Genomic DNA, 144,179 nt, shown 5'->3' on the forward strand with positions numbered 1-144,179 from the left:
TACAATGCTAAATCAATTTTGCCAATAATAACTTCTATTTTGCCCTATCTTCCTGTAAGGTACATAAGTTGGGGTTTGGTTTTTTTTTTTTTCAATTCCATTTGTTCATTAAATTCAGGTCAATGTTTAATACAATAAAAGTCAAGAAATCCTGAGAGAACTAGAGAGAGAACAAAGCTGGGTTTTTGATTTTAGGGGGTTGTTTTTTCTCCAGTAATACTAAAGAACAATGGAAGGATGAGTTCTATTAACTTAAAATGTGGAACAATATAAGAATCAAATTTTTTTATAAACCTTTTGAAAGCTGATATTGCCTTTATTGAAGAACTTTACTGTGAACAAAAATGTATCTAGAGAAACTTAAATATTAAAAATAAATAAACCAATAATTTAATCATAAATAATAAAGGGAAAAGTAATAATGCTCTGTAATTTTAAAATTTTAGATTACCTGTGAAGAAAACTAAACACAAGCCTAAGAAACACTTTGCTCACTTTTCCGAAACAATGACAATGTAAAAACTAAAAACATTGGTAGTCCATCCTTTGGCTTTGCAAAATAGAAGAACAAGGTAAAGTATTAAGATTTCTTTATACAAAATATTGTGTATTTAAATGTTTCATATTATTTTGTGTATGCCTATGTGTACATACATGCAAAAATATTTTATCTCTCTTTGAGCAAAAACACATAAATATAAAAAAATCTTCTGAGCCATGATTAACATCCATTTACCCTAGGCTACTGAAATGATGGTGAAAATAGGGGTACCAAAATGCATTTAGCAATGTTTCTTATGTCCTGTAATTACAAGCACAAAACACCGCAAATTGAATAGAAAATTATTTTTTCCTCAGAATTAGCCCATATGCACAGGTCTTGAATTGAATCGTCCTTGCTCTCCAAAGGTTTCACTATGCAATTTTAAATATTACATAACTATTATGATTAACATGGTAATAATTTTCTCAAGTTTATATTGCCAAAATCTCTATTAGAGATGCAACAGTCATGTGAAAATAGGAAAATTATTAAAAGTAGTGGAACTTGTAGACATCTCATATACAAAAAGGCAACCTCTACTTCCCTCTAAGGCAAAATATGTGCATCATATCTCTGCAGAGCTTGCAGGGCAAAGAAATTGATATTTTCAAAGAGAGATTTTCAGAGATTTTTTAAACAAAACCAGTCTTCTTTGCAACATTTTGAAACAAGCTTCCATTATAGATAGCTTTCATTAGGATATTTTGCATTAAATTAAGTATTTTATTTCTATTTGTCATGGCTTAACTCCAGATGTAATCTCAGCCCCATGCAATCGCTTCTTTACTCACTGGTGGGGTGGTGAGGAGAATTGGAAGAGTGATAAAATTCATGGATTTAATAGCTCAAGCAAAAGCAGCACACATAAGCAAAGCAAAACAAGGAATTCATTCACCCCTTCCCGTGGGCAAGCAGGCGTTCAGCCATCCCCACGGAAGCATGGCTCCATCACACGTAACGCTGCCTTGGGAAGACAAACACCATCCCTCCAGCCTTATTCTTCATCACTCCTCATTATTTTTCCCACAGCTTTACACCCCAGCCATGATGCCATTTAGCATGGTATGGGGTCAGCTGGGACCAGCTGATCTGGCTGTGTCCCCTCCCAGCCTCCTGTGAACCCCCAGCCTCCTTGCTGGTGGGCTGGGGTGAGAGCCAGAAAAGGTCTTGGCTCTGTGCGAGCACTGCCCAGCTACAATGAAAACTTCCCTGAACTATCAACTTTTTTCAGTAGAAATCAAAACCACCTACTGAGAAGCAAATTAACTGCACCCCAGTCAAAACCAGCACAGAATTAGATTTATATTTTTCCTAACAATGAGACAAATCATAAGCTAAAGGGGAGTTCCTAGAACATAAACCAGTAGAAGCAAAAATCTCGTTTAAAAAATGTTTTCTAAAGCTATGATTTCTAAAGTTCAAATCTCCCCTTGGTCTACAGATCTTTTTTTTTCTTGGTATTACAGGCAAAACTTAAACAAAAAATTCATTATTTTTTATTTCCCAGCTTGCAAACTGTGACTTACAGAAGTGTAGGAGAGTTTTGAAGTTCCTACACTCTAAATGATGGGGGGCGTTAAATTTTCATGAACACAAAGCAGAAAAAATTATATTATAACATATCAATATTTGTGAAAAACTAATGGAGACAAACGTAAATATAACTTGTGTGATACTGTGCAATACTTCTTCAATAATTACTTATCAGAACTAAAGAGGCATCAGAAAAGTGAAAAAAAGAATGAACAGGAATGTGTCTTGAGTACTTTGACAAGTGGCATAAAGAAAACAAGAAATAAAAATGAAAAGATGAAAGCTAACCTACTTTAAAATAGTTATGAAAGCTTGCTTTTCTTTATTTTTTAAGAGTTGTTTAAACTGCTTATTTATAATTGAGCCTTTCAAATACACATGATTTGTTAGAGTAATATGTACTTCAGCTTTGTCTCTCTCTCTTTCTGTCTTCAGATTGACTGCTATTTGAAGGCCTTATTTTATATGGCTGGACTAATGCTATTGCACAAATTGCCACCTTTTCAAGGCTGTGATTTCAACCTGCCTGAAGACTGCCACTTTAGCACCACAATAAAAAATACCTTTTGTATAACAACTCTCTTCCTTTTAGGAAGAATAATGAAACAAAGCAATATAAAAAGGCACAACCATCCCTTTTCCCAGAAGAGTCAAGCTCTGGGGACATCTCCTCCCCTCTCACCTTCCAGAGTTTCAGAGCTGCTGCACTGACAGGGGCACGGCAGCACGCAGCTGCTGCGGCACTGCTCCCCCAGCACACCCTGTCCTGCCCCTGGGCTCTGCAGACAGCTGTCCCCAAAGCCAACCTCCCTATTCTGTGGGGTTTTCCAACACCCACACCCACTCCCCTGTTGCACTGGGGCTCCTTTTCTGCTTCCCCTGCCCAGCTTTCCAGGGTCCCATGGAGCTTCCTCCTCTTTTCTCTCCCAGTTTCCTCACTGGAGGCAGGTGACACCTCCTTCAATAAAATAGTCCCTGTGGGAGAACACAGGGATTTGGATACTTCAGGTGACTCCCTGGAGTGCAGGGTTGCATGTCTACACTGACCCCAGTGTGCATATCCCAGATTTTATCCATATATTAGGCTAAAAGTGGTTGCCTTCAGTGCTCTTAGATGTACAGGTCATGTCTGCCTAGCTGTGAGGTTTTGAGTTTATGTTGTAATTACCCAGTCAGAGATCCAATTTTAACTTGGCAAAAGATCCTACACTTCAATTCTTGTTGTTCATACAAAGGTCACTCTTTAAAAAAATTAATCAAAATTTCAGTCCCCCTAACCTGTATGAGAAGATGTTTAATTAAGTATTTTTGACTAATAGCCAGCTATCTTCAGCATGGATGTCCACTTTCACTGTCTTGACTCTGGTCTAATGGAGATGGTCAGCTTATTCCTTGCCAGAACAATTATTATTTCAACTACCAACTTCCCTTTTGCTTTCCATTCAACTGCGTCCTATAAAATTAGGCTAATTCTTAGTCAAACTAAGCTAAAACAGAGAGAACTGTTTTGTGCACCTGACGGCTTTTATTTAAATAATAAGCTAATACAAAGTTCTCATAATGCAGACAAGACCCAGAGAAAACTCTTGAATAGGAAGCAGAATTTCATCTTCATCCAGATACAGAGTTATCCTTGCTACAGTTGACTTGAGGGGGATCAGAGGAGAGAAACTTGGAGCTTATTTTTATGCTAAGTTTTTTCTGTGAATAAACAGAATTTCAGTCTCCAGGACCTTACATGGTACAGCATACAGTAGAAAATTTCTCATTAAAAATATTGTTAGAAGTTGCCTTCAGATGACAGATTTTCATTATTCTCTCTCCTAGTTCAGACTTCACTGAAGAAAACAACAAACATTTCTTACATATCTGCTATTTACATTTGGACTGCAACATATTGCAATTTGATTCTATGACATTAATGAAGTGGTCAGGTGTCAGTTCTGCAAGGGTCCTAGTGTCCGATACAATTAATCACTTAATATACCTACAAATCTGTCTAAACAGAGACTGAAGTAAAATAAAGGAGGGTGTTTAATTCTTTGCCCAGTAGGCTAGGATGAGCTGCAGTTTGTTGTTACGAAAGTGCTCTGAGGCTTTGCCCTTTTTGCTACAGAGCAGTGTCTTGAACCATCAGCTCCAGCTGATGATCCGTGTTCTATGTAACCAGGGGTGGGAGAGGGAGAGCTCTGACAAAGAGAGCCCTGCATGCTGAAGATCTCAGATTTTGTTCCAGAGTTTCATCATGTAACACATGAAAATGTCAGAACCATAAATTGGCTTCTCTCTGCTCTTTACCACAGACATAGCATTGCCTTCCCAAGGCCCTTATTTTCTTCTGCCTTGCTCTAGCCACAAGCAGCTGCTGCTGAACAGCAATGCTCACAGGCTTTTGAGCTGAAAGGTAGGTCCATCATTTTAAGTTGTTCTTCTGCCATCAGCAATGGGGTGTACTGGTTGCTCACCTCAAGTCAGGGTTTAAACTACATAAGGCATAAAATATTTTAGGTTTAGACATGGCAAAGATTAAATTCTTTACTCAGAGGTAATGAGATGGTAGTTTGAAAGGAAGTGCTTAATTATTAGCAGTCAGTTAATGAGAAAAGTCAATCTTAACTCCTTAGTAATTTGTCTAGAAATCCCCTAGCAATATGGAATTTCATTTTATTAGTGCAAACTATGGAAAAGTTTGACTTTTTCATATCCTTCAAAACTTATGTCTTGTATTTTAAAGTTTCTGAGAATTATTTAGTTGGTGAACATCTGACTGGAAGACATGATGCAATTTCAAGAGAAATATTTTTTTAAAATTAGACAGGAGTCAATACTTTTTAATAGCAACAACCCAGCAGCCAAAGGAGTCTAGCACCTGCATCCTCCTGGGGAGCAATTTAAGTATTTGGGTTCTCACAATTAACAGGTGCTCATAAAGGTATTTAACTATGCAACATTAGTACCCAGCAGATTTTCATTGCTCTCTTGAGTACCGATATTGCACGGATACCATTTCAATGGGGAAAAAAACCAACCAAAACAAAACAAACCTGAAAATTATACCTAGCCTAAAAATTTCAGATACAGTGCCAAATATGTTGCAAAATCCAGCCATGGTCACGAGTAGGGCACAGTGGATGTTGAAGTGCTACTGTGGCAGAGGGTTAGTGCAGCTGGCGCTGTTCTGGAACATCTGTAAAGCAAAATTCAGAAAAGAAGATTATACTGATATGTCATCTAATGCAGCTTAAAAATAAATAACTACATAAATAAATAACCTTTTGGACTCCAAGCCCTTGCTTAGATCCTGAACAAAAGTACCCCTAGCTTTTCTTGTGCATTTCTGTCCCAACACTCCTGCAGCAGTCATTTCATAACAGACCATGCTGTCCTGTTTTTCCTTTTGTATCAAAGAAGTATAAAGGAGAAAAACGCAACTATATTTAACTTCAGAACTGTCCATCAGCCATGCAAAAGCACAGGTAGGTATTTCAACTAGTAAACCGCGTACCACTTCGCTGCTAGGGCAGGCTGGCAGGGGAGCGCTAACGCACAGTATTGCGTGATGCTGCGGTGCGGGCAGCATCAGGCGGGCACACTGAACAAACGCTGCTCAGCCGCCCCTGCCCGCGCCCGGGGCGGCTCCGCAGGTGTGCCCCGGCAGCGGGGCCGCGTCCCGCTCACCGTGGGGAGAGCGCCCAAAGCCGCACCAGGCTGCAGCTCGCAGCTCGCGTCCCGAACCGACGCCCCTAACACCGCCAAAAGTTTCAGTCGCCGGCGGGCGGGGCCGGCCCCCAGCGCGCCCGCCTTGCCCCGCTTCCCCGCCCGAGCGCCGCTCCGGGAGCGCGGCCGCGGCGGGGCCCTGCGGCAGAGCCGGGCTGCCCGCGCCCCGCACACCCTCCGGCGGCGGCAGGGGCGGGCAGGGCCGCTGCTCTGCCGCCCCCCGGCGGGCTCCGCGTCCCCGCCCTGCGCCCGCCCGCACCCGCGGCGTGGAGAGCGGCAGGGAGCGCGGCAGGGAGCGCCCCGTCCTGCCCGCCGGCCCCGGGGGCGCCCGGCCGCCATGTGAGAGCAGCGGGGCCCGCGGCGGAGCCCGTCCCCGGGGCGGCGGGGCCGCACCGGCTGCGGCCGCCGCGCCGCGCTGCGGGCTCGGCAGCTCTGCGGAGCCGAGCGGGCAGCAACAAGCCGCCCCGGCCGCCCGCGGCCCCGCCATGGGAGCCGGGCGCGGGCAGACCCGAGCCGGCCCGAGCCGCCGCCGGGGCTGAGCGCGGCGCCAGCGCAGGTACGGGGCTGGGAGGAAGGCACGGAGGCGTCGAGCCGGGCCACGGGGGAGCCGGACGGGCTGGGGAAGAGGCTGGCCCGGCTCCCTCACGGCTACACCGGGAGGGGTCGGGCGGCGCTGCCCGGCCCTCCGGAAAGTTTGGGCGGGCGGCGCGGAGCCCCGGCTCCCTTGCAGCGGCCGGGCCGGGCCGGGCCGGGCAGCGGTGCCGGGCGGGCGGAGCGCGGTGCCCCGCGATGCCATCGCCCAGGGCCGGCGAGGCGGGCGGGTAGGGAGAGAGAGAGAGGCTTTTAAATGGCTTTGGGGAGCGGTACCGCGGAGGTGGGGTCGTGCCGGGAGGCTGCAGCGGCATTGCTTGTCGTGGCCGGAGTAGTGTACGTATTTTGGTTTGGGGGTTGTGGTGGGTTTTTTTTCCCCGATTTGGCGTGCAGTGTTTCAGGGAGAGGAGCCGGGAGCGCTGCCTAACTCCTGGAGGATGTGGGTTAAATGAACCTTGGCTGCGGAAACTCGGAGCGGCTCTACCTTGCCTTTCGAACACGGGCGAGGAAGAGGTGGTGTTGTGTGATGGTTCGGGTAGTTCGGAAGGGAGGTAGTTTGTCTTTGCTCGCTTTAGTGTGCTTGGTTTTAGTTGTCTGTTACAGAAACGTGCTCGCTGGTAGGTATTTAAACAGAACCCAAACCAGCGTACTTCAGACTGAAAAAAGGGTTATTAAAAATCATCGTGTGTGCAGACAGTGACTAGCACTCAGCTGGGTAATTTTTGTTCCGGACCCTGCTAGATTTTGGGGAGCTTCATTTAATTCGTGGGGCGTCCGTCCTCGTCACATGTTGTCATTTGAAAGTTAAAAATAACCCCCCAAGCGCGCTGAGTTTTGCCTGCACCTGCCTTTGCCAGTGCTGACTCCCCGGAGTTCTGCGCGGTGCTCTCTCGGAGCCGAAGACGCCCGGTCCATGTCCAGAGCCCTGCTATTTATAAGAGTTGGCAGAGCGGGGGAGGAGGAGGAGGGATGCAGCAGCAGGCTGTTTGCCTTTTGCATAAACTACCGAGGCAGGTTGCATATTGTTTGAGATGTTGCATCGGTGGAGGCGAGGCGGGGTGCGGGGGGGAAGAAGTGCAGAAGCTGAAGTATTCCTAATCCTTCTTTTCCTAGGGAGTGTGGCTTTACGAAGCGCTTCCCTCCGATGTGAATGCAGTGTCCCCTGTGGGATGCAGTAGGTGATGCCCAGCTCTACTGCAATGGCAATTGGAGCTTTCTCTAGTTCTCTTCTCGTAACCTGCTGCCTCATGGTTGCCCTCTGTAGCTCCACCGTTCCCATACAAAAACTGGCCAAGGCTCAAGACAAACAGGAGATAAAAGCGAGCCAGGAAAAGAGAGATCACACGTCTGCAAGGGACAGCCAGACGGGTCCAGGGAAAATGAATGAGATCGGCAGGAGCGGGAGGGAGGAGGGTAGCAGGGACTGGAAGAGCAAAGGAAACAGGAACTACTCGAACAAGGAGTCCTGGACTAAGCAAAAGCAGGCTTGGAACAGCCAGGGGACAAGCAGTAAATCTGGGATCGTTCAAGTGCAAGAGCAAAGGGATGCTGCTCCTGAGGAACCTCAGGTGGCTGAAGATTCGTCTCTCCCAGCATCTGTTGCGAGCGTCACTCCCGAGCCCCCGGAGGAGTACGCCTATCCGGACTACCGCGGGAAGGGCTGCGTGGACGAGAGCGGCTTCGTCTATGCCATCGGGGAGAAGTTTGCGCCGGGCCCCTCCGCCTGCCCCTGCCTGTGCACTGAGGAGGGCCCGCTATGTATCCAGCCCGAGTGCCCCAGGCTCCACCCTCGCTGCATCCATGTGGACACCACGCAGTGCTGCCCGCAGTGCAAGGAGAGGAAGAACTACTGCGAGTTCCGAGGGAAAACCTACCAGACCCTAGAGGAGTTCATGGTAAGGAATGAAGCCAAAGGTCTTTTTGTGGGTTTTTCTCTTGTTTAAAGTGGTATTTTGGTCTTTAACTGTTTTCTCAGGGAGTGTTCTGTGTCTCTCCCTCCTCTTCACATCTTTGTGTTAATATTACTTCTGCAGTCCTGTAAAATATTCCCCTTAAACATGACCTTTCTTGCTCTATGGCACTCTAATATTTTTAAGTGAGGGTGCTGATCTTTATTAATTCCTTTGGTATTTACAGTAAAAAATGCTACTTGGAAGGATGCTGCTCAGTGGTGTTATGGATTTTGTGAAAATTTTCAGCAATTTGTTTCCTTATTTAACTATTAACTGTTAAACTTCTGCCTTGCAGGGATCAAGCAGGGTTTTGTGGGCTGGCTTCTATTCCTAGTAATCAGTTTGTGATGATCCCTTCTTTTGTAACAGTCATTTCTTTTTCATTATTAACTATTTAGGTAGTGTCGCCAAGATTGCATAATGTTTGCTTTCTGTGGATGACTATAGGCCTTATTTTTAACAATAGCATAGTTTGCAGTCTTGATTGCAGTGATACATAAAGAAAGGACTTGAAAAGCTTCATGTTCAGGGAAATCCTTTCAGACTAGGGTCTTTTTAGCATTATTGTGCAAGGTTGTTACCATTGAAAATGCAGGATGTTACAGTGCACTCAAAAGTTTTGGAGTTGGGGCCAGTTTTCTGGTTGTTTACCTTGTCTTTTTCCATTTAGTATTTTATTGTGGTTGAGACCTGTGAGCAGGCTCTAAGATTGGCTTGTGAAATTTCTTGTGAGTGACTGTTAGATACAGGGCTGTTCCAAAACCCATTTCTGAATACACTGGAGAATTTCATGCTGAATATATTGAGGGGAGTATGAAATATAATTCAAGGTCCTGGAAGCTGAGCCCCTCTCAGGGTGGAGAAATAGAAAGTGAGTATTTGAAGGCTGAAAGCAAGTTGTCACCTTTGCTCTCTGGTACTTGCACGTTCCTGAAAACTTAGCTTTGGTTCATAATGTCTTTCCATGTTCTTCAGTTTAAGAGAAAATAAATAACAGAGCAGAACTACTTTCTCCATAATAAGAAAGAGCATTGTCATTTGCTCTCCTTAGGCAGTAATGCGCAGAGCACTGGTGAATTGCAAGGTATGGCAGAAAACATTGTATCATCCTCCCTATTTCCATGTAATCCTCAAAGGTTACATTCAACTTCAGGGTGAAGTTTTCTACTTCAGAGGGAGCAGCTACCGGAACAGCAGCTAGTTGGTGTGACCTTTTCAGAGATGGCTTTTGAGATCCTTTCTTTCCCAGTAAACTTAATTCTTGAGGAGTGACCAAAAGATGAAGCTTCTTCGCACCTTCTCCATAGGTCAGTGTTTTAAAGGCTTCTCCCTGCTTTTCATTCACACTCTTCTACGAAATTCTGTTTCTCAGCCTATTTCTGTAGTGGTGTTGTAGTAATGGCTGTAAAGCAATCCTAAAATACTGTGTTAAGTGTGTAGTAAGTGTAGAACCTTAATGTTCCCTGGTACATTTGAATAAGACTGACAGCCTTGGTAAAAATAGTGTTGAACAGTGACATTTATAGAAATGTTCTGAAAAGATTTTGGTTTTCAGCTTTCTTTTTAACTCCATTCAGCTTTTAGACCTTGGCTTCAGATCTTCCTCTAAAGAAACATTACTGCTTTGCTTTACCTGGCTTTGGAAACACAAGTGAGAAGGAATGTCTGCTCAGTACAAACAAGGAAAGTTATTGATGCAATTAGGTGGTGGAGCAGCATCCTGATTATTTTCCTATGTGAGAACATTGTTTTTTAGTTGAGATTCAGCATTGGTTCCAATATTTTGAGCACAAGCTGTAAGTGCAGCTCTTTGCCCACGCCACTGCAATCAGTGGAGTTGTCTGGCAACACAAGGTGCAGGTGTAGTCAGGTTGCTGCTGCTCAGTGGAAGCAATTGTGAAATGCAAGCAACTACACAGTTTCAAAGGTGATTTTGTGAGTTTAAACTTCATAGTCTTAGGCTGACCATGCAATCTCTTGATTAAGGTCAGGGAAGGAGCTATAAATGGATAGTGACGTGATTTTTCTCTGTATCTGCTCCTACTATTTGTGGCAAGAGTACCAGACATGACTGAAGGAAGAAAAAGGTGACCTCCTAACATTTAAGTGACATTTTTTGTACAAACATTTATGTATAGATGTATAATTATGCATGCAAGTTTTTGAGTCTGCTTATATCAAATTCCTATATGGCTTGGCATGGCAAAGAATTGCCCTGACTGGAGCCAGAAGCTCAGTGCACCAGGGAATTTGAGGTTTGATGTGTTTCTTCTTTGATTTGCAGTCCGTCCTTCAGGCATTGCTTGTGTGTGCATGTATGCATGCATTTTTGTGTTTTCAAAAAGGACATGGATGTCAGCACAAAACACAGCTTGGGTATAGGGAAAGGATGAAGTCTCATAAAGCTGTTTCCATCATCAACACTCTGGTCACCTGTGGGTATTGTGGGGCAGAACAGCAATGTGATCACAACATCTATATTAGTGGAACTGGTAGCAAAATCTTTATTTGGTGAAATGCAATGGGTATTAAAGTTCTGCACTGAAGCTGAAGGTTTCTAAAGCACATGGTCTAAATCTTCCAAATAAAATTTGAAAATTATGGCTGATGTATAAAGTCTTAAGAGAATGAGGAATTATCTTCAGTAGTGCAATGTTTTGGAAAAGACCTGTAATTCTGAAAGCTGTTGCTTTGTGTCTTCTAGAATTTCCTTGCTACCACAAGTGGTATTTGTTTTGTGGGTAAGTTATTTGGAAATCTGGAAGTCAACAAACCCAAATGAGTTTTAAAAGATCAGTGGTATTTTGAAGGCACAGAGGAGTAAAAGCATGGCTGCTGTGTTTATTATTGTCAGTGTAACCCCATTCGTGTTCTCCTGGGTTGTGTCAGTGGCAAGAAAATATTAGTAAAAATTCCAGCATGAAAGAAAAGAAATTTGGGATTATGACAGGTTTTCTTTTTTTCAATTTCGAAGTTCTCAAGGCTTAAGGAACCAAATGTAGATTGTATATCTGTTATGAATCCAGCTTTTTGTTGGTTTTGTTTTGATGTCTTTTTGGTTTGTAATAAAGTTGGACATTTGGTAGGGGAAAGCTCAAATTACTTTGGACTGCAAATGATTCGTCACTTCTTAATTATGACAATTTACATTAAGCTGCTGGATAGACCTACTACCCTTACTAAGCTACAGCTTTCTTCACACCCCACTAGTGGAAAATGTAGCAGTTTACAAGCAAGCAGTTTGCACACTAGTTCATTTCCTCTTTTTGCCTGCAACTCCTATACCTCTGCTCATAAACTTCCCTTTAAACAATTCTAAAGAGCTAGGGGTTTTTTTACCATCTGTAGTCTATTTTCTACAGGTTTTATGGCTGCCTGGTGAATACACAAGACTTCTGTTGCCTCTTGTTGTCTTCCTGCAGTTCTTTCATAGGTAGAACTGCTGCTACTACAGAGTTAACAGCTTCATCTGTAGACCATGGAGATGTGGTATCATTAGTTGTCAGAGAGAGATTGATATTATTTCTAGTCCAGCCTGGTTATGTCAGAAGTGCTGAGTGTGAGTGCTGCTGGTCTGGTCATTCCCCACAGGAACAGGTGGGATGCTCCTTGCAATGACTGCCACTGGGAACTGCGCTGCAGGGAATGCGCTTGCTCTGCATGAGTACAGAGGGGAAATGAAGGATCAAATGTGTCTTTTCATTCTGATTTATTTAGCTGCTGTTACATACAGGGACTGTCTTATTGTCTCTCTCTCTAGTGATAATTATGTCTCCAAGTATGAAGCTGCCATTAAGGTGCAGAAAGTGGGGGTTTTCTACAGTTCCTGCTGTATCCTGATGATCAGTAAAAAGCAATGTGTTTAGTCCAAGGATGAACAGATAATGGCTGACACTGATACCATTTTAGCAGCCACTGTGGTTTACTTGCATGCCTGAAAAGAGCTTTGTAGAATAACCTCGTGGAGACCCTCCTTCCCACTGCCATTACTTGGGTTGGTGGGTTGTACAGATGACAGTACTTACCAAGAGTGTACTGTAAGCATTCCTCTGAAATCCTATGATCTATTACACTTGAAGTGTCTTCATTATTGCAGTATCACATTAACAGTGCACTCTTCACAAAATATGTAGTCTTCAGGTGTGTATGCTATATGGGACAGAAATGTGTATCATGAATCATCAATATTAGATAAGAATTAGACCAGTTTTGTTTCTCAACCAATAGTAAATTACTTATTTTTTCTGAGAATTTCAGCCTTTGTCAAATTTGGAAATCTCGTAAACCTATATAATTAGAACATGCTTGAATTTTACAGAGGAGAGATTTTAGGAATAACATCTGTGTGTTGCCTTGTTTCCTGATTGTCATCAGATACTCTAGTTTTTACACCACTTCCAATATTGAATGACACAGCTACTAAGGAGTGTCCTGGACTAAGGAATGTCTGTTGTGGTAGCTACTGATCTCATTCAGCTTTGATAGTTGGCAAATTTGCATCTTTTCCAAGTCATGGCAAAAAGTGTCAAATTTGATTGAAAGCTGTAGGTTTGCCTTGTTGATCCTGATCCTTGGAACTGAGTGCTGGTGGTTTTTTTCAAGTAGGATTATATATTGTATGATATTTTTATATTAAAAATAATATTTTAAAAATAAATCCTCCTTAAAACCCATATTTTTATAATTTAGTAAGTATTGTTTCTAGATATAACTCTAGAAGGAGGGATTCTTCTTATTCAGTTAATACTTAGGAGCTCAGGTTTGCTGACAGTCAAAACTTTACCTGTGGTTCAAGTGATTACTCGAAATACCTGAGCCTTTCAACTCTGAGCATTGGATCAGAAACCTCCTCATCTGCTGACACTCCAGCTCTAGAACTGAATGTGACAGTTTAAAAAGGATTACAGGACAAAGTTGTCCTAAAGTCTGCAATAAAGATCTTCTGCACTGGACTATCAGCCTCCGTGTGGGATTTCCTAAACATATGCATGGTGTTATCCTTGGTAGAGTGTAAAGCAAAGAGAAAATGCAAAGTGAGTAGCCAGCAAAGGAAACCTGAAATAAATAATAGTAATAAAAGCAGAAAGCAAGAGACAGCAGGAGACCCTATTTAGGCTTTCTTAGCATTGGGAAGGGCGTGAAAGATATCTGAGTACATAAGCGAATAACAGCCTTGGCAGGTGGGAAGGGAAGTAGCAAAGCATGAATGAGCATTTAGTTGGAGATGATGCTTTGCAAGCATCAGCATGTTTGAACTTTGGAAGTGAGAAGGATGTGAGAGGCAAGCAAGCAGAGAATGGATTTGAGGAAAAAATGTGATAGGCTGCCTGAAAAATAGGGAGAAGAAGCAGATGATCTGCAAGTTAGACATCTGGGTGATTCTTCAAGGCGAATAATTATTTTCTTCTTTAGATTTTATTTTTTCTTCTCTTATTGGAGAAGTGAAATGGGGGATTGTCTGCATCAGCTGGAAGCTGAAATGAAAAACAGTCCATAAAAAGAACAACCTCCTCCTTAAGTAAATCAGTAATCTGCACAGATTTTAGATTTAGAGGATCACTAATAATAACGTTCAGCTGCATTTTCATCCTGTGTTCTGAGCATGGGTACCCATGTGGTTTTTTGGAGTGCAGTAATGAGATTTACAGTATAGCATTTATTGCTCTTCAAATCCTTGCCTCCCTCTATCTTGTGTGGTATGAGGATATCAGCAATGCAGGTGAGATGTGTCTGGTCAGGAATGGTGAGGAGGACAGCTGGAATTGTACATGTGGCAAATGCAGACATTTCAAAGTCCATTTTTTACTAAAGGGAGTCCTGCTACTCTTTTGTTGGGAATTAATTTCTTTGAAGTAGGTCTTTCAAGTAAGTATCTCATGGTATTCCTATTCTGTAAGAGTTCTTCAAACACAGTAACATTTCATTAGGTATAAAGGATTACCTGTATTTTCCTTCACCCCTTTCTTTGAATTTCAACTTTCTTTCAGAAAGTTACAAGTATTAGAAGAATTGTCCAAAAACAATTAACCTATGGGAAATACCTGAATTCAAAAAAATGGGATTTTTTTCCTGACTTCTCTTTGAAAAATATAATTTTCAATAAAATGTAACTTCCTGCTACCAAAATACTTTCAAACCTAAAAAAAATTACAGTAAGGACTACCATTACAAGAAGTCTCAAACTTCATTTAGCAAAACTTTTCTTGTTAAAATAAACTTTTTCTCTAAATTATTTTTGAATCTCTAATAGAACTGAACTAGATTATGAACTTAATTTTCAGGAAATTCATTAGAAATTCAGTAGGGTAATTTTTGTTTATTTTGTGTTAAAAGTCTTCACTGTTGTTGTTTTCAACATCCCTCTGACTTTCCCATTTGGTGTGTAGGTTCAGAGAAAAACCTGTTTTGTTTTGGTATCTTTTCCTGCTGTGGTTCTATAATCTTGAAGGAGCCCAGTCTTGCTCTCTGCATTATTTAGGCCACAAAACCCATTTGTTTTAGAGTGGGGAGGGAAAAAGACGTGAAGGAAAGAACATTGCAGATGAGAGGGGAGCACTGCACACTCCAGGAGGGCATTAAGTGGAAGAGCTAAAGGGTGCCTGGGTTTGTGTTTCAGGTTTCTCCGTGTGAGAGGTGTCGCTGTGAGGGCAATGGCGAAGTGCTGTGCACGGTGTCAGCCTGTCCCCAGACCGAGTGCGTGGATCCCGTGTACGAGCCTGACCAGTGCTGCCCCATCTGCAAAAATGGTGAGTGGTGCCTGCAAAGCCAGGAGGAGGCCTCTGCCAGAGAGATCCATGGTGCCCTGTTCTGCTTTTGAAAAATTATTTAGATACTTGTCTTTTTCCTCGAATGGAGATGGAGTTGTTCATGGACGGTGTAATCCTGTTGTGAGGAATCAGATCTCCCTTGATTGTGGTGGACTCAATTATGACCTACATGGATGTTAGTATCAGCTGGTGGTGTCTCTCTTGTGTATATAATTTGCATGAACTCATTGTGGTTATGTTTTATCTAGGTACCCAAAAAGGTACTCAGGCTCTTCATATTATCCACCTTTCAACATGAGCAGGAAAAGCTACTTTTGTTCCTTTTGTTCTCCATTCATATTTGTTTCCCTTTCAGATATTCTTCTCCTTTTCTTCTTTTTTTTTTCCTTAAGGCAAATCAAACATACCTTATTTAGTTCATCTAATTTTCATAACTAAACGAATTAAGCTCCCAAGTTTAATTGAATATTTTTTGTAACTAAATTAGACAGAAAGTCTCTCTACTCCCAGCAAGAGCTTGTATTAGATCAAAGTCTTAGTATATTTAGGCGAAAGAAATTACATGACATACTAGCTCATCACTTATAAAGAAGAAATGATAATTTATTAATAGAAATGAAAGCTGCAAAATCTCAAATGAAATTATATTTAAAATTAAAAATGACATTTAAAAATACTCAGATAATGTGCACACATCTATTATTTCTCTTGAATAGGTAGGTTTCATTACATTAGCTAAAACAAACTGCTTAAAATTGTGGGAAAGTTGGGGGAGGAGAGAGTGTACAGCATATGGTTTTCACAAATTCAACAGTAGATGATAAGAGATTGTTAATTGCATTGGAGGAGTTTCATTTGTATGGATATAAAAGTAATTGCTTCATATTCCTTAATTGGTTGTTACAACCCTGAAGGAATTTATTCTCGGCTGTAGAGCTTAAGGGCACTCTTGTTTCTGGAGATGAGGACAGGCATTTTTCAAGGCATTTAGGGACAGTTCCTAAGAAAGTCTGAATTTGGAAGCTGGTGATGTCATAGCTAGCTGGTCCAAAGGATCCTTCAGCACTTGTTTGATGGCAAGAGTGTCACTGACATTGTGCGTGACGTGCTCTGCTGCAGTTCCCCAGGTCAAAGTGACTTTAGCTGGCAAAAGGTCTGTTTTCAGTATCGGGGATGGAGTTACAAGCAGAATGTGTTAAGACTCTGTAGTCTTTCTCACTGAGCTTGTCCAGTGGTCTTAACGGTGTTTGTAGCTGGGTTGACTGTCCATCAGACATTGACACATCTGAATGTGTTCCTCCACACATTCTCCCACAAGCAGCAATGTAATGCACAGTAGTGGCAATCTCCCATTGATGGCTCTCTTTTGGATTAAGGTGGTGTGGCAGTGCAGGGCTTGGCTTGGCTGTTCACACAGATTCCCTGACACTTTTCCCAGAAATGAGCAAAAGTTACCAAAATCTGTACATGAAACATGTACACTTTTGTTGTGAGGAAGCTGCCTTTTCAGAGCTGTTAAAAGGTGTATTACCTGAGTTCTACCAGCAAGAAAAGGATGATCTTGTCCTTAGCTTCTGAATCCCCAATATTACTTGTGTATTTCTCCCAAATAACTGTGAGCTGGCATCTCTGACCCAGTTTCAGACCAAGGTGACCACTGCTGCCTGTTTCTACTCAGCTGTACTGTCACTTCTCTGCATGTCAGAGAACCAGCAGTGGCTTTCCTTGTTAGCTTTTAGATGAAGAAGAAAACCATTAGCAATAACAACAAGACCAAGATAGCTCAGAAGCAGCTCAGCTTTTCTGGATCAGCAGTTTCAGTGTAATACCACAAAGAAACTTCTGAGGAATGATCTCCACTGGGGGAGTGCATTTAAAGAAAAAAAGGACTGTTTGCTTTTCGAGCTTGAAGTGTGGTACACGTGCAGCTCTCTAGGAACTTCAGTGAATTGCTCAATGTTTTTAATTAGATTGGAGCAAAAACCTACTGAGCAGGAAAACCTAGCCTGCCTCATCCTCTCATTTTCAAGCCTGCTGGAACAAATGTGCTGTGAATGTGGGTTGGAGAAACAATCATTGTGTTGTGCTTCAGGGTTGATTGTTACAGCCATGGCATCAATGACATCGTGTTAGAGACACAAAAGGGCTCTGGGTGATGTACAGGGAGCTCAGCCATTTAACCTGAGTGATGGGAAAGGTGGAGCCATAGGAAGCATCCAAGTGAGGTAACTGCCATCATGATCTGCAGTAGAGCAAGAAGGGGTGGGAGGTGAAGTTTGGATTCTCTACTTTACTAGCATTGGTGTATGCTTTACTAGCATTTGGATTCTTTACATTTACTAGCATTGGTGTGTTGAAAATGCACACAAATCAAACCAATTTCCCTCCCTTTTCTGCCACTTCTTAACATATAACCCCTTCCCAGCTTGCCTGGTGGCAGATTGCTGGCAGTGACCCAACAGTGAGAGCTGAGTGACTACCTCTGTCACTGGTAAGAACATACACAAATGCCCAATTGAGGAGTATGGAGGAGATCCAGTGAAAGCCTGTGATTATTAGAAATTAATGAATTCAGTATATTGACAGGTGTGAGATCCTGTGCCTTATCCCTTGTAGGAAGGCAGGTATGTAGTTGTCTTCTCTATTTTCCCAAGTTTGCTGGCAGCCCTTACAAGGAGGGGCGGATGTGTAACTGCACATTGGGCTTACACAACTGCACATGTGGTGGTACAGACTTGCTTTGGATGTAAGCAGTGGTGAATGGAAGACTTGTGGAATTAAAAAGTAGTTGTATGTGTAGTATTTAATAATATTCTATATCACATCCCGACTTTCAAGAAGAAATCTGGATACTTCCATAGCTGAAGATAGTACTTCTTCTTCATGGGAAGGAACAGGGAGTGCTTTAAAAGAACATTTGCTCTGAAAAGTAGTATATAGAAGAGACAAATGATAACACCTCACTGAGATCTTTGGATTAGGGGAATTTTCCTTCTTTTTATGCCTCAAGTCCCTGCAACTGAGGGAGCAGTTTTGTGTTTATCTTATATGAATGTCCTGAAAGGAAACAGTGTGAGGACAGAAGGGGATGGAGGAGAGGCTTCCTTCTCATGTGGATTACATGTTAAGCTTTATGCTTTTGGTAACCATCAGCACCAGCCACAAGAAAAAATCCAGAAAGCTAAATCTGACTTCAGAAAGTTACATTAAGTAACAGGTGCCCAGTTCAGATCTCCATCGTGCTATAGAATATTAGCATTGTGGTTACTTTTGTGGAAGACATCCCTGTTTACAGTGATATCAATAACCTTAGATTCAGGTACAGAAATTTCTACAGTTTGTGCAGAGTTAAGGGTAAAGATAATGGGCATACAGTCACTCTTTCATTGGGAAAAGTCTGAGTACTTGTCACTGATGCATTTGGGGGTAACACTAGTAGTGAATTATCTTTCTCTAGATTACCTTGGTTGTGTGTTCTGCTTGTATTCCCAGCATTAGAGCCCTAGTAGGCATACACAGCTGAGTTCTGCTTGGCCTAAGCCTGCAGCCATGGAGCAGCTGATGGAGTCAAGGGTGGCCCTGATCCTGACGGTGTGCTTGCAGGAAGATGAGATTAAACCCATAACCCATGCGGAGCCTGAGGGGGAATCATGGTTGCTAGACCAAAAAACATTTTGATCTAAGGTCCCCAAGAGATTTTTATTTCATTATATGGCTGAAAGATTGCCCCAGATAAAATGAAATGGATCCTGTTGCCCTCCTAGCATTCATCTATCTGTGTGTCAGTGTTGTTTCTCTGTCTACAGCAGGGAGAGCTGAGCTTCTCCTTTTGGCAAAGGCTCATAGCTGTACAGTTGAAAATGAAAACATTGATGCCTGGAGGGTCAAGTGTGTTCTCAGGGCTGTAACATTTGCAGGAGATGTCTATTCTTACTGTTTGTGCAATAGGGAGACTTCACTGATTGCAGTCCTTTCAGGTGCCTTAGGTCATTTCAGGACCTAATTTGATATTTGTGTTCATAGTTACGGTTGAAATACATGCATCATTTGGTTGAAATGCTTGCTGCTAGTGAGGTGCAGGTGTAATGTGCTATGGCTAGGGAGGGTGTGTGGTGATGGTTTTGTATCCCTGTGCTGAGGCTGACTCATTGAAGCTTGCTTTAGTACCTTTCCATACAATTGCAGTGTTTAGGCCCAAGGTGACTTAAAAGTGCTTCTGAATGGCAAGTGGGGACCTCCATCTGAGAGAAGGAGCTCTCAAGGGAGCAAAACCCTGGTAATGGCTGGCAGAGCTATTGTCTCCTTTTGCTACTGTTGGTAAAACAGGGCTTTGTCTCACCTCAGGACTCAGGTCTGTTAAACAATGGTGCTGGTTGATGCAATACTGATGTCATACCTCTAAGATCCAGGTGGAGAGAGGCTGCTTTGGGCTGAGAGACCTATCTGGCCATAAGAAAGAGGAGGATGTTTATTCTGGGCCCATGAAGGGAACTTGCACCTTGGCAGCTCTCATGTGAGCTGGCTGTTTGCTCTGTCCTGCAGCCCCATCTTTGCTCAAGGACCATGGTGAACTGACCTGTAAAATTTAATGTCCTTCTGCAGTGTGTTTAAATAAAATATGATATGACCTTGACCATAAATGCCTTAATCTCAGCAATGAAGAAAGTATCATCATGCTGGTGTCCAAGCAGAGGTCAAGGCAGGACTATTGCAAACATCCGGAATGTAACTGCTGTAAAATTTAAGTAATCCATGCTTTTGATTGTCCTCCCTTCCTTTTTCTATTGTCACTTTAAATACCTTTTTCAGTCATGCTTTGGCAGCTAATTTATATATAGCAAATGAGATCCAGAAGATTTATCGCCTGAGAGTGGATTCTTCAGTCTACATTATAAGAGGGAGATCAAATCAGGTGGTTATGGTGGCCTCTTCTATGTAAGATATAGGTACCATAAAATGATTGTAAGTTCTAGTTGATAATATTGGAACAGTATTTAATTTTTTTTTTTTTAAATAGGATGTATGTTAAAAAGTAATAACCTAATGAACAAGAAATAATTTAAAACTAATCCCAGTTCTGCCCAGACAGTATGCACCAATGTGATTTGTTCCCTTCTAACTTGTTGCATTTGAATGCTTGTGTATGCAGGGTAACATTTGCTCCACGTTTCTGTGTGCACGAATCGCTTAGCAAAAACTTCTGCATGGACTCTCCACTTCAATAGAGTGTTATTTCACAAATGATTTATAATATGGGACTCCTAACCAAGAAATATTAATGTTCTGGGGGAATGAATGTTTCAGGGAGAAAAAACATTATTTAAGTTGCATGAACAGCTGTATCTATTAAAATTGCCTAGAGATTATGCAGGTAGGTTTAAAAACTGTAGCAGATATTTCAGCGGCCATGTATTGAAAACAGCAGCCTTGTTTCTTTTAGTCTGCATTGGGTGTTTAAATTTGGCTTCCAAATCTCGTAGGTGAAGTTGGTAAACTAGTTGCAGTAGTTTTTACTCTTGGTTTCTGCTGTTGATGAAGTTGAGAGGAGGTTTGGTCTGTATTGTCTTAATTCAAGGAATTCCTTTAAACTCATTTCATCTCTTCACTCACTTTTTCTCTCCACTGTGGGAAAGTTGGTGGCTGCATAGGCCATGTGTGCTTCTTGTGCCATATTTTAGATCCAAAGGTCTTTAAATGCACATGGATCAGCACTGCAAAGTGGGCTGAACAAAACCTTATGCCAAAACCACAGAGGCCTTGTTGTTTCCAGCTCACATCCATGTGCTTGCCTGCACGTGGATATAGGATCCACTGCTGGCATCGCTCGTGTTCAGCTGGCTAAGGAGTGATAGGTGTGTTATTTCTGCCTCCAAGGGTGTTTATTTAGTGTACAAGTTATGTGGACTTTCAGGGTATACATGTTTTCCTAAGTATAGAAACCCATCAGACCATGAAAAGGATCCGTCTGAAGATACGGCGTTAGTATCCAAATACTGAGCCTAGATCAGTTACATGGATAAATCAGTTTATATAGTCTGTATGTATTTATTGCAAATAAATGTAGTGTGCATTTTTTTTTCCTTCCAGAGGCCAGAATGCTCTCAATTGGGAGTTCTGCTGTCAAGAGGCCGCTGTAACTCCCCTGAGTATATAATGTCCCATCATTTTGCTCAGACACATGAGGACAATCAGAAATTATACTAACCTTGGTATTTAATGTGGTACTTTATACTTAAGTAGAAGGATGTTGAAGAGCCTATTAAACTATAAAAGCAGTGTATCCTATAAAGTTTTCAGAACTCACTTTGCAATATTTTTTCTTTACAGGCTGTTTCAGTGAGCCTGAAAAGCATTCAGTTTTTTTTCCTATTACTTGATACTGCAGGCTTAAGTCATATAGCAAAGCTAAATTCTGCTGTATCAGTCCACTTTTGTGACAACTGCTTGCAGGGATTGTCATTTTACTGTAAGTTGAAGCAAAAGCCAATGATGATATGCCCCAAACTGTTGTTTAGTGGTGGTGGTCCCAGGTGAGTGTGGGAAACAAGCTGCCAGTTCCCCATGGTGCTCAGAACTTCCATGTGTCACAGCTACCTGGCTTCTTAAAGTGTGTTTTGTGTCAGCCTCAGGAGCAGAAAATTGAACATGCTTACTGTGCTGATAGAAAAAGAACAGACACTGAAATCCTGGGATGGGAGGAGAAAATTTTCTAGCGACTTTCATGTATCTGATGTAGCTTGCAGTGCTTGTCATGGCAGTTTCACACATCTGCCATCCTGTATAGTTCTGGATGCTGGTTAGGGTTCAGACAGGAGAGTGCCTTCATGCCAGTACCCATCAGAGTATTGGAGTAAACAGTGTGCTCTTACTTGATTTGTTGTTCCCGACACTTTCTCTGGTACATTGAGCCACATTTGGGCATTTGCTTGGTTTCTAGCAGAACAGCTAGCCCATGCTCCCCAAAATGAAGTCATCAATTGCTTTGGGGTTTTGTTTATTTGTTTATTTTGTATTTTTAAGTTCTTCACGTAAGAGTTTTCTGAGTTTATATTGCAGTTTTATTTCCACACACCTGGAGATAGGTAAGATGTAAAAAGAGAAAAATAGATCCCAGATCTCACATTATGGGCTCCCCCTGCTCCATACACTTTCCCCCAGTATTAGTTCTTTGTGTTCAAAGAAAACAAACATTAAGGGAGTTGCCTTGTCTCCTACATCTAGTATTTATTTTATGCTTTTCATTAGAGAAAATATTCCCACTGCTAATTGTGTTCCCCCATTCTGCTATTGGACGTCTATTTTTATTTTGTCATTAGCTGAAATTGTGGCAAACATTTGGGGGACATGTAGGCTTCCAAGGTCTGAAACACTTGTGTGCATCTTGCTGTATGCAACATCCTTGGAGTAAAATTCCCTTTGAATAGAACACTACACTATTTGATTTAATTGTGAGCTCTTAGATTCTGAAACCCTCTCTTAATCCAGATTGAGTTACTATAGGTCAATTCATTATCCAGTGTCAGCTGAGCCACTGTACTGCCCATGTGAGCTCTTAGTTGTGTTCTTTGCAGATAATCCTGTTTGTAAATAGAAGCTGTTAGCTAGCTAGCTAGGTGCTACAGTAATAGGTCTACATGGCTGATTAGTATTTTGTATTAGTATTTTGTGGTGTGATCAAAAGGAGCAATGAAGAAAGATACCTTGTGCATTTTGCTTTATGTTCTTTTGCATTTTTTCATTGCTATTTCATTATGTTTAATGAGGCATCCAAGAGTTTGCTTGGCTTTGAGGGGAAATGGAGGCTTATATTAAAGTGCTGTGGTATGTTGGTATATCTCTCTCATATAAGAACACTTGCCCTCTGATGATTAATGATATAATCAAAGTCTCCTATAGTTCTAAGTGCAGTGTAGTTTTCTCTGCTTATATTTTCATAGGAAGTTGAGATTTAGGCATTAAGAAAGATGTGAATTGATCCAAGTGACTTACTGGTTGATGGAAACAGGGAATGAGCTGATTTCATAAGATTTCATTTCCTTACCACTTTGCTTTTCTGTGGTTGAGCTTTGCAATCATGATGGCCTTTCCATGCAGTGCAGGATTGCTAATGCCAGGTTTGTCTTAACTTGGCATGACTCCTCTTTCTTTTGAGTTTGTTGACTCCTCTTTCTTTTGAGTTTGTTGAAGGTCTTCCCATGGCATGACAGAAGTCTCAGAAGTTTTCTTATAGTCCTGATGGAACTGTACTTGTAAATGAAGTCAAAATCTGATCAACAACAGGAAAACTTGTTTCCTTTCCTGAAATGAGTTTGACCAGGGGCTAACTGGGACACCTCTGCCAGAGTTTGGAAAAGGGATCTGAAGAAAAAGAAATGATGTGTTCTTAGGGAAAAGGCTAAAAGCTTATCTTATTTTTTATTAATATTTGTAAAATTGCAGTGCTTGTTTTTCTTGTTGCTCTAAGTAGCATCTTACTGTTTCAAAGTACTGCACTGGGGATCCCCCCCATGGTGTGTGCTGTGAGAGTCCTGAATTAAGTCCCTGGCTATTACCTTGGCCCAGCAGGTCAAACACCTTTGTCAGCTAGAGACTTAAGTACTTTCCTAATTTAAAACCTTGATCTTTAAGGTGGAAGGAGCTTTTACTTCATGAACCTTTGGATTACTTTCATAAGGGTAATTATCCATACAGTTTTGTTTCCTTGAGCATATGCAGCTGTAGAGCAGCAGTGATTAAAAAAAAAACAAACTAAAAAAAGAAAATAACACACTTTAAGTAATTCCTTACCTTCACCAACACAGTTACCATAATGATTAGCATTTCAAAGCTGATAAGCAATCAAAAACTTTGATTGCTATTTTCATTTAGGGAAACAGTAATTTTTTTTTTCTGCCTACACTAGTGCTTGTTAAATTTTCATTAGAAGAATGACTTCCTACTGGTAAACATCACTTTCTTCTAAATGTCCTGTTCTTTTGCTGAGTCTTCAGCTCTGTTTGGTTATTTCTCTGCTGCTAGCCCTGGGATAGGGGCCCATTAAAGAACTGCATGCATAAATTCTACTTACCTTACAGTCTTGTAGGCAATGAGTGCTTTTTCTCCTGCATCATTTCTTCTTGCTATTGCACACTGGTTACTGAGCAGCTTTCTTTGAAGTACTTGTGAGCAGCAAGTCACACACTGTATTATCCATGGAAAAGATAACTAAGTCTTCACTGTGTGCTCACCCAACGTGTTATTTAATTTTAGATTTTTTTCTCTTTTCAAGTGGAGTTGATCAGATGGAACAGTGGCAAGAAGAAGAGAACAAGCAGTGCATTGTAACAGGATTCAAAATACTATTTGGTGAATAGTGTTGAATAAAGAAGATCCCTGTCCAAACAATTGCATTTGGGCCTCCTGTGTTTCAAATACTTGCAGTGTTATTTCCTTTCTCAGAGGTAGTTTCACTGAAGTGTGTTGTTAATTGCTTTTTCCAAGTTACAAGAAAAAGTAACTTGTGCTCCAAAATGGTTTTTATTCCTTTTCTTTCTGCCAATACCTTCTCCAACATTTTGAATTCCAAAGGGAGATCACTGGTTAAGCTGAACAATTTTGGGGGAGATACACAAATAACAAGTCCTGTAGGACTAGGAGGAGTAGTGACCATTGGTAATATCTCATGAAGCCAAACAACAAGGTAGCACAGTGGTAAATAAAATTCAACAAAACCATATGTTAAGGAGTGAAAGAAATTGCTTGAGTATTTTGATGACCTTTTTTTAAGATTTCTGCAAAGGGGTTTGATTTACATATCAGTGTGAAATGGAAACATCTTGTCAGGTTTCATTAAGAAAGGCTTGCATGTATTAGAAGTACATGCATATTATTTGGAGACTGGTTCCTCCCACCTGCTTTGTATAATCTTCCATGTTTGCTGAGCACTCAGCAAGAAGTGGTTGCAGAAGTACAGAGAAGAGCAGCAAGAAATTCCCCTGAATATTCCCCTGTGAGAACAGATGAGGCCTCTAGTAGTGATAGTGCATGAATTAAAAATCATATGATAAAGTGTGGTACCAGGGGAGAGCGATAGTACCGATGAAAGTCTTCCCTGTGCTCACAAGTCAAGAGAGAAGCAAGAAAATAGAAAGACATTGTACATGAGGTCTTTAAAGCACCATGTAATTAACTCATGAACTCACTGCAGAAGATAGTGCTGAAACACAGTTTCCTAGGATTAGAATAAAGATCATGTCTTTGATAGAAGGAATAAAAGAATAAAATATCTTGACCTAGCTACCATAAAACTGGCTTGGGGTGGCATGCTGTAGAGCCTACCAGAAAACTGCTAATTTTTATGTGAACAGAAATATAACATTGTTTTCTACTGTCCACATCTTACAATTTCCTTTTTGAACTTCCTTTTTTGTTTTTAAATTACTTTGCAGAAAAAGAGTTGGACTATCTTGACTTTAGCCCAGCCAAACCAGTGTTGGATGGGTACTTTCTAGTGAAGGCAGGAACACAGAGCTAATGAAAAGATGTTAAATAGCAGCAGTCCTTTTCCTGCACAAGCCTTGTGTTGTGTGCTGGGCCACAGTAGCACCTTACTCAGTACTTGTAGCTGATGGAGATGGGACCTCATGAGGATGCCTTTTTGGCATGGTCTGCTCTCAGCTATTCTATCAACCTTTCTTTAAATGACCTAAAGGGAAGTCACCCATGAAATGCTTGTGTAATAGCTGTCCAGGCTAAGACTTCTGAGACTGGTCAAAGGACTCTGTATTTACAGTTTGTGCGTGTTTAATACAATCTGCTGAAGAACTAATGGGAAAAAGAGGGCTCAGAAGCAAATTAATTATAGCAGTTTATGGAGTTATTACATCAATGTGATCCAGAATGTGCCACCCCACAATGAAAACTAATTATCTTCTGGCCACAGCAGTTGCTAACCTGATATTTTGTTAATGAATGGATTAGATGGAGCTTTGACAGCCACTAACATGAGCGAATGATTAAGACCACTTTGTGCTGCTGTCTAAGCTAGGTGATGATTATGACAACTTAGAGGTAATTCTGTATCCATTATTAAGCCCCTGCCCCCTCTTTCTCTCTCCCCTCCACTCTTCCCTGCCAACCCTCTTAGATAATTAAGTCTAATTATATATGTACATCCTTAAGCACTCCTACATGCGGCTGGCATACATGAGGAAGCTTCATTTACCTACTTTGTAGCCTAGACATTAAATGTGCAAGTTGGAGTTTGATTTCAGTGTGTTTAAATAAGGTTTGCTTTCCTTCCCACGTGACTCTTGTGTTTTGCTGTGATTAGATAAGCTGTTAAGACATTGGAAGAATCATCAAGTCCAAGTACTGGGGAAAGGAAGATCCAGGTTTGCTGGCAAAGGCTGCCTGGCTTGCTGGCAGGCAGGTGTATGTCAAGTGTACAGTTTATATGCCTGTGGTGCTGAAAAATAAACACTTCCTTGGATTTTCTTGCCCACAGCTTGTTCAGCAGAGATGTTTTAACTGTTGTGCAGTCTTCATTATGAGAAGGTGATGTATTTGTCAGTATGAGTGGACTTTTTAATTTCACATCAGCTGAGTGTTTAATCTCCAGTCTTCTGAAGTTAAGTTTGTTGTGACAGCTGATTCTTTCCAGTCAGAGTGACTGAAGAGTCAAGTCAATTATCTTGATATACATGGGTTTATGCCTAGGTGTGACTGATTAGTCTTTGGCTCCACGCTCTGTTGTGGTGCACGCTTCCTCAGGGCCCTGGGGCTCTCTCCCTGGCTGTGCTGCTGTCTGTGCTGTCACCTGGCCATGGCTGTGCACCAGAAGCTGCTTCCATAAAAATCCCTGTGTTATCAGCTAAGTGCAGGAGCAGTCTGGAAACTTTAACTGTCCTTTAAGCAAGCTTTTAGGATGGCAGAAGTTTCCTCTACTCTGGTTTTGAGGACTCTACCAGAGACAAATATTTGGGGTGGACAGTTGACAGAACGTGAAAATCCCCCCTGATGCCAGTCATGTCCATGTAAATGATATATACACAGGTTACAACATCTGGACAATACAAAAGGGAACATTAGAGATTCAGATAACAAAAACCCACTTAAATTTACCCTAAGCTAGGATCACCTCCAAAGGTGGTTCTCACTGTCTGAGGTCCAGCTGGCAGATTTCCAGCCTCCTGGCTAAGTACATTCTTTCAATGTGTGTGTGTGTGTGTGTGTACACAGATATGTATATACACACAAACACATGGCACAAGGGTCATCGATCACCATACTTCATGGAAACATTTCCCATTTTGGAAGCCCTCTCAAACTAGTTGCTTACAGTGGTCCACAGGCATCACCCTTTTACTTTGCCTCCCAGACACTGGGGCAAACTTTTTGATTGGGTCTCTTGTGATAGGATGAGGGGTAATGGTTTTAAACTGAAATAAGATAGATTTAGACTTGATATAAAGAAGAATTCTTTATGATGCTGATGTTGATGCTCCATCACTGGAGTGGCTGCAGTCATTTCCTCCCTGCTTTCATGAGATCAGGTGGTTGGTGATTTGCTGTAACCTGAGTATCCTTCCATCTGGATATGTTGCAGTGGGTGTGCAGGGGAAATGCCTGCCCCCAGGGGCCCATCACACCCTTGTTTTGCAGAGAAAGCTGCAGGAGTATTTCTTAAGCTGCAGGGCTGCTTTTGCTGTAGAGCTCTAGAGGACAAGAGGTTGCCTTGTTATTATGGTCCCAGAGATGAAAGATGACATTATGGTTGTTTGCCTGAAGATGTGGGCAGTTGTCTGTCATTAGTTGTGTGTAGCTGATTCTGTGATGCATTTGTTGCAGTTGTGAGGCTCAAAATCTAGTATTTGTATTTTGTTGTTGTTTCCTCTTTTTAATAAGTGAAATCAGAGGTTTGGATTTAATCATAACATTTCTACACACTGTGGTGAATCACCTTTAATTCACCTGAGACTGTAATAAATGTGATTTCAGGGTTTCTCCTTGGCTGCACATTCCTTGCAGTGGGTATATAGCTGTGAGTTGGAGCAAGCTCTGTAATTACAGAGAAGCCCAGAGATGTATTCCCAAATGGGCAGGCCCATAGAAAGGTAAATTCCCATCAGTTGTCACTAGAGGTCAGCATTAATTTTAAGATCAAATCTATTCTTACCACGTAGTGAATTGTCTGTAGATTCAAGCTGTGGGTGGTTGTGACACAGGTAGGACTTGAATGAAATGAATAAAATAGAGAGCTTAAATAGTTAGGTTGAGTCATTTCATACATTCTTGTTATCTCTTGTTTTGATGGAGTGACTGCTGCTTTTGAGGTAAGTAACAAGATGATATGACTTCTTATCTTTTCTTTTCCCCTCCCCGCTTACCTGCCTACTTTATAATTAAATATCTGTGTTCCTTTTCAAATGTGTGGGTTAGTTTTTTAGCAGAATTTGAATTGAATAGCTGTTAACATAATTTTCAGTCAGGGGTTGGGATCAGAAGTTAAATGTACAGATACTGTTACAATGCTGTTGTGATTCACTGTTTTTTGCAAGACAGCAGCTTAGGTCTCTGGAATCAGAGACCTAAAACTTTCTCACCAAAGCCCTGCCTCTAAACTTTAGTGTAGGTCCCTTCAATCTCCTCTGAATACTCCAGCTAAAGCCCTGTTTGTAAAAGGCAGGTATCGCTCTGAGTTTAATTAGAATATTTAGTTAGTTTGATTTTTGGAATATATGTGTTTTAATAAAATGAGGACTAACCTTTGATGCCTAGTTTTTCCTTTTGGAAATTACATAGATCTAAGTCTCAAATAACAATATGGATCCATCTGTGCCAGGGCATCCAGTGCTTGGCCAAGTGGAGCTGCCTGTCTGTGTTGAGGACATGTTCGTAGGCTGTGTTCATAGAAAGCTTCTGGATGCATTAAATTTTTGGTTGCCTGAGAATGTCAGGCCATGGATGTACAAGAAAAGATGCTGCCAGTTGCTGCAGCTCACTGAGCCAGGCCTAATCTCCAAGGGAGTGATGAGCCTCTTGAGCAGTTGCAGTTAACTTCTGCCTGTGAACTTGCAAATTTGCTTGTCTTTGGGATGGCGGTGCGTGCTTTGTTCATAGCAGATTGTGCTTAGCAATAATTGGCACTGTGTCTAATCCTTTCTGGTTTAGGACATGGAAGAGAATTACCTGATGTGACAATGCCTGGAAGATAACAGAGTAGCCTTGTGTGAATGTGGTTATTCATCAACATGGCTTGTGGTACACATCAAGGAAGGAAAAACAGAATTGATGGGGAAAGGATGGAAACCTCCCTGATTTCAGGGAGAGTATGGCGTCTCATATGGCCTTTGAAACTCTAAAATAATGAATTTATTTTCAAGCATCAGATTATTTGATAATATTTACATTTCTAATTCCAGATAAAATGATGTTATTTAAATGGGTGCCAGCCTTCCATTTATGGAAGGTTAAATGGCATTTGCATTTTGTGATGTTTGAAAGACTTCAGTTCTCCGAAATTGTTTTAGTGTGAGAAACCAGCTTCAGTGATAATTATAGAGAGAATAGCTTAGCATAAATGCATATATATGTGCTTACATCATTTTCATAGAAGGACAACTGAGTAGTTCCCAGCAGTGAAATCTCAGTGCCTGTTTTCTATAAAGAAAATTCAAGGAATACTTAAGAATGCCCCAAACCAAGTGATTTGTGCCCTCACAAGATGCACCTGTAGGAACACCAAGGTACTGGGTGAGTCAGTATGGATGGCTTTCCATGGACTGTTTAGGAGTTTGGTAACATGACACAGATTTCTTCAGTCAACCTCTATTTCTGGGTTATTTTTATTAAGAAGGTCAGTGATCTGTCTGAGCCTAATTATCCCATCTGGTGAGTACGCTTGAGGCACACAAGTTTCCTGCAGTTTGTGTGCACAAAGAAATGATGTGGTTACCATGTTATTTAGTCAGCTCTGATTCCTTGGATGCATGGGAAGGTGTCTGCTGGGAGCTGCCTTGCCTGGGGTAGCCTTATATGTGACTCTGGAAAAGAGTTTCGCTCTTCAGTTTTATGGTGAGAGTTTGCTCTACTGCTCTGCTATTGGGATTTGTGTTTTCATCCCATAATTTATATTTTTTAACACATTCTTTTATTAGTCTTAGTTAAAAGCTGTGTGTTGATTCAGAATTTCTCTTCAGTTTGTCAGAAGTTTCTTCCTTTCTTCTTGCACCGCTGAGCGATTAGGTGGGCAGTTCAGAAAGACCTCCAGGTCTTCCAGCTGCATCATCTTACAGCTACCATTGTTTATTTTAAGTGTTTGTACAGACCTCCAGTGCAGTTCAGCCACACAGTGCCTCTGTAACACACAGAACTAGTTTAGAGAAGAATCTTGGTGTGCCAAGTACCACGCCATTGGTCATGCGCACATGAGACATGGATGGAAAAGGAAATTGCATATTAACTCTTGGCTTATGTCTTAGCCTATGAACTACTTAATCCCTCTGTTCTTTCCTGTGGCATTCATTCAAAATGCCAGCTGAAAGGAATACAGATTGCTGACATGTACTGTCACTATATTTAAGCCTTCACCAAGATTATGCACAAACCTGAAATCTGTAGAGACATCTTTATTAATAAAGCTTCTCAGTCATAGGCAATAATATAGATATATATTTTAAGGCATTCATTTCCATGCTTTGTAATCCTATTTCAGCTCTGAAAAGAATGTAATATAATTCTGGCTGGAAAATGTTTTAGATAAATCTATGAATTCAGTCAAAACTGTGAATTCTTCATCTGCTGCTAATCTCTTTCATTAGTGGCTCTTGACAAAACAGTGCTACGTAGAAGGTGACAGTGAAACTGATAAAAATCCAATTTTCTTTGTTTAACCAGAAACCAGTGTGCAGTCCTTGTATTTTCTCTGTCAGCTTAGAGATTGCTGGTGGGATTGAAATAGGTTTGTAGCCATGAGGTTTGAAGCTTCAATTCTGTCACTGGCCATTTTCCCACTGGAATGAGCTATACCTATTTGCAGAGGCACAGAGCAAAGCTGTGCCAAACTGTGATAAAGATTATGTGCATAGGAATGGGAAAAGGATAAAAACCCCACACTGATATGAGGAGAACGTGCTGATATGAGGAGATTTGAAAATATGAAATAAGGAAAGCTTGCATTCTTTTTTTTCTTTTCCTCACCTCTATCTAGAACAATTTCAAACAAGAGAGCGTTAGCCCTTGTTATGTCCTTGTACACACATGCAAACTTGTAAAAAGAGTAAACTTCTCTCTTCTGATGTTGCACTGAAAATGTGGGCACTTTCTCTGCTATCATCATTGAAATGTGAAATATTTAAGCAAAAAAAAAAATTTTGTTCATTTGTTTGGAATATAGCTTAGAAAAAGCCTGGGATATGAAACAAAGTGGTGTTTTTTCCTTTCCTGATAAATTTGTTCTGGTGCATCTGTCTGGTGTAGATATTTCTTGGTCATCTAAGCTGGTCTTTATTTCTGCCAGCATCTCAATTCAAATATCACTTCAGTGATTTAAGAAAAGGAGATGGAAGGTATGAGAATGAGTTAAAAATGAGAGAGAAGGATGAAGAGAAAGAAAGAGAGAAGGAGTCAAAGAAGATGAATTAGAGACACACTTAAGAAAATTATTGTATCCCCATAGTGAGGTAGGCAAGAAGTGCATTTATTGTAGTCTGATTTATCTTGTTATCTTTGTTTGGAGAAGAAAAACATACCCAGCCACATGGTCAAGTCAAAATGTTTGTCCACAAAGAATTAGGGAGTGGGAGGCATGGAAAGCAGAGCTGCAGTGGCCATGTATTCTGCACATACCTAGCCTGCATCTGCTTGGCTGGCCATAACCCTGCAAGGCAGATGGGCACAAACCGTGTGGTGCATGTGTCTCTGTCTTCCCTCAATCTGTCCTGCACCAGCCCCAGATTTATTTAATTGTTTTAATCATCTTCAACAAAGTCATCCGTCACCATCTTAAAACTTTCCTCCCAGCATCATAGGAGCTAAGCAGCCATTATACTGATGAGATTATTGGGATTTTGTATGTGTCTGACTGTGTGGCTTTCATCAAACCACTGATCTGTTGATTAGGCAGGAGATTTTTTAATTATTATTATTTTTTTATGTATGAAACATAGCAGGACTTTTGCACAGCTAAATGTTTATTTTTAAAAGGGAATGTGGTGGTAGAGATCTGTAGTCAATAGAGGCACTGGGGTATTCAAGAAAATTGATTGAGTTTTTTTGTTGGTAATTTGATTTTTTTAATTAGTTATTGCCTTTGGTCATAATAGATTTATCATGACCTTAAAACTAATTGTGAACAACAGAGGAACTTAAGGAAAGATTGAATATTTCACTTCTGAGTTGTTTTTTTCTGGGTGAACAGACATGATGCTTTTCTTTGTGGGCAAATTTTCCATGCTGCAGGTTGTAAGATACCATTTCATCTTTTGCAAGTTTGGGTTTTTAAAGAGAGTGTGGCAAAGAGGAGAAAGACTCCCTTTGTTCTAAGGTCAATATCATATCCTTTATTAGGTATTTTAGGGACTCCCAGATTTTCAGTGTCTAGGGCAAGCATCCTGAACATGAAAAACTTAGAATGGGAACCCAAGGGCATCTCATCCAGTATGAGTCCATAATATCCCTATGCTATGTTGTTTGAGGGGAGCCCATGATGCCCAATTGTGTTTGTAGCCATCAAAGCTGGCATTGGCTGGAAAAAAATTATTTCAGGTTTGGGGAATTATTTGCTTTTACTTCCTCTCTCATTTTAAGGACATGCCATCCATTTCAAACAGGAAGTTCAGAAATGAGCATTTCTGATGTCTGGTGGCACCTGTAGCTCATGTGACTTTTTTGGCAATGGTAATGAATTCATTGCTTGGATAAAATTACTCCCTCTCAGCTGCTTTTGGGTGGTTTTATGTTTACTTGCATAACTCAGAAAGGACTTCTGGCACAGATTTCTTGACCAGATCAAGCAACATATCTCAGCATCTCAATGCCTCCTTCCTCATACCACATTGTCAGAAATCTCTCTTGCTTAGAGACGCTTCTAGTCTTGGGGAGACTTTCACTACATTTGCAATTGGCTTGTGTTGGCAATAGTACCACAGATTCTAAATCCATGGGCATTTGTGTGGAGAATAAAAAGTAAATCCCTGCTTTAACCAGTATACAGTCTAAATGCACATTTCTTATAAGGAGTATGTTGTTATTTTCATTAATATTGTTCTTAATGTCATACTCCCCACACTTCATTACTTAAACTATCAATTGCCTGTCTTATAAAGGGTGGTCTTCTCACCCTAACATGTCATCTTTTGTAGCCACAAAACATTTGTGGATTTGGATAGCATCGAAGGATGTGTATCAAATAAGGAGGGAAGAAATCCAATAATTTTTATTACTTGTGACCAGAACAATTCAGTACATGATACTGATAATCCTGTGCCAATGTGAAGTTTGAAAGTATTGAAAAAACAGAGAATGGTGTCAATCATTGATCTTGAAGCTTGGCCAATGAATGAAGCAAGAAATCTTCAGCACTCCTTTAAAAATAATTATTACTTGTAAACATGATTGTTCCAGTTTAATAAGCTTGTTTGTTTAACCCTGAATTCAGTTTCTTTAGTTGTTTTTATTAAACCACAAAGAAGGTGTACATGGGGAACTTTCCACTTCTACATTTAAACCATTTATTAAGAAAATGTGTACTCAGGCATTTATTAGTGCCATTAATACTGCCATGTTGCCCAGTTCCTTTGGAAAAAAAAAAGTATGAGAGTCATTCTTGGATAAGGACTTATATCTGAATGAAGGTGTAGTGTTTCTCAGGTAGTTTTCTTGGGTTGGTATAATTTTGATTGCCAACTTTCAAACTGACTGGTTTGGGCCATAGCCAGGTTACATTTGGGTCATTGCCTATTTTTAGTGTTTTCAGAATAGACAGTGCAGGTGTTGATTTGTGTGCACTCTTATAAATGTTTCCCATGGGATTCTGCTGTTTGCAGTTGTGCAGAACAGGAGAATTCAGATTGCCATTGCAACAATTTTACAGATTTTATTTAGCAGAACTGCAAGAAAGGAATGTCTTGTCCTGGATATAGACATTAAGATACAGCAGCTGAGCACTTTGGGTTACCCAGTCTGATTTGGCTGTGTTGCACAGCTGTGATCATGCAGTCCTAACAGACTGAAACTAGGATACACTGTGCTCTAACCTTACTTCTGGACAAACTAAATAAACAAAACAGAAAAACCAAAGAAGAAAATAACAAGAAAACAGCATTTCAGCAGGACCCTGATCTAGGACAAGGTCTTTTGTTTTGTTTATTACATGTAATAAACACACAGAAAAAACACCACCATGAAGTGACCAACATAACCATATTCCACGTGCTTTACAGTAAAGAGAGGATTTGGTTATTTTATGTTTTTTGATAATGTAAGAACAGCTGTGAGGTGAGAAAGCAGATGGTCCTTCCTCTGAACAGCTCACATCTTAAATAAATAATTGTGCAAGCATAAGGAGAACGGGTGAAGGAAGAAGATGAATTTGTGCACACATTGTCATGGTGTGGGAAGATGCTCTGTTACCCAGTACTTCTCAGTGCTGAAAGTGTTCAAGGTCTTGAGCTGTTCAGATCTCTTTTCCCCCCTGTGAGTTTAACTCTCTACTGAGCTGTTGACCTCTGTGTCAACAGACGACTTGGACTGTGTCCGACCATAGGAGATTGTCCACAGCATTCCTGTGTGTCCCAAGCTGTGATGTGGATGGCTTGGAAAGGCTTGACCCAGGAGAGGTCTCTTTACTCTTCCTTCGATCAAGGTTTCACATTACCTGCAGTGCTGCTTAGTTTTCTCCAAGACATGTAGGCCTCTCTGTTTTTCCTATCTTTGGCCAGCAGTTTTCTGCACTTTTCAAGTTCCTGCTCACCCACAAAGGGGCAGGAACCCCTTCCCCCTCAGCTCTTCACATGTGGATTGCTGCTACCTCCTCTTCTGGCTTCCAGGTGTCCCAGCAAGCCAAACAGGGTTAAACCTCAGTCTCTGGAGCTCATGTAGCATCAAACAACTGGCAGTGGAGAAACCAAGAGATTTTCTGATGTGACTGCACAGGGAGTTTGCATGTATGGCTGGAGCTGAAGGAATGAGTGCTGCAGTGCCTCAGGAAGCTGTGCCAGCCAGCAGTGCTTGACAAGAAGCCTCTGTGGCACCAGGAAGCTGCTTTCACACAGAGCAGGGTAGAAGCAAATCATCTCTAAGCCACCTTGGGGTTTAAAGGACATACATTAGTATGTGGCAGTGTCGTAGTCAGGTGTGCTCTCACAAGGTCAGGGACAACTCTGTTAAGCAGTGAAAATGAGGACAAAAGCAGCAGCAGAGAGTTGGAGCATCAGAGTTGTCATTCATTATCTCTTCAAGTCATCTTTGGATTACTGATAATTAGAGGATATGTTGACTCATTTGCCTGTGCTGTGAAGCTGACGTTTATTTGAAAAGGAAATAAAGTGACCTCTGAGAGAGGTGGTGCTAGCTGCTCTCAGCTGGGGGTTGCCACTGTGAGAATCATGTACCCAGGCATTTAGGATTGCACATCTGTTCTTTGCTGTAGGTTTAATGTGATTTTAAATAAATGGGAAAAATTGAAAGGCATGAGACAAAGAGGAAAAGTGGATGTCATTTAAGTAAAAAAAAAAAAAAAAAACAAACAAAAAACTATTAGAAAATGCTAGTCTTTGATGTCTTGGTTGTTTAGACCACATAGCATTAAAAATGAGATTAAAAACAAGATTAAAAACATGCTCATTTTATACATCATACCTCCACATTGAAAGCACATTGCAAGTGCTTTCAAGTTGCAGACAGTTAAGGAGCTTTTAATGATAATGATCCAATTATTTTTAAGACTTGGTCGTAAATACATCATGTCAATATTTTAAGGGTTTAAAATAATGATTTCAGTTTTACAACTTGGTAAAAACTATTGTAAGAAATATACACACCATATGAAATTTCATTAGCCAGACACCCTTAAATCATACCCTATTCCTGGTGCATTACAAAACATAAATCAAAATTAGAATCCTGTGAGTAATTATTTCTTTTCTTGCTCTTTTGTTGGAATGGCATTATTATGTTCAAACCCCACATGGAGGTTGTGGTTGAGGTGTTTCCAACAGCAGTAAATAGTCTGAGTCTTTCAGAGGTGATGATCCACAAACTAGTGTTTTCCTATACAGTATGCTGTCACGCTTGCACAATTCTTTGTTTTCCTCAATTTTATTATTAGTGTTTTTAATACCTCCTTAAAAGTGGAGGAGATAATTAAAATGGGTATAATATAATTAGTGGATGATGAACACAGGCGCTTCTAATTATCTTTTGGGGATGACAGTGAATGTGGACAGGTGATACTACAGGTATCGCCTCTATAATAATTGCCCATAATTACATGCTTAATAGTAAAAATATTCTGAAGTAGTTTATCCCCGCTTTTGAGCTTTGTGGAGAATCCAGTTGAATGCATTGTGGGGATCAGATTCCACTGCTGCCCTTTGATTCTTGGCACAACAGCCCAAGTTTTGAGCCTTGGTCAGACCTTTAAGTTATTCTCTTGAACTGGCTCCTCAAAGCAGTTGCAGTTTCTCCTTTAGGCAAAGATTCAAGAGAAGTGGCTGAAGACTTAAAGAGTTGATCTGAATTTTCCTCCTGTTTCTTGTGTGCAGTTGTTGGTTGTTTCAGCACAGCACTGTCAAAACAGAGGCACCTCTCAGAATGTGGATGAGAGAGGAGTGTGCTAGCTGTGTGAAGAAAGAAATCTGTGCTTGTGCACTCATTTATTTTATTTGGTAAGGGAGGCTGAGCTCTGTTTTCGTGCTTTTTGGATAGTATGGTCTTGGTTTTAAAAAACAAACGATTCACAATTAAGCCTACAGTTTCAAATTTCATCTTGCAGAACAAAGACTTTGTCAGTCTTTTTGTGCTTTCATTTGCTCTGAGTTTTCATGCCAGATGAACCAAAGCTGTTTACTCCCAGGATCAAGTATTCATCTTGCTCTGTGGGCAGGTGAGCACTGGCAGAGCTGAGCTCTCTTCAATAACAGCTTTAAATGAATGATGCTGAGCCAGTGGCCTCAACACACTTCCCACAGAGTCTGGTGTTCCTCTTCTGGAGCTGGTTAGCAGGCAGCTTGAGTGTGTTTATCCCTGCAACCTGTATCCTGCTTTAGTGTTGGAAAAAAATTTCATTGTTTCTAAAGCAGCATGGTACAGAAAATCCAGATCTCACAAAAGACGAAAATATTGTCACTGACAGGCTCGTGTTTGCTGCTATATTTGAATATTTTAACCAAATACATGCAGGTTTTTTCCTCTGATTTATAATACTAAGTAGAATACTGTCTTTCCTTTTACACTTAATACAATACATACAGATGGTGTAGTATATAATAATTGTATCTACAATACATTCTACAATAATTTACTATTTAATACACACAATATATTAGTTATATGTGTGTGTAGACACAGGTTTATGTGTGCACAGACATATGCTTTATTTTGAAAAGCCTACTCCTGCAGGGGTAGTGGGTTTAGGTGTAATTATAGCATCTCATTGGCCAGGAGAGAGTGTAAGTTGTGTATAAAATCATCTGCTTACAATAAGTTAATGGCAGGATCACAGCTTAGTCCCATTAGTAAATGTCCCTTGGTACATATTCTGTAATTGCTTTAATTGGTCTCTCTCCTAGCTCCCCTGAGCAGAAAATGCTACTGAAAGGCTGCCATAATACATGGAATATATAATTCACTCCATGCTTCTAATAGAGCAGGTGTCTCCCCCAATATGTTTTAGTCATTGAGCTTCACTGAGAAATTTCAGCTTGTTACAGCCTAGGGTGATAAATTTTGGGATTTTCTTTTGAATTGTGCCTCTTTGTAGATTCTGATTTGGCCCTGATGACTACCTCTCAGTGGTAGCCTAGGAGTAATAAATACATTCTTATTGATGGTTTACATCTATATGCATATATATAGAGAGAGAGAGCATATATATATATATATATATATATATGCTTGCTAGAGACAAGCTTGCTTAAATTAATTGTAAGAAAAAGGAAAAAGTTTAATTAATGTAAGTATCTGTTGATAGCTATTGAAATACCACAGGGGAACTAAATGATTCCTGTGACTGATTTGGTAAGAAAGGATGGAAATGACTGTCAAAAGCCCTGAGCTCCATCCATGTACTTTGTTGGTCCTGTCAGGAGGTTTTTGCCTTGCAGGAGCTGTCTCCAGCTGCAACTTTGCTCTCCTATCTGCTGGTCCAGTAGATAGTGAATCAGGTTTCCTTTTGACAGGGGAGTTTGCAGCAGTGTTAATTGGTAACAGTCATTGTGCTCTTAGGGATGTGGAGGTGGCACATGAATTGCTGGTTCCTTCAAGAGAACAGTGGAAGCGCTGTTCCTGAGTAGGAACTTCTCACAAATACAGAAAGGAGTATAATCCCCAATAAATATTTGTCCAGCTGTGTAGATTTCCCAATTTTCTTTTCCTACAAGTGCATTAATTGATTATCATACCAAAAAAGCACTTTGATCTATTAGTGCTGTGAGGATTTGGAGCCCTTGTATTACCAACATGATTAATTTATGGTTAATTTGTGTTGCATGTTTCAAATTACTGGTGCTCTTGACATGTTAGATCACCAAAAGCCCAGGCACTGTGTGTGCTAATACGGGAACTAAAGTGGGTCTGCTAAGTATAGGATGAAGCACAAACAAAGTAATTTGTGGTATAGAGGGATTTTTTTTTTGAGAAGGATTTTTTGTCTTTGGTTAGCTGGAAGAACTCATCAAAGACATGGAGAAACTTGTTTTGCAGCTCCTTTGTGTTGTTAGATAAGTTGAGCTAACCTTCCTTGACCACAGGTTCATGAGCCTTCAAATGTTGATGAGATGATGTTTTTGACCTCTATTACTGTAAACTGCAGCTGTTTGCTTCTGTTGTGGTTTAACCCCAGCTGGTAGTAAGTGAGTACCATGCAGCTGCTCACTGACTTCCTTCCCTCCCTGCCCCCAGTGGGATGGGGAGGACAATCAGAAAAAAGGTAAAACCTACAGGTTGAGATTAAAAGAGTTTAATAACTGAAATAAAGGAAAATAATAATAAATAATAATAGTAATGAAAATCAATATCTCAGATCTTTCCGGATATTAAATATAGGGCCAACATACATCTGTGCCCTGGGATTGTTCAGTACAACATGTCCCACAGCAGTCTTTGACAAGTTAACAGCCAAAAATCTGTGGTACGTAAATCTGTGTAAATTCTCAAAGTGATATCAGCATTCTTATTCAGTAGTATCTCACCTTAATTCAAAGTATTGTCAGAAGCTGAAATTGCACTTGGAATACAGATCTGTGCAAATTACTTAAGCATATTCCGTGAACTTATGTCCTGTGACGAGCTGAAACTTGGGTCTTCTATAGTGTGACTGTGTAGTGTCCCACATGTTTGGAAAACTTTATTGAGAATGTAGCTGTGCAATAATGTGTAGCAGCTTTTTTTCTTTTTTACTTTATGGCACAAAATCTTTCTTTTTTAGCCAAGTCCCTAGCTATCAGTAGAAGAGCATGAGGCTGAAGGACACTGCCTCTCAGTACATGTTTTTTTCATTGCAAGGAGCTTCATTTTGCCTGTTGTTGTGAGAGCATGATCAGCACAGAGCAGCAATTTGAGGAGTTACAAGCTGGCACATTGTGAGTCCAAAGAGTGCCAGCTGGGCCTGAGAAGCAGAGTGATCCCTGGTTGTGTTTTCCTGAAAGTGCTTGGACAAGTTCCATGTTGTGAGCAAGAGGGACAAAACTCATACATCCAAGAGCAGTCCTTGAGGCACTTTTTAAGTGTGCTCTGCTCTCCAGCTGTGTTTAATTACACCTCTAGCTGGGTAAAATTTCCCACAAGTTTTAAAAGTCCCTGGCCCATACCTGAATTTATGCAGCTTAAGGTATTTGACACTGTTTCAGACTTCCTACTATTTGTCTTCTAATCCTTAAAATAACTTTTCTCTTTTAATCCTTCACACAAATGTATTTTCAAAGGCCCTTTTTTTGTTTATAGTCAGCTGCTAAAATTATTTGGCATCTGTGGCTTTTTGCATTAGCTATCGAGGGAGCAGGAGCTGAGACACAAATGCTGGTCCAGCACATCCAGTGATGAGTTCTAAATGATGACTGCTTTTCCACTAAACTTTTGTCTGTCTTTGTAGAATTAATATATTTTCTGCAGGCAGTGTAAAGCTCTGGTGGGGGGAGGGGAATAATTTGTGGGGAAGTTTCTTAAAAAATCAAATGGTACATGTTTGGGGGGTCTGCAGAAAATTATTCTAATAATAAAACCAGGGCACTATTTTGAAACATATGTATTAGTGAGACAAAAATCTCAGATGAGAATTGTCAGCTGTAGATGCTAGAAGAATTATCTGAAAATCCTGTCTGCAGCTGCTGGGGACAGAGCTGAGGTCAGTCAGCCTGCAAGCCGTGCTTGTTTCTGTGGGTATTCCAAATTGTCCAAATGCTTCCCCAGCACTGGGGTGGTTTGGAAGGCTTGGTGCTTATCCTGTACTGTTCTTCTGGGATGTGCAGAAAGATGATAGGGGGCAGAAGCTGGTCTGTTGTGTATTCTCTGTGTCATCAACCCCCTCTTTGCCCTGGGGGAGCTCTCTGAGGCCCCTTCGTGTTTCCCTGCTTTAGTTCAGATTCCTCAGCTGTTTGCCTACCATGAGTCCCACTCTGGCTCTTCCCTTTTCGGAGTGCTGGTCACTGGGAAGGACTGGAGGACATTCTTGGCGCACATGGGTCTCTGAAGAGCTTGCAAGCTGGGTCTGGGGCAGACTCATGTTTGAATCAGTTTCAGAACATGTTCCAGAAATGCTTTTAATCACAGACTTGGCCACTATGTGTCTTACCCTGATCCATGTCAAAGGCTCATCCAGTTGTTCTCCCCAAGAGAACAATTGTTTCTCTTTAAGAGAACTGTTTTCTTAATACAAAAAATTCTCTCTGCATGAGGCATTTCCTGCTGTGCCAGGCTGTGTGTTTGTCCTGTACCAGTTAGGCATCACTGCACCTAGTAGGTTTATCTCCCTCAGGGTGGGCACAGCGTTGCTTCATTTCCATTTGCAAAGGTATTGGCTATATGCTGAAACATTAGTCTTGCCTTCAAAAGAAAATGCTTAAATTCTCACCCCTCATTGATGATCATATAGTTAACTACTTTGCAGCAAAGTAGCACTGATCTGTGCTGGCAGCAAGGCCCTGTCAATACAGGTCATTCAAGCTCATACTTCCAAGCCCATGGAGCTCATCTGGTGTGTAACAGCCATGGATCTGGATCATTTTTCACATGCTGTGAACACTACTAAACATATTCATAGAAACCTTTGCTTTGCTACAGAGTTTCCTCATGACCTTGAAAAAAAGAATTTAGAACTTTCTTATGTTTAAAATTATGAGAATGAAAATCTCTCTTGCCTCATCTGTTTTTTTCTTGCTTGAATGTGAATTATAGCAGAACAAGTTTTATTATACAGTAGTGCATTGTATCATGATTAAGGTCTCTGCTGGAGCATTAAATATTACTATTCTACATAACTTTCATTTAAGCAATTGTTCTTGCTCTTCAGTTGCCTTCCATGCTGCTCCTCTGTTTATGTGTGTGTGCATAGGTGCTTCATTTCATATTGCACAGACAGGTAATACTAAATTTCATAGAAATTTGAGTGTGTGTGTCTGTGTGTGTGCCAACCAAACACAGACTCAACAACAGAGGTTGTGTGTATGATCTAAGACTAATCTATTTATTGAACAGATGTTGGGAGGGAGGAGAGTGGTCTTTCTGCAAAGCGCCACTTTTAATTGTGACTCAAATATATTCTTACTTTACAAAGCCTTGGTAGAAGTTTATTGACTTGATATATTCTTTGCAAATGAAAGTTTCAAATGCATATGGAAATTACCATAGCACTCACCAGTGTGTGTTCCTATTTGAAATTGATCAGGTTTTGAATTATCTTAGCCATATATAACATTTTAGTGAAGTACAGAAATTTTCATGGCATGAGTTTGGGAAGCCAGTTTGCTTTGTTCTCCCCTTCTTCCCAAGCTCTTTGAAAGAAACACCTTCCCTCCATTATTCCTGGGTCTTATTTGGCTGAATGTGTAGATCAGTTCTAATTCTGGCATCTTGTTTGGTCCTTGGAAAGATCAGCACTGCCCATGCTGCACCAGGGCTCTGCAGGAGGACAGGCTGCTTTAGCCAGGTGGTCCTGGGGCTCTGACTGATCATGTATTTTGTTTTCTTATGTGCATCATTAAATCTGTATCAAAATAACCTTGAAGTATCTCTATTAGAAGATGACAGGTGTCTGTTTGTCCCCTCCTTGAAGTTCACAGGCTGCTATTAATGCTCTGAAAGGTGCTTTGCAGTCTGCTTGGCCTGTGATTTCTGCAAATACCATTATTCTAAAAGCATGAATTAGGGAACATCAAAATGACTATATCTATAATATACTAAAAGCATAGGTTATAATTGCTCAAGTGCCCATAATTATTCACTGTGTCTCGCAGTTTCATTCTTTTTGTGAAAGGAGATTTGAGTCCTCCTCAATTCACTGAACTACTTTGGAGTTAATAATTTATATGAGTGTGTGCACAGGTGCATGAAGACAGCAGTTTCCAGCAGTTTCCCCAAAACATCAGAGTTTTGGGTTGGAGTTGCATGTGCAATGTTTTTTTTCTTAAAACCTGTAGGGAATCTTTAGGTTTTGGATGGTTTAGAAAAGTGTATCAAAATGCAGAGGAAAAAAATGAGCAAAAAATGTGAATGGTCAGCAGCATTCCATGACTAAATTAGCAGTTCAATCTATGTAATGACTACAGGGCAAAAAGTCATACAGTAAGGGGCCCCCCACAACTGTGAAGTGACACAGCATATTGCATGGAGAAAAAGAAACAATTTAAACTTTATTAAGGTATTCAGTATGCTACACATTGGGTAAATCATTGAAAGAAAATGTTACTGATTGAAAAGAAATGATATGAAGCAGCTCTGTATTACCCCAGTGGTATCAATTTAAGTCAATGACTAGCCTGTATTAGAAACATGGAAATTTTCAAGAACCTGAACCTGTCATTAAAAACAAACAAACAAAAAACAACAACAACAACAAAAAAAACACAAGGCAATTATTTTTGTAGATTTCTGTTGGGATCTTAATCAGGCTCTTTGATTTCTTCTGGGAAAAAAAAATGCCCCTCTGAGAGATGCAAACTTACAGCAGCTGTTCAAAAGCACCAAAGTGGTTGCAGCATTTTTGATCAGCCTTGAATATACCTCAGAATATTAGTGACAACCAAGATGTCAGGACCAGCTTTTTTATCCATGTTCTGCAGGAGTTGAGGAGAGGCATGGGTGAATTCATGCAACATGCACTACTGTAATATAAGCTGCAGTATTCACAAGGAGAAAGCAAATCCCTCACCAGGGTGTGGAATTCCTGAAGTGAATGTGCAGCTGGGAATACTTGTGGTGCCTGTCTGAGGGAATGTGATGCTGGGCACCTTTCTGGTCAGGTCTGCTGTCTGGGCTTGAACAGGCAGCATGAAATGGTGCTGCTGCACAGCAGATGATGGGGTCCTGCAGCTGTCTCAGAAATCAGAAGGAGTTAAGGGCAAGAAAGGAAGCAAAGTAAATCTTAACTGGAGCAGAAGGAGATAGAAAGACTAGAGGTGAAGACAGAAAGATAAATGGAATGAGAGCTTGGAGATCTTTGCTTACTGTAACTTGATTTTATCAACTTTAAAATTTATTAAAAGGTAAGAAAATCGCTTACAGATTGTACTTGTGTGTACATGGCAGGTGAGGGACTGGGTAGTAAGAAAAGTAGTGGGCTAAGGGTGATGCTGGGGGCTGCAGCACAAAAAGACTTGGCAGTGGGTATGTTTAGATGTGATGTGCTCATGCCATGATAGCTGGAGGAAGAAAAAGTGCTTTTAAGTTTCATTTATATTGCCTGACCTCTTTTGGAATCTTTTTAGTGCCTTGGGCCTGGTTTCCTTAACATGCAGACTTGCACATTTCTGCATGGGAACCTTGTAGGTTCTTTCATTTCCTTACTTTCTTATTTTTCCACTATTGTTTTTATCATTCCCTATTACTCTCTACAGCAGTATGGCCAAGGTGCTCTCTTCTCCTAAGTCTTATGCTTAAATGCCCTGTAGAGTCTTCCTACAATCCTTTCACACAGCTCACATATGGAAACTGAACACAGGGCAGGACTGTACCTTAAGGGGGAAAAATAAATGTGGTGAGGGTTGAAGCTTTTCTTGAAATCCTTCTCTAAACACTAAGCAAATAAATAAGAAGCAAAGCCAAAGGTGTTCTGTCTGTGATGGGAGTCAAATGTGGTCAGATATGACCACGCAGGCTGATCCTCTCCTTTAGACATTTTTTTCTCACTTTTTAACAGCCTGGAAGTGGAATCTGTCTTTTAACCAGAAACCTGTATTAGAAATGTTATTTTAAAAGCAATGTCATCTGCAGGAAGAACCCACAACAGATTAGTTATTGGGGAAAAATAATTGACTGAGTGCAGCTTTTAGGAGCTCCACTTTGAACAGAAGTGAAAACTAATGAGGGGAAGTACCAAAAAGCAAAGTTTTTCTTCCTGCCCTCCATTATAGCTCCTATTTTATCCTATTTTAAGAGTTTTCCCCTTTCTGGCTTGTCAGCATCTGTATTCAGTCATTACTTGACAACATGATTATTTTGGTTTTATTATTAAGAATGGATATGCCATGATTAGCTGAAATATCAGTCTCATAACTACAGGTATAGAAGTGTTTCATTTGATAAGACGTTGTGCCCAGAGGATAAAAATTACTTAATGTGCCAAGAAGGCTTAAAATCTGAAATATAAATTTATCAATCCAATTATTTAACCATGATAAGGGTATTTTGACTTAGTTTCAGAATCCTTTTACAGTTCTGGTGTTTGCAGCACTAGCCAAAGATGAAGATGTATTTAACCATGGGTTTTATCGCTGGCATTTTGAAGAGATGTTTGAAGGAGATCTGTTTGTGTGATTCCCTCATGAAATCTCATGTTTGCAACTGTATTATTTTGCCTTGCTGCCAGATGTTTTTACCTGGAGCAGTGTTCCTAATACAGTAGAAATCAGATGGCAATCATGCCTGAGGAAAGAGACTCCTTGATGCATTCTATTCCTTGTTGTAATGTGCCTGGAATTATACATATTCCATATGAAAGTTCCCATTCCCAAGTGTTTTAGTCTATTTTGGAGCATTTACATGGTCTTATTCACAGTATTGTGGTCAAGATTTCCCTTAAAAACTGTTGCGGAGTTTTGGTTTTTGGTTTGGAGTTTTTTGGTGATTTACCTCCTGTTCTGACCAATTTTCTCTCTTCTCCTGAAAACCCATCCACAGCTTTTGTTCCACAAAGATTCCCTACAGAATTCATTTTTTATGCATGCTAATACATGGATTTCAATTGCACGCGCATAAATTACATATAGACTTGGAATTAAGAATCAGAAAATAAATTACTAATCCAGTAAAGGTTGTAGACTTTACAAGTACATATCGTGCTATTAATGGCTATGGTATCAAGTACAAAGGGAGTAATTGCAAATTAAACCCTGGAGCAAGACAGGAATGAGCACTGCCTTGCAAAAGGGAGCAAATTAGAAGATCCGCTGCTTTCTTCCACTTGGGCTGATATCCCCCCTTTGCTAGGACACCAGTTCTTCTGCAGGAAGCATCTCCTTTCCACACCTCTGAATCTCACATTTTACAGCATTCCCATCTACTCTGTAATTAAGAGCTTTTCATTTTAATTTAGTTTTGTTTTCTAGGGAGGTTCTTGAAAATAATAACTTCTACTCAACACAAACTTCTCAAGTCTTCTTTACACTTATGATGTGTATGCCCTTATGAACTGAGCAGTGATCACTTTATCACCAGAGGGTAGAATATCCCCAAGACAGATTGAGTAGCTATCACTGTAATCATACACCAAGTGTTTAATTGTTGGTTGTAGGACATTCTGGAGTAATAACTTTATTAGAGAAGTAAAATTTTAGTTTTATCACTTTTGTATTATTTTATTGCTCTTTTTCTAGTGCTTTTATCACTTTTCTATTATTTTATTGCTCTTTTTCTAGTGCACTAATCTGAGTTTCAAAAAAATCAGTTCAAAATGTCTTGGGAATCATTTACAGTTTCATAATGCTTTGGTTTTGCCTAGGAAAAAAACAAACATAGCTTTCAGATAAACATAAAAGCACCAGCTGTTTTCCTCCAGAACTTTTATTTCCATAATAATTGCCTTTGGAGGTAATTTTACAAGAAGAAGCATATAATATGTGGAAATATTTATGAATAGGTTTACGTAATTCTATTACTGTATATACAAAGACTGGTTTTCATGCCTCAGTAGCTGCTCCAGAGGTCGTACATGTTAGGGGAAAAAAAAGGAAAAGAAAGTTCTAGGAAGCAGCCCAGCTTCCCAGTGCCAACTTGGCCATCTTGGGGGCCATTTCTGGAATCTAATTTTATTTTTTTCAGAGTTTTCTGGGCTATTAATTTAATGAAAGTCCTGATCCGATTTCTTACTTTTCCCTGAGCATCTTTGCAGGAGCTTGATGGCTACTTCTCTGAACAGTAATAATTGGTAGTGCTTGCCTCCTCTTGGGCTTAGTGCCTTGACTTTATCCTGCTGTGTCTTTATCCTGCTGTGTGACTGGGATCAAATGTTGAATCTTCCTAGCCAGAATAGCCCACCCTGTGATGATAGTGTTGGTGGCTGAGCATGCAGACTCAATCCATTGATACCCCTTAACAAGTCCATGGGAATGTTGAAGGGAACATTGAGCTCATCATCCTCACTCTGTGTTTCTTTCACTGGCCCCTGGCCCAGCTGGCATATGTCCAGGAAGCCAGAGATCTGTCTGCTCCAAGGGGGTTTTGCTCTTTGCTGGGCTCTGCCCAATTTCTCACACCTGTGTAATAGAAAGAAAGAGCCTGCACCAAGAACATCATGGGAGAGGAGCACTGCACTATCAAATGGTGCTCTTGGCTTTGCAGCACGTGGGAAAATAAATGCTGTTTAAGACTAAAAGTGAAGAAGTTGGGTAATGTTATGTGAAAGATTTTTTTTTTTTTGGGTAGTGTGTGTCCTTTTATGTGTGCCCCTGTGAGTGACATAAAATTTCTGTGCTGCTGCACTTCTCTTGAATGAAAGGATTTGTATAACTCACAGAGGCAATCCTTACATTTAACAAAGACTGTTCTCATATCTTTCCTGATTCATGTCTCTCACTTTAAACCATATGTCTTTCCATCTCAGCAAAAAGGTGATTCCTTAAAATAATTTTGCCAGTCACCCTGCCTGCTTTCTTCCTTTTTGCTTCCTGCTTGAAATCACACTGATTTGGTTTCTTCCAACACCAATGGCTTCCTAATCTCTTGCATTTGCAATGAATCACCCTTCCCTCTTCTGATTTCCTGTTCTTCCTAGTCCAAAGCATCCCTGTTAGCTAGTTTTTGATTCATGAGTTGTGTGAGAGTGATGCAAATGGAAGTAAGAGGAAATAAACTTCAGGTAGTGATGGATTTTCATGTTGCAACTTAATATATTTAGATTTTCATAATACCTGGTCATATTTCTTAAAAGCTGGCTTTAGACATAGTCCTAAGTGGAGTGTGTGAATTCTCCTCCAGAATGGTGTCTCAGATTTTCAGCTCTGACTTGTTGACAGTTTCTGATCAACAGAATAACTAATATTTGATGCACCCCTTCCTATCCTGAGTATTTCTTTCATCCAAATTGTGTTGTTTTAGCATCTCACTCAGTATTCTGTGCAAGACCTTGATGAGGTAAGGGAGTGATCCAAGGAGCCCATGTGAGAAATGGGGCTGAAATGTGAGCAGGATGCCTGTGTGCTGGTGCAGGGCTCGGCCTGCAGCCCAGACCAGTGAGCAGCTGTGGCAGCACCTGTCTGCAGGATGTACAAGGACTTGTCCCCAGAGGGGCCTCTTCCTTTCCCTCTGTATATGTGGAGTCCATGGGTGGCTGGCTTGGACCAGGTTCCTCATTTTTAGGTGGCAAAGCTGGGTGCCTATGCCCAGAACTGTGTCTGGCCAGAAGCAGTGTGCTGGAATAGGGATTGATGCCAAACTTTTCCCAGACTGCATCCTGGCCACCCATGGGAGCGGGGCTGCTCAAGGAACCCTGCCTGGGGTACCAGGGGCAGGAAGAGCCTGCTCTCACAGAGACATTTCCCTGTGATTTTAAATTCAGCTTCCTCCACAGGTACAAAATGCAGTCTTTCCAAAGCAAGCTGTGTCAGGGCTGTGTTTCATAACCACCAGGGGAAAATCGTTATTGGGGATAAAAAGCTGGAATTATTGATTGAGTAGCATGGAGGGCAAAACATAACCTCTTTTGCTCTTTAAAATACTGTGATTTTTCTCAGTTGTGGAGTAACCTAGGTGCATCTTAAAGCTAGCTGATAAGGAATTTTTTCCTTATGAAAACTTAAAAACTCATTTTTTTACAGGTATATTCACACAGTAATAGTATTACATTAAAACAATTATCAATTGCAACTGTATATTTTGTAAATTTTCACACCTATAGAATTAATATGGTAATATTTTGACTAAACAGGTTCTTCATTTTCCTCTTCTGGTTCCCATGCATTACACCTGTTTTTCACAAGGACAGCTTTTTATTTCAGTCAGTGAAGCTAACAATGCACAGCAAAGGACGTTGTTAGAATTCATTGTGTTTTTAAATGATGCATGGCATGCTGACAGTTGTATTTCATTCTTTGGCACACATCCCTGACATTTCTATTCCTGTAAGAAGGGGTACTATTTTTCTGGTTTTAGGAGGAAGATTATTGGAAACGTTCTAAATGAGAAAGGTAGAAGAGGGAAAGAAGGTGGTCACTCTTCAGTATATATTGAAGAATATCCTTTGTGGAACTGTTTGATTTTTTTAATGCTTTAAATAACAATTGTGCTGGTCTCGGCTAGGTACTTACCTTTTGTAACTCAAAAGAAATGGATAAAATAAGCACAAAATCACAGATACAATCAAGAAAATGCCATAGGGCCAAAGTCCTCAAGTACAAAGCTGAGCAGTTCAGATGTCACAGACCACTTATTTCTGTTACTGCAGAAACTATAACCTTAACCTCTGTTTCCTATTTCTGCAGCTGTCAGCTGTGCTCACAGCTTGTCTGTATGAGAGGGTTACACAGGTGTCTGAGATCCCAAACTGCAGCTCCTTCAGTGATAACACTTTTTTCTCATTGGTGTGTATTACTTCAGCAGCAGATTACCTAGAGGAAGGCATGTTAGGGACATCTGTGCACATACAACCAGAATAAATCAACTCTACTGAAGAGTGGCTAGAAATCTGTGTATGCAAGCCCCTAAGTTCATAACTAAAACAAAAAATAAAAACCCGAAGGATCAGTAATGATGGCACAAAACACGAAATAACAACAAAAAGTCAAACCAAGTCTTTATAAAATACCTAAACTTGCAAGGGGACTGTATAATTGGGAGAATTGTCACTGTTTGCTGTGATGGTCTATCAGGACTTGAATGATAATACATTTAGGATTTTGATATAAATCATTCTCAGTGAGAATGATAACCACTGGTTTAACTGTATTCAGTGCGTTTATTCTAAAATGTGGTGAGAAAAATGGCTGATGCTTGACTGATGATGTTTTGTTGGTTCAATTGAATGATTCCTTGTACTAGTAGGTAGCCACTGATCATCCTCACATATGGTATTCTCAATACCCAGTGATTTATAGTGCCTGACTGGAAAAATACACTGATTTAGATTCGGCTTCATTGCTAAAGCAGAATTATACTATATTTTGGTACCACTTTAGCTTTTGATTTAGTTGTAAGCTTTAGGGATTTTCTCAAAATAGATTCTCTAAATCTTATCCTTCATTAGTATCCTGCATTTAGCCCGTGTTTCAGGACATATAAAATCCTGACTGTGCATTTTGCCTAAATTACTGACCACTTCTCAGGACCTAACTAGTCTAACTGATAGATACTACAGCCCCACAGTGCTGCAGTGTTTTGGCTAATTAAAATGTGTTTTTTGTTACAGTGTTTGCAGCAAATCTCTGAGGCCTGTATCATATGCTTTTGGAAGAGCAGAATCTTTTTAAACTTATAACAGTTTTTAGGACAACCTGTTGAGGATCTTTCAACAAAGGCGTTTCACATGGCTTGCTTAATCTGAAGAGTAAGCTGATGTTTCCCAGTGCAAAGAAGATGTCAGTGCTGAGCAGATCTTTCACCAGGCCCTCAGTTATCCTGCCAAGCCCAGCAGGGTCACTGGGATTAATAAACAGCTTAAGAAAGGGAAGGATTAGCCCTGCTAACCTCAACAGAAGGGTTTTTAAATTCCCATCCTACAAGTACTGGGGCAGGCAGGCATTTTACTCCACTGTAGCCCACAGACTGCCCCATCACTGCTGCCAGCCCTTGCAGTGCCTGCAAATGCTTCTGCAGTTTCTGTAACAGAGGGGAAAAATTAGCAATGATTCAGTTTGTTTTCTTAGACATAAGTGCCCTCTCTGGGCTTCAGAAGCAATTTCCAAGTAGCCAGTGCTACTCCCACACACTCCCTGGGCTCCACTCAATTGCCAGCATCTCTGCAGAATGCTGCACCACAGCTCATGTCCCAGACCAAACCACCCTCCTCTCTTCCAGGCTGGCTTTAGCCAGGCTGGCTCACAGGCCAGTGTGGCTGGTGCAGGGGGAAGCAGGGAGGGAGCTAAGGGGAGTGCAGGCAGGCAGCTTTCTGCAGCTGTGCCTGGGCCCAGCAGGCAGGGACAATGGTAAGCAGGGATAGGAGTGCCAGCCCCCAAGAACTCCTGTTTGTCCCACAGCATTCTCCTGGAGAAATGGGCTGCTCATGGCTTGGACTGGTTCACTGTTCACTTGGTAGCAAACCAGCTGGATGAGCAGACCCAGCAAGTGGTGGTGAATAGAGCTACATCCAGCTGGCAGCTGGTCACACTGGTGTTCCCAGGGTTCAGCATTGGGGCCACACCTTGAATCCTGTGTCCAGTTCTGGGTCACTCACTACAAGGCCATCGATGTGCTGGAGCATCAGAGAGGGGCAGTGGAGCTGATGTAGGGAATACATTTCCCATGAAGATCAGCCGAGGGAGCTGGGTTTGTTTAGCCAGGGGAAAAGGAGGCTCAGGGGAGACCTTATTGCTCTCTATAACTACCTGGAAGGAGGTTGCAGCCAGGTGCAGGTCACGTCTCCCAAGCAGCAAGTGACAGGAAGTGGCCTCAAGTTGTGTCAGGGGAGATTTAGACTGGATATTAAAAAAATTCTTTATAGAAGGGGTGGTCAGGCTGCCCAGGAAACAGTGGAGTCACCATGCCTGAAAGCATTGATTGGCCCTGTGGATGTGCCACCTGGGGACGTGGTTTAGCGGTAGACCTGGCAGTACTTGGTTAACATATGGGCCAAATGAACTTAGAGATCTTTTCCAACATACATGTTTCTGTGATTCTTTTGTTATCTCAGGTATCTGACATGATTTTTCTCCATACATTCAAGCCTGATGTTTTTAATTTCCTAGTCATCTGGGTTGTGACAGACCTGCAAGAAAGCTGAGTCTAAAATCAATACACAGCTTGCTGGCTTCTAAGTGTTTATGCAATTTTCTGTGAGATACCCACAATGTTCAGCTCATGTCTAATTGGTGCTGTTCCTGGGTGGAATACAATATCCTTTTACAAGTAATTAAGTCATTTTAAGTAGCCTATTTGAGTCTTTCTGTATTTTCTCTGATAAAGGAAGATGTTTGATGCAGTATATTTTTATGGCAGTCAAACCTCATGTTTAATTTGGCCCTTTTATGCTTCAAGACTTCCTATTTGTCTCATGTGGTATTGGATTGTGTGGTGTTCGATGTTCCTTTGCTTCTTTGTATTCAGTACACAAAAAACTGAAATGCTGCTCACTGGATGCACCTGAAAATCTAAGGTGACAGCAGCAGTGGCAGGTTGCAGACGGTTCCCTTCCTGCAAGCCATTTCTATCTGTGCAAAACTGTGCAGCCCTTTTTGGTAGTGGTACTACTGGCATTGTCAGTGATTTTGGTAGGATTTTGCATTGTCATTCCAGGGATGTTAATATCACCAACAAGTTCAAGGTGATGGAGAAACAGAGCTGGGAAGAAGCAGTGGTCAAAAGGATCAAGTCCAGTGGCTGTGGTGTTTCATGTTCTGTGGGTCTTTTTGGACACTACTGCAATTTCTAGAACTGGAGCCAGAATAAAATGTTCATCAATGGTGCTGTCACATGTGATAAATGAAAAAGAAAAACAATGGGAACATGGTCATAAACAGGGCTTGGAAGTCTCATCAGCAGAACATTAAAACCCAATTCTTAAGTAGATTACAGCTGGTTTATCTTCTGGATTAAAGCCCATGCACCCACACAAGGCTGCAGCAAGTGCCAGAGCTTTGGTAGCCACTTTGTCACAGCAGTGCCACTGATGGCGTGGTCACCTTGTTTAGTTATAGAAGAGAGCTTCCTTGGGCTCTCTTCTATCTGTCCAGTCACAGCAGACACTTCTATACTCATCCTTCTAAATTAGTTGGCAAAATGTTATTTTAAATTGTTTCTTCCAATCTGTCATTTCCCTAAGCATCTAAAAAAATATGGCCCTAAGAGAAGGAAGGATTTTATTATTGTTAAAATCACCAAAGTTCTGTGTAGCATGAAAAAAATTATCCTTTCATGGAAGGTTGAATATTGCACCCACTGCTTTTTTTGTTACTTCCCATAGCAGGTAGGAAATATCACAAAATGGATATACTTTTATTCTGCTTTTCCTTGTCATACATAAATATATACAGACATTTACAGGAAGTATTTAGGATATCTGCCATGGTTCTCTGACTGCCAGTATCTTAAAGCATTGATAAACTATAGCAATAGTACATGATTTTTCAGGGTCTTAAATTGCTTTTAAAATTGGGTTTACCTGAATCCTTCTTCTGTTGAAAACTCTCTTTTGGGATTGGTTCAGTTGTGTCCAGAGATACTGAGGCAAGTATCACAAAAAGATTTCAATGGACTGGGAGAAGTCAGAACCATGACAGTAGCAGGGGGGATGAACTTATTTTTGTGAGAGAATGAGAGTCTGCTGTAATCCTGGTCACAGACTCCTTTTGCCAGCTGCTTTTTGTGCTTTATCTTCTGAGCTGACATTTCACAGGAGACAGATGTATTATATATATACACACACATCCACGTGAGAGGGAAACAAAATCAAGTCAGGGAGATACAAACCCCTTAGAAGAGATTAGAAATTGGAAGGACACAAAGCAGGTACTGATACCATCTCTGGGGAAAGTGATTAGGTTTGAGAGGGATGAGGGAAAGAGTGCCCGTGTCTCAGAGATCTTTCTGTGGCACAGCAGCCTTATTTTAATGTCTCACCATGCCACATTAGCACGTTTCAAAACCCATCTCAAACAGCTAAGCAGGTGAGAAGGGACTTTGTGTTCCTGTGCACTGGGAGGCAGGCATAGCCAGCATCTGCCTGTGGTTTGGTCCTCAGTTGTCCTAGCTCCTCAGTGTAACTTCCAAAACATCCTTGGCTTTGTATTGTGGCATCACAGGTCATCTGCAGCAGTAGACAGCTTGAAATGCAGGCAGGTGGTTGTCTACATTTTCCAGCTCAGTGTTTCATTAGTCTCCTTGGTATCTGCAATGGAGAAAGTCTCAAAACGTCAGAAAGATCTGAGAGATGGGAGGGAGGCTTTGCTTTCTCCAGCATGTTCCTGAAACTACTGAGCAACAAAAACACTTCTGCTGTACATAGTAGACTGTCAAGTTGCATTTCTGGACAGCCAAACTTTAACATAACACAGGCAGCAGCAGATTTTACTTGAGTGCCATGACACTTGCAGAAGCTTGTTTCTGTAAGATTTCTATCTGATGTAAAATTCATAACTTTAATGAAAATGTCAGCTCAACTTTTTCGTCAGTGGTCACAACAGGAAGGCAAATGTCAGGAAATGGGAGGAAAATAGGAAACAAAACAGGGAATATCACTGTGCTACTGTATGGATCCATGGTGTTTGTATGGTACACAGGTCTGATCCTCACAGCCCCAAAAAGGGGTAGCAGAACTGGGGGAGGTCTGGGGAGGTCAGCAGGGACAGTGATGGTGCAGAGCTGGCCTCTTCAACCCTTTGGTGAGGTAATGGGATGGAAGGGAATCATGATATAGGTCATGACAGCATGACAGAAGTGGGGATGATTGTTACCACCTCTTCCACTATGAGGATTTTGAAATATCGAGTTGAGGTAGTGGGTGGACAACAAAAGAAAATGGTTCTACCCTGTGCACAATAGCTGTGGACCTCCTTGCAACCAAATTCTGTTTATCAGAATTTGGTTTGGCAGGATGTTGGAGAGGTTAATCATAAAGTAACCTTTTAACTCCATCCATTAACTCCACTAACTCAGCAAGGAGGAGCCATTGACCAAATATCCAATGAAGGCAGTGCAGGAAGCTGGACATGTGCTTGTTCCATTCTTGTATGCTTCCCCATGCATCTCCTTCTGCCTCCTGCTCATGCACGTGGACCTCTGATCTCACCCAGCACTGCTCATTCTTGTATACTGTCATGGTTCTCAACGCTTCCAGGGCAAAGTGTAGGACCTCTCTTTCCACATTGTAACCATTGGAACTGTCTCTGTGAAAAATGAAAAAAGGAGTAAATAAAACCAAGGGGGTAGGCTAAATACTGAAGTTATGTAATTTACAAAGTGCTCTAATACCACATGAATAATGCCAGAATGAATGATGCCAGTGATGAATGCCAGAGAACTGTCAGGGTAGATGGGACTGCTGTCAGGTGCCTTGGAAGTGGCCTGTTTGCTGCAAGGAGCTATTAGAGAGGCAGCTGTGAGGAAGTTTAATACAAACCAGAGCCCAAAGCAGTCTTACATCGAAATGTTGTATTACAGAGAGGTTGTCACTGTAGTTTTAATTGGTAGAAAACTACTGTTACTTATTCTCCAGGCAAGCACATTAACTTGCAGTTGAACAGATTTCTTTGTCCATGATTGGGTTTAACATGTGATGAAAACAGTTGATTAAATAGTGATTTACCAAATTGCTGTATCTCATATTTTGTAACTGATTGGAACATGTGCCCATACAACAGCAAGGACAGGAGAAAGAGGAAACAGGAACAGCTCTGTGACATACAGCTGTGGTTTTGTGGAAGGAGGGGAGGAGTAGTTTCAGAGAGGCACTTCTGAGGTTGCCAAGGTTACAGGTGCTTCTATAGGTGAGTGGCTTGGGCATTCTCTGCTGAGAACTGGCATCAGCTGTTTCTGTCTGAGATAAAAAAAATTGCATTTTAATTAGATTGTTGCCTTTGTCAACACTGAAGCATAGCATATAAGCAGTTGGAAACTTTCCACAGGACCAGTAAAATTATTAAAAAAAATTACAACAGCAGCATTTACCCCAATAATATTTTGAAACTTTATTAGTTTTTAAATGTTTCCAAGATGAGGATCTCTTTATAATCACTCAATGAATTAACCACCCAGATCTGGCTTCTTAGCTCTTAAGATCCCAGTAAAAATGTTGCTTTTGGAAGGTAGGATTCACTGTTTCAGATGCAAGGAAGCCAAGAGCTGCGTGCCAGTCTGCTGCTCAGTGTGAGAACTGAGGATTTACACTGAACTTGCTGCTTTGAGACGTGGCTGCAATGGCAGCAACTGTGCCTTAGCCCTGGGAAAGAAATCTGTGCTGATACCAGCATGGCATGGCTCGAGAGGAGTCTGACAGCACCCCTTGTACACTTTAGGAAAACAAAGAGTGTCGTGGTAGATTTCAAGCTGCGCTCAGAATTGATACAATATGTCATAATGAATTTTCTGCCAGATTTAAGAGTGATACAGCAAGATCTTCATCTGCTGTGAAGAAGTGCAGCACCACTGACTGCCTTAGTGCTATGTAAGTGTACACAGCTGGGGATGGGGCCAGGGGGTTTATAATGCAGAGCAAACAAGCCAGCACTGCACTGAACAAGTACCAGGTGCTGAAGTTGGGCGGAGTAGTGGTGTAGCCAAAAAGGAGCTCAGAAAGCAGGCAAGCGCCTTTGTAAACCAAGGAGAACAAATTCACTGCTCCTGGAGCAGCAGAATTTAGTGAGAAAGCCCACCACTGCTGTGGGGTTGGAGCAGCCCCAATTTACTTGGAAATGCTTTTTGTAAGCTAAGTCAGGTAATTTTGCAAACTTAAAAACTCAAAAATTAAAAAAAAAAACAACAGCTTTTGAAAACCTTGCTCAATCAATGTAAACTGCCCAGTTTTAAGTAAAGCAGTACTTTCAGCGAGTGCCTTGCCATCGGGACAGCTCGTCCTCCCTGAATGTGGAGGACCTCCCTCTTCAAAGGGAGACTGAGGAAAAGGCACTCTTACACTTTTAAAACCAACTTTTGTGTGCCTGCTGTGCCTCCAGGCCTTCCCACTGTCTGTTCAAAATCTTCAATTCCTCAGTTTCCCTACTGCCCTTTTAGACAGGCAGCGAATCTTTAGTGGCTTCATCATCATTGTCTCTTTAACTGGACTTGATGATCCTTGTGGGTCTCTTCCAACTTAAAATATTCTGTGACTGTGTGACAGGCAGGGGCAGGGAAGGGCTTCTGGAGGCACAGGAGTACCAGAGCAGCCCTTCACCAAGGGTCCACCAGTGCTGTCCCATGTACACCCCATCACTGCAGGCTGGTCTCATCAGTCCAGCCATGTAAGTCTGTGTTCTGTGTCTGCTCCTTGGAGGAAGAGGAAAGGGAGGAGCATTCCCTGCCTGGTGGGAAAGGAGCCTCAGGACACCAAGAGCCAGGACAAGCTCATACAGCTTCAAAATTGAATGAGGGTAGGGGTGAAGCTCAGAGTTATTTTCCCTAGAAGTCTGAGACTTTGGAGAAATGATAAGAGTTGTGGAAATAATTTCCCTTGTTTGGACACTGTATTGCACTGACATTTATGTGGATGATGTTGCAGTAATCCAGTCAGTTCAGCCTGTTCATTCATGACCTTTTCTGTAACATTACCCACAATGTTGTGTGTGATATTGCAGAGAAAAAGGTGAGGTCAAGGATGCCAGCTGACTGTTGTCAGCTTAAGTACGATATAAGATTTGCACTTACAGTAATGAGTGGGGGCAAATGCAGAGCCAGAAAATGGGCAGTTTTCTAAGGAAAACTTCCATGGTACTAAAACAATATTTGTTGCTGCCATTTACTTTTTTTAGGTCCCTTTTTCAGGTCAATGATTACTGTTCTTCTGTAGATTTACCAAAGCAATGACTTACCCCCATATAAAATAGTTTAACAGTTGAGATCTAACTTGTTGAATCTTTACATTAAATAACTTTCTGGTGTAAAAAGGACTCATCACACATGACATTAAAGTGTTGCTAATTGTGACTGGAGGCATTTATATTCTGAATCCAAGTGAATTATATTAGGTGTGTTGCACCGTTTTTACTTCATTCCCCAGTTGGTTTTATAACCAAGTATAACCTATAACATTTGCTTTTCCAGAATAAAATAAATCCTGTACAGGGGATTGACATCACTGTTTTTCCTATGGTGCCTTTTAAGGAGTGTTTAAATTTCAAGTGGTCTTGTAGCTTTCATACAGATTCTCCATGGAAAGTAGATTCTGTTTTTAATATTTTAACTCTTTATATCATATAGCTTTGTAAATCATAGGACTGTTACAGTCCAGCATAAAAAACATTTAAGTATATTTACATAATGTGCAGGTGAACTCATTTTGGGATGAAACTTTATTAATTGCAAGAAGAATACTGTATTTTAGAGAAACAGAATTGTACAGATCAGCATTCAAATATGTTCCACCAAGGACATCACAGTTTACTCTGCTTTACCTTGGTTGAAACCCAGGGCATTTCCCAGTGTGCAGTGGGGACCCAGGAGCATTGCTTCCACCCAAAAAGTCCTCCTTCCAGTGTTTCCAGCTCAGTAATACTTTGCATGTACAGATGGAGGGACTGAAAATGCAGAAGTATCACAGTAAGATTAAGATAGTAAAGCAGCTGATTTTAAATGAGATATGCTGTATTTTGCTGCACTTTCTGCATCCAGATGGGCAGGAAGTCACCCAAAATTGTGGAAGAAGCCACATGTTGGAGATAATTGTCAACAGTCAGTTCCAAAACTAGGATAGGCTGCCCAGGGAAGTGGTGGAATCACTATCCATGGAAGTGTTCAAAAGGTATGTGGATGTGGCACCTGGGGATGTGGTTTAGTGTGGAACACAGTGGTGCTGGGTTAACAGCTGGACTCAGTTACCTTAGAGGTCTTTTCCAGCCTTAATGATTCTACAGTCTGTGATTCTATGAAAACAAAGTATGGGCTTAAATATTAAGAGCATTAAGAAGGAGTACAACTTGGGGAAGTAAATTTCTGCAGGTCTTGCAGGTCTCTTCTACAGGTAACTCTTATGTGAGGAGAGGCTTTCTTTATGGCAAATTTAGCATCTAGTTTTCAGGCTGTTGTGTGCACACAAAAACATAACCTGTTTCAATGAGGTAACTGTTAAAACTGATTTGTGCACTATTTGGTTTTTGCTTTAAAATGCACAGCCCAGGAGGTGGGCTACATGTAGAAGAAGAAGAAGAAGCTATGCTCTTTGGTGTAGGTCTTGGAGTAAACACTCAGCAATGGAAGACTGAGCCCATGTGGGATATATTTATTTGTATGAGAAACAGGCTGGCAGTCAACTTTGACTGTGTTTTGTGCATCCATACCCTTTAAGAATTTCAGCAGTATCAGATCAGTGTATCCTGGCCTCCGACAAATCCTGCCCTGATGACAGTGGTGCCAAAGTGCTGTGAAGCAGCCAGGCTGTGCCTGAGCTGCTGCTGTGTGTGCTCATTAAATGGAAAGGCCAGGTTCCACTGGGGGCATGACAGTGGATAGATACATGGTTGGAGAGTTCAATGCTGCTCTGTAAGTGCATGTGGATTTTCAAGGCAGAAGTAGACTTCTTTTTTGACAGAAGTGTAGATAATCCAGCTCTCACAGCCTTCTGCTTTTTGAAAGAACCAGATTGGTCTTCTGAATGTTGTGCTGGTGGGTTTTCCTCCTGCCTCATCCTTGGAAATGAAGTTATTTCAGTGTACTATGAAAAGAGGTGTTTGGAGACTTACTGACTTACATAAAATGGAATATTTCATTTTGTACATGAAAAGTATCCTCATTCAGAAGAGGCTGAAGCTATTCCACTCTGCTGGAAATAAACTATTTTCTCATGAAAGGGAAGATAAACTAATGTGGTAGTATGATTACTACAGAAAGTAAAATGCTTGCTTCCAGTGGGAAAAAAGTAATAAAATGTATAAACGACTCTCTAGTAGCTTACAGTAGCACTGTTGAATTATCAACAGCTGGCATTTCCTCTAGCTTCAGTCTGTGTTCATCTGCACCATCAGGGTGTGCCCAGGTCTCTGTCACAGCTGCATGTTGCACAGAAAGGTTTTATTGCACCTTCCTGCACAGGGAGCAGGGACAGTGCATACCAGAAACATCCAGCCACTTGGGCAGGCAGCTCCTTGTTTTCTGTGCTGCTCTTATGCCCTGTGCATGATGCCCATGTTTGTGTAATGTGCCCAGCATTACTCACTTTGCTGTAGGCTTTCCGTGCCCAGGACCAGGACTGTGCTAGGCTGGATTGCAGTGTGTGTTGGTGTCACATAATGAACTCTCTCCTTCTTTCAGGCCCGAACTGCTTTGCAGAAACCCTGGTGATTCCAGCAGGCCGGGAGGTGAAAACTGATGAGTGCACTATATGTCACTGTACTTACGAAGAAGGCACGTGGAGGATTGAACGGCAAGCCATGTGCACTAGACACGAATGCAAGCAAATATAGGGAATCTACAAATCTACAAACTTTTCGTGGTTTTTATAAAATATCCCACAGCAGTGAGCACCTGAGATGACCCAGGGAAATCCGAATGAGAAGATTCTGGCGAGGAGCAAGGAATAAAATACTGATATTTTGTTTTTCAAAGTAACATAATACTGCAAGGCAAAGAAATGCATATATTTAAAACATTTGGACATAAGAATACCTGTCTTAAATGTGTTATTTTCACAGTGAGTACACTTAAATACACTATAAAATATTCTATGTATTTCTATAATACCATTATAGAGCTTAAAAATAAATGTTTTATATAGACAATACAGATTGAAGTACTGTAGCATTGCCTCTCCTCTTGTATACCTGCGCCGTGGCTAAAACTATACAGTTCTGTTCCAGTTTCGCTATATGAAGATTTTCTTGTGCGTTTTTTGGTTTTGTTTTGGGTTTGGGATTTTTTTGCTGTTGCTTATTTTGAGTTTATTGGGGCAGGCAAGAGATAGCACATGAGAAAACTTTGGCATTCTCCATTATGGAAAAAGAGGAGAAGAATAGGCTTTCAGAGAATACATGTTCATTTATGGACATAAATGGGTGTAATGTAGAGGTGAGTCAGCTCCAAATCTTACTTTTACTTGTGCTCCTGTCTTCTGATCCACTGCCAAGATGACTTGGAGCAGTGGGTAATGTGAAATTGGTCTCTCATAGCTGCTGCTAAAAATTTATTCAGATGAATTCAGTTCTTAATATTCATTTCAGACATAAAATTTATCAGCAGGACAGATATGGCTGTGACAGAATATGGCATCACCAAGCTGGTGGAAGTGATGGTAAGTAATCACAGAGCATCTTGATGTGATGCATAATGGGTATGGAGAAGTGCAGCTTGGGAGGGCTACAGCAGCCACATAAGCCTTCACTGATGTGGCTCCACATTGCTGAGTTTGGGCAGGAGAGCTGCACCATTCCCTAGCCCTGCTCTTGCCACCTTGTTGGAACCTGGTTCAATATTCTGTTTGGCAGAGTGTACAGAATCTGTACACACTCTGTATTGAAGTGAAAGGTTTAAAACTCTGTCTTTGAACACATCAGAGGATTTCTAGCACATAATCTGACCCTGACTGCATGGGAGGTGAATTACATCTCTCTGCTTCAGCCACCAACAGCCTTTGCTTAAATTCATTTCAGTTTTAGTTTAGTTTGTCACCAAATCCAACAATATGTCTGTTTTGGATACCTCTTTAGGCAGTGACTCAAGAAATATGGATTTACTTTTAAGTTTTTGCAGGAGGGAAGATTTGATGAATAAATGTCTTAAACCAGAAGATTATTGCTTAAATTCCCACTTACTCTTTGCTAATTTCTCCTATGGTGTAACCTGGTTGCACCTTTGCATCCATACAAAGTATGACTTTCTGCTGCTTCTGAACACTGAGGAACTTTTGCCAGTGACTTCAGTGGATCCCAGTTACCACCTCATGTCCTTATTTTGAGCATATTTCTATCACTGTGAGTTATTTGGGAGTAAAGGATGTATGTTTCGTCTAAAACTTGTGATAAAGTATACCAAGCAATTCATTTCATAGGAGTGAGTAGTCATATGACAGAGAGCTAGCTCCTAAGCCAGTCAGACCCATGCCTCATGGCTGTTGGGCTTCTGCTTACTGAAATCAAGTGTCAGCACAGCTCTGAGAGTCTGCCATGAGTGCCAGTGGTCTTCCATGAATGACTTCCCAAGACAAGTGGAAGTACCCATGTAGGAAGCAGCCATGAAACTTGAGCAGGGAAGGTGAACTTATAACTCAGTGTGGGATTGCCTTTCCAAGTGGGCTGCTTGGTGACTCTAAGAGACATATGTGTTTTCAGTGAACTGTGAGAAACTCACAATTTGTGTCTTTCAATGTATGGCCAAAATGAGTAAGTTTTTGGAATTCTCACCTCAGACTAGTGAAGCTTTGCTTCTTTACTGAAGGTTCTTGTGAAGCCTTAGACCATTTCTGAGGAGAATTTCTGTTCTTTTAGGCAGTTCTCTTTGTTGAAATAGTGAGTACAAAGTTAAAGGGTTAGTTTCTAGTATAGCTTTTATAAATATTTTCTATTGCACATTCTTTCAAAAATATTTTTCTGTCTTTCAGTCCTGGTACCAATATATTAATGTCATTTTTACTGTAGTAATAGGATGGTCCTTTCGATTGCATGTGAAGCTTCCCAGGTGTGTTCATCTTGACATCCAGCACTGTGAGTTGTTCCTTAAAGAGGTTATATTTTGAGTTATATAATGTTTTTTCTGTTTTTTGAGAAGCAAACTTCAGGTATTTTTAGATTTTTTTTTCTTTTTATGGAGTGATGTAGAAGTTATTCTGTTTTTGACCTTCTTTATGCTTAGATCACTGGCCACATCCAGCTTTGGCCTGTACTATTAACACATGAGAGCTCTTTGGCTGTCCCTGAGATGGGGAAATGGGCTGAGTGACTCTTTCTAGGCAGATCTCACCAATCTTGCCCAGTTGCCACACAATGTGCTAAGCACCACATGGCCACTCGCTCCCCACCTGCCCACCCAAGTGGAATAGTGGAAAAGAAAGAAAGAGTAAAAAGCAGGAGAACTCATTGGTCAAGGTGAAAATAATTAAATAAAAAGAGAAAGGAGACAAGAAAGAAAAAACAAAAAAAGCATGGCAATTGCAATCACTCTCTACCTCCCATGGACAGGCCAGTGGCCTGAGCAAAAGATAACCTCAACCTCACTCTCCTTCATTTCACTGCTGAGCAGAGCACTATATGGCATGGAACATCTCTTTGGTTTCTTAGTTCAGCTCACCTGCTGGTTGTGAGCCCTCCCAAGCCCTAACCCACCCCATTCTACTCACAGGGGATGAATGAGAAGCAGAGAAGACCGTGGCACTGTGCATGTCCTGTTCAGCAATAGCCAAAACACTCATGTGTTTCAGCGTTGCTTTGGTCACAAGCCTAAACCACAGCATCCTACTGCCTATTTTGGAGAGTAACTCCATCCCAGCATGTGGTGCTTCTGCCAGCAACCTCACACAGGCACAGAGGCAAACACACCAAACGACCCCAAAAGCCAGACTCCAACCAGTGACTGCACCAAGCAGCACGTGGGCCTTTGGCAGCCGATTTCGGGAGCTGAGATTTGCAGCCTGATGTGTGTCACTTCACACAGACAGGTTTAAAATTTTATTGTTATTAGAGTCGATAATGAAAATAGAAAAAGTAAAATATTTAAAGTTAGCCATTATGGAATGCATTTGGGAACCATTTGCCTTTAAACTAATTTAATCTCAAGGCAATAAAATAACAACCCCAGAAGTGCTGTGGTGGCCACATGTACTAATCTAAATGTTATGCTTTGGTTATGTAATACACCTGTTCATGTGTAACCTTAAAAAATAAGAGAAAAGTCATCTGCATCATTTCCAGTGAACTAAATTCCAAAGAATATTGTCTTCCCTACTGAAGCCCAGATACTCAGCTGGTTTTTGCTTCAGTGCAAACAGGATTATGCATCCTACACATGAGGAGTTCTTCGGCTTTGCAGGTGGGTTGTGTCTATTAAAGCTGTATTTCCAGACACACTAATAACTCATGAATAATTTTGTATTTGAAGGCCTGTTGCTTGGATAATGAATATTCTTCTCAGATGTTCTTGTGTAGCTGCATTGGCATGAATAAGAGATTTCTGCTTATTTCCCAGTTGAAATCAAGACAACCTATTTCTGTAGGAGTGCATTATAGATGAATTTGTCTTCCAACCTCTGTAAGCAGGTGCCTGAAGAGATTACATTCTAGATGGTTTCAGGTAATTATAAAATTGCACTGTTAGTGTGCAGTGGGATTCTCTGTACTACTCATTTAAGCCACAAAAATGGAAGAGCTGATACTCAAATATTATGTGAGATTTAAAAGGCAAAAGGGGAAAAAGAGAAAGTATGAGAGACAGATGAGCTGGGCATTACAATAGGAGTGTCTAACAAAAAAAAAAAACCCAACATATATTTTCAAATAATATGATAAGAAAAGTAAATAAGAAAAGTATTTGGGCACAAATTGAAATACAAAAAATTCTAGTTGGAAATGAAGAAAAAAATCACACAGTAAAGGTGAATGAATACTGGAGGATGCTGCCCGGGAATGTTTTGGAGTCTCCATCTTTGATGCTGGGCGCAGCCCTGAGCAGCCTGCTGTAGCTGAATTCGCACTCAGCAAGTTATTGGATGGGATGCTCTCCAGAGGTGCAAAATTAAAAACCAGGTTCAAATGGCATTGAATTAAAGTCTTTAATACATACAAGAAAGAAAAAGATATGATGAAAGGTTCCCTCACTTTGGAAAACAGCTGTCCTGTTTCCATATGGGGAACTGTATTGTCATGCTTGTAAAGTATTTGATGTTACTTTTGACAGTAACTTTAATACCAAAGTTATCATAGCTCCATGATACATAGAAGGCTTTTAAAGGCACACATTATTTAAGAATCTAATGTAATCCAATTAAATGCTCTATTTATTCCCCTTATCAGGCAATGAGTTTTCTTCACAGCCTATGTTAACATGTGTTTTCTCTCTGCAAAAATGCAACTTCCTACTGCATTAAAAACCAAACTCAAACTTGGGAGACAGCACTGAATATCACAGGCTATTTTCCTGACTATCCAAGAATTCAAAATTTTCATCACTTTTTGATTAAGGTAAGTACTACTTTAGAAAGTACATAACTTGCTCAGTTTTGACAGCCACTCCTTCCCAGTTTTCTCTTTCCTTTGAAAATATATTTAGGCTTAACCACACTAAAAATGAAAATTTGCAGTCTCTTGAAATGTCATATTAAATAACTTCCATAGCAGTTAAAAAATAAACACAATCTAGTATTTATTTATTTATTTATTTATTTATTTATTTACTATACCTTTAAAAGAAATACAGGAAAACTCCAAACTAGTGTGTCACTCGGTAGTTACAGAGAAGTGGAAATAATGATATTAAATTATCAGTAATAGGAAAAAATTCTTTTCTCAGCTAAATCAGCATAAAACAAGAGTTTTTCAGAAGCCCAGGTAAACACTGTTAAAACTGGGTAAGTATTTCTTCCACAGCTAGAAATAATAAAGTCTCTGTACTTGACTACAGTCGATAAATGAGAGGGAACATTCACAAATCCTGGTATAAAGTGCCTTTGTTCATAGTAGGCAGATTTAAAGACAAACTTCTATTTATAATCATTTACTTTGCTTTTTCCAGTAAATCCTAAAGGTTGTGCAAACCTTGTGAAAGAGGGTGAATTTCACCTATCAGTAGGACCAATTCCCACTATTTCTATACTCTGCTTAAATCCATAAATGTGTGCATGGAGAAGAAATTCAATATTCCAGTATGTATAATACCCCAGTGAAAAATACATCAGTTTTATTTTTCTCTCCAAAGTATAGATGGAAATCTATGAATGCCTTTAATTGATGAAAATATCTGCCAACCAGAGTTTTCCATTTCTGATATAAAGGAAGGCAAATTATAAAAATGTCAAAGTGCTGCTTAACCTAAATGGCTATTTCCTTAAATAGCTGCATCCATTTCAGAGGCTAATTCTCAAATGTTTGCTATCCATACCTCAGTAAAGTCCATGTGCTGTATTACTTGTTACAGTTCTGTTTAACAAAACCAAAGTCTGTATTTTCACAAAAGCAATACTGTATATGATGCTCTCTTGTTAGCCACTGCTAATTCAAATGAATGCTCACTAATTTAGTGCTGTTGTGAGTGAGAAATCGTGGAGATAACACAGACATGCAGTGCTTCTGCCTAATGTAACAACCCAGTGGTCTGTTCTATTCTGGTTATCACAAGAGGAATAAGGAATAGGTGGCCTTTAGTCATTCCAAGGGTTACAGTAAAAGAGAGTTCAATTTCTTAAATGCCAAATGTTTTATAATGTTCTTTCCCAGCTATGTATTTTCAAATGTCATTTAATAAAAAGAGCTATTTTATATATTCTGCTAGTTATGCCACTTATACTAATGTTTGAGCAGTTAACAGTGTAACTCTGTAGAATGCTAAAAATGTGTTCTTTCCATTTTCTTCCAAGGGCCTTATCTGCCTATGTTTTATACAAAAAACTTCATATATACTTAATTCAAACCAGAAAGGCAAGTAATACAGTCTTAGTAGTTACTTTCAAATGCACTCTTTTCAGTTATTCAATTCTCTTTAAAACAAAATATAATATAATTGGAGCGTCAGGTTCTGTCATGTCAACAAGATATTAGTGGGTATCTTATAGTATAGTATCTTAAGATAATACATCATATTGAGAAATTATTTCTTAGATGTAGGACACTATTTCTTTTTAGTCCTTTTTTGCAGAGTAGGGTGGTCCATATTTGTGCTTGAAAAAAACAAATACCTGCAAACCTCATTTTCCAGATGTGGCAGAGAGGTGAAAATGGTGTAATCGTTTTACCCCAGCCAGCAACCAAGGTCTGTGCAGCCGTTTGCTCACTGCCCCACCAGCAGGATCAGGCAGAGAATCAGAAGTGTAAAAGCTGGAAAACACATGGGTTGAAATAAAGACAGTTTAACAGGGAAAGCAAAAGCCACACACACAAGCAACGTGAAACAAGGGATTAATTCACTGCTTTCCAGGGGCAGGCAAGTGTTCAGCCATCTCCAAGAATGCAGAGTCCTATCACACATAGAGGCTACTTAGGATGATGAACACCCTCACTCCAGATGTTCCCACTTCTTCCTTCTTTCCCCCATCTTTATATACTGAGCATGATGTCAGATGATCTGGAATATTCCTTTGGTCAGCTGGGGTCACCTGTCCTACCTGTGTCTCCCAACCTCCCAAGCATCCCCAACTTTCTCACCAGCATGTCTGTGAGAAGCAGAAGAGTCCCTGGCTCTGTGTAAGCCCTGCTGAGCAACAACAAAAGCATCTCTTTATAATCAACCCTTCAGCAGAAATCTGAAACAGAGGCCCACAACAGCTACTGTGAAGAAAATAAATTCTACCCCAGCCAAAACCAGCACAAATGACTTACACATCTAGCTGATTGTTATACATGAATTACATGGAAAAGAAGTGGAAGATTATAAACTCTGTAATACTTATTAAAAACTAAGTAGTTTGCAAATACAAAACAAATAGGATTTTAAACAGGAGTCCACTAGTGAATACCAACTTAAACAAGGCGCTTAGTGAATGATGATGACAAGGAATGCGTTGAGTCAACCACTTAGTAATTCTGAGCAGTCTTACAAAAGTAGGTGAGTGTCAGGAAAAGTATCACAGTACTTCATGTTGCTGGTTTTTTTCTTCTGGTAAGAGCAGAAGTCTTGTGCTCAACATGGTCTCTTAAAGCTGGACAGATGGCTGACCCAAGTGGATATGTTACATCCATTGGGAGGAAGTTACCAATGGGTCAGGAGTGGTGATACAATTAACCCTGAAAGAAAGACTTTAGGACATTCTTGCACTGGGGGCTACATGGCATCATTCATGACCTTTCTCGTACACAATGAGCTGCTGACTCTAATCCTCTAAACCAACCACTGAATGGGCAGGGAGCTGAAAACTACAGTACAGACTCCTTACATCAGCCCATCTTTATTTGAAATAGGCTTCTTGAGCATTCTGACTTGATGATGAAAAAATTGTATATATTTTCTACATCATCCATTTCTTAAACCATAATTTTCTTTACTTTTTACTCCATTTACATAGGGGGGATATGCCCATCTATTGCATTTTAACATGGCCTAAATGCAGTAGTATTTTAAATACACTTCTATAGCTCCTTGTATTAGTACTACAAGACAAAACAAAGCTGAAATTTACACTCTGGTAATTATTAAGAAGTAGTGCAAAAACAATACATCAAATTAGAAAACAATGTATGATGCAGAACAAGTGTTCTGAATGAAATCTTTTTCTTCTCTTGACTCATGTTATGCCATTTGACAAAGTCTGCACAGTCACCTACAGAATGACTTCACTGCAGAAGACTAACTCAGCATTGTGCTCTTGGCAGAAAAAAGCAGGATTTGAGCTACTTGGTTATGACTGTCCTAAATCATGCCTTGATTTGGCAATGGTAGCCTTTCTTTGGGATGGACCTTTAACTAACAGCATTTGCATTCAGTATGCAAAGATAATTAGGGCCTTCTTCCCTTTTGCAGAGTTGGCATTTCCCTTGTTACTGGGTTCTGCCTTTCTCAATGTTGACATCATAGTCGCTGCTGCACAAACCTCCAGCAGGATTTTCAGTATTTGGTCTGGTTTAAATTTTTTTTCTTGAGGCTGGCAGGATTCCCTGGATCCCCAGGGACTGTTACCAACTCACCAAGCATTTTTTGCTACTGCTATTGATGGAAGGGGTTTTAGAGGTTATGAAATGTGAGAGAGAAGGAGTCCTCTTCAGGTGATGTCAGAACATTGCTGTACATTAGTACAGGCAGACTAAGATGGCTTCATTGGAAAGAGAAAGCTTTACAGGTAACTAAAGATATTTTGCAACCTTTCTGCCTGGAAAATCCATCATCTTGTGCACCAGAGGAATAATTCTTCTCTTTTTATTGAAGATTATAGGCACATATCTAGCAAATCCTTCAGAATTTTCAGCTTCTTTAAATGTAGGAAGGTGGGCTTTTCTTACAATGGAATAAAAACTTTATTTCTTAGAAGTGTCATCTGCTTGTTATCTATCAGAAATCATGAAAAACAGAAAGGAATCAGAAGTAAGAAGCAGTAGCATGCTTACCCAGCTACTGGAAACTTTCTCTAACTGTTAAATTGTTTCAATCTTTTCACTAATGGAAAACCCCTGTTTCTCTATATCTACTTTGAAAGCATAAAATCTTAAAAAAATACTTTTACAGCATATTTTACATACTTGCCACATCACAAATCAAAATGGACGCATCCTAATCTGTTCTTGTATCCTATAAACTAAATAGCATTTTGCACTTTCTTCTGATTTTTAGGACTGTTTCAATGTTCTTTGAATGCTTTCCTTTTGAACTTTCAAGTTACTATATGTCTGCAATAAAAATAATCACCATACTGTGAGCAAGAGCTGAAGAAATCCAAATTAGAACTGACTATTCAGTATCTAGTTTACTAAAAATAACACAGAAATCAAGCTTTGCAGAATAAAAATATTTCATTAAGTTACTACAGCATCTCATATCAAATTTTCTTCTCAGAGAAGACCTAAGAAACATATGACATTTTGTACTGTATTAATCTCACAGCTGCACATGATTTTTATATATATAATATATATTTATAAAACATACAAATTATATTTTAAAGTTTTGATGACATGAAAGTGACTCCATCACTTAAGTAAAATTTAATAGTGGATCAAACACGTTGCCAAAATATTTAATTAACTTTTTTCTAAAAAAACATTCCTTATTTAACATAAAACAGGATTTTAAAAGTAGAAAAGCATTAAAATTAATACAAAATTATATTAAATAATTTCTCAGATGCTTGTGCTTATCAATTCTGTTATTCAAGGCTGCTTTACAGAAGCAGAACACTAAATGAAATTACTAATCATCATTTACTCTATGTCTTTAAGACTTTGCCTCTACAAAACTGCTCAGTAAAAGCTTGGCCTGAGGCTTATCTAGTACTGGATAAACAAAACTTTGATATGTTTTACCACCTCTGTTTTCTGCCGAAAAGATTTCTAATGGATATGTACAGCACAGAATGGCTAACCAGGGTAACACATTTAACTGATTCAGAAAGAGATTTAGACTAGAAAACAGAAGTTGAGACAATAGCTCAATGTTTCCTGCCATGTTAGTAGAAAAGTAGAGGTGAAAAAACAAATCAGGATATTGTTTGATACTGAAGAGCATGAGGCTGATGCATGGAGAAGAAGAGGAATGCAAGTTCTGATACAAAGATTTGGATTGGCAGATGATGCAATCAATAAGTGAAAGGGGTTCGTGCTTAGTGCACAGATTGTGTGATGGCAGTGTGAAATAAATGATGCACTGCACAACAGTATGCAGGAGCAGAACTACTGAAACATCACATGGAAATAGATATTCTAAAAATAATAGAGGAAAGAGAACAGATGTAACTGAACATCAAGCTATTTTGCTGTATTAAGAAGTAAAAATAGAACAGCCTTGGTTATGAAACCTGCAGAGACTATGGATAGTTTTTTTAATTTTTCCATGCTCTTGGGCCTACTCCATAACCTTTTTCCTTCTCTCAGATCCTTATCAAGACACAGAGACTAGAAACAGATGCACTACTCAAAATTTAGAAATTCTTGAGTGACATCTGTTTGCATGTTCCAAAGTGGGACTGACCCACAGAAGATAATATGAGGTTTTCAATGTGTCTGTGGTGATTGCCTATCACCACAGACACATTGAAAATGTAAGAAATGTACTATAAACTTTTCAGAAAAGGGAAAAATAAGAAAATAAGAAATCACAGACCAGCTGATCAGACTTATGTAATATGTAAAGACTTCATGAATGAATGCTGAAAACCATGCAGGTAAGTGTAAAGCAATACAATCTGATGTGGTTTTTAAATTAAGATAAACGTGTAATTAATTTGAAGGTGCCAGGTATGGCATCATATATAAATGTAATTAATCAAAAAAGACAATGTTTAGAATGAAATTTTAGAAAGATTATTGAATAATCCTAAAAGGGAAATGAGAGCTAGAGAGAAATTGCTAAAGGGGTTACTCAGGAGCTTGCATTTAGAGAGGCTTACTAAATATTTCCACTAACAAGTTTATCATAAAAAGTCCCAATTGACAATGCTGACAATAAAAGTGTGAGAAGCCATGAATAAAGACAGTGTGTAAATAGGCAGGAAGAAACAGAAGAATGAGAGTGGCCTGTATATTTGTTTGATTAAAGAGGACTGTGGGCACAAACAGTCACAATGGAAAGGGGAAGTGTGTGCTGTGACATTTTTGGCAAAAGAGGTTCTGTAGACCAAGAGAAAAGAACTAATGATGTAAAAGGCACTGGTAAGAGCTCATATGAAATACCATGTTACAATCTAGTGACCCCTGTGTGAGGATATTAAAATCAAACATGACACGTAGGATACAGGTTTGCTTTTCAGTGATGAGGATGTGCAGTACAGAGTTTTATTTCCTTGAGAGTCTGTGTAGCCTTACTGGGGTTTTTAAAGCTTATGGAGGATACATCTCTCAGATATAACTGAAGCTCATATCTTGTCTTGAGTTAGAATGATAAGCAGAGGATGATAAGCAATGTGATTTGGATTCTGGGGAAGGAAATTCCTGATTTTACCAAGTCAGCCTAGGAAACTGGTGTATTTTTGGGTATGCTGACACTCAGACTATGGGACATCCTCAACCATGGGAAGTAGCAGCAATCAGGTGTCAGGATTGGCAGTTTCAGATTCTTGGGTTCTTCAAATGTGAAAGCTTGCCAAAACCTCTGCCAAAGATGTGTCTGCTGCAATCCCCAGTGAACAGGAATCAGCTGCTTGGGTTGATGCTGGGGTAGGGCTGTGTGATGTTTCTGTCTAGTGCAGGAGGTAATGGAGCATGGAAGCTAAGAAAACAGTGTTATTTTTTGCTACTTATGTTAAACAGCCACCAGAGCTAATATGAAAGTTGTGTTTTGAAGAAAAAAAGAAATGGAAATTAACTTAGTCTCAAGTAAAATATTCTGAGGGAAAGCCCAAAACAAAAGTGCAGTCCATGCAAAGCAAGTGTCCTAAAAAAACCCTGCTTTTCTAAACTTGATTTTCAAATTCGGATTTATTTTGCAAATTTATAGAGAGCGATTATTGTACCTATTATCCTTATTATACTTAGATTTGTAATGGGACATTTGAATTTGTAATTAGATGAAAGCATTGCATTATCATGACCCTCTTTATAAATTCAAGAACAAAAATAATTATCTTGTTTGTCTCATTGTAAAAGAGCCCTTGAAACATACCTTGTCAGATTACAGATTTTATATCCTAATTACAAAAAAATATCATTGCTACTTAGAGGTCTGAACTCAATCTGATTGCTTTTAATTAGAATCAGGCCACAGAAATTTAGGGTCTGGCGTGAAATCTAAATCTACAAGGTCTTATTAAAGTTCTAGCTAAGTTCTAACCTGATCTAGTGCTTGTTACCTTGACAGGCTTGTCCCAAAACAGTCTGGCATAATAATCTTATGAAGTTAAGTATCAAAGTACTGAGTCCAATCAGAGGAAAAAAAGCATTGTACCATTTAGTACTTCCAATGATAAATTAATTTGTCACTTAAGACAACAGTATGGATGTATTAGAGCATTCATTCCATGGATATCCCCTGGGTACTCCTGGGACAATAGCAATCAACTCCTGCCATTTGCAGGGTACCTTCAGTGTGGTGTATTACAGGGAATAAATCAGGAATTTCCCTTCTGACTTCAGGCAGTTCCAGAATGAAAACATCCCCATACAGTGTTTTGCCTAAATTGAAGCATACAGTTTTTTTCAGAATCTCTGATTTAAAGCGGTCAGAATACAAGACAAAACCATCTAGGTATGAGTTAGGATTAAGATGTAAAGGACCTACCACTGAATCTTTGGGCTGTGGCTAAATGGAAACAGGACAAGTAATATTCTTGGATATGTTTGGTTTAGTTTAGATAAACCTTGATCAAGTAGTTCAATGTCTTTGAAAGTGTTCAGAATTATACAAATAGAACTTTCAAAGCTCATCTGTAGCAACTTTGCCTACATTAGAGAGCTGGAGCCCACCCTTGGTAGACTTGGAGCTTTCCATCTGCATAAATACTACTGTTTATGTCCACTCATATTTCAGAAATACTTCCATCTTTATTATCTTTTTTTTCAATAAAGAAAAATGCCAGAAGTCTCTTGAAGCCAATTAAATTAAGATGATGATGGTGATGATGTTGATGATGATAATGATTAATTAATCAAATATAATCATGGAAGACTAATGCCCTTATTAAAAAATATTTGTACAAATACAATCCTTGATATGGAAAACATTCATTTCAACCAAAGTAGGGTCTGCAGCACAGAATCACAAAAATGTTAGAATGCAAAGGAACTCTATTCCATCACACCTATTCCATCTCCCTAGCCAAAGACAATGGTTGTTTTTCAAAATGCTTTACTTTCTTATGAATTTTGGACTATTTTTATACACTATTTTACATTTGAATATTAAAGGTTTTAAGTTATAGCAGTTAAATTTGAAGATATGACTTCCAACTGGCTAAAATGGAATACAGAACATAGAAATAACATGGAATACAGAACAAAAGAAAATAAGCAATCTGACAAAAAGTGACATTAAAAGTTGTCAGTGCTTCATATCCACACACTGCTTTATTTGTATAAAGGTTCTGGTTATATAGAGAGAAAGCTAAGAAGGAATAGTAAAAAAAAATAAATCTTTTTAATGCTTACAAGGTTCAGTACACACAAAAATTGGCAAAAAGAAATTTATTCATGCTCTCTTAACTTCATCCATTTTTGTCAAAAAGTTTCACTCTTGTTGCAAGCTTTCCCTACAGATTTTTTTAGACTTTTTTCAGTAGGCAAGATGGAAGCTGCTTAATGACTACAATGTTATTTTAAACTCCCTCACCCCTCTGTTGGAATCCCAAAGCACAATAGGTATACAAAAGTATACTTCTTTCTTGCTATTCCCCCATACTTCCCTTCCCCTTTTTACTTTCCCCTCTAAGAATCTTTGAATTATCACTTAACTTGGTAAGCAGGACTCTGGATTCTGCTTCTTCAGTGTAACAGCCAAATGCCCTCAAGCAGCTAAAATTCTGCCCAATCAATAACAAAATCACTTTGAAGTGATGGAAAGGCACTCCCACTGCAGAACAGCATGTTGGTTATTTATAAGACAGCAGTCATTCAAATGTTCCTGGTTGGCTCGCCACTTTTTATGCTCTTAATATAGATTGATAGTGTGATCTGCCTTACCCATAATGGCAATAGAATATTAGCAATTGTAACTGATAAAATTCTGTATCCACTAGGACTTTTCTATCGATTTATTAATTTACTAAACAAAGGCAGTTTCATTTTTTTAGTGCTGTTACTCTTTATTGTGAGAGTAGCTTATTATGTTAGGTGCTGTTTTATGCTTCTATCTACAGTACCTTGCTTAGTCTCTGAGGTGCATCACAAGCACTCTGCTGACACAGGCTGATTTCTTTTCTCTGTCTAAGGAAGCAACTGTAACAAAACATAATCTGATTATAGAAGAACAAAGTCAAGTAAATAATTTATTATTTTATTTACTTGGTTAAGATTCTAGTCAGCTTTGTTGCAGGTATTTAGGAAATCTATCCCTCTAATAAACATCACACATCTACACCTAATTTTCAGTATACTTAAATATTTCATGGGAACTGTCATTTATTTGCAAATTCTAATGGCAAGGAACTGTATAATTTTGGCCTTTCCCCAGATTTATATAATCAGAATTGCTTAAAAAAAATAAACTACTCCCTCTCAGCTTCCCTGCTGTTGTAGTTTTATGAAGACTCAGCTTTATAAGACAGTCAGACAGGAACCATAACAGTTCCAGCTCCTGGCTGTTTCTGTTATGGACTTGAGTTTTCCCTTAAAAGCAATCAATCAGGTTAATATCTAGTGCTTTTAAAGACTTTCACTGCCCCAGCCCCCTGCACAAACATATCAGTTCTTCAGCCTCCTGCACTCAACCTTTATATTCTCCCTGGAATGCCTCTGACACATAGGAACAAAGGGAGATTTCAAGTACAGACTGAAGAAAAAGCATAATTACATTTTAGTAATCAATTTGCGTGGCCTCACACTCCTTGTCAGCTGGCTAGTACCAACATGTTGTGGTCAAGACCTGGGGAATTATTAACTGAGCTGCTGGACTGCTCTCCAGGACTGACATTAGACTAAGCTGCCATATTAAGAATAAAATAAACTGTTAGCATTTGAATTTAACTCTTTATATTACAAGATTTACTTATCTCTGTCACAGATGTTATTATGAAATACCAAATGCTATGTAGAAATCAAAAAGTACTTTCTAAGATTTGGAGCTACTTAAGACCATGTAGTTTATGACTGGCTCATATCAAAGTTTACATTCATCAAAATCTCTCACTGAAGACTTTCTTCTACTAACATTCCAATATTCTATAAAGCCTGCTCATTGGCCAAATCTCATTTATGTAGTCTCAAAAACCTTAGAATTAACTAACTACCTATGAGAGGAAGCAGATTTTTTAAGTACATCACTATAAATACAGTTTTCAGAGAAACACAACAGACTAAAGATTTCAATGCTTTAATGAAAAAAAAATGAAGCATAATTGCTGCACTTTGTTCAGAAAGAGATCTTTTCAAATTGCAAACCTTGATACATAGTGACTAATCTAATAAAACATTGGGAAACAATGGCCGTTTCAGAACCAAAATAATTAGAAACCGTGGGTCCAAGAAAATACTGCAGATGTTCTGATGTACATTCAGCTCAACAATTTTAAGTAGCACCTCCTTGGGGTTTAGATATCTCTTTTACTAACAAAGTACTTCAATGAACTGATTTTACAGTGGAACTCTGTTATAGGTTCCTTCAGAACTCAAAGCATAAATGAAACTTTTTTTTTTTTTTAATGTGGCTTCAGTGTTTAGAATGAAGGGTTTAAGAAAAAATCTCAGGGAAAACAATCTCTTTTGGATTGACATGCACTGAGATTTCTGACTTCCACACTTAATGCCTTTAGTGAAAATCTGGTAATGAAAGTATTTTAGAAAAGCAAATTCATGTTGAAGCAAAAATGTATTTTTAAAAACAGTATCAAAGGCAAATTAATGACTAAGACACTGAGGGGTCTTCATTTATGTATAAACTTAAACATCTAAATACCCGGATATCAAATATAAAGTTTTATAATTATTAGAATACACAATCACACTCATTAAGAATCCTTAAATATCCTGTAATTTGGTGACATATTCCCAAGACACCTAATCTCTTGCCATAAATCAAGCCAACTCAATATTTCTGACAACTCAGTTTTATCCAAGCTCCTTTTGTTTTAAAGAAATGTAAAATTATAACATCGCTCTCTTTGACTGGTGCCACTTCAAGAGGGGAAACTATTTATGTTCATCTAATTCAACTAAATTCTTGAAAATCAGACATCCAGCCTTAGTCTATCATTGGGAAGCTGTTTATAAAGACCAAGGAGCATCTATGGAGTGATTTATGCACCTGCTGTACGTGGCTGGATGAAGGCTCTCAGGGCGGTTAAAGAATGCACTGTATCACTTTCCTTCCTGTGTTACTGTGCAACTAGGGACATTATAATGGTTTATGATACAAAATTAGAAACACCTTCATCTATCCACAGCTATAAGAAGTTCTAAAGCTATTTGAAATAATGTCAAATATGCACTTTTGAGTAGATCAACTATCCTTTTGCTATTGACATGAATTTCACGTTCAATACTTGGATGTAGTTTTACAGTCAAGAAACTTTATTATTAAATCTTTACAAAATTTTCTGCATGTAAGCAGTAAATACTGTTAAAAATAAAAATTCTAATCATGCTTTTAAAGTAAGGCAGATTTTTACTGAAGATGTAAGATTCTGTAGACCTCCACTCTGCATTTTTATATGATGGCAAGTTGACTTTAATGGCTGCTCACAAAGTTCAGACAATACTTTCCTTAGTGTCAGGGGCAATACTTCCTCAGAAGTGTTATGGGAACTGCTGCAGAGGGCTGTTTGATACCAGGCTTTGAACTCATGGTAAGTTTTAGAGTCAGAATAAGCTTCAAGAAAAAATGTGGAAGATGATGAGGAACAAATATAAAATCAAAAGAAGAAAAGTATTTGCATATTTGAAAATAAAATTTCCAGTTTAAATCCTCAGTGTATAAACTAAACTTATTTTGCATCCATACAGAATTTTAAATGATAAAATAGCATATGCTGGGCCAGTTGGAAACACTAAAGAGATTTTTACAACTAAACATTCTTGTTTACATCCATAAGTAAGTCTTACTCATTATTGTAATTTTTCTTTTATAGTTTCTAAACTAACAGAAGGTTCAGTAAGAGAATCAGGAATATGTACTCTAAGGTTAGAAACATGCAGCATGTACTTTAGTATGTGGCACAATATTTCATCTCACATATTTTGGCCAGTTATAGTCCATGTTTTTAGTCAACTATCATACTACTTTCAGAGTACTATCATGTGCTATCATATAGTACATGTTTTTAGTCAACATCATACTACTTTCAGAGGCATAAAAACTGAATCCTCTTCCCCAGAGAGCAAGAAGATTAACTACTAGATGAACTAATAGATGAACAGGAATTCCTTCTCTATGAGCAACTGAAAGTGTTTCTGTATAGGTAAGAAATTTACTTTTATGAATGGATTGGCTATTTCACATTTACTATGAAGCTAAATGCATAGTTGAGCATCTTTTACAAGTAATCCAATGTACCATGTATATTTTTCTAGTTATTTCATGATAACTACTCTGCTTATCCAAGCTGAAGACCAACACAATGCTAAATAGAAAATAGAAATAAGGAAATTAAAAAGAGGTACCATGGTGTGGGGTTTTTTTGTATATATGTAAACTGTAACATTTCTGTCAAAACTGTTTCAAATAAACCTTTTCCTATCCTGTTCTGTCAAGGATGCCAGATGCTAAAATCATGATTATTCTGAATGAAGGCTTCATGACCAAATTTTAAACTTCCTCAGAGGTTAACTGAAGTTATTGAGCTGTACTGTGTTTCTCAATGAGCACTGGTATGCATTGTGAATTAAAGAACAGATTTAGTTCCTGCTGAGGGCAATAGGAGCTCTTTCCTACATTTCCCCAAGAAGAGAATATCTTTTAAAGAAGAAAATAAGAGCTAGTAATTAATAAATAATGTTGCCTTTACAGTATTTCACTTTATCAAAGACTTTTTACCTGCTGATAGAAGAAAATTTAATCAGAGCAGGAAAAAATAAGATACAAGTATTACATCATTAAATTATATGTTCTTTAAAAACACAATCAGATAATAATCAAGGCATTAACATGTGTGAAATAAAGTCATATGGCTGTGCTAAAATTAATCTCCTAAAGAGTAACTGTTTAAAATTATAGTATTTTAGTGTTATTAAGGATTACTGCCTATTCAATTTGTTACATTTAATGGATTTTTTTCTTTTTTTAGTCAAGAGCTGTATCATAAGTTTCTCAGCCACTGAGCTTCACTTAAGGCTGTGTAAATGGCATTAAATGAACTGCCTGGTAGTGACTAATATTAAAAACTATTTCCCAGAGAAACAGAATGTTCCTATCTCTGCATATTAAATTCTGAATAAGCCCATTTATTTTAAATTAGCAAGACATATTTTAAAAAGTAAAACTTCTCCAAGACAAGACCATCCCACTTACCTAGACTGGTTACTCAATATAAGCAAAGTAGTTTACTTGGAGGGTTCTATCAGGTTTCACTGCTGTTTATAAATAATGGGAAAAAATGCAGACTCTACTCAAAAAAATTACTGGAAAAAAGAACAAAGTGTGTAAATAGTCTCTTTATACCTCTGTATAGTAAAACAGACTAGCAACCTTTCAGTCTTCATAACTGCTTTATGAGCTAGCTGCTGGTGGTGTTTAACGTGCAGTAAACCTCAAAGTAAGCAAGACAGGAAGTTTATGTTAAGCAAGTATTGCACAATGGACTTTCAAAAATTGTATTTCTATGCCAAAATAAGAAATGTGTTTAAAATTGTAAAATAATCCTTCTGAATGGAAAGCTATTCATTGTCATGGTGGCCAAAGTCTTAACACTTCTCCTTAGCTCAAGGCAGAGAGGAAGTAGGCTCTACTTCAAAGGACAGATCATGAGCATGGCTCCTTAACTGAGTTTTTAATTTGAAAGAGAAGCACTGTTAAAGGTCTGGGTTGAGCACTGACCTTGCATGTGGGTCACTTGATGACACTTGTTGTGTCCTTTCCTCAAAAGTCTTCACGCAGTAACAATAAAGGGTTTAATAATAATGATATGCGGCCCATCTTGCTGTTGAAAAAGTCTATATTAGATTTTATTGGACTCAGTTGTAATAGATTTCAAGGTAAAATCATCACCATTTTGAGATATTATCACAATATCTCAAAATATTTTGAGAAAAAATATTTTGTTTCCATTTTCAGACCAAACAACCCCCCCCCCCCCCCCGCAAGACTTTTAACAATCTAAATAATTCAGATCTTTTTTGTAGACAACACAAGCTCAGACAGTTAGTGTGGTGCAAAAGCTGTGTATTTTTAGACTGAGAAAAAAAAATCAATGTAATATCTCTATCACACATATCTTTGGGCTTTTACTTTAGACTAGTCCTAATCTGGTTTTACAGGCTGAGCATATATTTTTTGAAGCAAACCTCTTCAATAAGCTTCATCCAAAATTATTCTAGTTTGTGCACTCAAGAAACCAGACAATGATCCAAACAAAATGTGGTAAGTGGGTACAATAAAGCAATTCACTTCAAAGTCACACTCCTATTCCAAACAACATGTTACTGTAGACACATGCTGGTTTTCTTGGTTTGTGATTTTAAGAAAGATATTGAGGAATAAAAATAACACAATTGAATGCATCTCTTCGAGTACTTTGCAGGAGGATATAGGACAACTTTGTTCCACAAGAAACTAAGCTGTTAATTAATTTTGTTATATAGATGACTGTGTTTTTAAAAAAATTGAAGTGCTAGTAAAAAGGAGCACTATTAAAAAGAAAATGCAAGTTCCTTGGCAAGAATGGTTTGGGATTCCATATTTGCTTAGGGTCTTACAATAATGGTGCACTGGCCTTCATTTTTTGAATGATGGTTTGGTTTTTAGCCTGTGAACTAGACATCATTTTCTCTTGTGGGCTGCAACAGCTGAGATAGATTCACATTGTCAGAACAACTGCACCAATTTAAGAACTACAGGTAGTTCTAATCTTTGACATACACAACTGTCCTGTGTGGGCCAAAAGCAAGAACACTGTTAGTTGACTGAATGGCTGGAACACCTTTAAAATGTATCAAGGACAGATTTGTTCTAACGTGTTACTGAACTACAAAAATGACAAGAAGTCTGCAGAAGACAAAGCTTGGAAATCCAGTGAATATTTTTTCAATGTACATCAGCAGCAATGGAAAAGTAAATTGTTTTCTGATGGACTGAGTCCCTGACTTTATTGTAGAATTTGTATCCTACCTAGAACAGTGAATGCTTCATACACCAGAAAAGATCAGAATTTCTACATGGGAGCCATTAATTATTTTAATGGTATGTCTAAGTGTAAGGGATCTCCTTTCAGATCATGTAATTATGAGCCTGTTATATTGTTGGTTTGTGTGGTTTTTTCCCCTCAGTTCTATAAATGAAACCAGACCTAAAATACCTTACTCCATGGGATTATCTAAATGAATACTGCCTACTCTGCTGAATTTGTGTTCATATACAGTTATTTTTCAAGCAAATTTTTTTAAGTGACTAAGGTATCCACCCTTCCCTAAAATCTAGCATTTTTTTCATGTTACTTCTCTGCAGTAGGTTCAGTAAGACAAGAGAGCAGGTTTGTGGTGTGAATATTGATTAAATATTAATCAATATATTGATTGAAAGGTGAACATGAGTCAGCAGTACCCTGTGGTGACCAGTGACAGGACCTGAGGGAATGTTCTGAAGTTGAGTCTGGGGAAGTTTAGATTGGATATTGGAGAAAAGTTCTCCCAGAGGGTGGTTGGGCACTGGAACAGGCTCCCTGGGGAAGTGATCACAGCGCCAGCCTGACAGAGTTCAAGAAGCATTTGGACAATGCTCTCAGGAACATGGCATAACTCTTGGGGATGGTGCTGTGCAGAACCAGAAGTTGCACTTGATGACCCTTGAGGGTCAGTTCCAACTGAGTTTATTCAGTGATTCTGTGATGCTGTTAACTGTAAAACTAAACGAGGAAGGGAGTAAAGGAAACAGTTTTTCAGGACTTGTTGTGGTATAGAAAAGAGGGGTACCCATTGAAAAGTAAATAAGTTTAAAGCAAACCAAACCCACTGATTTTTAATATTATACATACTTGAATGGTGGGGTGTTTGTTTTGTTAGTTTGTTTTGTTTGGTTTTTTTTGTTTGGTTGGTTTTTTTGGTTTTGGTTGTTGTTTTGTTTTTGTTTGAGTTTTGTTTTTGTTTTTGTTAGAGTTTTGTTTTTAAAAGCAGTTAAAAATTATAAAAGTCATGTCAGAGACTAATGTCACCAACTTTGGTTCAGGGTATCTCTAAACTGCAGATTGCCAAGAGCAAGAGTCAACACCATGAAAACTTTATTCCATTTTTGGTCTGTTATTACATTTTCCCCCTAGCAATCCTTTATATGCCACTCTAAGAGACAGAAAAACAAAACTAGAAATGAACCTCTAGCAGTTCTCTTAGGTAAACCTGTCTTGCGGATTTTGGGATTGCATGTAGCCTCTTATTTCCTGTAGCTGTCAGGAAAAGGCTCTTTACCTGGAGAATGGTCAGGCACTGGAACAGGCTCCCCAGGGAAATAGTCACAGCACCAGGCATGACAGAGCTCAGGAAATGTTTGGACAGTGCTCTCAGGCACATGGTGTCATTCTTGGGGCTGGTGCTGTGCAGGGCCAGAAGCTGGACTCAGTGATCCTTGTGGGTCCCTTCCAACTGAGGTTATTCTGTGACTCTGTGATTACACAGGACGCTTTTCACATGCACCATGGACCAAACGAAAATTCAGAGATTCCCTGGAGCTGGTGGAAATTGGCGTGTTTTAAAACTGAAATTCTTTTTTAAATTAATGATAGAGAGGGAGCTAGACCATTTTCCAGGACCCTCTGGAATTAGAAGGATGCAAAGAAGAGCTGTTTCTGTGAGAACTCTCTTATGGATTCTAAATCTCACTGAACAAGTATGAATGATGTATCAAGCAAGGTTTATGAATCCCTTAACTTTGTATAATTTTATCTGAAGCAAATGTTCCTATTTTTAGTTTATCTGTTTACTTGATTTAAAACCAACAGAATTATTCTTCTTCCAGTTCTTTCAGATAAAAAATGAAGTTACTCCCCATCTCCTATTCAGACGAGTTTTACAGTAGATCAACTTCTGTATTTTGAAATTATACAATAAGAACAAAATTAAATGTCAACAGAATCATGCTGATGGGCTTTTCAAAATTAGAATTTTTACACATTTAGAAACAGATATCAATCCAAAACATAAATTCAGATTAAACTATTGTTCATGCTCAAATTTAAATAATCAATATATAAAGATGTCTAAATTCAGTGATTAATTATTCATGTACAGAAACAAAAGGTAACATATATAGTAATATATGTACATATAAAACTTATATGTGTGTATATATTTATATATGTACTTATGTACATATATAATAAACTTGACTTAACTGAAAAGCTTCTTAGAGATGAAATACACTCTGTTTTGTAGGACTCTGACAGTCTTATCAGGAAATAACTCATGTACCATTTATAAGGATAAAATGAGTATACAGATAGACCCATCTTCTATAAGCTGTGTCATATTTTTTCTGGTTCTCTTTTGTTTCCTATCCACAGAACAACTGTTTTGTTTAGCAATAGAAGGTTTTAGAATGTCTGGACTTTAGCTTGTACTTGAGAAGCTGACTGCAGGTGTTTGATCTCTCAGTTATTCATTTGCTTTGTTTTACAAAATTCTAGGATGCTCTTTTTTTTCAGTATGAAAGGACATTCACAATCTTGCCACACATATATTCCTTCTATGCATATATTAGTGGTTGATGTGTATGAAAATCAGTCGCTTTCCTGTAAATCTAAATTCCTATGTTCATTTTCACCCAGTTGGAACAGGCCTATTCCAATGTTTGCATTTGGAAATAAAAATTGAAACATTATCTTTTTCTTTGTTCTATTTGGGCTGCTTAGAAGATCAAAAATTCTGGTTAATGCAGTAAAACTCTAAGATCCTGAACTCAAGAAGCAATTATTTTGAAGAGTTTTTTCCCTCCATTCAAAGTATATTTTAAAAACATCTTATTCTCAGCCAGCCCAACAGCTGCTCAAAAACTTCAAAGTACAATTTCCAGATCTCAGTACAAAAGAGCCACTATGCCAGCTGAAGAAAAATGTTTTGCTAATTTTAAAGTTTTAGTGATTTTAAATTAAATTTCATGCAGTATTTAATTTTTCGTAACTCTATACATGGAACAATCTGTGGATAATCTGTGAACAAAGCTGCTTGTTCAAAAAACAACTGGGTTTTAATGCTATAGAAAGGAAAGTGTTTATTGCACTTTGTGGGCTTTTACTGTAGTCATGATGTTTGAAAGCATGTAGCTAGACAGACTTCTGGGGCAAAAAACACCTTCTTAGGGAGTGTATGGGTCAAGGGCTAATGTGTCTGAAAGAGAATCTGGTTTTTCCAGCTCTGACAGACAGTGCAATGAAGAATAGGTTCTCTTCCTGCAGATGTTATGCTTAAACAATTGCATTTATTTATTTTAAAGCATCCCAAGAAGAGGTATTTTATTAGTCTTTCCTAAAACTTGATTGATAATTCATCATTTCCATTTTTTTTCCTACAACCACACTGAAAATAAAATGATGTATCAAGCAAAGTTTATGAATCCTAATTTCTTACAGTAATGGAGACCTGCTGTGAAAGGTGTTAGAAGACTCAGTAGTCACACAAAAACCCAGATAATTTTTACTATGTAGAGAGGATTACACCCATTTTTACAGGAGGGCAAATGATCAAATTCTTCTTTTTACACAGCAAATATTTAATGAGCTAGAAAGTTTAAATAGCTTTTTGTCTGTTTATATTTTCTTTGAATAATTAAAAAAATGTATCAAAGCTCTAAAATAAGGAGTGTCTCCATGGTATTTACCAAGTTGGGGTGGCTGAAGATGAAGTCCTTTGATTAACATTTTTAAAAAATACTTTTTCCCAAACCTAACTCATCCCCATACAAAGTGAAATCAGGGAATCATAAGTTTTCTTTTCTTACTGAAGTGGTTTTTGCCCTCCTGCTGCTGACTGCAGTACACCTGAAGTTGCCACAGAGCCAAGAATCCCTGCCACCATAGGGGTTTTTTTGCTGCTGAACCAAGGTTGGCATAGCAACTTGGGATACTACTCAAGCAATCTGCCCTGAGGGTTTTAACCCTGTCAACTGGAAGAAGTCTGAGGTCTCCATGGTTTTCTGTTCTACACAGATGAAACTGCAGTTTGAGTAAACAGAAGCCAGAGGAGTGAAATGGGCAATTTTTGTTAATTGTGAATCAGAGGTTTTCTTCTGTCAGATCAGATAAGGTTCAGTACTTAGACACATGACAACACTCCTGGCTGTGTCTGTCATGCATCACAGACTGGACATCAAAATATATCAGTTACAGTGCAGGGCACTCAGATAACCAGAGTGTGTGCATCCAAAGGGAGATTAGCAGCTTCAACTACAAGGACATTGCCCACAGCCTTAAATATAAACAAAACCATTTTGAGGCAAAGAATGCTAAAAATTCAGAAGGCAAAGTCCATCATCAGATTGAGAGCAAAAACACAGAGCAGTATTAGATAAAAATCACATAAACGAGAGATGCTCTACCATGAAGGTTGGCATGTAGAGGATTAAGAATGAATAACAACTATGATATAGATGGTTTTTCAGATTGTGTAATAGGAAAATATCAGACCAAGGACAGAGTTCTGATAGATGCTAGTATAGACTAAGAGGAAAGCAAATAGGATAGGATTTGCCTTGTAAAAGGATTAATGGTTCACATTCTAAATTGTAAAATTAATAAGAGATTAAACAGGCTTATAATTTAATCATAACATTCTTCCTATTCTTTGTAAAAAATGAAATTACACTAAAGGGTAATTGAGACATGCATAGAAAGAAACAAAAAAGCAGAACTTGGGTTCTCTGCTCTGACTTCAAAAGAAATTGTTGATGAGCCTGTCATGATATCTAAGTAATCTCCTTATTATTTGAGAAAAATAACAAACACACAAGTAACCCAAATTATTCCATGTAGAGACAATAATATAGAGTTTTGGTGCCATACTAGATTATTCAGACAATGACATCATTAGAGGCATCTTTCTGAAAAAGAAGTTTGATACTCTTAAGATCAGTAGGACATCCTAGCTAATACTCAGATTTTTTTTACTGTACCTTATATTGCAGAAAACAGCATACTATAAATTTCCAATTGTACAATACCATATAATGGAAATAAATACCATTTACAGGCATTTTAACCTTGAAGCATGAAACCTACCAGGAATTCTATATGTTAATGCATTTGCCAATCTGATTAGTCATTTTCCAATGCAAATCTTTAACAGTTTTTCTCAAAGTTTACTAACCAGCAAGTTTATTATTAGTTTATTGGGGCAAAATTTTATATGTTGCAGGTTTCCCTCTTCACATTTTTTTTATTTCCTCAAAGTCACTTTGTTCTCTCTTGTAGGAATGGGAAAAAAGCCCTATGTATCCATAAGTAATGAAATTATCGTGTCATTATCATCATAACCTGCCAAGGTGGTAAATTCTATCATACCACTGTAAATTTCCATGACAGTTTTGTAAGCTGTATCATAGGATACAGAAGGGCATCTGATAGAAAATGAAGGCTGAAAAAAAGAACTGCAACCTTTTCTTTTTCCTTTCAAAATAAAGTCTTACTCTTTAATTAAAGTTCTTTTCTATTGTTCTTTTTGTTCATATTTTCTCCATCATAAAAATATTTATCTTAGATTAGATAGTGTTCCAAAAAAAGAACATTGATGTCAGGTATTTTAAAATTAGAGGATTTAAAAAGTGCAGGACTGTATTTAACCAAATTTTTGTGGGGAAAAAAGAAAAAAACATTGTATAATAAAGATGTTGCCCTGCATCTCAAAAGAACACTGGAGCCAAGCCTAGAATACTCACAATGGTCTGTCCCAGATATAGTGAAAATATTCTTTCTTAATACTAAATTGTTTAGAAACAGAGTTGGTATAAAACATTTACATCTTACCTAGTAACTTTCAAATATCACTGAGCCATTTAAGTAGTAGTCATGTTTACAGGCATTAAAGTCACAAGAGACAAAAAATACACTAATAGGACAAACTTTATACCACTCAGAGTCATTATTGAACATTAAATAATATTACAAATTAATAAAAGAAATCTTTAAGTTATTTCCCAGGATTGTTTCACCTTTAGAGAAAAATTTAACTGTCAGATTTTCCAGTCATTGTTCTTTTTAAAGAGAAAATAAAGTGGTAACTTTGTATTCTGAAGTTAGATACATGCAACTTAGAAAGCAAAACATTCTTAACTCTTCCTTTTTTTTTTTTTTTAGAATATAACCTTCAGGCTTCAGGTTCTGTGAATATAACAAGTTAGATGAAATCAGAATACTTACTGTAGAAAAAAAGCAATATTTTGAAGCAGTCCTACAGACAAGTGGAAGAGTGGAGAGAAGGTTGTTAGTGTTAAAACAATCACAGAAAATAATTATCTTGGTTTCATTAAAATTATGAGCATGAATCCAAAGAAATATTTTAAAAATAGTTATATTCTGCTGGATGACCTAATAAGCATAAATCAGTCAGTCCAGAATTGCAATTAATCAAAACAATTAAAATAATTTAAAACCACTCAGTAAAAAGGGATTTGATAAAGAAGAGCCTTTTCTTTTAAAAATATTTTCACTGAATTTGTTACTTTATATTTAAAGAAAAACAGTGGAAAGAAAACATATCCCACTATTTTTAAGCTGTTTTGTCTTGGTGCCACACCTAGAATCTCTTTAAGAGTTGAACTTGGAAGACAGAACAATGACATTAATACAACTACTTAATATATAAGAAAAAATGATCAGCATACTTTAGGTTAATCTACACTCTTTAATAGTTGTTTTCTTCAATTCATTTAATATCTGCTTAGTATCTTTGCAACCATGACTCATTGCAGCAACAAAAAGCAATGCCAAAGGCCTAATATCAAAAAATCACCCTTATTCTAAATAACACTTAAGTTTAAATTTTGTTTTAAATATATTCATGTTTTAAGAAAGACCTGTCATATTTTAAATTAAGACTGTCCATAATGAGGAAAAGGGGAAAAAGCACTGTCCAAAACATGGATAAAATTCAGCTGCCTTGTTACAATACCCTCAGTCAGCAGGTCAATCCATTTATACATCAGCCCCCAAGGAAGCAATGAACTTGGGTTCTGTCATGACTGTGACCTTCTTAATTTCTTCATGAGACGAAATATAAGGTATTTTATTTCTGCTGTAATTTGCATTTATTTTAAATAGAATTAAAAACGTTCATAAAGATTGCAGAGATTTGCAAGATGCTCAAGGCTTCTGGAAGAAAACTGACATTTTGTTCAGGTGGCATTCTAGTACAAGTCAGATCTGAGGTTCTCTGACAGAGTTTTCTGAGGGACAGAACTGGGGCCAGCAGGAAGATAAGGACAGCTTTCAGCCTCTCAGCATTTTGTGTTCTTTGTCTCCACCTTCTGCTTGGAAAGAATGTGTGTTACAGGGAGTTAAGGCATTGTGATTTTTAATTCATTTGGAAAAATCTGGAAAAGAAAATAAATAACAATGGAGGAGAACCTCTCAAATACAAAAGGCAACAATAAAATACTAAACATATTTGCCATTATTTTAAGAAGGCAGGCTAAATAGTTATGTGACACCAAATTGGTGCTTGTTGTTAACTTAGATTAAATAGTCAAAAACTAATAGCAACAATAAATAGTCACATGAACTGGTAACAGATTGAGATATTTGCTGGATACAAGAAGAAATATGAGGTCAAACCACAACTTGGGTTTGATTTATCTTGATTTAAACAACAATTTAAGCAATGATGGGTAACCATCAAGTCACCCCTTCTATTACAAAACCTGCAACTGTACTTCTCTACAGTGTTGTTATGGAAAACAGAAGAAAGGCAAATTCTCTGGCTCTAAGGACAAGACAATCAGGGTAAGTTGAAAGAACTACCTGTAGTTGTCATGTCAGAATATCAGCAGAGTATGCCACTGAAGATACCTAGGAAGTAGGAAGAAATAAAACTTCACTTGGAGGGGAAAAAAAAGGCAGAAGATACTGATAAGAGTATCTCATAGATGGTGGGTTTCTGTGATTAACAGTTTAATTTACTTCACAATATGTTTTTGTTATGTACCACTCTCACAACTTTGTTTGAAGAGCAAAATTTTTCTAATAATTTTATTTTCCCCAAAGACCTCATGGAATATTAGAGGCTTTTTATTGAAAAATAAAATTGATTAAATTTTTCTCACTGTAATATTTAAGTCTTTTAGAGCTCTGCTGCACTGGCAGAAATAAAATTAATGTTTCATTAAAATTCTGCTCCCAAAAGAACTTGAACAGATTCCCCATTGACAAAAATCAGCATATGTTCTCATTTTAATAAAAGCATACTAATTCCTAACAAAAACCAAAACCTACCTGAAAAGCAGCCTGTTTTAAAATTCCATCTGCCACTATTTTCTGTCATGGTCCATAAATATTTTATGAAATGTCAAATTTATTCATATCTCATAATTGAAAGGGAAAAAATAATCCACCAAAACCAAGTGAGTTAATGAAAGAAAAACTGAAAATAATATTAAAAAAAGACTGTTCAAAGTTTATCAAAATGCAATGGGATAAATGTATCTAGAAATGTTAAGCACTGCAAACTGACAAGATATGCGAAGATGTACATTACATAACTTGTAGGAGGTTTAGGTAGTAATTAATACAAATAGAAATCTTTTTTTTACAATAACACCTTAAACCCGAAGATGGAGCTCTTGAACTGTTTATTTAAAAAGAACCAGAAAAAGTGAAAGCAATACCGTTACCAAAGGAAGATACTGTAGAACTTCTGGATTGACTTAGCATCTTCAGTGGCATTGCATGCTATATTGTGAGAAAGTCAGTTTAAATTCTCTTTCATGTGCACACACATTTCACTCGCATAGCAGCCATTTCACTCTGCAAATCTTCCTGTCCACAAATGAATTCCAACTCTCAAACACTTCTTTCCTCACATTTGAGACATTCTCTCAAAATTTTTTTAAAACCTTTTTTTTAGTTTTCTTACTGGAATTCCTTTGGAATTGAAATGGTACTTGTTGCAGCAGTGTCTAGTACAAATGATTTTCCCATTCCTTCTCTCTGTTTAAAGAGTGAATGTGACCAGGTTAAAGACTCCCATTCCACAGGGAAAAAATAAAGTATCAAGAACTCAGTAAGTCCCACAGAAAGACCCACAGAAAATGAAGCACAAGGGAACTGCTTTAACCCCATTTTAAAGTAATTATCTCTTCTGTCTGAACCCATCCTTAGCAAGCAGCAGGAAAAATCTTCTGTTTCAGTACTCTCTGAGAAAAAAAAATAAATGAATTTCTGAATTAACTCCTTAATTAAGTGTTCTAATCAGTTCTAATACACTAGAAATATATAGAGTCTGATTCCTCAATGGCTTGTGCTTTTTACAGGCATTATAGAAAGTATGAACAGCAGTTCCTTTTGCAGAAGAACATATATGAAGAAAAACAGTTTACATAGTGATCAGACACATAGAAGTTTGGGCCAATTCACCCCCAAGTCCAGGGTAGTTCAAACCTCCCAGTTTTATATGACCATGCCCTCAAAAGGTACATTTGACATATAAAGTACCTGTTGTTTGAGGATTCCTTGCTCAACTTTAAAATCAGACTGAGTTAATTCAACAGCTTTGCTACCAATTTATGACATGGAAACAGGCCAAAAGAGCCTGCAGTGAGTTAAATTCAAGTGAAAAATGCTAACATCCTGTTCAATGCATTTTAAATCTACTTGGGCAGCAGTACAGACACTACTGAAACACAGAGAAATTGAGCTCTTGTATTTCTAAGGGGTTTTGCAAGTTGGAGGAGTCTCAATTCAAGATGAGAAATAGTATGTGGATTGTTCCCACACCGGAAAACAAACCTTCCTGCTCCACCCTGAGGAAAAAGTTACAACAGCTTCAGGTAAAGAAGACTCTCTTGCCACTTCTTGTCCAAAGGAAGAATCAGGATAAATTAGACCAAATTAACATTTTTCCTATGCCCATTGAGTTGAAAGGAAATGCCATTCACCCCCTTAAAGTTTCACATCAAGTACATCCTACTTCTTGTCCAAAGGAGGAACCAGGATATATTAGACCAAATTAACATTATTCCTATGCCTAATATTTCATAAAATATTTTTTTTGGAATCTTTCCACCTTAAAATCAGCATTAGAGTTGCAAAATCAAGTATCTTCACAATAATTTATCAGAAAATTAAGTTTAGTCTGAACCTTCATTGGCAGGAAACAGTTTAGAATGAGCCTTAAATAATTAAACAGTCCATTTATTAATTAATAAAGTGCTGTATTATTATATTATAATAATATAGTGTTCAATTGGCATTGGTTTAGTTCATGTATTAGAAATTAAAATTCTATAAAGTAATAGGAAAATATTTAAGTCATGGTAACTGCCAGAAGTTTTTTTAAAGTAATTATATTTTGAGATAGTTTTAGTAAACAGATTTCTGTACCAAAAGATTATATTAATAGCAAATCTATTTACTTAAATTCTTTTTCTCAATCATGCTTATAGTCAAGATTGGTTTTCTAGATCCAGGTACTTTAATGACAGCTGTCATTTCTAAATTGCCTATTCATGGTAAGTGCTGTGCAGAAATATTACCATTTCTATTATTTGTCATTTTAAAGTCATACAGGAGAAATAATTTCAGTTTCTAATCTGTCTCATTTAAGAGTAACTCTTTAGACAAAAAGCCTGCAAGATATAAGCTGTTTTACGTTTTGCAAGTGGATCTCTATATTTTCTGTCTGACAACTACACCACTCATGTGTTTCCTAAGTTCCCTAATTAACTCCCTAAATTAGGGAGTCTAAAAAGAAACTTTACCATCTAGCATGCCAAAGTTAAAAATGCAGTATCTCTTCAGTAAGACCAAAACTTCCTTTAGATGGCTCAGAAAACTCAAATGGAATTAAGACACTTGAAGAAACACACTCTACATTGTCCTCAAGAAGTTTAATTATTCAGTTAGGGTAAAATATAATGCCAAAACTGTCAACATTAGTAAGTTAAAAAAAAAACAACAAAACAAACAAACAAACAAAAAAAAACCTAGGGAAAAACAAAACAAACCAACCAAACAAAAAATTTTAAAAAACCCAACAAATAAACAAACTAACATTAAAAGTCTCATGTTCTTTACATCAGTCTGAAACTCAGATTGTACTAATAACACTTTAGTGCAATAATATGGAAATGTCTTTTCTGGAGCAGACAATGTCTTTCATGCCTACTCAAACCAAAGACAGTATAAATACTCTGATGTTTTAGTGACTATGTACTAAAATACTGCTTGTGGGTTTCCCTTTTTTGTCAGAAAGTAGAACTTTGAATTTCATCTTTGATCACAACCAGACCATAGAATAAGATCCAGCACATATGTACACTAATTGAATAACCTAGTTTAATACTACCAGAAAGCTTAAGCATTTTACTGTGTTTGAATTTCCAAACCTCACTAGGAAGCAGAGACTGTTACCTCCACCCTGGCATGCAACTTCTTTGGCACATGGGAAGGCAAAACACCCCTCTCTCCAGCACTCTCTGCTTTTTTTTCTGGGGGAAAGGAATCAAATTAAATAATCCTTTCGCTTTCCTGCATCCATCTGCAAATTCATACAGGGACAGGAAGTTCAATCCCACTGGGTGGGCGTAGATGGCTAAATCATCTGATCAGTCCTAATTACCGCAGTACTCCTACTCCTGTCCCTTCCAGTCCTTGCCGCAGGAATCACAATATTCCTTACAGACTGGAACCTCAACATCACATTCTTTGACCCTGCAGGGGGAGGAGACCCTGTTCTATACCAACACTTTTTCTGATTTTTCGGTCATCCAGAAGTCTACATCTTAATTCTCCCAGGATTCAGAGTCATCTCTCATGTCACGACTTACTATGAAGGAAAAAAGAACCATTTGGCTACAGGGGAATAGTATGAGCTATACTATCTATCAGATTCCTAGGCTTTATTGCCTGAGCCCACCACATATTCACAGTAGGAATAGACGTTGATACCCGAGCATACTTCACATCCGCCACCATAATCATTGCCATTCCAACCGGCATGGCAATGTAAATGCTGGCAGGTGTAAAACAAAACCCACGGGGGAAAGCTCCTGCATTATGGAACAGCGTGTCCCAGAGAGCAACACCAACTTCAAACTGCCAGGCTGCCAAGGGGGTGCTCCCAAGGAACAGCGACAGGACCAGAGGAAACGGCCTCAAGCTGCACCCGGGGAGGTTCAGATGGGATGACAGGAAAAATGCCTTCAACTCAAAGGGCTGTCAGGTGCTGGAACAGGTTGCGTGGGTTGCCGGCGGGAGGGTGGGCAGGAGGAAGAGTAGGAGGAGGTGAAGGAGCAGGGGTGGCCCGTGAGGCGGCCCCGCGCCCCGCCCGGCCCCTCAGGGCAGGCTCGCCGTTCTTCCCTTCCCTGCATCTCCCGGGCGGAGGCGGCCGTGTGGGGCTTTCCCGGCCGCAGCGCCAGCTCTGCCCTCACCTCTGGCGAAAGCAGGGAAGGGAGGGGAGCAGAGCAGAGGTTTTCACATCCTCAAACCCCAGGGAAACATCTGCTGCTGCCGCTGCCGCCGCGGTGCCATCCGAAATCGCCCCGCAGCTGGGTTTGGTTAACTTGTCCCAAGCCGTCCCCTCTCCAGGGACAGCTCCTCTAGAGCAGCCAGGCTTGCGGCAGCGCGGGCTGCACCCGGCCAGGGGCACGGGAAACTGCGCTCCCGGCAGCTCTTCCTTAAAAAAAATAGAAACCAGGGTGTCCTGGTTTAGAGCAAGTTTGGGAAAAAACCTCCAAAAGGGGGCCCCTCCAGAAAGCAAACCCACACGACCCCTCCCCGCAACCGGTTCGGGAAGGATTCCTCGGAGAGAAATGGAAAGAACCTGCTTATTTAACAGGCACAGCACCCCCCAGCACACAAAATGAACAATACCGGATGACACCACTCTTTCACCGCTCTGAAAAAGATGGCAAATTCAGAAAGTCTCTCCTGGAGCTGGTCGCTCTGTTATCAGTCCCTCTGGCGCTGGGGCAGCTGCTGCAGGCCGCAGGGTGCAAACTCTCGGTGTTTCCCAGGTCCCCGTCCAGAGCAGGTTCGAGTGGGTCCAAAAAAAGGGAAAGGAGAAACAGTCCAGGAAAAATTTGGAGCATGGTAGCAAAATGTAAATAAACTCCTAGTTCCATTTTTAGCAGATTCCTGCTCAGGTTTTGTGAGTCCAGCAGCAGATGCTGAACAGCAGCCCAGTGTTGGAAGAGCTATTGAATCCCTGGCAGATTACAGTGATAGGGAACCTCCCCAGTGTCCCCACCACAGGTGAGAGAGCCCAGCCTGACCATGGAGACCTCCTGGAGGAAACCAGCCAGGACAGAAGGGGGAAGTCCAGGGTATGACTCAGAGGTAAACTGGTTTTTTTAATCACTGAAGAAACTGGTGGTGCTTAACAAATAAATAAAATGAGTTTCTGAACTCCATTCCCTAGTGTCCTAAAGGAACAATCTTATGTTTAAGGAACAATACTAAAGGAACAATCTTACATTGTGGAACTGAATATAACAACTGCAGTAAAGTGTTTTTATTATTCATTATTCCTGCTGTAGCAAAGAGGTACCAGTCAGCAAATTATAATGAGAATTCTAATGCTAAAAAAACCAGAAAACAACTTCAAAGGTAATTAACTGTTTTTTAAAAAAATCTGATTATGTAAAATGTGAAATTATTTACCATAGCTCTAATGAACACCCACTTTAATGCAAACTAAGAAACTCAAATCACTCCAAAGTTAGGAAATCCCCTGGATGCTTCTGTGTATTTTAGTATTTCCTGACAAGTTGCAATGCAGCACATTTAGAGACCTGTCACAATGTCTGGTTAATCAGAGAACAGTAGTTTTTGAAGACTGCCATCACATATTGGTCAAAGTACCACATTACCCTCTTACTTTATATCAGTGTCTTACAGATAAATTTGAGTCTGATTATTTTGTAGTGATTGTAGCACCAAAATGGAAATTCACTCCTTATAACATAAAGTAAAATTGGTTTGATGGTTTCAGAATTTTCTGATAAAAATTGTGGAAAGCAGAAATACCTGCCCAGGACTTATAAGGAAGGATGTAATTAACAATAAGCAATATGTTTGAAGTTACTTTCAGGGACTTTCATAGAGAAATTCTCATTACAGCTAGAACAAAATTTTGTGGTATCTCACGCTACATGCTCATAGATGAGGGGAGGCATTTCTTTGAACATGGTAGCAAAATGTAAATAAACTCCTACTTCCATTTTGCTATGAAATAGTGCAGTTACTGCACAGTTAACAATACTTTATGCACGTTACTGCAATCAAAAAAGTCTCTAAGTACCATAAATTCTGGCAGTGGTTTTGGTTCCCAATTTCTGTACAAACTTTGCATTTTAAATCACTTCTTGCTTAATACAGCCATATAAAACAACTGTAAGGAACCCAATAAACCACAAGGGATAAAAAATAACTACATAATTTTCCTTTTTTTTTTCTTTTTTCCCATACCATGCAATTTTCACTCTTATTTCTCATTTACTGTTTTCTTCTTTTACATATGAAAACAATACCACAGATACCAGTCAAAAATGTTCAGCTGTTTTTCTCTGCAATCCTCTGGAAAAGTGAAGGGGAAGGAAGATTTCAGATAAGCAATTTTATCTGCCCAATATTTTTTTCCAATGCAAAGAAAAGCAGGCAGAGAGAGACATACTCTGGCACATAGAGACGCACCTGAAATGAACACAGACAAAACCTGAAAATGAATGACATCAAGTCAGTAATCTGGGTTATAGTCAAGAAAGTGCTCTGAAATGGACAGTAGTTCCAGGAAGCAGATAGAAACTGTCTGGTGGCTTTCTGATGTTATTTTGTTCAGGAAAGTCACTGTTAGACTAAAATGCTGACCCTGCTAAAGTTGTCAGGAAAAGTAAAACTGAACTCAGGGACAAACCTTGAAACAGATATAGTGCAGCATAAATTTCTTAAGGAAGTGGTGTAAGTGCTCTTCCAAACCTAATACACATTTACAGGGGTTTTTTGTGATGCTGAGGTATTAACTTCAAATGTGTAAATATTAATATAAAAAGTTGATGAGTTTTTAGGTGCTATTTTTAATGAAACTGCATAAAAAATATCCTGATTTTAGCTTTATGATTCAGACCCTGACTACCAACCCCCAAGCATGTGATGAAACTTGCTAACCCTTCTAGATACCAGTCCCAAAACATTCCACAGCTAAGTCATTTGGGGAAGTTGTGCTGAAAGAGAGATCAGTCAGGCATTTTGTAAGCAAATTCTACAGTCACTTTCTCCACTGTGTCTGGGATGAACATAAAAAAAGAGAGAGAAGGAGCCTTTGAGACAGATGAGCTGTGGTATATAAAACATCTGCAGCAGACAGTTCTCTATTGTGAGAAGATGTAGCACTGCGGCTTTGGCAGTCCACAACTTTGAACTTCTCTAGCAGACTTTTGCATCTGCTAAGCAAAGTTAACTGTGAAGTTCTGTAATAGCAAAGCAAGTGGTGAAGAAGGTGAAGAAGGTTGTTCTAAGACTAAAGAATCAGAGAAAGGACAACAGCTGAGGAGCTATTGTCCATGTATTCCATACAGGGGAGGTGCTCTGTGCTGGAAGACCAGGCCTTAATAATGATTGCCTGTGGAGTCCCCTTCTCTCAGTCATATGACAACAGAATTTTCTACCCTTTTCTCCGTGGTCTCAAGCTTTCTTTGCAGTTGTTAGGAGGAGGATGACCTCAGAATTTGACCATATGGGTGTATTTGTACTGGGGACCTAGTTATGAACTCTCCCTGCCCAGTTTGTAAATACTGTTCTATTTGTAAGCCTTAACACAGAGGTTATGGGGATTGCAGAATGAACCAGGTTATCTTACAAGTCTGATAAAGAGCAGAGATGATTTCTTGCCCCTGCTGGAAGCTAACACATCTGAAGACATAGTTTTCTCCAAAGCTGGGAAATGAGAAATAGGAAATACTATAGAGTTAACTTATAGACTTGGTAGTAACCACTTTTTAAAGATATAAGTAGTTTACTCATGCTACTACTAGATTTTTAAATTTCTCCAAAAGCCCATGTAGCCCAGCATTTCATCTGAGACTGTGGATAGTTAATAAAGTCATCATCCTTCCTCCAAATATTTTCCAATCATGTGGTGATTTGTTGATCAGGGATTCCACCACACAACCAGGAGACTGTGTGTTTTAATAGTCATGCATTCACAGATTTGTCTTCATTAATATATATATATTTGCTTTTTGAGCACATCACTTACATTCTAACTCCCTACTTACAGATAATTTGTAAATATATTAGGCAAAAATGTCCTAGGCCCAGATGGGTTATCTGGAGGTCTCTCTACCAGTGGTCTCTACCAACTTGGAAAACTGATTATTTATCCCTTCCTTCTATCTGTGATCTTCTAACCAATTATTTATCCATGAGAAGATCTTATTTTTCTTCTACTGTATCTTTAAGAGGCTTAATGCAGAACTTACTGCATTTTTGGTAACATTATATTAATTTCACAATTAATATATATTTTATATATTAATTTCACAATATATGTTATAATATATTAATTTCCCTGTGGCCTTTGAATAAGGAACCCAGTGGTTCCTCTGCTGAACCAGTAAGCATTTTCTCCACAGTAATCATTACTCTAGAGAAGTAATCATCACATTGACTGAGAGGTATCTCAAGGTAGGATTCCAGCCTCTTTTCCATTTCAAATATTGATAGAAAATTACCTTAGGCAGTATTTAGGTACTTAGTAAGTTAAAAGCTCTGACTGCCTGTAGAAATAGAAAGAAGAAAGTTTAATCAGAAGCAAAAAAAAAAAGTAAAGTGAAAAGAAATGTGCAACTTGAAAAATAGCAAGTGAAGTATTTACAAACTTTCAGACCTTGACAAATTAGATGTCCAGACAATGACCAGCCAAATTAAGTTCAACAAGGGGAAGTGATGGAATCAGCACTCTGGTTGTATGAACAGACTGGGGAATGAGATGCTGGAAAGCAGTGCCATAGAAAGGAAACTGGGGGTCCTGTTTGATGGCAAGCTGACCATGAGGCAGCAGTGTCCTGGCAGCCAGGAGAGCCAACACTGTCCTGGGGTGCATCAGGCACAGCCTCACCACCCGGGCAAGGGAGGGGATTGTCCTGCTCTGCTCTGCTCTGCTCTGCACTGCAGAGAGGTGACCTCCCCTTGAGTGCTGGGGGCAGTTTTGGGAGCCAAAATATAAAAAAGACATGAAACTGTTAGAGAGTTTCCAAAGGAGGGCAGCAAAGATGGTGAAGGGTCTGGAGGAGAAGCCTTTGCAGAGCAGCTGAGGTCACTTGGTCTGTTCAGCCTGCAGGAGACTGAAGGGAGATCTCATTGCAGTTACAGCTTTCTCATGAGGGGAAGAGGAGGGACAGACACTGATGTCTTCTCTGTGGTGACCAGTGACAGGACCTGAGGGAAGGGCCTGAAGCTGAGTCAGAGGATATTAGGTTGGATATTAGACAAAGGTTCTTCATCCAGAAGGTGCTGGGCACTGGAACAGGCTCCCCAGGGCAGTGGTCACAGCACCAGCCTGAGAGACTTCAAGAAGTATTTGGACAATCTTCCCAGGCATATGCTGTGACTCTTGGGTATGGTCCTGTACAGGGCCAGGAACTGGACTCGATGATCCTTGAGGGTCCCTTCCAAGTCAGATTATTTTGTGATTCTGTGAAAAATGTCCTACAGCATATTCCAAAATATCTGTGCTATTAAATACCCATAAAACAATGAAATATGTAATAGCATACTGCCTAATAAGCTAATAGATCACCTGGAAATAAGGTAAAAGACTTGAAATAATCTCTTTAAGGCTGAGTGCCATTGAATAAAACAACTGTTGTTTTACTAAGGGTTAGATTATTTATCATACTTACAGTTACATATTCACAAGAATCTGGAAAAGTAATTTTAAAGTCTTTTATTTAGCATTAACTGTTGCTGGGCCCACTAAAGTTAATATTCCTAATTTTAAAATATAAGGGTCAAAAACAATACATAGTGTCTACAAGTCAAATACTAGCTGTTTCTTTTTAAAACAGTTTTTGCTTTTGTTTTCACTTCATTTTTTATCTTCTAAGGTGGTACTAAGCACTTTTAGATAGCAGAACATATAAGACTACAAAAAAATTTTCTAGCAATCAGAATTTCTGCTGTTTAATGTCATTTAGCATAGGATTTATCTATGAACTTTAGTTATCTAGAAGTTTGTATCCAGTCTTTGCCTTTCATCTCCACTTCCCCTGTAGACAGTGAAGAGAAACTGTAGTTTCCAAAAGGGCATGCTGTACATCTGTCTTCAGCACCTGTCAGAAGCATGATGTGCCTGGTGTCCAGTCTCTACTTATGTCTCCTCTCCCTTAACTGATTATTCAAGTTCAGACAAAATAAATCCCTTCACCACCGTAAGCTTATTGGAGAAGAAGCTACCTCTTTCACTTAGGGCGTAAGACCATTTTAGAGAAGACAATCCTATGAAAAATCCTGTGCAGTAACTACTTGTTCCCTAGCAAGCAACATATAATCCTCAGATTTTCATTTCCTATCAAAAAAGAAGTCTATACTTTTGTTACTTTCTACATCTACATCACATAGTCCATAAGGACTATCTACCAGTGTCATTCATTAATGATTATATGGGAACTTTTTCTCTACTTTTTTTTTTTAAATTGTTGATCTAGAGCTTACAAAGGAGTTCCTTGGGATAATATGTTTTCTTCCAAAATATAGCCTCCAATATCAACAGGGGAGATGTTGGATGATCCTGTTTCCCAGTATTTCGCAAAAAGAAGATACAATCCCAAACCTAAAATAAGCCAAGTCAATGAACAATTTCTTTGTAAGTGTTTTTAGGTTTGCTAATGAAAGGGAGCCTAAATTTTGTATAGGTCATCCACATAAACCCACAAAAATATTTTCAAGCAAAAATAATCCCAAGTATGCATTAGAGGTCACCACCACATGTGAGTAACTGCCTCATATTATTTAATATTTCATATTTTTTCCCTGTGCCCCCCATAAATTGATACAGAAGACATGCATGCAGAATGTCAAAACAGAGTACAAGGGTATTGATGAAAAATTGGTTGATAGGAATGATCTACATTAATAAATCTCATGTTAAGTTGGTTTACGTGTGTTTATTAACTGTAACAATTATTATTTTTAATAAAACTAAAATTCATTCTTGCAATTGGTTCTGATTGCTGCCTGAAGAAACTATTAAGTCAGATTAATTAGCTAATGTTGCATACAAGAAGCATTATTTTGCTATTATGATTTTAGGTTGTCGGAGGCTTCTGGGACAGATTCCAAACAAGATCTTTTACCTCTCCACAGAGATCTGGTGGTTTGTAAATTTCAGGTTTTGTGAATATTGGAGTTGTCTGAACAGTCCTTTTATGAAATCTGTGGACAGTTAATTATCTCAGCAGACTAAATTCAGCAGCATTCTGTAACTAGAGAAATTAAGATATTCAGTTAATAACTGTATCAAAAATATTTTCTGCATGTTTCTCCTGTGAGAGAGTTAAATATAAAAAGCAGAACAGAAGAAACATGTAAAGGGAATGATTCTCATGATTTCCTACATCTGATGTTTGCATTAAGACATGACATCTATGAAAACACCATGGTAATCATACCCATGCACTAACTAAAGGGGGTTTTTGCTGTCTGTCCAAAACAATCACTTCTGCATTGGTGTCTTTTAGTTACTCTGTATTTCACCTATTCAAATCTATCTCAGAGTTAAGCATTTTAGATGAGTCCAAGAAAAGGTCACAGAAGTCTTAAAAGGGGTCAAATAAGAACTAAGTTGAGACAAAGAAAGAAAAATGGGTAAAGTATTATAGAAAAATAAGAATATGTCTCCCTTCTGGACTATGAGCCAGAAGATTTGCTCAGGCAAACTCAATGGATAGGTGAGTTGCTGGGCAGGCTCAGGCATACAGTGGGAGAGACAGGTACCTCAGCAGGGTGGAAGAAAAGCATAGATAGGTAGATAGATAGATAGATAGATAGATAGATAGATAGATAGATAGATAGATAGATAGATAGATAGATAATGCTATCATGGTTTCTTGAATGACACTCTTTCAAGGGAATATAGTTGTGGACAGTGAGAGTTGCTTGCAGGGCCAGACCAAGAAAGAAATTCAGACCTGATGTTAAATTGTCCTGTGTTCTCAAGGACTCAATGAAATAAGTGTTGCTAGAAGGGAAGTAGTGAAATTTTAAAGAAAATTTGCTTATACTGTACTATGAAATTTACTGAAGTCCTAATATCAGCAGAGGTTAAAAGATAAGATTCTGCCTGCTGAGCTGGTTCATTTAGCATATATGCCAAGCTAAATATTTGCCAGTCTTTTACCAAATTCAAATGAGCACTGTATTATTCCAAGAGCAAAACTTTGACTTGTCACGACCTGTCTTTGGGACCTCATAAATATTCTACAGAATGTTCTGTCTGGTGGAAAAAAAAAGTTATTGATCCATTTTGTATTTAAAAGTGTAAGCCAAAGCTCTCAAATCTGTCATATCCCTTTGTATATGTAAGTGTAGTGTCCCTAGGTTGTTTCAACTTTTGTCATTTTTTATTAAGCCCAAGCAGTCTCTCTCTCATTTTCTGAAACAAGGACTGTAGCTGGGCTATGTTATTTAAACTTAAGGCATTTTCTGGTGGCAGAGGAGAGTGTATGCTGAGTCTCCTTTGCTTGTGGGTATCTCCAACTTTTTACCTGTAAACTAGGACTCAGAATCTGTTCTGTCCGCTTTGTAAGAGTATCCCAGCCCGATGATAAGAATAGCCAAAAAGATGAGAGATGACACATTTCTATCTTATTTCCATTTTCCCCCAAGTCTCTCTGAACATATGCATTAGAGCTGTCAGTCTTTATGTGCTGCAAGTTCAGCAGATGATTGCTTTTATCTTGGGATATGCCAAGCACACAGGGCCGTTCATCTCTGTGTTCTTTTCTTGTGGACCATTTTAATAAATAACTAGAATTTTGGAGCATGCAGTGTATGGTTCAGCTGCCTCCACCAGCTGTCTAATGAATAATGTACATATATTTGATTTACTTTCTATCTGCTGTGTTGGTGCAGTAAATTTTGAAGGCAGTGCTGATGTAGACTTAGTCCTACTTAACCATGTTCAAACTTCCAAACCTCACTACACAAGCACTGCACACTACGTTTCATTTAGCATGATTTTGACACTGCCTCTTGCATTCTTGTTACTTGGCTAAAGGGAAAACTGGTAAGAATCTGATCTTAGGTGGAAAGAATGGAAACATGTTTATTTTGAAACTATGCCATACTTTCATACTTCGAATATTTCCTATTATTTAGTATAATGGTCTGTTGCATGTTTGGTAAGTAATATGATTTGAATATTGCCATGTCAAAAGTGTGTGATTGTTAACTTTAGTCACTAGATGGCCTTTGAGTGTGCAAAAGCTCCCTGAGTGCTATTGGAAAACTATACTTTTAGCTAGATCATTAACTTTGAAGGTTTTCACTTTAGGCCATTCCTAAACCTATCTTTAGTAGCTTGAGCTACTAAGTGCTCATTTGTAAACTTTTGAGAAAGGAAAATGGCAAAATAGCAGCTTAATTATAAGAATTAAAATAATAAAACAAAAGAGAAACTAGACTTCTTTATTTTTTAAATTTAAACAGAATTTCTCTTTTCATCAGCCTTTCTTGTGTGTCCTTAAAATGGTCTTCCCCAGCTCACATTTTTGAGGAAAGTACAGGAAGGATACTTCACTGGGTAAAGCAGAGGGTCAAAAGCGGTAGAAATATTGCCCTCCCTGTTCTGAAGGAAAGACTTGATGCTGGGTGTTACATCAGAGCATGTGCTAAACACACCTGGCTGTTGGGAGCTGCCTTGTGAGTAGCTGTAATTTTTGTGCTACAACTTAGATCTGTTCACTTATGTTTCTTACATCTGTTTCAGGGTGAATGTATACCCTTTTGCAGTGCATCACATGCTGTTACCTGTGTGGGGAGCAGCGCATCATTCTTCACACAGCAGCAGATTCACAGGTAAAGTGAGGTGCTAATCATTGTAAGATTGTAAGGTAACATTTGATCCACATTACTGCAAACAAGACTATTAATCCCAAGCTTTTATGACATAATGCACCATTCTGATTATTTTCTCTCACGTTCTGCATAAGTCATCTTGTTTCTCAGAGCCTGCATTTAACTTTTCTGCTTGAAATTATGACAAAAACAGTTTTAAATTGTTATTGAGAAATGGCTGTGCTTTCAAAATACAGCACATACAGAATACAGCACAGTGCTGAACAGAGATGTCTGGGTTGAGGTGAGGTTACAGAGTCGTTAACCTTTAGTTCTGCTATACTGCTGTTATGGTGGAACTTTGAAGAAGAGAAGCAGATGTGTGCACTCTGCTGCAGGCACACATCCTATCTGGGACTATTTGCATCAAATGGTGTCATGGAAGATTTGTGGATAAGTGATTCTGTATTGCCTTCTCTGGAATGCTGCATCTCATTTTTCTGTTTTTTAGTGAGTGAGGCTATGGATTTCATTGATTTTTGGCAACAGGGAGACCAAGACCTCTGAGATTTAAAAGATTCTGACATCTCAAAGCTCAAAAAAACTCAGTTGTAAAAAACTCAATTCCATCTGGAAAATTTTATTAAGATTTTCACACTTATTATTCATCCATGACTGTCAGACATCAAGATTGCTATGATTTTGAGCAGAAGAAAGAAGGAAGTCAGAAGGCATAAAATTTTGCCTATAATTTGTTTTTCTCACTTTGTGTGTTCACCAGTAATTTTGGAAAGATGTGTAGAGGCCATTGAACTCAACCAAAATCCTTGAAAAGTCAGATATATACTTTGTAAATATAAAGTGTAAAGCTCTCTTAATAAACAGTCACTTTCACTCTCACAGAGTAGCAGCAGCACTTCCTGCTTGCAGCACTTGGGCAACAGCATCAGTGCCCAGGCATTACTCCAGAGTGAGACACTGTTCTTCCCCAAACCATGCAAGAAAGTGGTTGCCATTCAAATTATTAGCAAAGCTGAAAGTAACTAAGAGTCATCTGTCATGTAGCTGCAGAGACAAACAGGAAGAGTGGTGAACCTGGGCATGTTTTTTCTGGTAGCCTTGCACCCACCCTCTCTTCCTTTTGGCAGAACAGGAAACCATCTTCTGTTTTTCTTTTTTCTTAAGGAATTAGAAAAAAGATAAAAGTCTTAACCTGAGCTGTAGTTGAGCTTAAAGCCCCTAATACAAGGTCAGTGTTGTGAAGAGCTGCTGTGCATATATCCCGCATTCTAGGTTATATTGTGAAGTCCTTACCATGCAACTTGGAAGTCTTACAGATGTAAATCCAGGTGCAATGTGATAAGGTCATTCACCAAATTCCCATTGGGAATCTGTAGCACAGTTAGGAAAAAGGCTTCACATATCCTGAACACAAACATACTGTTTTTTAAACTGAACTCTCATATTTAGGCTTTTCAACTATTTCTTTGCTTAAACTTGGTTTCATATAATATTAATTAGGATTAAGTGATGGTCATACTTCTTTAAAATTAGGCTGAAATAAAAATGAAAACTTAGGAATCATAATCATGTGTCATCCAGCTTTTCTCAGTGGTTCAGATATCGAATAACTGTGGGAGCTTGCAGCACATGTAAAAAGCCATGTCATAAATGTTGTGATTCATCTAGAAGTGCAAAATTTATGAATATGAACTTATTAATAACTGTGTAGGTAATCTGGTGGCAGTCTAGAATAATCAGTGAAAATGGCCCAAAGAGAGCTATGGATGTGCTTTTTGGGTCAGACTCTTCTCTGCAGGTGACAAAAAATCCTGGATCATAATTCAGTTCTTCTCATTCTCTTCCAGGCTTTCATTAAAACCTGCCTTTGGGGAAAATCATGAATGGCATAGTCTCTTGAGGTCTCTTCCAGCCCTGGAATGTAGCATCATTCTTAATATTCATGGTTTGTATATGCACTACTGAATTTGCTTTGAAATGAACTTGTTGCTCTTTTTCATCCCCAGATATGCTGCAATGTATGCCTAAAAGCTGGAATCTTCTACCATATCTTTGTCAAGGGTGACATTGAAATAAGTTTTTTTTTTGAAAGTGACAGTCAAAAAATTAGGAAGCTGTTGTGGGAGAGCATTCTGAAAATCTCTCTCTGATGCAGTCCTCTTTCACCAAGAGACCTCATAAAAATTTTTATAAAACTTATAATCCCATTGTACAGCTCAGTGCTTGAGGAGGCTACACTGTCAGAACACATGTGGTGTAGGCTTAAAACTTATCTTTTTATCCCAACAATTAATGAGTACATTGAATACATTGATATTTTTCTATTTTCAACGTATGTTGCTTGTGTGATTTTTTTAGGTGTACTGGATAACAGTTGCCCAGTGGCTCAGGGGGCTTTTGTGGTATTTTGAAATGCACCATTTTTTTTAATGCATGCTTTCTTTTTCTTCATTTTTCCCTACCCTCTCTACTTGTCTGCCAACTGTAAACTCTCTTGTACTTGCATTCTTGTTTTTTCAAACTCATGAAGTGTAAATTCCATTGGAATCAGTGAATTAAAGGTATCTGCTTAACAAGATTTCCTGAACAGGGATAGGATTGAAAATCTGTTTACATATTTTGCAGAGCTGAGGCCTCTAGGATTTCTTTTACAAGACTTTAAACTCTGAATTAATTGTGTCTGTTTTCCTTGGTTATTTTTGCTTTGTTTCTTAGTAGTTTGATTGTTAATAATTCCCTGATAATATTAATTTATTTGTGGAAGATGAATACAGCATTTGGCTGTATATGTCACATAACTACCCATATATTAGCTAGGTAAGCAACTGAGTGCTAAATGGCTATGTTTTGTGCAGCTAGCCAGGCTTTCAAAAATAGTTCAGCAACCACACATGAAAACCAGAATTCTGAAAGAGCTCACATTCTGGGTGCACGTTGATCGCTAAGCTCCTGTGAAAATCTGGCCACAAACACCACAATCTGATCTCCTGTGTCTAACTGCTGCTCCAACCCACATATGCACCAAGGAAGAGGAGGACAGCCCAAATACTGGAAAAATATCGTGTTTTCAGAGGAAATTTTGCAGCAGAGCTACAGTGACTTCCAGGAAGCCTCAGACTGATAAATTCTATAAGCACTTTTGAGAGGTGCGATGTTATTGAAAAGTGAAAATAAGTAATGACCCAAATCATTGTTTCTTTTTATAAACAACTACTTTGAAATACTGTCTTTCTTATTTAGAAGTGCATTTTGAACTCAACAATTTTGAAAACTGTAGATAAACTGCTTTTATTGGATCATGTGGGTTTCCAACATAATCATCTACTGTTCTTTTTTTCTTGAAAATATTTATATGCATCTTTTATTTTGTATAATTGGCCACCAGCATTTCACCCCTGGCCACCAGCATTTTTCCTCTGTTGACTTCTTCCCCAATCAGCTACTGAAACAAGGTTATGCTCTATGTGGTATTTTAGATTCTGCAGGTGTTTTAAGGGTCAATGGAAAAAAGCCTCCCACGCTTTGGTGATGGGGATTTCCTCTGTAGCATTCAGGGGCTGGGCTCTGGTCTGATAGGCACAGATAACTCTTCTCCCTGGTATTGTTAGAGCTCCCTTACACCTTCAGTGAGCTGGCAGAACTTAATGTAGTAATAGTGTAGCACATTTAGTGCATTCCAGCGTACACAGCAACATTTTATATCAATCCAGGTTTATTTCCTATATCTGACTTGTGCTTTTCTCTTTAGTATGCCTTTGGTGTTACAACAACTTCCTGATTCACTTCTGTGCCTACTGGAATCTGCCTCTTGACATTTGACAAAAGCAGTTCGGACAGTGATTGTTTTCTTGTTCCACAGTGCAAGCCTCTGTCTCCTCAATTAAGTAAGAAATGGGGCAGTCATCATCTTTTCAAAACTTTCTACTCATTCCTCAGCTCTCTTAATCCACGGTAGAGGGCAGTGCTTACACAATTCATGTGCATTCTCACCAAGGGTTAGTTACACAGCAGTGCTTTTGAAACATCAGCTAATGCATTGCCACTACGCTGGTGAAACAGGTTACAACTGGGTTTTGACAGGTACAAATTGACAAGTTGAAATGACCTGTCCAGTGCCATAGGCGTTGTGTGTGTGAGGAAGACAACAAATCTGATCAAAAGCATTTGATTGAAATGGGAAACATGCAGTTGCTAGAAAGACAAAGTCCTAAGTGTTTCAAGTCCTGCAGTTCTTGCACAAAGATATTCTCTGAAATTACCCTTTATTCATGGTTTCTCAAGCACATTGAGCAAAATGCTACTATCACATCAGTACATCTGTAGTGACTTCGCATATTTCTTCAGTGTAGTCAGTTTCCAACTGTCTATGTGCATGCATCCCTTGAAAATTCAAGTTATCAGAAACTCCACAGGCCTCAATTAGCTGGGAACAGGACTCTCTGCTGTCCTGCACCTTGCACAGTCATTTCCAAGGGCTGCTGTGGAGCTTTCTCATAAAGTATTCTTTCTTCAGAAACTGACAGCTTGTCTACCATACATGCCTGTTTAGTAGTTCTCCAGTTTGACTCGTTTAGGGGACTGTGGAGGCAAGTGTGTGTTGAAATATTCTACTTTGGCCTTTTCCAAATGATATTTTATTGCTGCCTTGAAATGCTTTATTGTGTCTGAAAAATATTGCCCCATACTACAAAGGGGGACTGAAAATTTTGAAAGCAGAATAAAATTGTTTGAAATTGTAGAAACAAAGTTTCCCAGTCCAACATGATACAACATATTTGGGGGAGTTTCCATTTGATGTTTTTATCTTTTCAGGAACCCCAAACCCATTTTTAAGTACCCATTCCCTATTGTGCTTTGATGGCTGAGGGAGATGGGTGTGAAATGAAACCCAGAATGTTGTCGGTCCTATTCTCTCCTCTGCATTAAAGCACTTTGTTTTGTCTTCACAAGTAATCTTAGATATGTTCTTTCACAACACAAAGGAGTGTATGAATTTCCTGACACAGGATCGTGCCTGAGACATTTTTACCACAGGTTGTTCTGTTTGGCAAGTAATATCAAAGAGGCAAAAAGGATGTAGAAGGGCACAAATGTGTTACATTTGGAAGAGAATTTGAGGTGGAAACCAATTGTTATACAGCTTTATATAGTGAGTGAGATTTGAGAGGCCTATTCTATAGTAGCAAAAACCCAAAGAAGTATAATGACTTCATATGGTGATTTAGTTCTATTGCATTTTTACAGGGGTGTTCATAAGGAAGAGTAAGATGTTAGGAACTCTTTGCTTGTAAGTGTTAAGGTAAGAATCTACTGGGTATCTCACTAGATAGAATTTTTCCTCAAAGAGCTTGGATACCTCCATTGCTCAAGCTGAAGTGCTAGATCCAAGGTTTTCAGGAATTACAGATTATTTGGCAGAAATCTATATTTTACTCCCATACAAACAGGTGATGTGGAATTTACATGGCAAACCTGGGCATCCAATACCCTGGAGGCACTATAGACCATCGCTTCCAGCTGCTGGTTCTGAACAATATGTATCGCCTGTGAGTTCTGTGTTATAGAAAATTATCTCAGAGACCTTAAGGGGTCTCAAATAGCTCTAAATATCAGTATGGAGGGCCTACTAAATTAAATCCATATTGATCTTCCTGATCATTGCCAGGAAATAAAAATCTACAAAGACATCCCAAGATGGTAAAGTTGCCCTTTAAATCCACTGTCCAGTTCTGGGCCCCTCACCAAAAGAGTACATTGAGGTGCTGCAGCATGTCTTGAGAAGGGCAATGAAGTTGGTGAAGGGTCTGGAGCACCAAGTCTTATGAGAAGCAGCTGAGGGAGCCAGGTTTGTTTAACCTGGAGAAAGGGAGTCTCAGGGGGAACCTTATCTGTCTTTACAACTACCCAAAAGCCAGGTGGGGGGTCAGTATCTTCTCCCAGGTAACCAGCAACAGGACAAGAAAATATGGCTGCCCAGGGAAGTGAAGGAGTCACCACCCCTGAAGACATTTGAAACATATGTAGATGTGGCACTTGGGGACATGGTTTAGGGTGGGCTTGACAGTCCTGAGTTAACAGTGAACTTGATGATCTTAGATGTCCTTTCCAAACTTAGTGATTCTATGATTCTATGGACATAAAAAGCAGAAGCACACCAATGCAGAGGCCGCCAGAATCACTACAATTCACTTGAAAAATCTTAATGCCTGCACAGATTCAACTGTCAGCACTATATATTTGTTACTGTTGACTAAGAGCTGCTAGGATGATAACAAGGAAGTGTATGAACAAGAAAGATGTCATGGTTACAGAAAGAAAGCTTGATGACGGCAGCACAACCACAGAGGAGTTTTGTGTGTTGCCCAGTGGTAGGCTGGCACTTAGTTGTTTTCTTCAGCAGCAGCAATAGGTTAGCAGCTCATCAGAGAAAGTGCACAAGAGCTAGATGGCATGATCCAAAAAAACAAAAACACAAAGGGGTACTTTTTTAACCTCAGTTTCTTCTGCTTTATCACCTACATAACCGCAGTACAGTTTTGCATCTTCTCTGCAGGTTCCCAAGAGAGCAGCTGCTTTGCTGTAGTGTAACCTTGCTTACTTTCCTGGTACCTTTATCTTCTCTCTGTTCAGCTCTCTTCTTTTACAGATCCACATTCATCCCACATATTATGAATGCACCAGCCTCTGTCAATTATTTCTACCAGACAGTCTAGAACAAGTCTTCACCTTGGGTCATTTTTCAGATTGACTTTTGGGTCACATTTGCCCATTTATGATGCTTTAATCTTTTCTTCTACTTTTGCAAGTTTCAAAGGTGAGAAGATTTTATCAATCAGATTCCTCACAGTTATATAGTTATAATTATATAATTATAATTATAGTAATATAACTGCATAATAATACAGTTAATATATTAATATAGAAATATTAGTATATAAAATATAAAAAGTATTTTATAGAATATTAAAGTACACAGTTAATATGTAAAATTATGATAATATAACAGTATAATTATTATGTGATTTAACTTCAAATAGGCTCATAAAATGCTGGAAGCCACTATAGGACTTCTTGTTGTCATCTACTTCTCTTTGTGACCCCCATACCCTTCCAAGGAAATCACTGGAATTTCATGACATGTGGTAGACATATCTTGCTACATAGCCCATTACCAGGGTAATAAAACTGTGTTCACAGTTTGACTGATTCCTTCAGAGTGGTACATATTCCTTCAGATACATTTTCAGTTTTGGATGAATTTGTGTGCTTACAGTCACAACAACCCAATATCCCTTGTGTCCTTTGGTGGGATCCTGATATACAGAAAAAATTTTCTACACTCATGTAATGTGCACTTAACCTAACAGTTGTCTACTTTGACATGAAAAATCAAATTTGAATGCAACCCATTTTGGCCAATTCAGAAAACATGTCCTACTACTGTAAAGGTTTTCAAGCCACTTGTTGCCCCTGCAGAGCTGCTGTCAAGACAGAGAGCAAATTTGTTCCTTGCCCAGCCAACTACTCAGTGATTCCCTATAGGCAACAGCTTCCCAAGTGCTACACAACCTCTGTACTGATTCTACAAAGCCATCCTCTCTGGAGAATCATAGACTGGAGCATGGCACAGGGAGTGTAGCAGTATATGAAGATATGGGCTAGTGCAAGGTTACTCCAAACTGAAATAGATAATTAGGTGGTCCTTCTGCTAATTATGGGTGCAAGGACTACAACAGATACCACCAATGCTCTCATGCTAAATACAGAGTCCTATGTTATAACTCTGGTAGGTAGATACAGTTTTTTGTCATTACCTCTGCTCTTCTTGTGAGGAAAGTCAGAGTCAAGTTTCCCACTACAAAAGTCAGAGATACACAAAGTCTGATAAACTGTATCTCTCATATGTGTCCATTTTTGCATCCCCTGCTGAGCTTAGTTGTAGAGAAGAAGCTCATCAGCTGCATGATACTAGTAATACATGCATGATACTAGTAACTCTATGCACACTTAATAGTTAAAGAAATTGGTTTTTTTTACACAGAGTTCAGGGAAGATGAAGAATACTTGAGAAATTACTAGAAAGGAAGCACTGCTATCAGTGCTATATGGTGTGAAGACCCACAAATGACTAACAGAGGTGAGGTGTATAATCCCAAATACTTAGTTGAGTCAGCAGATGAAACAGCTTGTTGTAAGCCTTTACTTCCATGGGTATGGGCAGTCTGGATGTATATGTGTATGTGTGTCCTATGTTTAATTGTATAGTCCAACCATGTCCTACTTTGAGATGTCAATACAGAACAATATCAATTATACTCTCTGAAAAACTTTGAGTTGCAAAAAAAGGTACTATATTGAGGCTTTATATTGTTTTATTTCTAATACTAATGGATTATCTGAATTCATATTACCTATTTTTTCTTTAATTTTGTGCATCTCTGCTTCATCTTGCAACAACTGTTATCAAAATTTTCTTTGTACTGCTTCAGATAAGTAGAGTTTTTTTACTCCACATCTTTAAGGGCCTCTGCTTTTCATTTTCACATTAAAACACCATCAGAATTAACAAAAGGCTTTCATTTTCCAAGATTCGGTGCATACTGTCTCAGTTCAGTGGTTCGCTCACACTAGAATTTAAGTTGGTGTCTAAGCAGTGTTGTTACTACTACATCTTAATAAATTCTAAAGGGAAATTTAGAGAACCTTAGAATAATTTGGGAAATCATTTATGTTTTAGCCCATGAGAAATCACACCTGTTGACTTGAAATCTGTTATGTAAATTTCATATTTGAAGCTGGAAACTAAATATGAGCTAAATCTGCATCACATTTTTAAAGAATATGTCCTTGCTTTTTGTGGTCTATGCAAACTCTGTGATTTCATTTCTTCTTTGTGATTAAATGTTGCTTCTAATCATTAATCTTATACAGATACTAAACCTAAACAGATTGAAGAAAAAAGAATTATCTAAAGAGCTCACCTTTATAATGTCTAACCAGAGATTTGAGCCCAGATCATCAGGAAGATCATCATAAAGTTGTTTCCCTGACTTTAAAGAAGCTATGAAAGTTTATACATTCTAAGCACTTCTTGTTTTATTATTAAGAGATTTTACCCCACCCATCTTTGATAAACCTTATCCATTTTAGAACTTTATATATCTATAAGTCATATGTCAAGCCTATAGTCATTTAATTTAACCTTTCTCTATCCCATCCCCCTTTTAACTATTTCCTTTAGCACTCCAAATATTCCAGGATATTCTGGCAGGGTTCATTGGTCAGCAACTCACCCAGCAAATTCTAATCTTCCATCAACAGCCCCATCAGTAATTGCAGGAATGCATGGATAGGTATGAGGTATATTTTTCAGCTTGTTCAGAAAAATTACTGGGAAATTCATAATTGCATTTATTTAGTTAAAGAACAATTAAATGTTACACATTATATTATATTGACTTTAAAATACAGAACAGTTAGGGTTGGATCCCAGTACATTATTGTCATGATAATCTGAAGTCCTTTTGAGGTTTTAGAATTTTTCTGGAGCATTGTATGTTATGTGTTGGGAAGATGACTTTTTTTTTTTTTTAATAAATGTCTTTGTTTTTTTTCAAAAATGTCTTTTTTTTTTTTTTAATTAATGTCTTTGTTTTTTTCAAAGAGGCCCATGAATGCAAAAGTTATCAATTCCCAAAAGAAAACTGTATGGAGTTTCTCAGTTGATCCTGGCAGACTTAAGAAACAGGTATTTGCTATGAAAAAATGGTTGTTAAAAATGGGTGGGTTCACTTAAAAGGTAGTGAGGAGCAAAGTCATACCTTGCTACCACACTGACATAGCCTGGGACCCTGTGATTGTGAAATCATCACAGCTCCCCATCACTATCGTGGCTGCCCCATTAAGTGAATTAATAATCTTTATCCTCACTTGCTCTTCCACAAAAGGCTTGTTAAACCTATGGGCTAATATAAGTATTTAGATGTCTAACTTGTTGATTTCAAAAGATCTGGACACTTCAAAATTTCTGAAAAATCCTTTTCCTTTTGTTAGCATGAAAGGTTTCAGATGCTGGCAAAGAACTAACTTAACCTTTCTCCCTAATAGCTTAGTAACCATTTGTTTCTCTTCTCTCCTTTATGATTTTGTGCTTTAGATTCTGCTTTCTTGTTATCTGTAGTGATCTAGGATATGGTGACACTTTTCCAAGTTTCCATGTTTTCCTGAGAAATTGATCTTCTAATTAAACTTTTAATTTGCGTTAGGATTCTGTTCACAGCAGAATCAGCACATCACACTTTTTTCAGCACTGTCAGTAAAAATATCCAGAAAAGGCTTGGGGAGATTTACAGAACTGCGTGGCTTTTAAAGCGTTCACCTTGTCAAGAGTTTCACCATTTTGATGAATTACCTAACTTACTTTTCTGCTGCTCCCCATCCAGTCACCTCTGCTCTTTTTCTCTTGTGGTTATACTTGGAAAATTGGCAGTCACCTGTAGTTGAGGGCTGCTGTTGGCAGGGAATGGAAAGATGCAACAAAGTCCTGAGTTTCCATAATATGATAAAGCTGAACTCAAAGCAGTCTCAGGCAACTCTAAATGGCTTTTAAATGTCACAAACAAATAAAAAAGGCAAATCCATCTTAGCAAAGATCATTTAGAGACTTCATTAAGATACCAGAATTCAAGAGCGAAAATGACAGGCACCACTGTGATCTGAAGAAAATACATCAGTTACTTCCTTTTACTTTACACAGATGTTACTGTGGGTGTAGCTCACAGTGGAGGAATTTCCTTCATTTTTAATGTATAGCAAGAACAGGGTTCTCATTCTGTGCTAATGGATACTTTCCAGAATCAGGACAGAATCTCCTGACCTTTTTGAAGTAGGTTGTGTAGGAATAAACTAGAGAGCATAATCACATCCAGAGATTGCAGAGCAGGTTTTGCCACCCTTAGCCTGAGCAAATATACCTATATGGTACACTTTCCTAAGAAGATATTATCCCTGATAGCAAAATTGTAATAGGTGTATGGTCCTACTTGTGGAGTAGGACCATAGTCCTTAGTGTTTACTGAGCTAAGATAGAACATTCTAGTCCTTTATGAAACTGCTACATAGAACTATGATGGATGCTGAGAATCTCCCCTCAACATTAGTTACTGATGCCCATAAAAGAGACATGCTTAACATTTGATTCCTTCCCTTTATAAAATAAATTATAAGAATTCCTGCTGATTTCAGGGATCACAGGTCAAGCTAGACTGTAGTGAAGTGAAGAGAGATTATTCCCATAATTTGAAGTGAGACAATTTGCTCCCATGTACTTTTGATCTAGGATGTGATCTCATCCTTACCATTTTTAAAAGGGTGGTCCCTTTCTTTGTCTTTTTGCTCATTCTCAAGCAATGATTTTAATAATTTCTCAGAAAGTATCAAATGTGGTGGATGTTTTATAACTGCTGTCTACAACATATGGTCAGTGTCCTGAAGACAACTATAGGTATAAATGGAGTCTCTTGTGTACTGCTAACCTGGTGTAATAAGTATTCCTGTCAAAAGTATCAGCAATATCAGACAGACCAGGCAGCATGCAACCATTTCTGCATGGAGTTTCTGTTGCACAGTGCTCCTACAGGATGTGCAGCAAAATCCTGTACACCAGTGTCAAGCATTCTGAAGTCAACAGGATTGTATAGGATATGAAACAGTAGAAATATGGTTTTCTTATCTTTGAACATGCATAGTGTTTTTATATGCCAAACTTTATTGATGTATTTTTAATCTATTTTTATTTCCAGGTAATCCCAAGGTGAAGACAGAAAATTATGTTTTAAAGTCCCCTTAGTGCAATTAAATTCTGGCAGATTTGTTTAGCTTTTGCATAGGAAGGAATGCTTTATGTGTTGTTTTTTCTTGTGTCCATTGCTACCTGGAAAATACAAATCCAATTGCATCTCAGGTTGCACAGAAATCCATTGGTTTCACCATAATTAATCTAAGATAGTATTGGATTTTGTTTGATTATTAAGATAATAACTTTCTTGATTATTGAGAGGATTGAGAAGCAGCTTTAAGCAAGTTGCTTTGAAGATTTCAAAAGTTATCTCTAGGTCAAAACCATGGGTTTTTATGTGGAGAGTGAGTTAACATAAATAATGTCCGTGGTCAGTTCTGTGTCAGCCATGAGAACTGGGCATCTAAAGCAGATGTGACAGTGCCAGCAAAGTATTTTTAGAAGGTTTGAAAGCCAAATCTCCAGCATGACCTTCAGGCATCACATGTGCTTGAGGGCATTTGGCATGGTCATGGCAGGTCTGCACATGTATTGTGCACATTAGTTGTAAAACAGCTGTGTGTGTGAGTGTCTCTGTCTCTGTGTGTGTCTTGTCTGTGTGTCTGTGTTCAAGAAAGGCTGGAGAAGCTCTTCAGGAAGATTTACCACCACTGATCTTTAGGGGGCTGATTCTAACACTATGGAATATTGCTAATTATTAATATTCTCTGTGGCCAATGGGCATAAGCGTTTGTGAAGAAAGCAGTGAGAGGGGGAAAAGAAAATGTTTAGGAATATGAGAGCATGTTTTAAAATTCCATTTTACCCTGTCTTTATTTGACTGCAGATACATTGCAAAACATGGAAGTTGACTCAGTAGAAGCACCTAGGACTTTTTAGAGAATGCCAGTCCTTTTTACCTAGATAAAAACTGAGAGCCTCAGTGTCTGACAGTGAGGAGGAAGGAAATGTATGAAGATGTGCAGACATTTTAAATACAGAACGAAAATAAAGTAATACAGAAGTGGGTGTCTGTGGTAGCCCTTATTGCATTATTCTCATATTTATGACTTACAAACATTGACAGTTAAAACCATACTAAGAACAAGAAGAGACATAATTCAAAGTCTTGAAACTTGTCATCTGTACTAAATTGCCTCGTTAAGTAAGGTTGAAAATGATGCTGTAGCTGTTCCATACATTGACATGAACATTTTGTGTATGCACAGAGACACAAAAATGTGGACACACATATGTGAATGTATTATTAACTATGAAATCATTACAGGGCAGCAGACCTTCTCAAGCTGTTCTGAGTGTGCCTAGCAAAGATGGTTAAATGTCACAGAATGTGATTTTAAACTTTAACTGGCTTTGTGTGTGTAGTGAATAAAAGGAGCCAAGTTATGTTCCCTGGTTTGGAAGCTAAGAATGTATGCTTTTACACCCATGCTTAAATTCTTTTATACTTAATTAGAATAGGGAAAATATAAACATGGGAGATGGAGGACCTCTACTTAAGCATTTGTCGCATTTGTCTTGGTACTATTTATTTTCTTATGTTGGTGTAGACAACGTGAGGAAGGAGCACACCCGAGAAAGAGAAGATCAAATGCAAATTTGTCAGTCAGGAAGTTCTACTGAGGTCCAGGGGCCAAAATAGTGCAAATACTTATTCTGATTCAGACAGCCTTGCAGATTGCTCAGAATTTTCTGTCCTGATGTCTGTGCTATCATCTGAATAATCTATATTCCTTCTCTATTAGCTCTGAGGCTTGTTTTTCTCCAGTACAGGCTTCTCCAGGCTTTTAGGTAGAAACGTGTGTAAAAACGTTTGTAAGAAGTAGCTTTTTTGCAGCCACTTAAGGGCTTTCACTGAAAGATTACAACATGCACCAATGGTGAGAGACCCTTTCAAGAGTAGATTGAAGACTTCTTGGAAATACTGAAAGGTGGGGAGAATAAACCACAGAGCCAAAAGGCACAAAATCTGCAGAAGGTGCTAACATCCCTTAACAAAGGGATTAGATCCTCAGCAACAATAATGGGAACTAAGTATCCAGATCCCTGACATTGCTGCGCCAATCTCAGTCACAGAGGATATACAACCCCTAAGGGAATGCGAGATGACAGCTAAAATACTAGCGTATAACATTTCCCCGAATAAGACTGTAGAAAGTTGTTTATCCAGAAGTGGGGCAGAAGGATACCAGTTCTTGAAATATCCAACTTACACAGAAACTTTTACACTCCCAGCTTTCTGTAATTTCCTTGTGCAAAAATCACCAATCCCAGATTTTTAAAAGAGTTGGTTTCATCTAATTACTTTCACCATAGGCCTTAAATGTATACCTAACATGTACATGTGCAAAATTATAGCATATGTTGAGGTGGAGAAAGGTTGCAACCCGCTTTTGTCTTTTGTTCTTCTCCATTTGGAGCTACACATATATACAAGCCAGTGAATATTTTAGATGAAAATATAAAATATAGCCTCTTTTGCAAATTTGGCTTATTATGTCCTATCAAATTATAATGTACCATTTAAAAATATTTGCAGATTTGTTACTGGTTACTAAGGCTGTGTTGTTCTATGCTTGAGAAGGATTCCAATTAAATCTTTCACATCCCCAGTTGTGCAGTGCAGAGTGATGTGACATTAGGTACAAATGTAGGAATTCTCTGTGCAATGCAAGTGCAGTATCACTGCTGTACCTCGAACAGAAACTTAAATTCCATTCAAACTAGCTGATGAAAACAGATTATATTTTAAACTAGCACTGGGCTGAGAACATTGACTGCAAAGATAGATGCCATTGCTTGAGTAAATTCAGATTGGTTGCTTTATGTATAAAAACATTTTAGGCATGGAATAATTATTGCACAATAATCTATGAATATGGGAACTATATTTAAACTGGGTGGGTTCTCAGTTGGATAACTCAGCCTAGTTTCATCTGATTTTATGGATTGATTAAGAGCCAAAACCTCTGGCTCTAATGAGGGGAAGTTGTGTCTTAGAAATCCTCTAGAGAAATCCAAATTGTAAAAAAAAAAAAAAAAAAAAAGTAATGATGTTTTACACTTCATATTGATAGGTCAAGGCGAGGACATTTACAAAGAAAAAAACCCCAAAACTACACAGTGAGGAGGAAAAGTATTTTTAAAGTTAGTTTCTAGTTGCTTTCAGTTTCTCTGAACATTTCAGTAAAAAATAAAAATCTCTAGGTCTTAAAGACCAAGTGCAAGGGAAATGCTTGTATCTAAACTATAAAAAATCCCTCATAAAATAAAATAACTAAAACAGCAATAATCATGTTTTCAAATATTGCTTTCACATTAAGAAGTACTTATGATTATAAAAACATCTATTTTTTCCCTAAAATTAAAATATAGTATTCCCTGAAATCTCAAGGAGGGAAAACTTTCATACAGAAAAAATAACAAGAGTAGTAATTAAAAAAGAAGTATGTGACACACTTAATATAAGATCTAGCCCAATTCTACTGGATGAAATGGCATTGCTCTTGATAGTAAAGACAGAAGAGGATTCTTGCCATCATGTCCATCCTGTGACTAGTACTACTTCACTTAATCTGAACTCTTCTGGATTCATGAGATTCATGGTATCATAATCTGGTTATTGCTGTTTTATCATTTTATAACACTTCCACAGTACCCTAAAGGGAATTAACCCACACATCTTCCCCTGCCCCAAATATCCTTTCACTTGATGCTGTATCATATGATATAAAGTAAAAAGGAAACTTATGAAAGACAGTTTTTATTAATTAATCTCTTTTCCCTAAAGTGGAAACCAGTGAACAAATGCTTTAGTTCAGGGGCAGCTTTTGCTTTCCAGCTGTTAAATGCCTTGCTGATGGTGTTAAACTGGATGTGGGGTTCATAAAGCAGTCAAATTTCAAGTCACTAGAAATGATTTTTGGAACTGTTCCTTTGAGAACAGATCCAAAAATCGACAGCTAGGTGAACAGGAACAGAGTTGGCTTCCGGTGTGTAGTAAAACCACTGAAAAACAATGCTGCTGTGAGAGAAATGGTTTCCTGGGTAGAATTTAGCTGGTTTTCCTCCTACAATCATCTAAAGACTTCTGAAAGTATAGTCTTCTAAAGCAGAGGATTTACACCATGCACGAGTCACTGCATTTACATCTTGTTTCACAGAATTTCTCTTCAGAACCAGCAGGCTTTGGAAGTTAACTTGAAATAGTTTTGTGTAAAGTAGTTGTTAGTATATTGACCATGCTTTTAATATGATCTCTTCGATGTTCACAGTAAATAATAATGTCTTAAACTATTCTATTTCTTTTTAAATATCTCTAAATAGTATCTATATATATTTTGTATGCATAGCTACTAAACCCTTTCAAATATATTTATGCATTATGCTGAGTGGATTGGTCATAAAGAAGCATTTTGATATGGGAAAATAGGTACAATAGAGCAATTATCATAACTCTAGCTAAAGTTCATATTTTTAGACTAGATTCTTTTTCCTCTTGCTCGTTTCAGAAATACATATTTTAAAAAATTGGTTTCCTTTGGTTTGTTTGTTATTTTATTCCTAATGCTTCTCATCTGCCATCTAGTAAAGGTCATAGAAATATTAATGTACTTCCAAAGCAAGAGGACCAAAAAGCTTTGCTTTCAACATAGCTTAGAGTATGGGGATGCAAATTGCAAAAAATCAGTGGCCTGTATCTTCTCACAGAATTATTTAGTAATGAATATACCAAGTGAAAGAGAAATGTCTGTTGGGTAAACACTACACATAAACAACTTCATGGTAGGAAAATTATATAAGAGGCAGTGGTGATCTTAGCCTGAAATCTTGAAAATGACTGGAGAAAATAAGGTGCTTATAGAGAAGTCAGAAACCAAAAGCATTTAATAACTGGAAACTTTGGTTTGTTTTACTGTAGATAGAAGCTTCTCTTATTTGATAAAGTGCAATTAAAACCAGAAAAACATCATAAAAAAGAAGAGAATTTGTGTTGCTCTCAGAAACTGAGAGACTACGATTTACTTGGCAAAGTCTGGCAAAGCAGAGGAGAAAAAAAGTTTAATTGGTGTATTCCTCTTCGTCAGTGGCTAAAATCTCTTTGTTTTGGGTCTCAGCATCTCTTAGCCCTTGCTGTCTTTTCTGCCACTTCAGTAATGTGGGGTTTAAGAGGCCTGACTTATACTTCAGAACAGGACTCGATGTTTTCCCCAATTTGCAGGAATGCAAAGCAGCCCTGCAAAGCATTTATTGAGCCATCCCAGAGGAGGTTGCTCCCAAAACACTGACCTAAGTGCTGAGGCAGGATGGCTGCTTATCACCTCCTGCATGCGCAGTTGCACTTAAAACATGTAACTGCTGGCTTTGCAGTAAGGATTGAGGACACCCCTTCTCATGCAAATACCAGTGTGTGACATTTAATGGTGGTAAGTCAAGACTGTGCCTCACATCTTCTCTGAAAAACACCAGCTCTGAGAGCAGCCTTAGAAAATAGTCTGTAAAGGCTAAGAAAGGAAATAGGCACCCAAACCATCCCTCATTTACAAAATGTGACTTTCATTAGGGGCTTCTCAGAGGAATAGGAAGCCAGCTTATGTGTAATTGCTTACAGAACCAGACAAAATCATTGCAATTGCTCTGTGCTCATTACTTGGTCTAGAAATGAGCATCTCTAGTAAGTTTATCACATATAGGCCCTAAAAGTCGAAGGCCTTTAGATATCCATGTTCTACTGACCAGTAGTTTTGTTTGCCTGCAAGAGCAACTTTGGAGCATCACTAATTCAGCACTGAAGTGTCATAAGAGATGCTCTTTCTGCTTATACTGCAAGCCTCTGGCAGTATCTGTCTTATACATAGACAATTTGCAGCCATTAAAAAGACAATAATCAGTTTCCATTTTGAGATAAAAGTCATTGTATGGCCTCTTGTCATCCTGTATGAAACAAATTTGTATATGTAAATTACATGTACACTTATTATCTTAGGATTTTGTCATGAACTCCAACATTCTCAGAATTTGAATAAATTATGAATGTCTGTCAGCTCATTGCTGGCTCTCAGTTTTAGAACAGCATACATCTTGCTGAATCCTGTAGTGTATCAATCCTTCTCATTGATATTTATGACCTCTAAAAACCCCATAGAACACTCACTCTACATCACCTAGGCTAGTTAACTGTTTTGTTGCTAGTATGAAATCTAACATTCAAATATTGCAGTTATTCAATAAAGTAAGAATACATTTATTAAATCCATGAATTTCCTTCAAGAACCCTTGAGTGTCCAGAGAGTCCACTTCTTTTAGGTTAAAAAATCATTATTAGATTTTCTCAAAAACTGTACCAATTTCTTACAGGACCTTTTTATTTTTGAAAAAAGAATGTCCAGAGTATTCTGCATGAAGTAAAGATAAAGCTCTCTACTGAAAAAAAAATTGTTACAGCTTTCTGTCATGTTCAGTTCACCGGTGACAGCCAATAAATTCAGGATAAAAAGACTACCTAAGATCAGAAAGAAGCCCTGTCCAGTTAACCAGGTGCAGACCTAATTTCCAATTTACCTACATCATGCTCCCAGTCCTCTTAATTTTCATTTGCTACACACACTCCTTTTGTATGGGATAAGAGAGACTTGCTTTGTAAAAAAGTAAGAAAATCAAGGAGGAAAAGAGATAGACAAGACCTAAGTGCTCCTATTATTTTTTTAATTGAAATTAAAATGTGAGCTAGTTTATTTTCCTGCAGGCTCCAAGTTGCTCTTGCTATTTCTCTGTCTAATTCTAGCCCTAACCTGAAGAGCTATTACTGTGAAATCTCATAGAACTTCCTAGGCTCATTTACATTTTTTTTTCTGACAGCCTTGCATGGAACAATTAAATAATTTGGGTAGGCAGTCACCCCAATCAAAATATTTTCCAGTTAATTAACAGATCAGATATCAGTGAAAAAAAGCATATAATTGTATTAGCCACTATCAGTTTGAAAGAGTAACTATGCTAGTATGTACACATCTCAAATAATGACACAGGCAGCAGGCTGTAGATCAAATTAATTTACATTTAAAATAATTAAAGAATAAAGGAGGAATGATTGAAATTACTGAAGATTTTGTAGAAGGCAAGCCACAACACAAATGCAAGTGATTAAAAAGAAAAGCTTTAATGACAGTGTCCAATGGCTTCAATGCTATGTAAATCAGGCTGCAGCTTTCCAATGGCTAAATATTCAGTGCATGGAAGACAATATAAGCCTAAACCAGAAAGCAGATTGGATTTAATTATTCAAATGAAAAACTGAGGTTAATTCTCCTCCCCACAATATACATCAAGCTGCACAACTGCCAGTACATCCTGAAGCTGCCCCTTTTACCTGAAAGTTGCCTAAACACCGAGGATGTGACCATACTGGTGAATTAAAATACATCTGGTGATGTATTAAAATACATAAATACATACAATACTGGTGAATTAAAAGCCATTTGATGGCACTTGGGTCAAGGAATAGCCAATATCCATACTGTTGACAAGACTCCAAAACAAAGGCACCACAGATAAGAAGAAGTGATAGTTTCTGTGTATTTTGAAATTTGGGTCTGAGAAATTTTTGGGTATGTGAAGAAGAATGGTGTTCAGCATGGAGCAAAAATATGCTGAACACCAGACTAAAAATCTAATAGTATAGCTAGTCCTGCTGTATAGCTAGGAACAGTCTCCAGTGGTGTTTAATTAGCTTATATAGACAAAATGGCAGAAATTTTATTCAGAGCTTGCATAGTTACCTGATAATGTACATACATAAGCCAGATGGAGTTCCAGAAATGAACAGCAATAAAAAAACTGTTTCTCCAAGCAGCCTGTCCCCTGAGAATTAGGATATATCCTTGTGAAGAAGAAATATGGATAGAACTCACAACTATGATGGGAATAAGATGGCCATAAGCCCCAGAAAAACAATCATGGCATCATAAAAAAAAATTGTTTTCAAGAGGCTCATCTGTATAAACTCCAAATTCACAATGAGACCAGTGGTAAAGACAAAGCATTTTGCTCAGGGCCTTGCCCAGCTGGATTATGAAAATTCTCCAAGAATGGAGACTCCATAATCTATCTTAGAAAAAACTCTTAGATGTTTTTTTCTGTTAAAATGCTATAGTAGTATAAATAATAGGGTGTTATACAAACATGGTAAATCTTCTAATGCACATATTTGTGTGTGTATTTATGTATAGATATGAACATGTGTATCTCCCACTGTCTAAGTTAAAGTGGCTACACACCAAGTGCTTCAAACAGCCCAGCTTCAGGTTTTCACCTTCACCTGCCATTCCTGCTTCTCTTTAGGCACCCTTCCCCACAGTCCTTTTGTTTAAATTAGGGATTTGGCTTTCCCTATGACATGAGATTACGTCAAAATTTGACCTTCCACTACCTTCAAGGCATTTGGGTTCTTTTTCTCTTTTGGTCCCAAGTGACTGCTCATTATAAGAGAATTTACTTATATACTGATTTTTGTACTGGTCTGAGAGAAATATAGTACTTTACAACCCTAAACCTTTCTTAGAGGCAGTTCTGTAGCATGGATAAGGTTTTTTTCTAGCACAGACACGGTGTCAGTTGACTTGCAACAACTAACCTGCCTCCATATAACACTTGCTGGCAGAGTGCTATGCATTTTCTCTATATCAGCTACTCCTCACTCTAATTTACCTTTCAAGTGGGCTAATGAAATGCATTACTACAGTCTGTCTGTCTTTAAAAATAAAAACCCAACCCACTACCCCAATTCTGCAGCACAGAATAGGAAAGAAAAAGAATCTAATATGACAGAGACAGGCTCCTATCATATTTGTAAAACTTTCCTAGGAAGGAAATCCTGTCAATTTTCAAAAGTTCCTCATCTATCCAGACATTTCATTTAGACCTGTGTTTTTGTGTATAATAAATTGCTTCTAGTTGGCTGAAAATCATTTTTAGCTCTTATCTCTGTGATCGGTTACCCCTGCTGTTCTTTAATGGCCTTCACCTCATTATGCAACTAGTCATTAAAAGCTTAGTATCCTGTACAATGGTAGCTTATGTAAAGTGATCTATGAGAGCTTTATATAGGCTTACCAGCCGCAGCCTTAATTTTACTCATTCGTCTTAATTTTTTGTAATCATTTTTTGTAAAAAGGGTATAATGTCAGGCATGCTTCCCTGCGACTGACAGATCCAATCTAGCAGATAATTACCATAAGGAAATTGATGTTTTAGTGTGCAGGGGAGAATTTAATTTACTCAGACATCCTACAGTACAATGCATTCCAAAAGATATGAGGATTTAAGTTTTTAAGAAATTAAATTTCACTATTTAACATGATTACTTATGTTGAACATCATTAACTAGCTTTTTTTTAACTGTTTGATATAATTACAAGAGCAGTTATGTGGTCTAAAATCCAAAGTCGTCTTTAAATAAGGGTTAAGGATCCATGAAGTACAGAAAAGAAGGTTGCATTCTTTCTCTCTCCCTCTCCAACACCAGCCTTCCAGCAGCAGCATTAAAAAATCTATAGAGATTAACTGAGCCAATGTATGAACTATAGAGCTTTTTCCAATGATGTTTTAATAGATACTTTATTATCAGCCCATTCCACCTCAACTCCAGCGGTCAGGAAGCTCTTTAGTTCTATTCACAAATACAAATTGCTTATAATGTTTCAAAATGATAGAAACCATGAAAGAGTTGTGGATACCCCAATTAAACAAGGTGATTAATTTATATTTAATTTGAGGTGTTTGATTACTTTAATTGAAAATCGTGTGGTTTAGAATAAGATTAATTTAATTAATCTCTATTAAACTGTTTGGTCTTCATAAGAAATAATTATTTCTAACATACAGCATGTGTACCTTGCAAGCAGAACACACAAGGCACAACCTGGAAGGCCCAAATGCTTGAGTCTTTCAAAAAATAATTACTTTAAGCTTGAAAATCCTTCTCATATGAAGTCCAGAATCTTTGCTTGTTCACTAAACTTCCATATTAGTAATACTTCAACCAGAGAATTCAAGCAATGGAATTTTATAAGCCTCCTCTTTTTTCTTGTTTGTTAAAAGTTTTGCTAAATATTTTAAGACAACTTTTCTGTGTTTCATTTTGTCATGAGGTTGTACAGTCAGAGAACAAAAAATACAAAACTGTCAAGAGTGCGTGACAAATATTTGTAAGATGCCAGATCTGCTGATAGAATTTGAATAGCATAACTGTTGTACAAACAGAGCTAATGCTGATTTAAAATATTCTCTTATGATACTCTTTTCATTCTGGGTTAAAGTGCCCTCTCCAAAGATAGGAAGCTCCTATTATATGATATTCTAGGAATTACACTGGTCAGAACCTTGACTGACACCCTACTAGGGGCACAGTCAGGACATAGGATCATTCCTTCCTCCTGAAACTGGAGAAAACTCATGGGCTCCTAACCACCCTTGGTCTGATGGCATGGTACAGAGAACTTCTGCTCAGATAGCATTTTTTCTTATTCTTTGTTATTTAAATAAAAGACACTACAGCCAAAGAAAGATTTTTTTTAGTATGGATAGACTAAGACCAATTGTTGGCGCTTCAGATAATCTACTTGAAAATAAATTCTGTCTGTCTTTTCCTGAAACAGCTTTGTCAAAGGCATGCTTTTTGTATTTGCAGAAGAGAAGCTAAGAAACTGCAAATAGAAGGAAGGAATTATATGACTCAGTATTATTTCTAAAATTAAATGTAAAACTGTGCCATTTTTAGTTACAACCAGAGATATGCGATGTAAAATGGAAAGAGCATAATGTCAGTAATGACATCAGTCCTAACTTCAAATTAGTTGTTTTTAGACAGAACTGTGCTCATAAGAGTGCTCCAGAATGCAGAGAAGAGCCAGTCAATAACACCGGAAGCACAGCGGGTATGATGACTCTGAAGGGATTGCATGTCACTGAAGTCAACATCTCTCCAGGTCATGGCTTACCTGAGGGTGACAGCAAGGAAGCAAGAGGGAGCAGCAGTGGCTTATAGCAGACATTGCCTGCTGGCATGCTGTCTTGAGCAATTTCTTTTCCAAGAGATTAGATGCACTTACAACCTAAAATATTTTCTCAGTTTTTAACCATGATCAAGCTTCTGCTGACAAAATCCTTCTACAGAATTTCTTAGAAAATTAAAACAGAAAAGCAATATTTTGAAAGAAATTATTTCCTTTTCTGAAGCTTGCCAAAAATTCACCAGCTTGTATAAAAATTCCTTCCTCTGAGAAAAGAAAGAAAAGATATTGCCTGGTAGATATTTGCCTGAGCTTGGCTTGCCTGTGATTAAGGCGGGGCCTTGGCATCTGAGGAGATAAGCAGCTGGGGAAGCTACATTTATCATCTGTGCCAACACAAGGCCTTCCTCTCATAGGTCTTTGCAGTCTTTAAGAAATCACAGCCCTAAAACTTTCAAAATAAGTAGAGGAAAAATTATAAAAATCAATGGGCCCTCAGTCAGTGACCCTGACAGTACTTTCTGAACTTAAGCAGTCTAGACAGGAACTCGACTGGTGCATGACAGACACATCCCAGCTGTGCCTGTGCCCAGCACTGCATCTCCTCCCCTCAAAAAACCTGATTTGCAGAAGCTACTTTGCAAACTTGCATATACAGTATCTGTATGGACAACAGTGCACACACAGTCGTGCACAATTTTATTTTATGTATGTATAAACATGTATATAAAAGGATACATAGTGTCAAAAGTATATACTTTGTACACTACAGATATACAAAAGCCTATAAAGCCACATTTCATCTGTTTACTGTATCATGCAGATGCATGGTGCTGTCACGTCCAACCCAGTGGTCTTTGAGCATAGGCAATATTCTGCTCTTTCACAAGACTTTTTTTATAATTATTTTTTACACCATCCCCAGAGCTGTGAAAAGGCAGCGAATTTTTTTTTATTCTATTTTGGAGTGAGGTTTGTTTGGGTTTTTTTACACAGAGAATTGTGTCTGCCTTTTCTCTTGTTCTCAGAAGACAGTTTTACCTCATAATTCCAAAAGAAATGTTACTTCATGTAGAGGTCAGGCATGGAAATTTTTACCCTGCAGGGTAAAATTTGCACAAGCTGTTTAGGTGGGCGACCGAGAAAAGTGGGTTAGAGTGGAAATTATTGCACAACATTGACAGAGACATGTAGGGGGGTACACTTCTTCATAGACTAGTTTATTAATGAGAGCAAGTAGCAGGATATGCCCTATCCTTTTGGCATTTAGCAAAAACCCTAACTTCCACTGAAACATCATCAGAGACCATTTTCTAAACTGGCAGGTGGTCTTGTCATTTTTTTCTTCCTTTTTATTTGTTTTTGTTTTTCTTATGAATGAGCAGTTTGATGTCACTATTTTTAGTCAGAGAAGGAAAGATGACATCCCCTACACCTGTGCAGAGCTGGGACCAGACCACCAGGGATTTCCCCGGAAGATCTGAGCCTCACCTCTCAGGTCTTTGAAGACCTGAGGTATTCAGAAGACATCAGGATATAGTTCACAAAACATTCCCACAAAATAAAAACCTGTGGTCCGGGAAACTCTTTGGCTAGAGCTGCATGTGACTGAGCCTGTCACTGCACACTGTGGGCAGCCATGGACATGTCTGAAAGCAGCACTGTTTTGCATGCAAAATGGAGTTTAAATGCAGTTTTGAAAACTTCTAGAAAGTTATCTCCCCCTCAGGAGAGAAGGGCAGACAGCATCATATCTTGCTTCTTTATAAAGAGACAACAAATATGCTCTAGGACATGACAGTGCCATGTCACCACCTCTGGGCCAGCACCCGAATGGGTGCTGAGGCCTTCCCTGGGCTCTCCCTCTCTCTCGGGGGGCAGCCATTTTGCAGTGGTGACCAACCCTGAGCTGATAAATCTTTTCTCTCCTCAGGAAGTTGCTGTAAAATGATGTCAGAGCACTGATGGCTCTTTATGGGCTTCACCCAATTCTGCACCTGCTGGCCTGGGCCCCTCTGTAGGCACTCGGGCAGCCCGGCCGCCATCGGGCCCTTGGTGACCGTGCCCTGTGGGGCAGCAGGCGAGCCCCAGCTGTCCCTGCTGAGGTGTGGTGACTCCGGAAAGCAGCGGGTCACAGGCTCTGTCCCAAGCAGCACAGCTCACCCAGCTGCACAAAGGTACGTGCTTTAAATTGTTTTGGTTTGGTGGTTTTTAAAAGCATGGGCTTGTGAAAAGCTTGCTTGTAAGTTTCTATTAAGTTAGTCTTAAAAAATATTACCCTGTAACGGTTTCTCCCTTAAGACTTTCTCCGAGTGATACTCATTTTGATTCTGGTTTTCTTGTCATTAAGTAAATGAGTTTGATTTAATAATTATGTTTTATTATAGCTGAGGATGTTTAATATAGTAGAAGGTGGGTTGAGTTTTTCTCTTTTGCTGTGAACCGAGTTTGTTCCCTGGAGCGTCCCACAGTAGTCTTGACCAGGAAGTGTCGGGCAGCGCCGCCATTTTCCAGAGGGGCAGCAGTCGCTGGGCCTTGTTCTGTGAATAATTATATATGTGCTTAACTTCATCACTTTAGACTTTCTGTTAGTTGCTTTTCCCAGTAAATGTGTACATAAGAAGGGCTACCAAATGGCTAGATAATCTCTTTTCCAGCTATTTTGACTTTGCTGGAGAGAAGGAGGTCAGGGAGGGGGGTGGCCTCAATGAGGCTGCAGGGCGGCCTGCGGGACGGAAGCTTTCCTGAGTGCTGGGAAAGCTCAAGACTGGGACAAATTGCTGCTTTCCTTCATGGCATTATCACCACCAAGCCTTTCCTTGCCATACTGTCATAGTTGAGATGGAGACAGTACAAAGCAACACACTCAGAAGGCTTCAAAGCAACATTTCAGAAGGCTTCAAAGCAACATTTTCAAAGGCTTCAAACCGTTTTTGTTATAGCATGCATGCTTTTTATAAATTCTTACAAAACTCATAAGTTTACACTTTACTCAATGGTCACAAAAGACAAAAAGTGCTGATTGGAACAGACTGTTGCAGGTTTCTCTTATTTATCCTTCTTTCTTTCTTGGTTTCTATGTTAATGACTTTGGTAGAAAATTCTTTCAGGGGTAAACATGGATCCTCTTATCAAACTTCTCTCTGACTCACAGAAGTTGTTGTGAAACCTCTTCCACACCATACCATTGAAGCAGTAAGGGATGATCAAGGTTTGAGGAAGTGCAGGAAATGAGTATGCTGACAGTGAGAGAAAGAGTGCAACTAAAGTGGTCAACCTTGACAACTTTGAGAAAGAAGGAGATGTGGCTGGAAAATACAATGACTGGGGGAAATAGCAATGAGGGTAAAATGACTAGTGACAGCAGGAAGGTAAAAGGAAGGTATGTAGACGTGAATGTGAGTTAATGGGCAGACCACAAATATCACTTTGTCAAAGAAAAGAAGCAAGTGTCTGGGTGTGTAAACAGCTAGGAAAGGATAGGTGTATAGGCATATTATGTAAAAGTTCCTTTCTACTAAGGGCAAAGGGAAAATTCCCATGGCTTTATGAACAGATGGTCTTGGGCTTGCAGAAAACCAAGAAAATCTATTGAGAAATATTGCTACTACTGAATTCTTTTATAACCAGTGATTGCAGAGTCAAGCAAATACTGACCACCTGAAAACACCCCACACATTATCTAGTGACAGCCCTACTGAAAATTTTAAGTGTGTTGTCCATCCCCCCATTCTCCAAACTAAAAGAGAAAAGGAATAAGAGAACAGCCCCAGCCTCACTAAGCTGTCTGAAATGCTAAGAAGCTAGACACGGGAACTGGTTTGGAGTTTTGGTTTTTGTTTCTGCTTTGGACATTAGCTTCAAGAGGTGAGGAAAAGGACATCATATATATGAGGACTAAAACTGGAAGAGAATACATCTGCCCCAGTGACAACCATACTGTTTGGTGTGAACATCTGGAGTAACTTGCATGTGTTCTGAACTCTGGCAGCTGGAATGAGCAGTAGGTTGAGTACTACCTTGCTATTTTTAAGTGTTCTTTTATTCTTTTTCATGGAAGTCTACAAGGAGCTGAGCTTTCTTTCAGGTGTGTACTGTAGTTAGGAATAATAAATGTTCAGATAAACAGTGTGACTAATGCATCATTTACTTGGATGTAAGATAGACTTACAATGCTGTGGCCTAAAGCCTGGCCTCTTCTTCCAAAGACATGACTTTAAAATGACAACAAAAAAAAACTCCTCAAGAAATATCTGTCTTAATTTAGCATTCTTACATGCCATTAAATATTCTGATTTCTTTGTGTTAGAACTTTATTTAATTGTGACGTGGCCAACCAACAGAAAGGCTGTTCCTGACTTCTGTGGGCTTGGAACAGGCCGTTTTGCTGGCAGATAGATCATGTACTTGAACTATGTCTGCACTGAAAACAGAGCCAAAGGTATAATATCACACTATGATACCAATTGATAAAGAAGACTGCTGAGCTGGTTTCTCACTAAAGTCACAGAATTCAGGCAGTGAAATCCCTGGAGCATTCAGTCTGCTGCAAGCTGTGCAAGTAAGTGAAAAAAGAATCCAACTAGTGGATTTGTAGCTAGATGCTAGAAAGTAGATAGATAACTGCTTAAGATAGTTATTCAATTGAAAATTTGTTATTTTTAAAGTAAATCTATCCTTGTAACCAAGGAAAGGAAAATATTTTAAAAATTACTGAAATCCTCTTTGCTTTCTATTTCTGCTACTACTTCCCTTTTATATGGCAATTCACTCACACTTAGATTCACTTTCTTCTGCTTACAGCAGAAATGTGACATACCAGTGATTATCTGCTGTAATTTCAAAAAAGGTTCCTGCAAGTGAAGAAATAAAAATGAATCATCATAATCTTCAGTTTGAAGATGTCTAATAGCACATGAAAATATTTCTGCTGTGAAATCAAGTGGATATTTTAGAGCTTGATAAGAGAAGATCTAGTAGATGTATATTTAGACATTTAATATTTAGTAGCCACTGAGATTTCTCAGTGGAAGTTTGGAAGCAGAGGCTCCAAGTTTGAGAGACATCTTTTGACTCACAAGTATTTCCCTAACCCATTAAAAATAGAACATGGAATTAAGACTGGTTTATATACAAATTGACCTGTGTCTGACCAGCAAGGGACTTTCTCCAGAGAAGGAGGTTTAAGTTGTATATCTGGAGATATTTGAGAACCGTCTGGATGCAATCCTGTAAAATGTGCTGTAGGGTGACCCTTCTTGAGGAGGGAGGTTGGACAGGATGACTCACTATGGTTCTTCTCCCTCACCCATTCTGTTATTCTGTAACACCTCACAGATGAAAAACAACTTACATTCAGAAAAGCCCTGTAAGCATTTAGTTACAAGTGAGGTTGCACTCCTGACAAGGTGCTTGTCTCAAATCCCTGGTCCCCATCTCTGTAATGTGTTCTTGGGGCAAGGGAAGAGGTTTCTCCTTGCAGGAAAAATGCCTCCTGCTCTCCTAGCTGGGTCAGCAGCTGTACTCTCCTCCTTGGCAATTTTTGTGTACTCCAGACAGACAGCAATTCTTGTGGGACACTGTTTTATGCACAGACTTCTCTCCATGCATGGTGTAAGGATTTGAGTGCCTCAGTCAAAGCAGTGAGCTCAGCTAGGTAACAAGGGGAACATGTCAGTGCCTTTGTTCTACAAATGTAGCTTTCTGCCTGTATATCCTAATTTTTCATCTTGGGACAGAAGTACTTTCTGGTATCAGGTAGTTTTTGGTAGTTTTGGAGTGATCCTGATTCCTGCTGCATGCTTTCAAGCGGGAACTAGACCATGGATGTAGGATAAATATCCCAGAGAGTGACTAATTCTAGTTTGGTACACAATGAGGAATAGTACACAGTTTTAAATATCAGTCATTTGTGTCTAGTAATGAGCATTTCTAGTTTCAAGATGACTAGCATAAAGGCATCTGTGTTTCATTTTATAGCAAAGAGAATCCCAGGAATATAAAAGGACAAGAAAAAAATATGTATTTAGTGTTAAATGTGTGTATTTGCCTGTGAAAAAATTACACATTTATGCCAAGCACAAAAATCTAGGGCCACCTAACTTCGCAGCTGAGCTAAACTTCTAAACAGGGCTTCCCATAAAGGTGTTTCAACAAGCACCTTGCCTTAACATGGGATGCAGGAAGGGATCACATGGAATCGAGTTTGCATCCCTGCATACCAGACTGCCAAAAAAGCCTGCATCTCAATAGTTCCCTTCACATCAGAGGAGTCCTAGGTTGAACTGAAAGCAGTATAGTAGCTGTGTTGTGCTGAAAGAGGGGCCGTGGCCAGAGATGTGTTTTATAAAGAAGATTCTCCCTACCAGCAGAGTCAGAACCCAGAGCGAGCTGTATGGACTGCGTGCACAGCAGCTGGGGCATGCTGTTCATGACCACAGCTCCAGCTCTGCCTTGAGCTCAAGCACCCAGTGCTGCTGCAACCAAGTCGGCCAAACGTCACTCGCTGTGGGCTGGATCTGCCCGAGCCCCGGGGGCAGCCAGAGCGAGCCTGCGCTGGAGTCTCTGCTGTAATTGCAGCACGGCCAGCCTGAAGCTGTCTTGGCTAAGTCAGTCCGTGCTAGAGGGCTCTCTCTCCATAGGCAAATGCAAACAGGACATGTGGGTTATTACAGGGGCTACGACCTACCAGCAATTGGGACTAAATATCCGCTGTTGCTCCCAGCCATACTCTCACATGATCTGATAAATATCACTGCAAAATCTCAGCTGTGCTGGAAACATTGATATAGCCGAAAGAAGTGTACTCTTTGTGTTTTCTTTTTTTATTATTTTCTTTATTATCTCAAGTCCTGTGTGGAAGAAATCTAAAATTTCTCTTTCATCTATGAGATTTGGCTTTCTTTTTTGTCACTGTGTGTCATTTTGGCAAATTATAGCCAAATAGAGGCTCTTGACGATGAACTTGTCCTTCCTAGCTTTAAACACAAGTTTCTTCAAACTGCCTGTCTTTTTAAGATCAACTTGACATAAGTTCGGAGCTCATATTGAACAGTTTTCTCTCTGTTGAAGAAGAGACAATTAATGACGAAAGGCATAGCTAAAAGGCTCACTGGAACCCTATCAAAATTTATCAGGACCCTATCTAAATTTTAATAGCAGAAATCATAAAAAATTATGCTACTTATTGAGAGTCTCACTACTTCCTTTTTTCAAACAGGCTGATATATTTCTGGAAAAATCTTTCCCACCATATTTTTCACATATACTTCCTATTCCAAACTGAAAAGAACGCGGCACAGATTTCTTCTTGATAAGTGTGTGCACAGGCAAGTTCCTCAGCCTCCCTTTTCAGGGAAATCTCTGCCTTTGTTTAAAAGCACATGTTCTCTGAGCAGATAGTAATTTACATTTCTGGGATGCCATCTGCACATTATCTTGTAATTCTAGGATGGGATGAAGTACACTTAAGTGTTAGTGTTAAACTTTCAAAACTTTAACTTACAAGAGTGTCAGGCTGTTCTGTCAGTGAAAATTTGAGATTTTTCAACTTACAGGAACTGACTGAACTGCATTTTGTCCTAGGGATTTGTAATCAGTTTGATTTTTTTTGATCATGCAGATAAGTATTAATGATAACCAGAACTAGAATCAACAAAGAAGTAGATTCATATCTATTCTTAGAGTACTTGATGTGAAACTGGCAGATTCAAACATTCTGGACCTATATTTCATCCATAGTTTCTTGGCAGTCTGTATTTTTGATAGCAGGGCAATGAGAAACTCTGCCTCTGGACACTTATCTACCTCTTCAAAGCAGCTGGGTAAAGTAGTTTCTTTCACAGCACATGATTTGAGAAGGGACAAAGAATGGAACCTCATCAATTGAGAATTTGATTTATTTTATTGAGAGAAGGCTTTGCTATTGTTATACATATATATATGTATTATGTGTATATATAAATATGAGTATATATGCATATACACAAATGCAATTTCACAACACTTTGGATAATAGCATTTGCTTTAATGTATTTAAAAATGTGAGTTAGTTCAGAGGAGATTTCTGTTTATTAAATGAAATAATATTTTCCCTTCTGTGTGCTTTAGCATTCACCCTTTCCATGACAGAAACAGTTTTCTGTGTTGAGATTCTTCTATTGCTATGAGAATTGAGAGAATTCTTACCATAAAACAGAGGTTTCCCAGCAAGATCACATTCTAGAATTAGGCATGCCTATAGAGTGAGTGTCTTTTAGTGGTCTGATGATCATTACTGCTGCAATGGAGGAAATTACTATATTCCTTACTCAAAACATTTCTACAAAGTCAAGCATGACCATCAACGGTACATTTATTCGTGAAAAGAAGCCTAAAAAATGTAGGTGTTCCTCTTACATCAGCTTATATCCTGTTGACAACTCAAATGACACTAGGCTCACTTATTAGTTTCTAGTGGTTTAACTGACAACTTTTGGTCTCATAAAATGTACTATAAATACTATCTGCAGCACAGCCTTGCTGTTCAGTGGTACACCAAGTGTTCAGATGGCTGAGAATGCTGTTTCCCGATGGGAAATGTGGCATTTGGCAATCGTTTATTCTGATTTCCTCTGAGGATATGAAGGAAAGATTTTACCAAAGTAATCCCTGAGTAAAAAGCAAGCAACAAAATGTTTAATGCCAAAGCACTGGACTATAGAATGAATGCTAAAGTGCAGACTTTATTATATCTTTAAAGTAGATAGGGTGATTGCATACTTTTACCTCTATAGGGAAATATGTTTGTGCTTTCCACACATGAGCTTGTGGGAAAATTGCATGGGATTGATTTCACAAGTTTGGAAATGAGCCCTGGTGTTGAGAACAACTTCAACAGCCCCAACCCTGAACTCACTTGGCAGCATGGATATCTTTCTCCCAGTGAAGTCACTCCTGCCAGTGGTTACAACACAAAGAGGGTTTGGCTCATAGAGGACAAATTGTGATATAACAAAGTCCCACCATAGGGTGAAAAAAACCTGGATTTGTTTTCATCTGGAACAGGACAGTTTGTAGAGAGGGAGGAAAAATCCAGCCCAAGCACTTATTGCTTTTGGTTCCTGTGGAGCAATGCTGCCCCTTTCTTGTCAGGAAAATCAGGGAAATGAAGACAGACTCTAAAGTGCAGGCTTAGCCAATGTAAGATTAACACATTTGCTGAATTTTAATGTCATTTTTCTAGTATCTAAGTTTACCATATTCCTTATTGCAGTGAGTTTATAGTCAATCTTCCTTTATTCTTGGCCTCCTTCTTAAGAACATGAGGGTTATGGGACTGTACTCGTACACCACCTTAGGCAGCAGGAAAACTCTTTCATGACTTTCAGCTAAAGTGGATATGTTGTAGGGATCACAAGATATAATAAGTTCCTAACAGATATTTTAGGGAATTCACACCTGTATGTAGAAGAGTTGGAACTGCGAGAAAACAGAGGTTGACCTGTGCCTCAATTAATGGCAGAGGGCAGGTGACCAGGAAACCTGTGCTTATTGCCAGGCTGCCAGGAAGTGTCACCCAGAGGCAACCACTGAGTACACTGCCTCTTTGTCAGCTAAGTGTGCAAGAGATGTGGGAAGAGAGGAAGAGGAGGGGAGAGTGACAGACACAGGGGAAGGTCAAGGTGGCATAGAAGGGGCTGGGTTTTGCAGGAGTGGAACATTTGAAGAATGGGAAATTTCATTCCAGAAGAAATAATGCTTCATGTTCAAAGAATTATTGAGTTTTTAATATATATTCAACATTCTGTTTCTATTTCACAGTTTCTTTTTTCCCCTCTCCACACTCATTAACAAAGCTTGTGACAACATGGAGTGGGCTGTACATTTACCTCTGGAAGACTTTAGCCATCACTTAGAAGAATATATTAAAACCCTCAAGAGAAGATGCAGATGCAAACACTGAAACAGTCAAATGCTGATCTCAGAATAAGACATGAGACCTCAACCCCTTTTTTTTCAGTCTCAGAATAATAGCCTCCCTGCTGAAGCAAACAGAAAATGTGTTGCCTGTGCAGATAAGAGAACCTTAGAGTACCTTGAAACTGTGATTCAGCACACTTGAAGTTACTACTGTTTTACAAGAATGTGCTGACTCATTTACCAACTGCATGCAAAACAATCTAGAAGTGCCACTCTTTTTCTCCAGCAAAAATTCATACATTACTATCAGTAGCAATCACAGTTCACAGAATGGGTCAGGATGGAATGGATTGTTGGATCATCTGGTCCAACCTCCCTGCCCAAGCAAGGTCATCCCAGTGTGTGTGGCATAGGATTGCCATCACAGTCCTGAATAAAGGATGGCCAGAAATAAATGGCTTTTGGGAAGGCAAATGATTCCACACTTGCCAAAGCTGATCAGCCCATGTTGGGAATTATCAACAACTTTCAGGAACAAATCTGATCACTGGTCAGAAGAGACGTGCTTGTTTGCCTCTGGTTCTAGAAGCTTGCTCTCTTGTGGTGTGATGAGGTAGGAAAGGGATTGATCAAACTTTGAATATCATTAAAGGAACTGATAGAGACAGTGAGAAGGCAGTCAGAAACAGGTACAAAGTTATTCTTTCTGCTGTTTCATGCTTTTTTAAGGCAGGGTTAGGTGAATGACCAGATTTTTCTTCCTTTTTATTTCTTCACAGCAGCAAGGAGATAAAGACTGTCCCTGCGAAGAATTTGGTAAATGTCTATAACAATTTATTTGGTAAGGTTTTTATTGTGAGGCTTTTTTTTCATAAAAAATAACGTGCTAACTGAAAGTTAATTTTGTTCAGATTTCCTAGCAGCAAATGCCGTAAAAATCTAAGCAGTGCCAGTTAAGCAGTCATAAGTACCTGGATAGTCAATCCCAGACAGTATAGCATTCAGCACAGCTCTCTGATTTTATCCAGCAGAAGTGATATTGCCCCCATGCAGCAAATGACCACCCATACTGCAAACCTCCAGTTGCTTCCACACACATCCAATTTCACTCCAGCTCCAGTAATGTGAGATGTCATATAGAAAAATACTGCACTGAGTGAACACACAATGTTCCTAGAAGTTTTGGGCTGCATTCAAGTTGAAAAGCAGTTCTAGGGAGTCCTCTATCCACCTGTGCCTTGCTTCCTGATTTCACACCTCCTCACATATTAAATAACTTTTCAGTAATTTTGAAGTCCTCATGCAGTCTACCTGTCTTTTACTTGGAAATTTACTGAAGTGGATGCCAAAGCAGAACCATAGCAAAGACCCAGATCAAACTAGTATTGATAAAACCTTCTCAAATCTCTCCAGATGGAAACAGATGGTGGAACTATCCCATGTCTTTCTTCAAGAGTTTAATAAAATCACTTCTCTTCTTGTAAGTTAAACCATGGTAAGGCAGGTATGGAAACCATGAGCAATGATCAATTTGTAAATGTCATTCTCATTCTTTCTCTAGATCACACACAGGGAAACTGTCTCCTCAGCAGACCTGGGCAATGGATTCAAAGTGCTTGCTCTGCATCTCTCAGGGTAAGATCTAAACTTGCATTTTCTGTATTTTATCTGAGCAATTTATTTAATTTATTCAATGTGCAAAACGAGCCTACTACTACTATTTGTACTTTTGCATAGGACTGGCTATATTAAAAGCTGCTGACATAAAGTAATATGACTCCCACCATGGATTGGCAGGAATGAAGTGCATAGTTGCTCAGAGGGACCTGGACTCTAGCAATTGTAGGATGTGCCTGGAGATCAGGGATTTGCCTGGAAGAAGCAAAAGTATCAGTAGGGTTAGAGTTTGGTTTTGAGTGGAAGGGATACCAGTAGCACACACATGCTGGAATTGTGGGCCCTGGTGCCTCTTGTGAATCTAGCCCAAAGCTTTCCTGTACTGCCCTGCCAAAGTGCCTCAAGTCAGTCCAACTGGCAGATGAGAAGCTAGGCCATATCTTATGCTTTTTCTTACAGTTCCCTAAAGGGTTAATTAGTATGTAGCAATAAAAATAATTACTTGTTGTTTTTACAGGGCTTGTCATCAATAGTGCCTAACCTTAGTTTTAGAGAAACTAAGGCAAAAAAAGCAGATATTTGCCCAAATTCACACATCTAGTGAGGCTTAACACTAAAGGCAGCTTAGTTTTTTGTATTGACTTTTCTTTGCACATGCCTCCAAAGTCTGACTTTGCAACTGAAGAATTAAAATTAGCCTGCATTGCACATTTCTGAAGACTTGTATAGCTAGAAATTAGAAATACCACAAAATATTGCATAAAGAAATATCTCCATTGAAACTGGAAGAAACCTGGACAGTGAATTCATTGGAGAAGGATTTTAATCCAAGAAAAAAAAAAGCATACTCTCCCATGAGTGTGTATAGGATATATAATTGTAGTATAACCTTATGACACTACAAGGCTGCATGACTCTACAGGAAATACACAGGCACAAGACAGGCTCCACTGGAAGAGTTTCAGAGTCAAGTATTTGGTAACACAGATACAGTGGTGTACTCAGTCTCCTCTGCATTTGGTTTTTGTGGGGTTTACAAGAGACAAGACAACGGGGAATCATGGCCTTCCTCTCCATACTCAGGAGAGACACAAAAATATGAATCTAGCTTAAATTTATAGCATATATAGATGCTATAGAAGCCCAGTATTTGATTTAATATCTGGGCTTTTTTTTCAGGAGGGGAGTAAGATTGATTTGTAGGTACATCCATGTCCTCTTGCCATAATTTATTTTGAGAAAAATTATTAAGCACTCATTTTCAAATCTGACCTGTAGCTAATTCCTCAGGTGTATGGCTATAATGGAGTTTATTGCGCCATGCCCTTGGTGTTCTCTTCTTCTGGACACTTTATTTATTTATAATGTTCTCTGCCCATCATGCAGCATTTCAGTTATATCCCTTTAAATATGTGAGTCTGTTGAGGTTCTTGCAGTGCTTCTGATTCTGCTGGCTGCCAGAAACAGCTCTGAACATCAGCTAAAGCCTGAGGTTTTTTAATTTTTTTTTCTTGTGTGTCTGTGCCTTGAAAACTGTTAGTTACAGCTGCGTGACTTCTGAACTTTGTTTTTATCACCTAAAGAACTAAAGATAGGGTGTATTTTCTCCTCTAGTGATCTGCTACCTGGCCTTTTCATTTCTCATCCCTTGAAAAGCTTCTGCTTCCTCCTAAAGATGCTTCCTCCCCACCTCTCAGGTCTATAATTTCCCACTATGCCTTGTAGCACTCAATCCAGTGCAGGAGGTATTGAATCTACTGTAGAAACAGGAAAAGTTGCTACCAGCTTCCCAGCTGTGGAAGAACCCCACAAGGAGGGGAATTCTCTGAGTAAAAAATTGGAGAATTCTTGTGGCTCCACCAGTGCTGCACAAGCAGAATCAAAGGATTGATGGAGAACCCAAGCAAATTTATCTTGTTGGAGGAATATCTGTTTGAAGAATGTGGTGGTAACTCAGAACGTCACTTTGGCTGATGCCTCACTGTTGCTTTTTGCTTTCCTTACTGTTTCACATTGTCTCTGTGTGACACTTACAGAGGCAAAAACTAAGTGCCTGCAAAGAGTTTTCAGAGCAACAGTATAGGGGGTGCTTGTTTCCTGGAGATTAGTTTATACTTGGTGTGACTCAACCCTGATAAGATCAGTTTATAAGAGGATAGCTGATCATGATTTCTGATTAGATTTTTTTTTTTGAAGTTTATTTTTGACCCAGAGTAATATTTTATAGCTTGCATTCATTCCCTAAAGAAGCCAGAATGTTATTGCAGTCAATAGTGGAAGGGTTGGATTTAAAAGGATGAGTCTTCATAACCTATGTATTAGCTCACTTTGTCACACAGCTCACTGAGGTGATGCTGCCAAGGGGCTCATTCTCATACCCAGAGTGTATCTGTGTTCCAGAGAAAGTCTGTGCCTGAATGCCTCTGGTCTGCAGGACACTCTATATACAGGGTTTTGCTTTCAAGAAAAAGAGTTGAATTCAGAGGCAAAGGCATATTCTCAAGCTACATAGGACCAGTGGTTGGGTGCTCTCAGAATCCAAGCCTAAGGCTCCTTATTCCTTAGTCTCACCACACATAAATGTGTATGGATGAAGTAGGGAGCTTAAAGATCCATGTGCAATGCAGAGAGGAAGACTCTTAGGTGGGAAAAGGCTCAGCCAAGTTAATGCAGAACTCTGTTTCAATGGCAGCATTTTTGAGCTGACAAAGCCATCACCACCAACATTACCAATATTCCCACATTAGTTTAGGGTGACAAACTAACTCCAGCACTGCCACATACACCTGCAAGGTGCTGTAAGCAGCCACTGTAATCCTTTTTTGACAACATATGTGATGTATAAGACAGGCAGTTTAGGAATAATGTCTGTTAGCCAAGGCTGTTTCCAGGGCAGCTGGAGGATTTACAAAATGAAAAAAATAATTTGGGGGAAAGTAGTTTAAAAAAAGGAAAAAGAATGTGGATTCCTGTTCTGAATTTTTAAGAATTATAATTATTTATGTTCAAATTGTTCATTTCTGGTGAATATTTAGTGCATGGAGTAGGTGAGAGAGAATGGCTAAAAAGGAAACACAAGACATGAAAAATTTCAAATTTTGAGATCTGTTATTAAAAGCTTTTACTTTGTGGTGGGGTTTTTTTGGCTGGTTGTTTTAGATTTTTCTGTCAGTTCCTCAGAAGGAAAACAGTTTCTCTGAAGTGGTACAGTGAGAATTGGCATGAATTCTATGGCACCTACAGTAATTGATGTTTAAGATCAAATTTAGAGTAATATGTCATTTTTGTTACAACTACTATTTCCCTATAGCGATAGTAAAAAATTGTGTCCATAATTAAAAGACAAGTCAGAGATACGTAATAGTTCAAGTTTACAGGTTTACAGTACGTGATGGTATATTTCCAAGTATTTATACTAAAACTGTTGATGTTTAGAAAGAGCAACTTTTTTTGAGGCAAGTCTGAATGTGCTCCCTTCCAAGCAGGATGCAATTCTCAATGTTCTCTTCTCCCACCTTCTGCCCACACAGATTATGTGGGAAATGTTTCAGCACCTTACTATATATAGTCAAGGCTTCTTACTCTCCTGCAGAGGTCAGTGGGAGGTGCTGAAACCGAGATGTGGGAGGAAATGAGCCGCGTGGGAGTGAGCTGGTGCGTCCTGAACCTGGGAGGCACTGGGAAGAGATGGGTCAGCTTCGGCTGTCACATCCAGCAAACGGCTCAGTGGGGGTGCAAGGGAAAGAGTTGGTGCAAAAATAAGTGTTGTTAATAATCGTGTGGAGGTGGAGTGGGGCTTTTGCTTTAAATGAAATGTTTGAGCTGTCTAATGAAGCTGAGGGGAAAGGTGGGACTGAAAGATGCCAGTTAGAGGAAACTGTGAATATGTTTGCAGCTCCCCTTTGTGAGCTGGCAGAGTGTGTACTGGGACAATCTCCAAATAGGTTGGGCAGAAATGATGTAGGAAGAGTCATGTATTCCAGTGATTTATGATAGGAAATTTCCCATGGCTGAAATATTTGTCATTACTGAATTTGTCTTTCTCTTGTAGTAGGTATTATTGTTACAATCTATATAGTTGACCAGACAATATTCCTCAACTTTCAGAACTTTCCTCCCCTCTAGTTGAAATCTGGTAATGGAGAAAGACAAAAATTTAAAGTGACTTTCTTAACAGTTTGGTGGATTATTTTCAGGTTTTTTATGGGGTTTGGTTTTGGTTTGGTTTTTTGGGGAGAGGTTTTTTGGGGGTTTGTTTTGTTTGTTTTGTTTTGGTCTGGTTTGTTTTTTTTTAACAAAGTATTTTTTTTTAATTGGAAGTATCTATCTGCACTAATGCTTGACTCTTACTGGCAGTGAGATCTAGCTTGAAGGTCTGAATTCTCTACAAACCGGTGCAAAAAAGGAGAGCCTGCTCCAAGCATCTCTCAACCTTGGAAATTCAGGGACAAACTATCTGCTTTGGGGGGAAATGAGTGGTGTGTTAATATTTCTTAGATGGGGAGTTTTAATTAAAGGCATATTACACAGCGAAATTGCAGGGGAAATCTCACACAGCTTTGAATGGGACCTGCAAGTTACTCTCCCTTTAATGATATGTTAAGTCTGATGGCTAACCATGACCACTGAACAAGGATTAGAGCAGTTTCTATGTAACTTGGCATGCATTTTTCAAAAATTTTTTTTTCTCAGGCAAAGATTCTTTCTGCAAGGAAGGAATATTCATCACCTAATTTTACAATGGGAAAATGCTTTTGCTCACAGAAGAAGAGCTAAGTGAGGAATTGGACACAAGTTCTCTTGTGTGGAAGACCTTCCTTTGCTGGTTTTAGAATTCAATGAATATTTGTGAGTTTGTATATGAACCAATCTCCACTGGGTTGGGCAGTACCCATTTCCAGCTCAAGGAATCTTACTCAGCTTTAGGATGCCAAATGAGCAAAGTTTACTTTCCTTTATATTTCAATGGAATACACATGACTGGTATAATCATTGGGTAGTTTTTTCTTTCAAACTCAGTGAAATGAAAAAGGAGATGTGTATTGGACAAAACACTATGTTTCAGAATTAGAAAGGAAAAAAAAGTGGGGTAGAAAAGAGGAACTATTTTATTAGGCTGCAACTCACATTCTTTATTTGGCATCTATTTCATTATCTCCCATTTCCTGATGATAACATAATGTCCTCTCTTTTCCTGTTACCCAAGAACTTTACAGAAGATGTGTTGCATGCCTGTTGGCAGTCATGGACAATTTGACATTCACAGCTTATTACATGACTTGACATCAGTTCTTTTTCAAAACACTCCCTTCCTCATCAGTGGAGTACATCTCCTCCTTCCCATTGCTGTGTTACGCACTCAAGATGTTACCTGCAGATGTTACCTGCAACAGATTTTAAGGCTATGGATCCATTTGTGTGTATCTGCGCTGAGCTACCATTCTTGGATATTACCCTTTTTGAAGTCAGGGTGCTCTGGGTGGTCCTAGGGACATGGGAAAACCTATGACTATAAAATCTATGAAACAACTCTGTTTCAATTTCTTCCCAGGGTAGGTTTTTAACAGCAGATTTAGAGGAGCTATAAGGTCTCCTGCAATCATGGTGAGTGTCTCACTGCTTTGTGAGCAGTCTAAACACGTTCTTTGTGTGAGACCAAGAGAAAGGTTCCCTCGCTCATGTCATATGTAAATATAAAGCCAAGCTGACATCTGCTCTTAAACTTGCTGAGAAAGGTTCCTCTTCACCCTGGAGACTCAATTACCTTCCAAGCATGGTTCCCCCTGCTGCCACACAGCACGCAGCTCTTTCTATACAGGAGGCTTGGATCTTGGAAATGTCACCATCTCTGAACTGCTCTGACTCTCCTCTCCCACCTGGTTCTTGGTCAGGGTGTCTATCCTGGGCCCTCAGCAAGAGACAAAGATATGCTTTTGCAAGGCAATACACCCACTCTCCTTTTCCACAGCCCTCTGTTCCACTTGTGGGAAAACCTTCTCTCCTCAGAGTGTCTGCCAGCACTACTGCCTTGGCTTGACCCAGGCTTACCCTGAATCTTAACCTTTTGGTTTCAAATGTGTGGGTTGAACCTGTATGGATCCACAGCACAGAGACTTCTTTACAGCTTTCTCATATGTACCAACCTGACGGAATCATCACTTCTGAGGTGAAGGGAAGGACCTCCAAAATTATTACCTGAATCTATCCCTCCCCCATTTTTTTCTCAGTAACCCAGCAGACACTCAGTATCTCATCCTCCCATCTCAACTGGTCATCTTTGGGTGAGAGAGAAGACACATGTAAGTACCTCACCAATGGGAAAAATCAATGACTTTCTTTCAATAATTAGTGGGTTTGGGTCAATGCAGGTCCACAATCAATGTCAACATTTTCTGTCTGATTAAAGTTTTCTGAGTTCACTGATGCATTTTATTTTCAGGTTTGACAGTTCATTCTGTGGGGACTCCAGTGCAGACTGTGAAGTAGTTAGATTTTCTTTCCCACTTCCACTCTTACCTTCTGTCCAGGCATTTTTTCCTCTATTTTTCATTATTTGTTCCACAATGAATATACTGAATTGGGATTGTTGCACATTTGTTCTTTGTTGACATCCATTTGCCCTTTTACCAATGCTTTTTGGTTTTGTCTGGACTGAGCTAGTGACTTTTAGTGCTCTTTTAGCTATTTCTTGACCCATAAAGATGAAATTGTTACCTGGACTTTCTGCAGAGTAAGGCGTGTTTCTTCTCTGACTTTATTTTAAGAAAAGTCTTGTTGGTGCATCCAACAATGCTGAGTAGAGATCCATGTGGGTGCCCAGGTATCCAACAGAAGAACCTAGTCTGCTTTTTTAACTTTGGGTTTCAGGTTAGGATCACAAACCCAAAATCCTGAACTTCTCAGATGTCTGATTCTACAAGTGGCCAAACACAGTTACAGGATATCCTGCTTTTCAGGCACCAATACTAGCAGCACTCACTGCAGAACTGCTATGGCAGTTATTTAACTTCCAGTAGTCCCTGAGCTGCTGAAGACCACACTTTGTGTAAAAGTGTTTTAAAGATTTCATATGTGGATATTAGATATTACTGTGCTGAGCAAGAAGCTGATGTACCCACAGCCAGAGAAAAACTATATTTCATCTGTAATGTATAGAACTATTCAGCAATAGTTCCTGAATTGATAGCATGCAGAAGTTAAATATAACCTCATATACATTATTCTACTAAATTCCCTAAATTCTCCTTCTTTTAAGTTACTTTTAGGGAGAAGTTGAG

The 144,179-nt window shown here is 38.8% G+C and overlaps 3 protein-coding genes across 4 annotated transcripts; 2 read left to right on the forward strand and 1 right to left on the reverse strand.

The window, feature by feature from the left end:
- Window positions 1-443: 443 nt before the first annotated feature.
- LOC143694671 (uncharacterized) lies at window positions 444-6,281 on the reverse strand. The gene is made up of 2 exons (XM_077182592.1): window positions 5,583-6,281; window positions 444-5,264 (listed from the first exon to the last, which is right to left on the reverse strand). The coding sequence occupies exon 1, from the start codon at window positions 6,279-6,281 to the stop codon at window positions 5,685-5,687; it is 597 nt and encodes a 198-aa protein (XP_077038707.1). The 3' UTR covers window positions 444-5,264; window positions 5,583-5,684.
- On the forward strand, window positions 6,041-60,531 carry VWC2 (von Willebrand factor C domain containing 2). Of its 2 annotated transcripts, none has more exons than XM_054640580.2 (4): window positions 6,041-6,350; window positions 7,499-8,280; window positions 14,954-15,083; window positions 60,054-60,531. In XM_054640580.2, exons 2-4 carry the CDS (start codon window positions 7,567-7,569, stop codon window positions 60,203-60,205), a joined length of 996 nt encoding a protein of 331 aa, XP_054496555.2. In that variant the 5' UTR covers window positions 6,041-6,350; window positions 7,499-7,566; the 3' UTR covers window positions 60,206-60,531. The 2 variants fall into 2 exon arrangements, with proteins under 2 accessions (XP_054496555.2, XP_077038695.1); XM_077182580.1 differs by lacking the exon at window positions 6,041-6,350 and adding an exon at window positions 6,595-6,615.
- A 31,984-nt stretch (window positions 60,532-92,515) lies between these two features.
- On the forward strand, window positions 92,516-111,932 carry SPMIP7 (sperm microtubule inner protein 7). Its single transcript, XM_077186867.1, is given in 9 exon segments — window positions 92,516-92,780; window positions 93,639-93,744; window positions 93,746-93,830; window positions 93,926-94,113; window positions 99,210-99,348; window positions 99,814-99,881; window positions 101,040-101,078; window positions 101,615-101,719; window positions 111,821-111,932. Coding segments are annotated over 9 exon segments (1,107 nt in total).
- Window positions 111,933-144,179: the final 32,247 nt, after the last annotated feature.

Source organism: Agelaius phoeniceus, chromosome 1 (assembly GCF_051311805.1).
Source record: "Agelaius phoeniceus isolate bAgePho1 chromosome 1, bAgePho1.hap1, whole genome shotgun sequence".
NCBI lineage: Eukaryota > Metazoa > Chordata > Aves > Passeriformes > Icteridae > Agelaius > Agelaius phoeniceus.

What these genes read in the sequence shown, in the direction of transcription:
- LOC143694671 (XM_077182592.1), bottom strand. Translation starts at nt 6,281, where the DNA reads ATGGCGGGGCCGCGGGCGGCCGGGGCGGCTTGTTGCTGCCCGCTCGGC.
- VWC2 (XM_054640580.2), top strand. Translation starts at nt 7,567, where the DNA reads ATGCCCAGCTCTACTGCAATGGCAATTGGAGCTTTCTCTAGTTCTCTT. An exon ending in AGACCCTAGAGGAGTTCATG is followed by an intron (nt 8,281 to 14,953) that starts GTAAGGAATGAA and finishes TTTGTGTTTCAG; the next exon opens with GTTTCTCCGTGTGAGAGGTG. An exon ending in CTGCCCCATCTGCAAAAATG is followed by an intron (nt 15,084 to 60,053) that starts GTGAGTGGTGCC and finishes TCCTTCTTTCAG; the next exon opens with GCCCGAACTGCTTTGCAGAA.